This window comes from Salvia splendens, chromosome 5, assembly GCF_004379255.2.
Source record: "Salvia splendens isolate huo1 chromosome 5, SspV2, whole genome shotgun sequence".
NCBI lineage: Eukaryota > Viridiplantae > Streptophyta > Magnoliopsida > Lamiales > Lamiaceae > Salvia > Salvia splendens.
The window spans coordinates 5032617-5171035 of NC_056036.1; the positions used below are offsets into that span (position 1 = coordinate 5032617).

General features: G+C 37.8%; 19 protein-coding genes, 1 long non-coding RNA gene and 1 pseudogene across 29 annotated transcripts; 9 read left to right on the forward strand and 12 right to left on the reverse strand.

Annotated features, from left to right (window-relative positions):
- Window positions 1-4205: 4205 nt before the first annotated feature.
- LOC121803005 lies at window positions 4206-9531 on the reverse strand (annotated as a pseudogene).
- A 3082-nt stretch (window positions 9532-12613) lies between these two features.
- Window positions 12614-13362, forward strand: LOC121803318 (MYB-like transcription factor ETC3). The gene is made up of 3 exons (XM_042203000.1): window positions 12614-12809; window positions 12881-12968; window positions 13104-13362. Exons 1-3 carry the CDS (start codon window positions 12764-12766, stop codon window positions 13243-13245), a joined length of 276 nt encoding a protein of 91 aa, XP_042058934.1. The 5' UTR covers window positions 12614-12763; the 3' UTR covers window positions 13246-13362.
- A 4912-nt stretch (window positions 13363-18274) lies between these two features.
- LOC121802183 (uncharacterized protein At5g43822-like) lies at window positions 18275-21354 on the forward strand. 3 transcript variants are annotated; one of them, XM_042201776.1, is made up of 7 exons: window positions 18275-18450; window positions 18868-19030; window positions 19104-19222; window positions 19570-19749; window positions 20213-20269; window positions 20758-20825; window positions 20973-21354. In XM_042201776.1, the coding sequence occupies exons 2-7, from the start codon at window positions 18899-18901 to the stop codon at window positions 21014-21016; spliced, it is 600 nt and encodes a 199-aa protein (XP_042057710.1). In that variant the 5' UTR covers window positions 18275-18450; window positions 18868-18898; the 3' UTR covers window positions 21017-21354. The 3 variants fall into 3 exon arrangements, 2 of the variants coding, with proteins under 2 accessions (XP_042057710.1, XP_042057711.1); XM_042201777.1 differs by having other exon boundaries at window positions 18876-19030; XR_006050748.1 differs by lacking the exon at window positions 20973-21354 and having other exon boundaries at window positions 20213-20382; window positions 20758-20821.
- Window positions 21355-31297: 9943 nt separating this feature from the next.
- LOC121805658 (probable WRKY transcription factor 53) lies at window positions 31298-34801 on the forward strand. The gene is made up of 3 exons (XM_042205603.1): window positions 31298-31848; window positions 31952-32080; window positions 33942-34801. Exons 1-3 carry the CDS (start codon window positions 31559-31561, stop codon window positions 34510-34512), a joined length of 990 nt encoding a protein of 329 aa, XP_042061537.1. The 5' UTR covers window positions 31298-31558; the 3' UTR covers window positions 34513-34801.
- LOC121805656 (phenylacetaldehyde reductase-like) lies at window positions 34729-36851 on the reverse strand. 2 transcript variants are annotated; one of them, XM_042205602.1, is made up of 5 exons: window positions 36553-36844; window positions 36317-36486; window positions 35597-35797; window positions 35056-35426; window positions 34729-34957 (listed from the first exon to the last, which is right to left on the reverse strand). In XM_042205602.1, the coding sequence occupies exons 1-5, from the start codon at window positions 36665-36667 to the stop codon at window positions 34819-34821; spliced, it is 996 nt and encodes a 331-aa protein (XP_042061536.1). In that variant the 5' UTR covers window positions 36668-36844; the 3' UTR covers window positions 34729-34818. The 2 variants fall into 2 exon arrangements, with proteins under 2 accessions (XP_042061536.1, XP_042061535.1); XM_042205601.1 differs by having other exon boundaries at window positions 36317-36851.
- Window positions 36852-44713: 7862 nt separating this feature from the next.
- Window positions 44714-45967, reverse strand: LOC121803419 (putative anthocyanidin reductase). Its single transcript, XM_042203084.1, has 4 exons — window positions 45853-45967; window positions 45596-45762; window positions 45291-45491; window positions 44714-45108 (listed from the first exon to the last, which is right to left on the reverse strand). Exons 1-4 carry the CDS (start codon window positions 45965-45967, stop codon window positions 44734-44736), a joined length of 858 nt encoding a protein of 285 aa, XP_042059018.1. The 3' UTR covers window positions 44714-44733.
- Window positions 45968-46285: 318 nt separating this feature from the next.
- On the forward strand, window positions 46286-47910 carry LOC121804485. The gene is made up of 2 exons (XR_006051162.1): window positions 46286-46499; window positions 47579-47910. It is a non-coding gene; the product is annotated as an uncharacterized LOC121804485 (long non-coding RNA).
- An 815-nt stretch (window positions 47911-48725) lies between these two features.
- On the reverse strand, window positions 48726-52779 carry LOC121804483 (protein ENHANCED DISEASE RESISTANCE 4-like). Of its 2 annotated transcripts, none has more exons than XM_042204039.1 (6): window positions 52409-52779; window positions 52012-52272; window positions 49709-51800; window positions 49568-49628; window positions 49265-49488; window positions 48726-49009 (listed from the first exon to the last, which is right to left on the reverse strand). In XM_042204039.1, exons 2-6 carry the CDS (start codon window positions 52124-52126, stop codon window positions 48955-48957), a joined length of 2547 nt encoding a protein of 848 aa, XP_042059973.1. In that variant the 5' UTR covers window positions 52127-52272; window positions 52409-52779; the 3' UTR covers window positions 48726-48954. The 2 variants fall into 2 exon arrangements, with proteins under 2 accessions (XP_042059973.1, XP_042059972.1); XM_042204038.1 differs by having other exon boundaries at window positions 52012-52275.
- A 4571-nt stretch (window positions 52780-57350) lies between these two features.
- LOC121804684 (jasmonoyl--L-amino acid synthetase JAR6-like) lies at window positions 57351-61707 on the reverse strand. Of its 2 annotated transcripts, none has more exons than XM_042204319.1 (5): window positions 61440-61707; window positions 60398-60693; window positions 60226-60327; window positions 59161-59954; window positions 57351-58042 (listed from the first exon to the last, which is right to left on the reverse strand). In XM_042204319.1, the coding sequence occupies exons 2-5, from the start codon at window positions 60691-60693 to the stop codon at window positions 57504-57506; spliced, it is 1731 nt and encodes a 576-aa protein (XP_042060253.1). In that variant the 5' UTR covers window positions 61440-61707; the 3' UTR covers window positions 57351-57503. The 2 variants fall into 2 exon arrangements, with proteins under 2 accessions (XP_042060253.1, XP_042060251.1); XM_042204317.1 differs by having other exon boundaries at window positions 60398-60716.
- A 10152-nt stretch (window positions 61708-71859) lies between these two features.
- On the reverse strand, window positions 71860-72533 carry LOC121803014 (jasmonoyl--L-amino acid synthetase JAR6-like). The gene is made up of 2 exons (XM_042202716.1): window positions 72498-72533; window positions 71860-72294 (listed from the first exon to the last, which is right to left on the reverse strand). Exons 1-2 carry the CDS (start codon window positions 72531-72533, stop codon window positions 71872-71874), a joined length of 459 nt encoding a protein of 152 aa, XP_042058650.1. The 3' UTR covers window positions 71860-71871.
- Window positions 72150-73769, forward strand: LOC121805156 (protein SRG1-like). The gene is made up of 3 exons (XM_042204943.1): window positions 72150-72291; window positions 72362-72839; window positions 73442-73769. Exons 2-3 carry the CDS (start codon window positions 72591-72593, stop codon window positions 73676-73678), a joined length of 486 nt encoding a protein of 161 aa, XP_042060877.1. The 5' UTR covers window positions 72150-72291; window positions 72362-72590; the 3' UTR covers window positions 73679-73769.
- A 2434-nt stretch (window positions 73770-76203) lies between these two features.
- On the forward strand, window positions 76204-80322 carry LOC121802487 (mitochondrial adenine nucleotide transporter ADNT1-like). Its single transcript, XM_042202167.1, has 8 exons — window positions 76204-76586; window positions 76831-76879; window positions 77128-77291; window positions 77603-77640; window positions 78094-78206; window positions 78296-78409; window positions 79146-79490; window positions 79899-80322. Exons 1-8 carry the CDS (start codon window positions 76429-76431, stop codon window positions 79980-79982), a joined length of 1065 nt encoding a protein of 354 aa, XP_042058101.1. The 5' UTR covers window positions 76204-76428; the 3' UTR covers window positions 79983-80322.
- A 213-nt stretch (window positions 80323-80535) lies between these two features.
- On the reverse strand, window positions 80536-82623 carry LOC121803017 (light-sensor Protein kinase-like). The gene is made up of 2 exons (XM_042202722.1): window positions 80802-82623; window positions 80536-80729 (listed from the first exon to the last, which is right to left on the reverse strand). The coding sequence occupies exons 1-2, from the start codon at window positions 82621-82623 to the stop codon at window positions 80536-80538; spliced, it is 2016 nt and encodes a 671-aa protein (XP_042058656.1).
- Window positions 82624-91941: 9318 nt separating this feature from the next.
- LOC121802099 (CMP-sialic acid transporter 1-like) lies at window positions 91942-94555 on the forward strand. The gene is made up of 8 exons (XM_042201671.1): window positions 91942-92071; window positions 92211-92294; window positions 92507-92721; window positions 92871-92949; window positions 93102-93271; window positions 93542-93728; window positions 93901-93978; window positions 94055-94555. Exons 1-8 carry the CDS (start codon window positions 92018-92020, stop codon window positions 94196-94198), a joined length of 1011 nt encoding a protein of 336 aa, XP_042057605.1. The 5' UTR covers window positions 91942-92017; the 3' UTR covers window positions 94199-94555.
- Window positions 94556-99553: 4998 nt separating this feature from the next.
- On the reverse strand, window positions 99554-102421 carry LOC121805398 (ubiquitin-conjugating enzyme E2 28-like). The gene is made up of 5 exons (XM_042205232.1): window positions 102274-102421; window positions 102041-102126; window positions 100774-100901; window positions 100140-100244; window positions 99554-99917 (listed from the first exon to the last, which is right to left on the reverse strand). The coding sequence occupies exons 2-5, from the start codon at window positions 102108-102110 to the stop codon at window positions 99774-99776; spliced, it is 447 nt and encodes a 148-aa protein (XP_042061166.1). The 5' UTR covers window positions 102111-102126; window positions 102274-102421; the 3' UTR covers window positions 99554-99773.
- Window positions 102422-103027: 606 nt separating this feature from the next.
- Window positions 103028-105479, forward strand: LOC121802278 (exosome complex component RRP41 homolog). The gene is made up of 11 exons (XM_042201907.1): window positions 103028-103141; window positions 103255-103301; window positions 103417-103477; window positions 103769-103807; window positions 103898-103965; window positions 104248-104326; window positions 104426-104462; window positions 104572-104688; window positions 104811-104896; window positions 105061-105150; window positions 105235-105479. Exons 1-11 carry the CDS (start codon window positions 103088-103090, stop codon window positions 105280-105282), a joined length of 726 nt encoding a protein of 241 aa, XP_042057841.1. The 5' UTR covers window positions 103028-103087; the 3' UTR covers window positions 105283-105479.
- A 1086-nt stretch (window positions 105480-106565) lies between these two features.
- On the reverse strand, window positions 106566-110472 carry LOC121801874 (putative glucose-6-phosphate 1-epimerase). Of its 4 annotated transcripts, none has more exons than XM_042201321.1 (9): window positions 109847-110472; window positions 108879-108973; window positions 108678-108752; window positions 108067-108123; window positions 107791-107954; window positions 107550-107684; window positions 107342-107444; window positions 107135-107234; window positions 106566-107050 (listed from the first exon to the last, which is right to left on the reverse strand). In XM_042201321.1, exons 1-9 carry the CDS (start codon window positions 109908-109910, stop codon window positions 106842-106844), a joined length of 1002 nt encoding a protein of 333 aa, XP_042057255.1. In that variant the 5' UTR covers window positions 109911-110472; the 3' UTR covers window positions 106566-106841. The 4 variants fall into 4 exon arrangements, with proteins under 4 accessions (XP_042057255.1, XP_042057258.1, XP_042057257.1 ...); XM_042201324.1 differs by having other exon boundaries at window positions 108879-108990; window positions 109847-110460; XM_042201323.1 differs by having other exon boundaries at window positions 108879-109268; window positions 109847-110377.
- A 4478-nt stretch (window positions 110473-114950) lies between these two features.
- Window positions 114951-119603, reverse strand: LOC121802645 (common plant regulatory factor 1-like). Of its 2 annotated transcripts, none has more exons than XM_042202323.1 (12): window positions 119402-119603; window positions 118167-118295; window positions 117935-117979; window positions 117740-117835; window positions 117562-117642; window positions 117287-117450; window positions 117073-117124; window positions 116915-116963; window positions 116144-116346; window positions 115993-116070; window positions 115764-115889; window positions 114951-115682 (listed from the first exon to the last, which is right to left on the reverse strand). In XM_042202323.1, exons 2-12 carry the CDS (start codon window positions 118224-118226, stop codon window positions 115443-115445), a joined length of 1194 nt encoding a protein of 397 aa, XP_042058257.1. In that variant the 5' UTR covers window positions 118227-118295; window positions 119402-119603; the 3' UTR covers window positions 114951-115442. The 2 variants fall into 2 exon arrangements, with proteins under 2 accessions (XP_042058257.1, XP_042058256.1); XM_042202322.1 differs by having other exon boundaries at window positions 116144-116349; window positions 119402-119601.
- A 4163-nt stretch (window positions 119604-123766) lies between these two features.
- LOC121802531 (protein CURVATURE THYLAKOID 1A, chloroplastic-like) lies at window positions 123767-125531 on the forward strand. The gene is made up of 5 exons (XM_042202217.1): window positions 123767-124004; window positions 124713-124807; window positions 124888-124995; window positions 125116-125187; window positions 125285-125531. The coding sequence occupies exons 1-5, from the start codon at window positions 123857-123859 to the stop codon at window positions 125348-125350; spliced, it is 489 nt and encodes a 162-aa protein (XP_042058151.1). The 5' UTR covers window positions 123767-123856; the 3' UTR covers window positions 125351-125531.
- A 36-nt stretch (window positions 125532-125567) lies between these two features.
- Window positions 125568-127315, reverse strand: LOC121802532 (eukaryotic translation initiation factor 1A-like). Its single transcript, XM_042202218.1, has 2 exons — window positions 126895-127315; window positions 125568-125932 (listed from the first exon to the last, which is right to left on the reverse strand). The coding sequence occupies exons 1-2, from the start codon at window positions 127147-127149 to the stop codon at window positions 125750-125752; spliced, it is 438 nt and encodes a 145-aa protein (XP_042058152.1). The 5' UTR covers window positions 127150-127315; the 3' UTR covers window positions 125568-125749.
- A 1119-nt stretch (window positions 127316-128434) lies between these two features.
- On the reverse strand, window positions 128435-131666 carry LOC121804725 (uncharacterized protein At5g41620-like). The gene is made up of 3 exons (XM_042204367.1): window positions 130602-131666; window positions 130033-130158; window positions 128435-129919 (listed from the first exon to the last, which is right to left on the reverse strand). Exons 1-3 carry the CDS (start codon window positions 130938-130940, stop codon window positions 128531-128533), a joined length of 1854 nt encoding a protein of 617 aa, XP_042060301.1. The 5' UTR covers window positions 130941-131666; the 3' UTR covers window positions 128435-128530.
- Between the last annotated feature and the right edge of the window lie 6753 nt (window positions 131667-138419).

Sequence of the window (138419 nt, forward strand, 5' to 3'; positions counted from 1 at the left end):
CAGAATCCGTGCTCAGTCAGGTTACCCAGCACTTGCAGAGGCTTACCACAGCAGGGAAGCTCGGGAAAAAACAGTGGGGAGGATGTGCTATCCCCGAGACGATTAATACGTCCGCATGGAGGGAGAAGGCCCGCAAACAGATAAAACTCGTCAGTTGGGTCCCGCCGGATGCAAACTGGATTAAACTCAACATTGACGGACAGTGGAGCGAGGCGGGATCAGGGGCTGGAGGCATCCTCCGGGATGAAGACGCTAATCTATTCCGATGCTTTAAAACAAATATTAGTGCAACCTCCCCCCTTGACGCAGAACTTCAAGCCATATCTCTCGGACTTGACATGGCGGGGGAGAGGGGACAGAGGATCTGGCTCGAGGTGGGGAGGTCTGAAATAGTGGACCTGCTGAGAGCTAAGAAGTAGGGAGCTGCAAATTTGCGCCACCGGATTTCGGAGGTCTGCAACAAGCTTAAACCATTCTGCGGTAAAATCTCCTACATCCAAAAAGAAGGTAACAAGATAGCGATCTGTTTAGCACAGCAAGGGAGCAGGGAAACCAGTTGCATCTACTTTGATCAACACACGACGCCAGCCTTGATTAAAGCCATGACGCGTATGGACCAACTGGGACTGCCAAACGTCCTCCTCTACAGACCGGAAAGAGTATGAATGTTTGTTTTGATTGTGTACTTGAAGAATAGGTTTTGGAAGAGAGTAGACTGGTGTCTTATCCACTTAGGGGATTTGACCCCAAGTTACTCTCATTAGTAAAGTTGAACATGTCACTTTTGGGCATGGTTTGTTTGTGTAATCGAATTGTTGGTTGATATATAGGGATGAGGCCCACGAACCCTTCACCTCGAAAAAAAAAAGCTGCTCTTCTCTAGTGGTCGGTTGAAGACGTCAAACAGAAGGATTCAGTTTTTGAGTACGAGTCTTCCCAGAGTAATTCAAGTGTTTAGAAACAGAGACTGACTTCTCAAGGGATGCCCGGGCGATAAGCAAGGTGAAGCCTGCATTGAAGGGCCAGAACAAGAGTGCTGGAGATGACAAGCTGTTTACATGGGTATACAGATTCTTGGAGAAGAGCCTTCACAATTTATTGCCCTGTTAAATAGTATTATCTTCAGTCTCTCTCTCTGCATAACTGAGCACGCTGAAGCTCTTGCTGTTGCTTTTTTCTTAAAATGCCCCAAACAATTCAGGTTTCGTTTCTCTTTCTAACTTGCTTGCATAAAAGTAGAGGAAAAGGGGAAGGTTACACTCTCATCATCTCAAATCATAGTTCTCCATCTCTGTATGTAGAGACATTCTGCACGAAGGGTACACTCTCATCAGGCTCTATTGGCATCCATGCTTCATCAAGATATCCCGCCCTTGCAACAACATGCATAGTATTGAATGACGCCACTGTCGAGGAATCTCCACCCTTCATCAACCACGCCAGAACCAGAGCCATCTGGATGGAGTTTCTTCGCTTCCTGCATTCTTCGGACCCATGGGGATATGACGAAAATCCCATTACCATGGAGTTCCAGAAGCTAATGTTAACTCTTTCCAAAATGAAAATAAAAAACAGGACTGTATTTCATAGATGAAGGCAGTACTTAATGAACAAATAACTACTCTCTCTCCTTGCCCCAGAATAAAAATATCATTTTTTTTATGTGAAGTTATATTCTCAGCATCCATATTCTACCAATTGTATCTATTTACATTCCAATAACTTATTTCACTTGAATTTCACTAAATTATTCTATACATAACACACTCAGCCAGATTTTTTAAACCCGTGGCAAAACCAGTTGGAACTTCTACTCGGAGATGGAGGGAGTATAAAACAAATGGGACGTGCCCGTTTTAGGGATGCTACACAAAATCTTCAAAAGCTACGAAATTCCAAATTCCAGCTTCTAATTAACCTTTCTGTATAACAGGAAAATCAAGGAAAAAAAAAGAATCAACAGAGACTAGGCAGGCTACTTCTTTCTCACTTCACTTCAGACATTCTCCATTCTTGATCATCCACGAATCCTGCATTCGGTCCAACATTTTGTGCTTGTTTGTCTTCTTCCACAAGAACGGCGACGTTTCCTGCAAACAACAGTCAGTTCTTAAAAGACAGTTGTTCAAACATCCATCAGAAAAGCAGGCATGCACACAACACACACACACAGAGATGAGAGCTAAAACTTCATCTCCTAGGCTGCAGAGAACCACAGCAAGATTCTGTTGTCTCCAACCCTGAGGGTCCTGGGCATAATTTGATTATGACTGCGCCAGAAACCCTCGAGGGAGAGAGACAACAAAAGCTCCAGTGGTGCGAACAATTGAAAAACCCCACGAGCAAAGCTGCAAAGCCACGGATTGTTACTTCTCCCCCAATTGCCCCCTGGCCATCTTCCATCACTAACATTCTCTTAGAATTTAAGAAACTAAGCATGCAAAGGGCCAGAAGCCCTTGAGGGAGAATAGCAATCATAGCTTTGGAATGTTATATCTTATGCAATGGAAGTGAAGTAAGCTATGGATGAGGGTATAAGCATTATACAACGATGGAGAAGCCTATTTATAGCCGCAAGGTCGAGATAAATTGCTAGGGCTCGAAAAAGAAACTGTGGTGGGGCCTCAATATCTTAGGCACTAGACATGAATGGTCGAAACAGATTCGTCTGATTCATGATATTGTTCCTAATCTGAGCAGGAGAAAAGATATGGCCCTCAGACACAGAAGTCAACCCTCAAAAGCCAAGAATGAAGCATCTCAGGCATCTATCTCAATTATTTATCACGTTCGATTCCTTTCGACCCTTTGATCTTGCATGAGTGGATGGATACATTCAAAATAATTTGCTTTTACCTACATATTATATGTGTCTAGAGCTCAAAGATGTGTGAGAAACTTCAGATGTGCCGCGTCTCATACTTTTGCCTGCTGTTGAAAGCAACAGATATGTTAAACTATGCAGCACTAAAATCTGAAATCTTATCAAATCGAGATCAAATAATAGTGTGATAAATATAAAGATAAGCTGTTTTGGTTGCTAAATCTGTGTTCTGTCGAATAATACGTGGAATACCTCGTCTGCATGGCACTCCCTTTCACTTAGAAAAAAACTCTTCCTGAAACAAACATGACCAACACTGTTAGCAGTGGAAAAAGAAAAACAAAAGATAAAGTAGGTTATTTCCTTTCCATAGTATTCTCCCTTTTCCAAAATCTTGAGGTCCCCGCACTTTCACAAACAAAAAGGTTACAGTGCTCCTTACAGATATAAGTAACACGGGAAACACATGGTATTGAGGAAACAGTTCATATATAATCCATAGAAGTATGTTTGATATCAATTCAACAAGAAGAACGAATATACAGTGCCAAAATAAGCTTGCTCATCAGTTTATAATTTATGATTTCCGTACAACGAAGCAGCCAATAGAAAAGCAAGATAATTTGGGAAATTAAAAGACTGATAATCCGTGTTAGGCACTAACAAAAAACCATGTTATCAAATTCTGAGGTCCCCCAATTTAAAATTAACTAATAGTCTAAACAAATAGATAGCACTTTTTTCCAAAGGTATGTGCATTATTGGTGCCAGATGTAGCTAATAATCATATAAACATTTTACTCCATATCTTATTCTGAATGGATGTTATTGTCTACTTTTGAAAATAAAGTATATAAAGTTGAGCAACAGAACAAGCCATTAAGCTAGCCAACGCAGGATAATCTGTCTTTTTTTACAAGATCGTATCCATTTTGTGCGGAGCAAATAGAAAAACCAACAGCAATGTACATGACAGCAATAATCAGCCAGATAAGATGACTCATTGAGATCAAAGCTAAGGTAGAGCATCAGACACTGTAGGTTTAACTCTAGAGGAATCTATGTTTGTTAGCATGGTCATCTTGAGTTAGCATGAAATCTTGCAGAAACTTCCATATCAAGTATCAATCATCTACCAGGAAAATAGCTTGCCCTTTCAAATGTCAACTAAAGCATTTGTCGAACCATATCCTCAATCAATGAAATTCCACTAACAAGATACACTTTCTGATTCTTTTAACAAAAGTGCAAACCATATATCTGCGTTGTACGACTTTGGCCCATTATAGCATATGGAGAATAATGAGGTGGACATTTACTTTAGAATAAGAATAGTTATATGAACAATGCACTGGTTTGAGCAAGTAGGTAAACTGATAAATTTCAAGATCATATGATTATGTGCACTAAAAAATAAGATGCATTTTCACATGGATAAGAAGTTATACATAATACATTGCATAAAAAAACTAATTGGAAGGGATATATAACGAGATCAAAACAAGCAGTAACCGTGTTTTAATTTCTCATATTCTTGAGCAGTACTGGAATGCCTGATGAATATTGATCCTTCTAAAAGATAATGAGTCCTCAACAGCAAATTTTAACAAGGCGATTGTTTGATATAGCACCTTGAGTTAGGCCTCTTGATATGTGGAAATAATAACATCATATTTACTGGCGTTCTCTTGGTGTTCCATCTGGTAAAACAGGAGCAAGAACTTTATCATCACTCTTCTCCTTGGTGCCATTAAGTGTACCAGTTGGTATACTCCTTTCTATTCTAGGCAATGGCTCGTCTTCTCCATCATTGAAGTCTGGAGGCACGTCATCATCATCATCACTCTTCATCTGATATGTCTTCTTGCCATGTTCCTTCATCTCCACCTGAGGCGGTCCTTGGGAGCATTTCTCTTGGGGAATCTTGGAACATTAACAAGTGCGCGAAGCTTCTCCTTGATAAGCAGCATCTTGGCCTTTTCTATCTATACAGAATCCCCCTTGAGAGATATGTAGAACATATCAACATGCCTCTTAGCTGTTGGGAGAATCTAAATTCCTCCCGGAAATGGGTTAAATGATCCACAAGTGTTCTCTTGTCAAGATCTCATGAACAACACCACAAACATGTTTTTCCTTTCCTGGGCTACCAGACCTCAAATCAGAATAAGGCAAAATGCAAGCCATAACTGTATTGAACCTAGGCACCCGATCAATAAACAAATCTCTCTCTTCCACCTCTCTCAATCTATTCTCCTCTTGTGCAAGCTCTACTTCAGACACTGCAAGATCAGTATCCTAATGAGCAGGCCCTCGTCCCGTTGCTGAAACAAATAGTATCCCTAAACTCCAATGGAAGCCCCAAATCACTCTTCAATTGAGCAATCTTCTCCAGCAGAATCCGCTTATCAATCGACATCACCAACAATTTCCATCTTCATCTCCTCGAGGTAAAGTATCTCAGCCTCGGGAGTCAACCTGAAACCAAGTGAATAAACACCTTCTTCAGCAACGCCATAAAACGCCTATTTTCTGCAGCCCTAACCTAATTTGTGCGATATTCATTAAATTGTGGCCCAAAAATGGAGTCTTGCTCAAATTTCCGCAGCCAGTTGATAAACAGAAATTCGCATAGGATTTACATTTCTGATGCGGGGGTGAAGAACAGGACAGAAAAAATGGAATAGAACAGGCTGATGGCGGCAACTTGTGCAAGGTAATCAAGAATTTAGGCTCCATAATCAATTTAAAACAATCAAATAAGGCACTGTAATTTACTGTATATCAATAGAGCGCAAGTTTTCACGTCAATTAATGAAACATTTCCACAATATTAAAATACATTAAAATTATCCAAATTACTATTACAAATTATAAAAAAAATTACATAATTAAACTCCTAAAAATAAAAAAGTACATAATTAAACTCCTAAAAAATAAAAATTACATAATTAAAATCCTAAAAATAAAAATTACATAATTATTGGCTAAAAATACCCCGTGGAAGACTATTCATCCGGCTCTACCCCCAATATTCTTTAGATCGTGCCAATCTCCGCATCTTCGGAGATAGACAAAAACGCTTTAAATAATTGATCCATCTCCCCCGGAGTGTACGGGGTGCGGACACCACGAGTAGGATCAGGAGGAGTTTAAGAGTCGCCGCTCCCTCCCGCTCTAGGTACGGGTGGTTCGGGTGCCCACCCGTATTGCCCCTTGAGGGCATCTTGGTTGTCCACCGGGTAAGGCCGATAGCCACCCGGAGCTTGCGAACTTTGGGTTTGAGGAGAGGCCGAAAATTCCGTTTCCGGACTAGGAAATGGTTGCGAGCAGAACTATTCGTGGTTCCAACCGCGGGAGTCGGAGGGGCGATCGCCGGAGTCGGACATTTTTGTTGTTGTAAGAGTGAAAGAAAGATTGAGAATTGTAAGAATGGAAATGAGAAAATTTAGATGAGAATTGTGTAGTGTGATGTGAATTTTTTTGTGTGGAAGTGGGGGTATTTATAGATAAAATGTGAATTTTTGAGGAAAAAAATTGAAAAATAAATTAAAAGTGGGGAGAAAACGGATATAATTTTTTGGAAAGTGGGAAAATATTTTTTTCATTTTTAATCAGATTTTTTAATTAAAATCCGATTTTTTTTAAAAAAAAATTGCCAACGGTATTGCCGTTGGCCAATCAGAGGAGGACACGTCAGCTGCTCGCTGGCACGGATGTGCTCGATGCATCGAGCAGCGCCGTGCCAGCGGCGAGAGCGCAGCGACGGACAGCGGGTGTCGTGCCGCTGGCACGGACGGACGGATGCCGTCCTTCAACAGCTGCGGATGCTCTTAGAGTTATCCATTTTATCTTCTGCTTGTCGATTATTGGACAAAGATGATCTAAGTTTGGTTTGGTTTTGTTTGGTGATGTTTGCTTCATTGGTGCAAATAAATGACTAGTACTACAGAATATTCCACCTTTGTTTAATATTTATACAAAAAGTTTGAAGTTTAGGTCACTCGCAACGCGTTACGTGGGTGGCCCGTATTTCGTTCCTCCTTGACGGAATGGTGGCAGGACGCGTTGCAGCGTCTCGTCCCGTCACCGTCCCGCCGGATGGCCCGTCCCTCCGAGACCCGTTGTGAGACGTCTCGCCACGCGCTCCCGCGACGTGGCGAGCTTCCAGGCCATGCGTGACACCCATTCACCGGCCCGCGAGTGGGATTAGTCACGCTGACGCAGTAAATCATTTTTTTTAAATTCGAATTAAAAAAAATTAAAAATTGGCAAACGGTAATATTACCGTTTTATAGCATTTTTCCTTTTTATTTTTATTTCTTATTTTTTTTACTCTATAAATACTCCTAATTCATCCTCATCCGCGAGTGGGATTCGTCACACTGACGCAGTAAATCATTTTTTTTAAAATTCGAATTAAAAAAATTAAAAATTGGCAAACGGTAATATTACCGTTTTATAGCCGTTTTCCTTTTTATTTTTTATTTTTTTGCTCTATAAATACTCCTAATTCATCATCATTTCACACACAACTACACATCTATTCTTCCCAAATCATCTTCATTTCCCTTAGTTAAGAGATGAAGTAAAAAAGTACAGTGGGGCCCGCGAATAGTAATTTAAAGGACGGTTAGTGACAGCGTTGTGGATGGACTTATACTCCCTCGTCCCATTAAATATGCAACATTTAGGAATCGGCACGTGTTTTTATATAGTGTTGTTTTGTGAGTTAATGAAGAGAGAGTAAAGTAAGAGAGATGAAAAAGTAGAGATAGAGTTGTTTCCATTTTAGAAAACGTTTCATTTTTAATGGGACAAACTAAAAAGGAAAACTTTTCATTTCACAGAGGGAGTATAAATCTTAAAAAAAATCATTTGTGTTTCAATTTAGTACATTCCGTTATATGTGTTTGGATGTTATTAACTTTTTACTTATGTGACGCACAAACCATTAAATAATGATGAAACTTTTTGTACCAATATGAAACAATCATAAAACTCTTTGTACCAACGTGAAACAACAATGAAATATTTTGTACTTCACATAGATAAAAAAGTTAACACCGTTTAATTTTATATAAAAGAATGTACTAAATTGTAACACAAGTAAAACTTTTTGTAGTATGATTTATGTAAGCTTGAAACTTTTTGTATAAATATGAAACATAGGTGGAACATTTTACATAAGTTATGTATTTACCTGTATAAATATCAAACTTTAATCAATGCTTATATACATGGTCTAGTGAAATTCGATTTTATTGGAAAGAATCAATTTTTATCAAATAGGATTGATTGATTAATTGTATCATGGTTCAATTTGCAAGATTATATTATTATCGGAATTAAATTTTATTTTGTTTATGAAATTGAATTTCATAGCTCAATCCTAAGTAGATCATTATTTCCTCTGTCTGTGAATATGAGTTCCGTTTTTTATTTTAGTCCGTACGTGAATAGGAGTCTCGGTTCATAATTACTAAATGGTAAAGAGACCCACATTTCACGAACTCATTCCACTCACATATTATTTTAAACTAATACTATATACAAATGAGACTCTTATTCCACTAACTTTCTTCCACCCACTTTTCTTAACATTTCTTAAAGCTCGTGCAACAAAGAAATAAGACTCCTATTCATCGACGGAGGGAGTATGTGATCATTAGTCTCAGTCATTCTCTCTAACTAAAATAATCTTACAACTCTGACTACATCTCATTATTATTTTCTCTAATAAACCAAACCGTCAAATGTAAAGACTTAATTAATTCTATATAAATCTCCACAAAATTCGAATTAGTAGATCCATTAACCCCCTCAAACATTTAGTAGTACTACTATATAACTAGTTCACTACCTTTCTAATTACTTAGGTCATGCGTTTGAACGTAGTTTATCTTACTACTAAGTTCACTTTCGCTAAATCACTGTATTTTTGGTAGTATATCAATTATCATTCATTCATATACTATGATATATCTCGTGTGTATAATTCTATTCAACCCTATGTCAGATTCATTCCAATCTTGAGGTAACAACTATGTCTTCGAGATAGTTAGATAGGTGGTTTGAACCCAAAATCTCTTCTAACAAGTAACATCTAAGTTTTACAATTTGAATAAATTTTACTACTCTCCCGTCCCACAAGAATATGCACTCTTTTCTTTTTAATCTGTCCCACAAGAATATATACGTTATAAATTTGGACATTCTTTTCTCTCCAATAAGGTGAGACTCATTCTCTACTAATAATATTTTAATTATTTTACTAATTTTGTATTAAAATCTATGCCCAATTAAAAATACATATTCTTATGAGATGGAAAGAGTATTATTTAGAGTTAAGTTTATAAGAGCATCCACAATGGATGCCCGATCGCCCGAGATCAGGCTTGGGCATCGTCGGGCATCCATTGCAAATGCCCGAGCCCGAGCCGCGCGACCGAAAGTTCGGTCGTCCCGATCTCGCGCCCGATCCATCGGGCATCCATTGCAGCCTCGCGTCCGAGTCCGATCTGTGCATTTTTGGGCTATTTTTCTTTTTTTAAAAAAATTCTTTAAACCCTAATTACACCACTATAAATACCCAATCCTAAATTCACTTTTCACGTTCCAACACTCTCTACTCTACTCACTTTATCTTCTCTTTTCTCATTTTCACACTTTCAAGATTGGATCCGAGTCAATTCCCAAACCTCCATGGTGTCGACGACGATATGCCGATGTTTGGCGGCGGAGGCGGCGGTGGCGCCCGGTGGCCCGGCCACGAAGACTACCGGGTCGAGACACCGGGATCTGTAGAGTCCACTTACGTTTCGAACTCGGAGTTCGATCTGTTCTTCAACACCGATGCGTATCGGGTTGAGGACATGGAGCTTAGTTGTGAGCAACCTCCTGCACCTGAGCCACCGAGGAAGAAGAAGAAGATGGCACGGAAGGAAAATGCGCCATCCGTCCCAGTCCCACTCCCATCCAACGCGCCCAACGAAGAGTACGCAACAGGGCGTACTGACTACGAGTTGGAGGAGTACGTGAAGGTGGCTCAGTGTTAGGTCGATATATCGGAGGATTCGATATGTGCCAACAACCAGACTTCGTCCAGGATGTGGGATCGCATTGAGGCCAGATACAACGAGGTGAAACCGATTTGGGCTTACAAGCGGTCCAAGGTTCAGCTGCGCAAGTGTTGGGATCGGATCAAGCTCCACGTCAACAACTTCTGCTATATCTACAACAGGACATGGACGCAAGGGGCAGCGGTGAGACCTTGGAGGATGTCCTCAAGAAGTCGATGTCCGAGTACCATAAGCAGTTCGGGTAGTTCAAGATGGACAATGTTTGGCTGATCTTGAAGGACAAGGCGAAGTTCAACGGAGGGATACCGGTTGGATCCTCGGCTGCGAAGCGGACGAAGAACACCGCCACTGGCGGTTACACGAGCAACGACCCATCTCCTGTAGATCTGAACGCTGAGCCGGAAGGGAGTTCCGGCACGCCTACGTCTACTTTTAGACGGCCCATTGGCACCAAGGCTGCCAAAGCCCAGGCCAAAGGGAAGGCGAAGGCGACCGCATCTGGATCCTCCCCCCCCCAGTTTGCGCCTCCTCCGTCTGCTCAGCTCATGGCCTCAACGATCGAGGAGTTCAGAGGTTTTCGCGAGGTGGTTGAGTATAGGTTTATACTTGACGCCTAAAATAGCCTTCATCAGGAAACCGATCCGGAAAAACGGCATATGACTGAAAAGATGATCAAGAATTTGAGCCAAAAGTTAAATTTAGATGACTAGTTAGGTTTTTTTTTAATTTAGTAATTTAGTTTAATGTAGTTTTTTTAAGCTAAGTATGATGTAGTTTTTTTAATTAAGTAATGTAGTTTTTTTTGCATTTGTGGTGTTTAATATAATATATTTTAATATTTTAATAATTAAAAATAATAATATTTAAATTGAAATGAAAAATGGATAAACACTAGGGTACCACTACAGCTCCACCGTTACAAAAAAGAAGAAACATGCTGATGCTGATGCTGATGTGGTAATGATTGTGGCTCTTAATAGAGCATCACATCGTGATGCTCTAATAGCAAGAAGTAGTGACGAGCAGATATCCAAAACAACAATAACTGCACACAATCCAACAATATTCTAGACTCACCCTAGTAGCCGCATCACAACAACAAATTCAGACCAAAAAAAAACAGTACATATGTATATCTCCAGATCAGTGGTACATTTAATTGTTTTATTACAAGCTCGTACAATTTGGTTTTTAATTTTATAAAGTCCTGACTATAAATCAAATCAATGATCATATTCATATCTAAATATTTAAATAAAATAGATGATAAGTAGTAATTGCGTGGATCTGAAATAACATGACGAGTATAAAATTTATAATAAGTCTTATCTCTGTTTTTAATTGCAAGCACAAATCCAAAAATGACTGGTTGAAAGAAGATATGTTCAACGTCTATTTCCTCATCTATATCAATATTAATATGACAGAAAATGGGCCCTATTAATCTCTATTATAAATAGATAAACCTTCCAAAATTATACTGCATATTATTATCGGGAACGACCCCACATTCAGACCTTTGGGCCTATGATCACTTTGATAACATTTAAGTACAGTACATTATTGTAATTTTATATTTCATGATTAATGTTTAACAATATAATATTTGAGAATTTGAAATTTTAACTTATGTGTAGTAAAAACTAAACATTACTATTTTTTAGAATTTGACATTGCCCAAATTTCAATAGCTAATAATTCGGTTCGAACTCTAGCATAGTCCAAATTTCGTTACCTAACAACTAAATTCACTTAAGTCTGATGTAAAATTTAAAAATATATCTGGAAAGAATGATAATTGTTGTTATAAAACTTTACTTTTTCCTTTTGTCAGTGGAAGTTGAATTTTTATCTCACATATTATTAGAATTGTATTGTCGAGATATTTTTATTTTTACATTGAATTTCACATCTGAAAAAGTAAGTCATTGATAAATAAAATTTGGACTAAAAATTTAAATTATAAAATATTAATAGAAACTTTACCAAATACTCCCTCCGTCTCAGTTTAAGAGCCACATTTTATCATTTAAGTCCGTCCCAGTTTAAAAGTCACATTTAGAATCTACCATATTTGGACATAAAATTTAACCTCATTATTCATCAAATTTACACTCAAATACCATTACTTTCATAAAAATAAAACAAAACAAAATCATAAGCATACAAAAAGTCAAAAGGGTCACACTATCCACTACCTTACTTCAATTATTATTCACTCCAACAACCACTCTATCACTTCAATTATTACGCATTCCAACAATTTCTTAAAACACGTGTCATAACTAAATCTTACTTTTAAACTGAGACAGAGGGAGTAAGTAGTCTAGTATTTACTTCACGAATCACAACCTTGTTATCCATCCGTCCCCTAAAAATAGAATTTCTTTATTTTTTGGTCCATCCCCAATAAATAAAAACTTTGTATTTAAGAAAATTTATTTCAGACGGGACCATTTTTCATTAAAACACTTTTCTCATTATCTTTATCATACTTTCTTAATTTTACATCAAAATTCGAGTTGTTTCAGAAAAAACGACACGTAAGTAGTAGGACACATCAAGAATCCTATGTTATAACAATTGTCCAAAAAAACTTGAATATGAATGAGGTAATATTTATTAAAATGCTCCAAATAAATAAATAAAATTTCATGTCACCACATATTTTGGTTGGTCGCAACAGCAACTCCCTTTCTACCCCCAATCTCACCAAATTAACTACTTTTTCTCTTTCTTATAAAAATATAGAATAATAATATTGTTATTTTACAATGATATTTTTTGGTTTTCTATATATATCAGTTGACTTCCAAAGCATGTAGCATAAATTACTTGTACTATTCAATTTATTCATATGGATAAGTGTGGCACTCATCAGAAGCATCCCACAACTCAAAATGGTTCTCTCTCTTTTTTCTTTCTTTTTATTCTTTAATTCTTTCTGTCTCTAAATCTTGGTTTGTTGATGCAGAGGCAAGCAGTGTTGAGTGGGAATTGATAAAGATGACAGAACAAGAAGAAGATATGATATGCAGAATGCACAAGCTAGTGGGAGACAAGTAAGAAGTACTCCTAGCTACTAATTATTTATATCATATAGTATTAATTACTCCATATTTTTAAAAGATGTTGTTTTTCTATATATGATTATGAATGTGATCAACTTATAATTATGATGGTATTTTGTTAATTAGGTGGGATTTAATAGCAGGAAGAGTTCCAGGAAGAAGTGCAAGAGAGATTGAAAGATTTTGGTTGATGAGAATTAATGGTGTTGGAAAAAACAAAGAAGACAAAATTATTGATCGGGCCCCACCGCTACACATATTCGACTAAGAATTACTAAATGTTTTAGATGTAGCTATATTCTATTTATAGTACTATTTGCTATTGTATTACTCGGTAAACGTAGTGTATTGTGTTACATTTAATCGATTTCACATTGTATCGCTAGTTGGTTGTCTAAAAGTCTAAAATAGTGTTTGTATGCTATTGTTGTTTATAATTGTGTACGATACAATCACTTGATTAATAGAGCTGACCCTAATAATTCTGAGGCCCTAGATGGGGAAAAAAAAGAGACAATAATATCTATATTATTTTGATAGAAATATTAAGATAGTAGTTGTTTTATAAATTTGGGAGACCACAAATTTAAGAGTTATGTGCAAAGCCTATATTTGCATTTTGCAATATGTAAGGCCCGGCCCTGTTAGATGTATTCTAGTGATTTAATTGTTGAGTTCGTGAGTATAGTTTTTCAAATCCAATTTTATTGATATTTTGATGATATGCGAGTACATTAGATATTTGGGGTAACTGCTCCTAAAGTAATTAACTTTCACCTTTTTTCTGGTTTTTCCCATTAACTTTGAAAGTATCGTGTAATGTCATGAACTTAACCTCGTGTTGCCGTTTTCCCATATCGGGTTCTCGGGCAATTAGGTTGCTTACGTGGCATATTTTTATCTGATGTGGTTGCTTAGTGGACGTTAAATTGCTTAGTGGGCGATGAGTTGGTGAGGCGATTAAAATTCCACACTTAATCGTTTTTCACTCCAAAATCAACACTCCCAAATTATCCCCCCAAATTGGAACCCTAAATCGACATTCCAAAACTCTTCCCAAATCGACACTCCCATCAACACTCTATAGCACGACGCTCTAGCCCACCAGTTCAACTATGAGGACGGCGACAAAGGTTGCGACGGTGACCACGGCGATGAAGACGAGCTGCTAGGGTTTCCTTTCCAGAAGCGACGAGCTGCTAGGGTTTCCTCTCCTGAAGCGACGAGCTGCGCGATGTCAGTGAACCCGTAAGTGTGACAACCAATCTTCTTTGTTGATTAATTTGATTATATCGTTCCCCATGTTCCCCACATTTGTTGTTGTTTAATCTTTTTGGAGAAATGGTAAATGGTCATGATGTAGTATAGTTATGTTGGCTTTAGTTAGTCATATTTTGTCCCCAATTGCATCGTCGTTTGCTTTAAATTTGATTAAGATTTATTTTTGAATCTATAAGGAAGCCATTTGACAATTTTTTTCATCATGGGGAGCAGTTTATTCCCGATGGGAAGTTTGAGAGAAATGAAGGTGGATCACTTGCAGCAGTAGGTGGTGATTTTGATCTTGATAGGTTTGGTTATTTTGATTTGGTGGATGAATTGAACAAGTTAGGGTTTCAAAGGTGGAAGAGGCTTACCTTTCAGAAGCCATGGTCAATAGAACAAATAGACATAAAAGGTGATGTTGAGGTGATGGAAATGATATCTCGTTTAAAGGAAGTCAGAACTCACATGTGCAAAGTGTATGTTGTTGATGGGCAAAAGGGTAAGCAGGACAAATCTGTGGGAACTAGTGTGGTAGAGAGTTTGCGTGGTGAAGGTAGTAAGAAGCAGAATATTATTCACTCTGTGAAGAAGTCTAAGGTTGAGTCTGTGGTGAAGAGTAACATACATTCTATCACAAAGAGAAAGAAGGAAACAACTGTGAAAAATGGGAAGAATAAAGTTGTTGAAGATACTATTGAAAAGATACTTAAGAAGAATGTTGAAAAGAGTGTATAGAAGAGTTTGTTCCAATCTAGAGAAGAGTTAGTTGTTGATTGTACAAGTGCATGTGGGAGGCAGGATGAGAGAGCCTCTAGAAGTGCATCTAGGAGCATGACTGAAAGAGTCTCTAGAAGTACATCTAGGAGCATGACTGAAAGAGGCTCTGGAAGTTCATCTGTGAGCATGACTGAGAGAGGCTCTAGAAGTTCATCTAAGAGCATGAATGAGAAAAGTGCATCTGTGAGTAAGATTGGGACATAATGTGTGTTAGAAGGGGCAGGTCAGGGACTAGGTGCTGGAGCTTGTGAGGTAGTAGGTGATGAAGCTTGGGAGGGATTTGATGACAGTGATGAAGATGGAAGTTATATACCATCTTGTGAAGAGGAGGAAACAGATGATGAGATGGATGCTGAGGAGTTAGTTTCTGAAGATGAAGAATACACACAAGGCAGGAGGAAACTGAAACAGAAAGAGGTGTTTGTTATGACTGATGACATGTTTCTGGGGTTGGTTGATGGAGGTAAGAACAGCGACTATGTATCAGACTATGAAAATTCTGAAGAAGATGCCATATACTCAGACTCAACTGATTTTGAAGATGAAGCTAGAAGAATTAGGGACAGATATGCTAAGGTAATGTATGATCCCAGGTGTGATCACAAGCTGATGAAATTATCTGTGGGCATGGGCTTTGTTGATGGTTATCAAGCTAGAGATGCAATCACAGATAATGCAGTTGAAAATGGATGGCAGATTCATTTCAAGAGAGCAAACAAGAAACAATTTGAAGCAGCTTGTCAAAAGCCTTGCGAATGGTGGTGTTCAGGTAGTTTGGTTTCTAAAAATGGTGTTGTGGTAATAAAAAAATTGATTGATGTTCACACTTGTCCTATAGCTATGAAGAATAAGATTGTGACATCTAGTTGGATTGCTAGGAAATATTTACATGCCTTTAGGCTTAATCCATCTATGAGTTGCAAAGATTTGGGTAGAGACTTAATGCAACAATATGCTTTTGATGCAACAAAGTGGATGTTGTATCATGCTAAGAGGAAGACCATTGATTTGTTGGTTGGCACTGTGGAAGAGCATTATGCAAAGTTAAGGAGCTACACATTGGAGTTGTGTAGATCTGACAAAGAGGGCAGGTTTGAAGTGCATGTGGATGTGGGTGCTGTGTTTAAAACAATGTATATTGGATTCAGTGGATTAAAAAGGGGTTTCATGGAGGGATGTAAGAGAGTCATTGGGTTAGATGGTGCTTTCCTGAAGACCTACTTAGGAGGGATCCTACTGTCAGCAGTAGGGACAGATGGTAATAATCAGATGTACCCTATAGCATGGGCTGTGGTTGAAGTTGAAAATGAGGTCTGTTGGAGTTGGTTCATTAAAATTCTGGCTGAGGAGTTGAACTTGGAAGAAGGATTGGGGATTACAATCATAAGTGACCAGCAAAAGGTATATTGTGAATTCTGGACATGCATGTAGTGTATTGTACTGTACTAATCGACATATAACAATGTACATTTTTTTTTTAATTTTTTAATGCAGGGGCTTGAGAATGCAGTGAAAGAGCTTATTCCAATGGTTGAGCATAGAAATTGTGCCAGACATATTTATGCAAATTGGAAGAAAACTCACAAAGGCCCAGCATTGAAGCAGCTTTTCTGGAAGCTAGTTAGAAGTACATACATGGAGGAGTATGATGGTGCATGTGAAGAGTTAGAGAAAGAAGATGGGCAGACTTATGCTGATCTGATGGACAAGAACCCCAACAGATTCTGTAAGGCCTTTCTCACTCCACTTCAACGCTCTGATGCAATTCTAAACAATGTATGTGAATGTTTCAACGCATAAATTCTTGAGGCAAGGAGTAAACACATTATACACATGCTTGGGGATATTAGAACTGCACTGATGGAGAGGTTGTATAGGAAGAATGTAGACATTGAGAGTGCTGAGAAGAGTTCAAGCATATGTCCAAAAGTGAGGAAGAAAATTGATAGTATGATTTATGAGAGTAGAAACTGCACAACTATTCCTTCAGTAGGTGGGATATTTGAAGTTAGACACTTCCAGGACATGTTTGTTGTTACTCCTTCCTTGAGGTAATGCGGTTGTAGGAAATGGGAGTTAACTGGAATCCCTTGTGTGCATGGATGTGTTGTTATTAACTTCCTAAAGCATGATATGTGGATGACTATGTTCATGAGTACTTTTCAGTGAGTAAGTACAAGTTAGCTTATGGTTATGGGCTGCCAGCTTTGAATGGAGAGAAACTATGGCCGTCTGCAGAAGGCTATCCTGTTGTTCTACCACCTGTTAGAAAGATGTCGGGTATGCCTAAGAAGGTGAGAGGGAGGGATCCATTACACCCCAACAGTCTTATGAAAATATGTGCGATGACTTGTCAGAATTGCTTGCAAGAAGGCCACAACTCTAGGAGTTGCAAAAATGATACTGTTGAATTGCCACCTAAACCACAGGTAAGCAACTATCAATACTATACATATTTGGTATTTAGTTTGATATCTAAGTCTTGTGAAATAACTACTCAACTTTCAGGCCAAAATTGGGAGACCTCGTAAGGTGCCACTACAATCCACGACACCAACTGGCACCACTGTTGTTCCAGGGAGAGGCAGAGGTCGAGGTGGAAGAAGAGGGAGAGGTCGTCGTGGAGGTCGTGGTCGAGGTAACACTGAGGGAACTGGAGTTGTTCTTACACAAGAAAGTCACACCGGCTTTTGAGAATATGACTACTATTGTCGTTTGGAATTGAAACTTGTAACAATTGTGTCATTTGACTGATTTAATTTGTGTATTGTGTATGGATTTCAAACAATCGTACTATTGTCAATCATTTGTATCTATCTATCCAATATATGCATGAATTTTCATTTTTAATCAATCTCGTAAAATGCTATAAACTATAGACTTTATAATAATATTTATCATTATAATTATTGTTAATATTAATTTACGGTTGATTTAGTTTGTTTTTGCAAATTAGAGCTAACACTGCCGCTGCCACTCTTCGCCTGTAATATTTGCGCCGACCGCCTAAAAATTTAGCAATTATTCCTTACTAGTGATAAACGACCTATTTTATTTTCTTTACACTAATTTGGTGTTATGATTTAAAAAAAATAAGACACGATATCAATATATTGGGTCTAAACTAACTAATATATTTAATACTTAATAAAAGTATATAATGACACATTTGATAAGAATAGAAATTCGAGTATTAAAATTTAGTTGGGCATACGAGTGTTATAATTTGGGCCTGAAATAATTTGAGGAAATAAGCAGAGAGAGAAAGCCCAAATTGAAAAAGGTTTGGATAACTCTGCATCGTTCACGCCGGAGTTCTCCAACGCCAGCCGGCCACGCCTCTGTCTCTCCCCCTATTCAGCCCCCCTTCTGCATCCTCCATGAAGAAATATTGAAAAGCTTGAAGCTCCACACCTATTACGAAAAATTGGTAAGAATTTTTTATATATATTATTCCTCTTGTATCCTAACATTGAATTGAAAGATTAAAATAGTAAAAAAGTTGTTCTTGAACTGGGGCCGATAATTTTATGACTTGAATTGGGGTTAATTCACAGTAATTGGCTTTATGTAATGCTCAAACCATTTGTTTTGAATTTATTACTTGAATTGGGGGTATTTCATAGTAGTAATTTGGATTGGGTATTATGAGCTCGGATTGGGATTCATTACTAAGAGTTCGAATTGTGTCTTCTCCAAAAATTTATGAGTCGTGACTATAAATATCATGATTGTAAATTCATGCAATGCCGAAGAAGTCAGTCTTTTGCCCAACACATCAACTTTTTTCCCGCCTAAGTGGCAACTGTGTAATCCCAAAACTTTTCTTTTACTAATATATTGTTAGATTGGAAGGAAACGAGTTTGAGCTGGGAAGGATGGAGTCAATAGTGAAAAAATATCAGAGACAATTCCGGAAAATTAAGGATGAAACTAGCCGATGGGAAGAGCTTCAGTCTCGACTTATTTCCCAATTTTCTAATGCATCTTCCATCATCCAGAGGCTTCAGGTACCATTCTCTTCAGTTCATGTATTTAATTGTTCGATTTCTGGAGATGTTTATTGATTAATTGATATTTTAGGCGATCCAAAATTTGCAAAACTATGAAATTTTGAGATGTTTTGAGGGCATAGAAGGTGTTGTGCTGGCAAAGCAGATGGATTCCTTTCAAACTATCCTCCTCTCCATCAACAACACTATGTAGTGCCATCTATTTATTTTGTTACTGATTTCTGTTTTATTTTCTTAGTAAGCTGTTTTTGCATGTGTGTGTTTTAATTATTATTATTATTATTATTATTATTATTATTATTATTATTATTATTATTATTATTATCTATTATGTGTATTGTTATGTATATTGAAAGAAATATATGAAGGAATTTGTTTGCAGATGCTTCTTGATTATAATAACTTACACATAGGTTCAGCTGTTGTGTTGCATTTTGTAATTTTTGATTAGCATTGCATTTTCCTTGATAAGTGGAGTGAGGAAGTTGGTTAATATTGCAAGGAATGTTGGGCCTAAAGGGTAAATTTTTGTTTAGGAAAGAATTTGGTGGGATTGTTTCTTCCCTTGAGAAGGTGGTTCGTGATAGCAAGCAGCTTGCGAAAGTGGGGTCTGCCCAGATGACTGCAAAACAACTGAAGCAACAGATTGGAGTAAAACCAACTCTTGCAGATTGCATAGAAGGACTTAGACTTCTTGAAGAAATGCATCGATCAGAGTAAGGATATCACAACTCTATATACCGCTTATGTTGTTTTATTCGTTTACCTTTTTTCCCAAAAAGTTGAACACTAATCAAGCCTTGATCATACATGGACCTATTTCTTATGCTTTGAAATTTGAATTTAAGTTAGTTGTAAATTCCTATTGTAGTTGAAGTTGTAGATTGTTCTTATAATTATTTCCAGTATGAGACATCTTGTGGGCTATTAATAGTTAGCTTCAGTATTGTAGACGTACGGCTGGTGCTCTAAAATTGACATAATTGCCGTTTAGACTAGTAGTAGTTTTACATGCTATCTCGTACAATCTTTAAGGAATTATACTTAAAGGTAGGCTCTGTTTTTTCTCATGATCCATAGTCTTATGTTTAGGCAATGCATTAACCAATTACTCTCCGTGAAAAGAAAATTTTCTCTGAACCAATTACTCTTCATGATGGGTTTTTTTTTTGTTATCAGGTACCTTCTTAAATTATCTCTGGTATCTGCGCTCCCCGCCCTTGCACTGAAACCCAGGTTAATGCTTGCCTAAATACCATCTAGCGAGAACCTATGCCTCCTTCCATGGCCTTCTGGAAAGATGGTATAGTAGTGTCTTTAGTTTGGAGTATGTCATGGTAAACAATCAAGTATGCTTTTTTTTTAATACCCGGTCCTATCAATTATGACTATGTTGGTTCAGACAAGCTAGAAACTTGATTTATACAAATGAAGAATGAACTTAAATCAAACCTCTAATCTTTGATATCATGCTTTGTTGTTGACTCTCTCTGTGACTTTTACTCCTTGTACGATTTAGTAAGTGTAATTCCTTGTTCAAACAAGTTGACTTGAAGTTTGCATCCGGTCTTTAGTCTTTAACTTTGCTGCTTTTTATTGATCGTTTTAGTCTAAGAATGATACGTGTTCTTTGTTCATGTCTTGTGTTTGCTTTCATTATTTTCTCTTTAAAAATTTGCGCTCTTTCTGTTCTGATGAGTCCATTGGTGGGTTTATCTTTTCAGTGCAAGTGCTGACTTAGGGGCACTTCAACAGCTTTTGGTAGATCAACCTAATATCCCCCGAGACGAAGGTAACTGAACTTTCTAGAAGACGCATTTGTAAATTCTTAAAATCAGAATTTTCATTGCAGGATTAGTATGGGTTCAAATGTTCATAAGCTTAACTAATATTGTAGAGTTTGATATTCAATCACCAGTATTTGCTTTCGCTCGTGCAGTGCAATATGTTTATGACATTATATTTGCTGAAGAAATTTCATGAAGTACTCTATCTGGTAATGTCGAACTCAAGAAGGAAAGTTTGAGGGCCTTGAGCATTCACAATTGACGGAAATGGTGAAAGAAGCGTTATTGAATGCTCCACAAGGAAGGCAAATATCGCCAAACCCCGGATCTTGTGACTTGTGATTTCATATCATCGCCCACGGTTCTTAATATCATAAAATGAGTTCCAATGTTTGATTTTTCTTAATTGGATTTGGATTTTCTTATACAAAGTTGGAAACTTTTCTTCCCATCTAGTTTGGAGATTTTCAAGTTGTAAATGTAGTGGAAGAACGTAAAATATTTGAAATTTGATTTCTTACAAAATTTGCATATGTAATTGGTGATCCAAAGTTGTCAGCTTGAGTTTTGTTTTGGAACTGGAACTGGAACCGTCCCTTGTAAAAACATGGTTTCGGTTTGAAACAGTCGACTACGGATATGGAATGAAAAGGCGAAAATCGTTGGTCACAGTTGCGGATTCGTGTTCTGGTTCTCTTGGAACACATAAATAGGGTCAATAAATGGAAAGAAATTTGAACACACGAGCAATTGCAAATTTAGAGAGTAATGGTGTAATTGCAATTGTAGCAAATAAAATGTGCTGAATCCAACATTTGATTTTTGGTCCAACTTGATTTAGTTTGAAAATTAATATAGCATACTCATCCTTATCTCTACTAATAAGTATGGTTATTTTTATTTAATTTGTAGACTATTTATTGCATACGAGTGGAATATTCTTGATGTCACAATCGAATAGTCAATAATGATATCAAATTTGTCACATAGAAAAAAAGAGGCAATTGTACGATCAGTAAGTAGTAGTACCATGTCTTACAATTATTATTGGACCTAGTCATATATCGTAGCCAAAAATTGTACGCGTTTTATTTATAATGATTACTGCTTTTGATAATACCGTCATTTTCTGAAAATCACATTACATACATTTTGATTTTCAAACTAATGACTTACTTTATTTATTTATTTATTTTTATACTGAAAACCCTTTTTCCGTAGAATTGTCATTCTTGGGTTTGTTTGATTTCGTCGCCACCATAAGGTTTTGAGATATTGGTTTGTTAATTGATATACTACTATAATAATCATAAATTGGTATGCCATCCAATTCAGTAAAATCACAGGTATACACGTTAAGTTAAATTCACGTTATATTCAATCAAGACATTAAGCTATCTTCTTTTCCATTGAAAAATTCGCATGGACTAGTAGAAATGTGCAATGCACGTAAAAATATTCGATTCAATTAATAAATATAAATATAAAAATCTTTTAATAGACTATATTCCCTTCGTCGACTAAAAGAATATCGCTTTGAGTTCATCGAAGATTTTAATAAACTATAGTATTTTTTTGTGTAGAAATGATCTTATCTTCGGTGGAGTGGATGAATTACTGTGAGCTAGGAAGCAGTACTAATTTTTTGATAAAAAGCACCCTCATCCCAGAATAGGAGTCCAAAGTTTATTTCACATCAATTTTAAGAAATGTATAGAATAATGGAGGAAAAATTTTGTGGAGGGGATTTTAGTGATAGGTTCTATAGGAAATAGATGATCCTATTTTGAACAAATATAGAATGTTCTTCTATATTTTATTTTCTAAAATAAATATTTATGTTATGCTACAAGTATAAGTTTCAAAAAAACCGAATGAGATTGTGACCCCTTAGATTTCCGCGCCGAAGTTCTAGCACAAGAGAGTCCACAAGAGAGTCGAAGTACATACTTTATTCGACACAAACTCTATTTTTTGGAAGATCCGCTATGATAATGAGAGATATTTATGCATATATGCGCAAATCGGTTAATAATATTAGAATCTGATAAAGAATTATAACATTATGTCAGGACCTACATGCTAAGGGATAGTCTCAGGTAGACAGTTTCTATGGGGCGTAGGCCTCCTAAAAAGGTAACGGAGACGTGCAAAGGTTTTCTCAGGCTGGACGGAGATTGGCCCTTAAGTGCAAAGGCACAAGGGAGCTTGACAGTAAGACCCACTTTTCGAACAGGGACTGCCTTGGTGATCCGACGATGCATAGTGGAAGGGCCTCCTTTCTACAAACGGAAACAGAGATAAAATCAAACCGATTCCCGAAATGTCTTTCTAGATATTCCTCAATGTCCTGGCTATTCACGGAACGTGGGAAGAAGATGAATATGAGTATATATATATCACTTTTATATACTCCTATAAATTTTGAGTGACATGAGTGAGTAGAATATAAGACTTATTTTCATTTATAATAAAAGTGAAAGATGGTTTTTTTTGGGAACCGACCAAAATAGCAAAAATAGACTTTTATTGTTTGGCGAAGGAAGTACATGCTTGTGACATTCAAGTGCAATAATTGAGTGTTTCAAAAAAGAAAGTGATACACCTTATATGGATGAACGAAAAATGAAACATAGAGTTAAATTATTATTGTGAAAATTAGTACTCCTACTTTTTACAAATTTAAAACGTTAAGCAACTCTTGCGTCATTAAGACATTAATTACGTGTCTTGATCCTATCTAATCTTCTAACAATTTTCAGTTATAATTAATCTACTTCCTTCGTTTCGCGGTAGTTGAGTCATTTCAGCACTCGTTTTGGAAAAATGATAAATACCTCATTCGTCCCTGAAAATTTGTCACACTTTTTTTCTGCACTCGTTTTATAAAAATAATACTCCCTCCATCCCAGATAATTCGTCTTACTTTGACCGGACACGAGTTTTAAGAAATGTAATAAAAAGTGAGTTGAAAAAGTTAGTGGAATGTGGATCCTACTTTTATATTAGTTTTATAATAAAATGTGAGTAGAATTGAGTTAGTGGAATATGAGGTCCACTACCAAAAATAGTAAAAACTTTCAGGGACGAGGGAGTAGTTAAAATGAAAATATAATCTTATTTACATTATTATGTCTCTTACTTTATTTTTTTTTTCACTTTATCTATTTATTATCATTTTTTTTAAATTATTTTTTTTCACTTTTATCTATTTATTATATTTTTTAAAATGATTGCACAAATAAAATAACTTACTACCGTATAACGGAATGAATACTAATTACCAAAGTTTCCGCATTTTTTTTGCAATATTGTTATAGCAACTAACAACGAGCATGGAAAATTTGCTTTTAAACACGTCAAAAATTATGCAATATTGTTATAGCAACTAACAACGAGCATGGAAAATTTGCTTTTAAACACGTCAAAAATTATACTTAATTATTGGTCCTCTAAGTCTAACAATTTTTGACTTGGTATGCTAGAGAGATAGGAGAAATAAGAGAGAGAAAGTGCTCGTTTGACAATTTTACCTTTTTTATTAGTTCAAAAACCGATATTTCATATGTATTGCTCCTGCCCTTTTAGCTCTTTTATATTAATTGAGTCATTTTTTTTTTATTTTAAAGAGTTTTAACAATTGAGTCATTTTTATTTTAATTAAAAAGTAACACCTCTTTTAGAGCATCTCCAATAAGAATAGCCCAGTCATAGCCAAACCACAAACTCCTCCGGCCACATCATCAGCACTAAAACTCCACATGCCACATCATCAGGACAAGCAGTAGCCCAGCCACAATAAACAAAATTATTAAAAATAAATAATTAACAATCACACAAAATACGTAATTAAATTTACGACACATATACGGGAAAATTCAATAATTTCATTTAAATTAAAAAAAGTTCATTAAAAAAATTACATAATTTAAAAAAACCCCTCTTCCACACATGAATTACGTAATTACAAAATTAAAAATTACAATCACGCAAACACGGAATTAAATTTATGACATAGATACGGGAAAATGCAATAATTTTATTTAAATTAAAAAAAATGTAAATTATAAAAAAATTACATAATTAAAAAAACCCCTCTTCCACACACGAATTACGGAATTACAAAATTAAAAATTACAATCACGCAAATACTGAATTAAATTTACGACACAAATACGGGAAAATGCAATAATTTTATTTAAATTAAAAAAATAAATTATAAAAAAATTACATAATTAAAAATAAATCGGCTAGCCGATTCCGGACCTACAATGGCGACTAGTGGATCGGCTAGAGCTCGCCGATCGGCTAGCCGTTTTGTCGCTCGCCGCCTACAATGGTTCGGCCAGCGATCGGCCAGCGCCGGGAATCGGCTAGCCGGTCCGCTAGCCGATCATTGGAGATGCTCTTACTTTATTCTCTCTTCATCTCTTACTTTATTCTCTTTTACTTTATTTAACATCCACTTAACACACTATTTTTAATCTTCATGCCAAAAAAACACATCAATCAACAAGAAACAGAGAGAGTGCTTTAATATAGGAGCTTTTCATATCATTTGCATTATAATTCATCATCTACCCTTCCGTCTTATAAATTTTGTCACACTTTAACTGGACACAGATTTTAAAAAATATAATGGAAAGAAAAAATAGGTGGAATATGAGTTCTATCTTTATATATTAGTTTTATAATAAAATGTGAGCGAAAATGAGTTATTGATGTATATATGTGGTCCATTAACAAAAAAATGGTAAAAAGTAAAAAGTAATAAATTTTATGAAACATACGGAAATGGTTAAATGTGACAAACTTTTTGGGATAGAGGGAGAGTGCATGTTTTATTTTGGTCATATACTTGATACATCACGATAAATGCTTTGGGTGTGTGTAATATAATTCCAATCCAAGTATATAATGGTAATTTCATATTATTGATTAATATATAAATATTCTTAATATATTAAATTATGGTAGTATTCTCTTTGTCTTATAAAAATAAGGATTTTGAGGACAACACTAGTTTTAATACAGAATTGGTAAAATATGATATATAGAAAGAAAAAGGATAATAAGAAATATACCATCAGTTTCCTAAAAAATAGAAACACTTTTCATTTTGATCCGTTTTCTAAAAATAGAAACTTTCCATTTCATTAGGTGGGACCAATTTTTCAATGACATAATTTTTCTTTCTATCTCTCTTATTTTATTAGGTGTTATTTTAAACTCTCCTATTTTTAAGAAATAAAGATAATATTAAATTAGAATCATTCAAAGGTTATTACACAGCAAAAGTGGAGATAAGGTGTTGAATAGTAATATTGAGAAAGAGACCCACCTCCCTTGTGCATTTGTTTTTATACTTTTCACTTGGAATATAGCAAAATATACTACAACTAATAAACAGTGTGAATACAATAGGGAATTGAGTAAATATGTCCAAGGTGGTTCTGTGGGACCCACTATGGCAGTTCACACTTCACACATCTTACAGAATTTATACTATTAAATTCATATTATTATTTTATGAAAGGTAGATGTATACATTTCAACGATAATAAATAGGAGTATGTTAATTGGGAAATTTGTTCTGTTCTATTAAATTTGTTCTGTTATCAACCCGACCCTTTTTTTATATGCATCTATGTCACACTCACACTTATACTGTTAAAGTATAAAATATGTTTTCCACTTTTACTTTCCAATATAAATGATACTACTACACGTTTACAGAAAAGGTCAATAACTAATCACCATGGACATTTATTCGATTGAAATTATTACTAGATGTAGTTTTATTTACAAGTAAGAGATTTTTAATAGTATAATACTAGTACGTTAATATTTGGTTTTGAAAAAAACTACCTAGTATATTCAAAGAAGTATTAATCGAGATTTAGCACAAACACTCCCTCTGTAGTAGAGGCATTTCTTTTCGACACGGAATTTAAGAAAAATTGTTTTAAATGAGTTAAATAAAAGGGGAATAAAGTTGAAAGGAAAAAGATAAAGAGATGAAAAGAGAGTAAAGTAAGAGAGAGTAAAATACTTTTGCCAAAAAAAGAAAATGACTCAACTACAATGAGACAATCCAAAGAAGAATACGACTCAGCTAGAGGGATAGAGGGAGTAGTAAAAGTTGATGCACCTAATTAAGATTAGAATGTCAATCTAGCCGGTTCAATGAATTTCAAGTTAACTATTTATATTTTTTTTTATTTGGTCACAGGTGTATCGAATCCGTCTTTGACGGAATTCGACTAATCATGCTCAACCGAATTTGCGGATTAAGATCGAAAGTCTCCTAACTGGTGGCGTATACTTTCGTTGTAGGTTAATTGTCTTAGAAATTTTCAACAAATATCATAAATATTCAGATTTCGAATTAGGTCAACGAACTAATCAAATTGTAATTTTATCCGACTATAAATTTTTAACTTTTCTAAATTTAACAAGTTATTCAGGTATACTTGTATGTTTCGAATACTAGTAATTTTCACGAGAATAAAATCATATAGATGTGTATTTAAATAAAAGGCAATTTGTCCCATTCAAAATATAGTTTTCACAAGAATCTAACCTATTAATGTGTATTTAAATATAGGCAATATATCCAACTTGGAACGTAACACCCACTATACAAACATAATTAGCTCAAGTGTCATGACATTTCTCATGGAAACCACGTATTTATACACTTTAATTCTCAACTAATAATAATTAGTGGTAAGTAATAATTAATATATGCATATCTTCAAGTGTGTATTTTTTAATTAATTATGAAAGTAGATCTATATATACATATAATTCTGTATTAAACCTACTTTGGAAAACTACGTTAATGATTAGTTGTGCGGGGTGGATCGGATCCCCTACTGTGATTTAAATCACAACACATAATGCTGTGCTTAATACGCAAAACTTTACGCACAAAACGCAGCATCCTTTTTCATTCTCTTATTTTAATATTTTCATCCTTCTTTTTTTCTCTTTTTTCTCAATATGTTCATTCTTGTTTTTATACTTTAAAATACAGAAAAATATTATAAAATCAGTCCATTTAAAATATAATTATCATTCATAAAATAAAATATTACCTCAAAAGTATGTTATTTCAAAACTGATAACTACATTTAACAGTTTCAGATTTTACAAAAAAAAAACAGTAATTAACCGAAAGAAAATGATTAAGAATAACATATTTTTAAGCTAAATATTTTATTCAAGAATGATAAATGTAATTAGAAAATACAAAATAAGAATAAAAATATTAGAAAAAGAGAATGAAAGAGAATGCTGAGAAAGCTGTTAAATCTGAAATATTAATTGTAGTTTTCAGTTATCAGTTTTGAAATAACATACTTTTGAGGTAAATATTTTATTTTATGAATGATACTTATATTTTATTTGGACTCAATTTATAATATTTTCCAGTATTTTAAAGTATAAAAACAAGAATGGATATATTAAAAAAAGAGAGAGAAAGAGAAGGATGAAAATATTAAAATAAGAGAATGAAAAAGGATGCTGTGTTTTGTTCCTAAAGTTTGCGTATTAAGCACAACATTCTGTGCCGTGATTTAAATCACAGTAGGGGATCCACCCCATTAATCGTGCGGGATATAACTCCATTCGTCCTATAAAAATATAGATATTTAAAATAACATGAATTTTAATATATAATTTGTAAAATAAGAAATAAATAAAAAGAACGAGTAATTGAAATATTGTTAGTGGATGATGAGGTTGATCTTATTAAAGAAAATGAAGTTACCAAAAACAGAATGGATTATTTTTATGGGATGGACTAAAATAGAAAATATTTATATTTTTATAGAAGCTAAGGAAGGAGTATATGTTAATTTCTCTGTATGTTAATAATATACTCCCTCCGTCCCGTGCTACTCGCACGTTTGCTTTTCGGCTCGCCACAAAGTCCTTACACTATTTATAATTTAAGTTAGAATTAATGCATTTAATTAATATGTTAGTTTAAGTTAAGAGCTCTTTTATTAAGTGATGTCTCATTACACCTAAAATTCTTTTTTAATTACACAAAAAAATCAATCCCAAATTTACGGCCTAAAATGAAAAGTGCGAGTAGCATGAGACGGAGGGAGTATCAGATAGCGAAATAGTAATATTTAATGATAGAATTGCGTGTAACTAATTAAGATAGTAATTTTTTCACTAGTAATAATCCTAATTAATCGAAGTGTGTATACTTTCTAGAATCCAAGTCTATTATTATAGGGTACTCTAAGCGAATGATTACAAAATTGGAAAGCCGCCCCTTTTATAATATACTACTACTATAGTGGAGTACAATAAACTAGAAAATCTTATTCTAGAATTAAAATTAAATAATTTAACTCTAAGAAACCACTCGGCATTTACAGTGCAAATCGAGACACTTTCATTAATTAACCGTAGATAAAATTATGATTCAAAATACTAAGCTCTTCAAAAGTTATGATACAATGCTTTTGAGATTTGTCAAATTTCTAAATGTTAGCTTAATTTATGGATGGTATGAAGAGAAAATATTTAACTTAGATTATCGAATATAATTTATTTTTAAAATTGAAAAAAAAATATTACTACATAAAATCTGACGTCAAAATATTGAGTCATCATCACATCACTATGGGGGCATATAATATTTTATTTACAAGAATGTGTTCACACAGAATAAATATCATGCTAGCGAAAATCGAAACGGGATGGGATCGGGGATCCCCTGCTGTGGTGGGAGCACAGCAGGGGCTGCTGTGCCTCTCCCATACAAATATTTTAATATTAAATTCAAATTATTAAAAAAAAAATTTAAAATATTTTTGTGAGGAGCAGCAGCCCCTGCTGGGCTCCCACCACAGCAGGGATCCCATCCCAATCGAAACCACGCGGAAAGAAAAGATGTTAGAAGATTGGTGGATTGCTACATTTTGCTTGACTTTCTGGAATTTCATTTATTTAATTTCATGGAAAGTTCTATTGTTTCATGTTTTGTAGATAAGAGTAGAGTAGCATCACTCTTACTATCGTATCGTTTGTCCACCCAATTTCTATTGAATTTCCATGGCTATGTATTCTTTCTCTATCTCTCTAAGAAATTGCCACGAAAAGTCGACGAGAAAAATAAGTTTTTTTCAAAGAAGAGTTGTAGAAGGAAACTAGCTAATTCAAACATTGATTACAAACGCATTGATGTCAATCAATTCGGCGAGCAACACATAATAATGCTCACCAATTAGATTTATATTATTTGGGTTTGATTTTGTATTTTTTAAGTATTTACACACACGAATTATCTCGGACAAAGTAGTACTATCTAATACTACATATGTGAGGAGTGATATAATTTTTGATAAATTTGATAATTACTTTATGAAAGTTTTCAATTTCAAGTGTTGATTAGGATTTATGAGGGTATTTCCAAATTTTTAAAAGCTATAACTAACTCCAAACATTATTCACTATGTAAAATAATCCGTACTATAGAGCCAGTTTATACACTCTGCTCATCTCAATTATTTAAACCCACTTTCAGTCTTAAAAAAACCCCACTTTCTTAATCTAGAAAGACAAGTTAGTTAAGATTAAATAACAATATTTCCCAATTTCAATAATAAAACATCAAACAAAAATCACTAAGAGCATCCGCATTGCTCTTCCGCAAGGACGGCGTCCGTGCCGCTGCCACGGCACACCCATGCCCGCCGCTGAGCAGGGCGACGTGGCTCGTTTCTATTGGCGGTTGGCATTTTCATTTCTTTTTTTAAATCGAAAATAATATCAAAAAATAAAAAAAAAAAATTCAGATTCCAAAAAATATAGCCATTTTACTACTGTTTTTTAAATTTTTTTTTAAATTTTTTTTTAAAAAAATTAATCCCAAAATCATTTATAAATACACACATTCATCATCCATTTAGGCGAAATTCGGCCACGAGTAGTGGTTTTTTTTTTATTTTATGAATTTAATTATGTAATTTTTAATTTTTAGGATTTTAATTATATAATTTTTATTTTTTTGTAATTTGTAATAGTATTCCAGGTATTTTTAATGCATTTTAATATTGTGGAAATATTTTTAGTAATGGAAGTATTTAAATTAAATAATGGAATGGTGAGACCCTTGAGCATGTTCTTGCGGAAGAGTATGAACGTGGGTGTTGTGCTCTTGGAAAGAGCAGAGAGTAAAAAAGTAATAAAAATGGGTCCGAACCCACATTCATGCTATTTGGTATGAGCAGGGATGGGAATGCTCTAATAAACATATCAAACAAAATTTTAAATAATGGGCTGCAATGGTGTGTGGCCACCCTTTGAAATGGTCAGCTACATCTTGATATCTAATTCTACTCCTTCCACATTATATCAATATAATAATCAACATTTAAAACAAAAATCCATGTACCTTTTGCCACTCAATAATATTTTCTTTTTCACATACTTTTTCATAACAATTTTACCCCTTTATAATCACATCCATTCAGCCTCTCTTTCCTCACTCCATCATCACTAAAACCCAACAAAAACTTCACCATCTCCATCTCTCCACGTCCCAAATAATCAGATTCTTGATCAAGATCAAACCTTTACAAAGATTTCACAACCCCTTTTCGAAACCCAGTTTGGATTATGATCTTCAACACTCAGCAATCTTAAAACCCACCTTTTCTTGAATCCAGCCCCAAAACGAAAGACTTGATTTTTTTTCTTCTGTTTAGAAATGGAGAAGGCTGGAGTTCCGGAGAAGAAGAGTGTAATAACTGTGTTAAATGAGGGGAAGAAGCTGGCGAATGAGCTGAAGAGGCAGCTTGACCCCTCCACAGCTTCAACAGAGGCTTGCGATGTTTTGTTGGAGAGCATTCTCTCCTCGTACGAGAATGCAATGGCGCTTCTTGCTCTGATTGGAAACGGCGTTTCTCCAAAGATTGCTGTTGGGAAGCTATCTGATCCGTCGATTTCGATTGAGGGCTCTCCAAGAAGTGAAGGGTCTGATCACAGCTCCAAGAAAAGGTAACTAACTTATTATTTTTTTTGGCTTTTGATTATTGCAAGTTTCAGTCTTTTGATTAAGGTTGTTGAAGGATTGTGTGATTGAATTTCGTTGCTAATGTAGGAAGACTATGCCTAGATGGAATAAGCACGTGCGTGTTTGTTCTGGGGCAGGGGGTGAAGCCCAGCTTGATGATGGCTATAATTGGAGGAAATATGGGCAGAAAGATATTTTGGGGGCTACTCATCCAAGGTTAGATATGAAGTTTTGATAATTTTATTGAATTTTTTTCCTTGGATTTGAGTTTGAGGGCATCCACATAGGGCGCCCTAAAGCCCGCCCTATGCACCGCCACGTCAACATTTTATCCTCCTGCCTGCAGTGGGGCGCCCTATAGGTTTTATATTTGTTTTGTTAATTAATTTAAATGTTTTCAAATATATAAATGCAAACTAATTAAAAAACACAACGATTAAATAGAAACGACAAATAATACATTGATTAAAAAAAAGTTACAATGGTTATAAATAAAAAAAAATTGACTATTCTACAAAAGCCCCAACTTTCGGCGCAACTCATTGATCAACACCTCGCCAAGACGAGGATTTCATCCGGCTGGTAGTTCGTACGGCCAGAGACGTACTCTTCATTCGTTGCCGGAGGTGGCAACTTCTACGCGCAGTGCTTGGTCCGCTTCTTTCTGGTGGAGGCTGCAGCGGCAGAGGGGGCGGCGGCCGAGGGCTCGTCGGCGGAGGGGACTGCGGCGGCGCGACGGGAAGGGGAGGCAGGGCGAGTTGGAGACGACTCAATGTCAGAGAGACCGTACGAATCCGTATTGAAGTCGGGGTCGTACTGCGTGTTGTCGTCGAACGACCGATATTCGCCAGGTTGTGTACCCGGCCACCGTGCGCCATCTCTAAATATCGGGCTACCAGGACTTGAGTATCAACTGGAATCCATTTTATAGCGTAATTTGAGAGTTGAAAAGTGAATCGAAAAGTTACAAATGAAATCTGAGGATGTGGTATTTATATAAACAAAATTTTCGAATTAAAAAAAAAAAACTAAAACGCGTTGCATCGTCCGCGTCGCCCACAGTGGGCGGACGATGGCGCGGACGATGCCCTATCATCCGCGCTTCGTCCACGGACGACGCATCATCCGTCGTCCGCACACCCACAGTGGCGCGCTATCGTCCGCCCCATTGTGAATGCTCTGAGGAGGTGTGGTTTTTTATGGTGAAGTCACTTTTGGTGTGATTATGTTGTGAGTGATCCAAAGTTAGAGGTGAAGTTTTTTTTTGTGGGGAAGGGGGGGAAGTTTTGACTTTGAGGATGTGTGATTTTTAGATGAGATGAAGTCATTTTGGACATGTTTAATTGGTGTGATTTGATCTGACTTTTTCATCAATGAGGAAAGGTGTTACCTAATTGCATCTATAGCTAAATTATTTTGTAGTGAAAATCAGCAAGTTGATGCTTTGTTGTTTTAAATTTGCCACCTACACACACAACCTAAATCATTTAATTCTTTTGCACTGAAAACTAGGCAAGTTGGTGGTGGTTCTGTTGTTTTTTAATATGCCACTTGCCGGACGTCGGATCGGCGTGACGGACGTCCGCCATTAGGCAGCATGCATATGGATACGGACGTCCGCTGCGGACACCGGAGTTCCGCGGCTTTCCGGGACGTCCGTCGGGACGTCCGCTATTGCGTTGACACGACGGACGTCCCGATTTTTTTTATTGTTTTTTGTGGATCTCCGTCGGGATATCCTTGGGGATATCCGCCATTGTGTAGTGGGATGTCCTTATGACGTGGCAGCGCAGTGGGATGTTCTTATGACGTGACAGAAGGTGTTTTTGGGAAGTCCGTCGGGATGTCCGCCGGGACATACGTCCCATTGTGGATGCTCTTAGCAGAATTTGGACCTACACACAGCATTAAAATAAAGAACATTAAATTCATCAAAGCTACTTGCTTTGTCAAGATGCATGAATATACTTGATGTGATTGTTTTACTTGTTACCTTCATTTATTGCAGATCAAGTAGAGTTAGTTTTTTTTTTTGTGTGAATGTATGTTGATTTTCTTGCTTGAATGGATTTTGCAGGGCTTATTACAGATGCACGCATCGCAACACGCAAGGGTGCTTAGCAACGAAGCAAGTGCAACGAGCAGACGAGGATCCGACGGTCGTTGAGGTGATATACCGAGCGAACCACAGCTGCAGGCAGGGCAAGGAAAGGAAGGAACAGGATAGCCTAACGTGTTCCAAACAGGTGATGCTCGTTAGCAATGGGCCTAGCCTTGTTAAAACTGAGAACCGGGATCTAATTGATTCCAAAGAGGAGGAGGATCTTCAAAGCTTCTCCTTCCCTTCCACTCCAATTGAGTGTGAAAATGTGGAACCTCAGTTCTTCTCAGAGCCTAATAGGTTCATCACAACGAGCTACTCCCCCTCGTTCCTGTCCCCAGCCACCTCCGAATCCTACTTCTCGCCATCGCCATGCCTTGTGGATGATTTTGGCATTGGCCACAGCTTTCAGAGCTCGGAATCAGATTTCGGTGAGATCATCTCAAATCCAACACCAGTCACAGACTTCTCATTGGGTGATTTTGATATCTCCATTGATGTAGTGGATTTCGACTCTCACTTCCTAGACGCCCTCGAATTCTTTTGAAATTGTATCCTAGTGATCCTAGCCAGCATTTTCAAGAGATGATGCTGGCCAGGAGAATTTTTTCAATAACTTAGGTAGATTTTTCAAGAATAACTTGTATCACTCTTTTTATTTACAAAATGTAGTACTACTAGGTTTTAGTCCTGTTTGAGCCTAGAGTTGCTGATAGCCTTGGATCTAGATTGATGCTTTGTATTTTGATTTTAGAGGAGGTTCTAATTCGATTAAACATTGTGAATTCAAATAAATTATTCCCATTTGAATTTGATCAAATGGAATTACAGACAAAGTAGTATATTATTTAATTCAAACAATGTTGCCTAGTCTCTTGGCACAAACAATGCTGTCATATATGATCTTGTCTGCATCACATATGTATTGGAATCCCAAATCTTGCAGCTTTCTTGAACCCCATTTGGTCTCCCTTTTTGTATCCTCAACAAACCTAAATCAAAAGCAACAGAACTTATTTTCTTGAAAAAATAAAGGATCCCATAATTTTCAATACTGAAAATACAAAATTTTGAGATGAATCAATCTTACTTTGGTGGGATGGTTATGTCTGGATGAAGTTTCTGAATGAGAACTGCAATCTCAGCTGATTTCAGGAAAGCATTAGCAACAAGAAATCTGCCATTGATGTCTGGATTCTCCATTGCAAAAATGTGTGCTTCAATCACATCCACTATGTGTGCAATTGGCACTTTGGACAGCAAATCCTCCACACATCTCAAGCCTTTGTACAATGTCCCATCATCCATGGCCTGTGCAATCAGCACAGCCATGCTAGCAGAGGTGAAACACTGCAGTGTTTCGCCTCCAACGAGCCCACAGGCGAGGCTCACCACTTCTATCCCTCTCCCATTGTACCGCGCCACCTCTTTCTCTGACTGCGTCTTCGAGCTTATATAGTCCTGTCATAACATGAAAGCGGAATCCCTTATGTGGCAGGGGTGGACGTTGAAAAATATAAGGCTATACACAAAAAAAAAGGAAAAGGGATGTGCTGATTGGGGGGCTCGAGCACCCCCAATCTGACCATCCATAAGTAGTGGTTGCGAATAATTTAAGAAAGACTACATACAGAGTACATTTGGTAGGAGAGATTGAGAGGAGTCCAACAAGTCTCGTCCACGACGTCCTCATAGCCGGAGGCGTCAACTTTTAGAGGTGACGCCGCCATAATGGAAGCAGTGTAGATTAGCCGCTTCACCGTGTTCGATCTAATGCAGCTCTCAGCTATGATCTTCACCGCACCCACTCCCGCCTCACTAGTATTCTTGTACTAAAACAAAAGAAAACATAATCCGACGATGAAATGATGAAACGCCTCTCTATAACTGAAACAAATAGTATTATACTAAGGGGGTGTTCGGTTTGCAAGATTGTATCCGGGATTAAATATATAGTGTGTTTAGTTCATGAGATTCAATACCACAACTTAATCCTAGATGGATAAACATGGAATAATTAGTCATAGCTAACTCCCTATGACTAAAATAATCTCACAACTCAATCCTAAATTATATTTTAGTACTCCCTCCGTCCAATAATAGATGTCACACTTTCCTTTTTAGTTTGTCCCACAAAAGATGTCATATTTTCATTTTTGAAAAAAACTCTCTCACATAAATATAAAAATTATATTTTCTCTCTCCATTTAACACACAAAACAAAACCTCTTAAAATCTCGTGCCGTCCCACAAGTGTGATATCTTTTATGGGACGGAGGGAGTATTATTTTATCTAGGAAACCGAATACCACATAAGTTAGATTTACATAAAAGAAATTCAAATTTGTAACCTTAGAACTATGGGAATAGTGCAACATAGGCATGGCTAAGTGAAACACAAAACTGCAGCCTTGGATTGCATCTTCGAAATCAGTTGGATTATATATATCAGCTTCAAACAGTTTCAATCTTGTCTCAGCATGAGCAAGTCCTTTTAGCAGCTCCACTTTCGTAGCATCGCCTTTAAACCAATCGAAAAAATTAATAAATAAATCATGAAGATAATACTTTTGAAGTATATGTATACCTAGACTTTTGAGAGTGGCATGAACTGTGTAGCCTCTCTCAAGAAGAGTCTTGATGAGAAAAGAGGCTAAGTAGCCTGCACCTCCGGTCACACACACCTTCACACTCTTTGCCATCGATCTCCTTATTTCTTTTGCTAATTCTTCGGGTACCAAATCGAAGCAAACTCTGAATACTAAATATGGCAGTAAAATAACTGGGATCAACGTTGGCCGTTGAGAATATAGGGAGGAACAATTCACTATATATCTTCCCAATCATACATACAAAGAGTGCTGGAATATTTATGTGAGTATATATGGGATACCATTGACTTTGCTACATTGAAAACTTGAAAAATGTATTTTTTATTGCAATAATTTTATATGTCATGACGAACCCTATGTCAGATCTATGATTTAACTTGTTTGTTATTGTTTACAGTATTTTTTTTTATTTTCCTCACCAACCAATTAACTTAGTTAAGTAGTGTATAATAATGTACTAGTCTAGAAGAAGCAATGACTAAAAGATAAAAATGGATACAATCAGTAAACAGAAGACTAATTAATATTGCAAAACACAACAAACACAAACGTTTAAAGACACAAATACAATAAAAAGAGACATGTACTCGGTCTTTTAATTTATAGCTAAGATACATTTATTTGATTGGTGAATTTATATTATGACCAACAACATTAATAATCAAACCACACTGCCAAATTTCTTAGCACTAACAATACTGTCATAGATTATCTTGTCAGCATCACATTTGTACTCAAATCCCAATTCCTGTAGCTTTCTTGAGCCCCATTTAGTCTCTCTCTTTGTGTTGGTTTCTGGGATTACAAAGATAACTACCGGGCGTAATACAACCCAAAAGAAAGAAAAAGGAAGAACTGAACTTAAAATTACAACGTATAATCGAAACTACTAAACCAGTGTGATTAGCCGAGTCGAGGAGGCCTCTTCCCGCAAGACGAGATACGCCCCGGTAGTGCTCTTCGGTTTGGCGTGTCGTCCCCAAAGGTAAAACGGCTACGTCTCTATTGATGCAGCACCGCAATCAGCAGAGCTCCGGCGAACTGGATGGAGGAGAGGGCAGAGCTTCGACAGAAAAACTATGCAGGGAGAGGGAGAGAGCTTATGATGCAGAATGCTTTTTGAATTGTGTAGTGATGCATGGAATGGCTGGCCTATTTATAGGCTCAGTCCACTGCAGGGGGTCAACAGCCATGATGGCTGTCATCATGGCAATTCGTAACCGACGTCGGTTACAGGCGTGTGGCAGGAGTGTGCCATCCGTGTGTGGAGCGTGTGGATTTCTCACGTGGCACCCGTGACTGTGCCTCGCTTGACGACGTGTCAAGCCACTTGGATTGCTGGCTCGGCGGTGGTCCAAAAAGAATAGTTTGGGCCAAGCACTAAGCCCAAAGACCAATTGCCAAGATCCAAGTCCAAGTCCAAGATCAAGATCAAGATCGGGATCGGGCTCGGGCCCGAGGCCCGCGGCCCGCGGCCGCGACCACGAGCACGAGCACGGGCTCGGGCTCGGGCGGGCGGGCGGCGGCGGCGGCGCGCGCGTGTGCGCGCGTGTGGGCTCTTTCACCCATCTTGGTCCACTATAATTATTAAGTAACATAAAGTCACTTAATTTATACACATTAAAGATGTGTTAATCCTCCAATGTGGGATAATTAACACTATTTAATTATTCCCTAAGCTCCATCTCCAAGCTTTAATTAAAAGCTAATTATGCCCAACTTTAATCCACTATTTCTCACTCACCGGAAATCGGATTTGAGAAAGTGAATATACTACATTTACCTACGTAAAATGTAGATCGACGCTATGTCATTTAATTTCACAAAATTAAATGTCTCGTCACATTTATTATTTGGTCAAAATCCATTGACCGGGCATATTTAATCCATGATTTTTACAATCCCCCACATGAGTGGAAATAGCCGAATGCATATGCATGCAGACACAAGCTCAACCCTCGCGAGGTATATAAGCATAAGGATAGGTAGTTGTTGACTTTGAACCCTCCATAGTCGACACCATCGGATACACATGCGGCTTAGTAGCGCGATGCTTTGAACTAATCCCCCACGGCGTGCACCGAGACAATGGTGTTAACACTTAAACACCTCAACCTCATCCGTTCTCACGTTTTGTGTCCATTGCGGTCTTGGACACCACTTTGGATTCATAAGTGCGTTTTTTATGAAGCGACCACACTTCGCACTTACGTAGGTGATTCTTAGTCAAGTACCTTGCCATACTTGGTCTCTTTGAGAATTCCATCTCTTTGAGATCCTTAAGAACCATTAAAAGTCATAGACTTAGCCTTTACCACGAGGCAAGTTCTCCAACACTCTATTGCTCTCTAGGGAATAGATATAGTTTGAGTGTTTTTCCATGAACTCTCATAGCTTAGTTGTCCCTTTGAACCAAGTTCTTGGGATCTCCAGTCATCATGGTTGGGTTACCACTATGACAATTCTTTAGTTTGTGGATTTCAAACCCATTCCCTCTAGCAACTTATTCATTTGATCACGGTTTAACCCTTTGGTTAGCGGATCCGCTAGATTATCTATTGACTTCACATAGTCAATTGTAATCACCCCTGTTGTGATCAAATGTCTCACGGTGTTATGTCGTCGACGTATATGTCGAGACTTACCGTTATAGAAACCATTGTTTGCCCTTCCAATAGCCGCTTGGCTATCGCAGTGAATCAGCACTGGTGGCACTGGCTTAGACCAACATGGAATGTCTTCAAGGAAGTTCTTAAGCCACTCGGCTTCCTCACCAGCCTTATCCAAGGCAATGAACTCCGATTCCATTGTTGATCGGGCTATACAGGTCTGTTTTATGGATTTCCACGATACAGCACCACCCCCAATAGTAAAGACATATCCACTTGTTGAAAGTGAGTCTCTATTATCGGATATCCAATTGGCATCACAGTACCCTTCAAGCACCGGGGGGTATCTCGAGAAGTGTAGCCCAAGATTTTGAGTGTGTTTTAAATATCTCAAAACCCTCACAAGAGCTCTCCAATGCTCTTTGCTTGGATTGCTCGTGTAACGACTTAACTTGTTCACGGCACAAGCAATGTCAGGTCGAGTGCAATTAGTCAAGTACATAATGCACCCGATGACCCGTGCATACTCTTCTTGTGCAACGGGCTCGCCTTTGTTTTTGCTCAAGTGAACGTCGAGTTCAATTGGAGTCTTAACCGGCGCGCCATCATAGGCTTTGAATTTATTCAATATCTTCTCAACATAATGTGATTGTGTTAAGATGATTCCATCATTCGTTCTTAGAATCTTCATTCCAAGAATTACATCGGCTAGACCCATGTCTTTCATGTCAAAGTTTCTCTTTAACATGGCCTTTGTATCGTTAATTACTTGAGTGTTGCTACCCAAGATTAACATATCATCAACGTAGAGACACACTATAACATGACCGTTATTAGTGCTCTTGATGTAGACACATTTGTCGCACTCGTTGATTTTAAACCCATTTGATAACATCACATTATCAAACTTCAAGTGCCATTGCAATGGCGCTTGTTTCAATCCATATAGGGATTTCACGAGCTTGCATACCTTTTTCTCTTGTCCAGGTACTACAAACCCTTCGGGTTGTTCCATGTAGATTTCGTCTTCTAGTTCACCATTCAGAAACGCGGTCTTTACATCCATTTGATGAATCTCGAGATTGTGCAATGCAGCAATAGCGAGAAGCACCCGGATAGATGTAATCCTTGTTACAGGTGAATAGGTATCGAAGAAGTCATGTCCTTCTTTTTGTTTAAAACCCTTTACTACTAATCGGGCTTTATACTTATCAACTGTTCCATCGGCCTTAAACTTTCTTTTAAGAACCCATTTGCATCCTAAAGGTTTAGCACCTTCGGGCAAATCAACCAACACCCATGTGTGGTTCAGCAAAATTGAATCAATTTCGCCTTGAACAGCTTCTCTCCAATGCAGCCCGTCTGGGCCAGCAAAGGCTACTTTTATCGATGTTGGTTCTTCATCCAACATGAAAGCAATGTAGTCAGGACCAAAAGTTTTTGGTGTTCTGACTCTATTACCACGTCTTAGTACTGTATCTTTTGGATCGGGCCTTGCACGCTTGCGCGATTCAGGTTCCGCATCTGTTGATTTAGAACTAGTGGCTTCTTCTTCCACTTGTTTAGAACTAGTGGCTTCTTCAATTCTTGTCTCAGAATTGGTTGATACTTTTTCCTTATCTTTGCAAGGAAAGGTATTTTCGAGAAATACAGCATTCCTCGACTCAATTGTTGTTCCTACTGTGATAGTCGATATTTCAGACTTGTGAACAACAAATCGATATGCACTACTGTTAAGTGCATATCCAATGAAGATGCAATCAACCGTCTTAGGTCCGATTGTAACTTCTTTGGGCGGAGGAACCATCACCTTTGCCAAACACCCCCACACTTTGAGGTATTTGTAGGATGGCTTCCTTCCCTTCCACAACTCATAAGGAGTAACATCTTTTCCTTTGAGAGGGATTTTATTCAAGATATAGTTTGCTGTCAAAACAGCTTCCCCCCACATGTTATGTGGTAATCCTGAACTGAGTAGCAGTGCATTCATCATCTCTTTTAGAGTTCGATTCTTGCGTTCTGCAACACCATTAGATTGTGGTGAATATGGAGCAGTTGTTTGATGAATTATACCACTTGCGTTGCATAACTCCTCAAACGGGGCTACATATTCGCCTCCTCTATCGCTTCGAATCATTTTGATTTTACAACCAAGTTGATTCTCAACTTCGTTCTTATAATTTTTGAACGCCTCTATTGCTTCATCTTTGCTTCTTAAAAGATAAATGTAGCAATATCTTGTGCAATCATCTATGAAAGTGATAAAGTACTTTTTACCACCTCTAGTTTGCAACATCTTTAAATCACATACATCCGTGTGAATTAATTCAAGGGGTTTTGTGCTTCGTTCAACCGAGTGAAACGGCAACTTAGTCATTTTTGCTTCAAGACAAATTTCACATTTATCTTGGATATCCAATTCATTAGCCTTTAGTAAATCTAAATTTACTAATCTTTTAATGGCTTTTGAATTTACATGTCCCAATCTACAATGCCACAAATTTGAAGACTCAATCAAATAAGAGGAAGTAGATGCTTTATTCTTATTGGCCAATGGCTTCGCAACACTTCGAGTTGCTACACTAAGCTTGAAAAGCCCATCGGTTACATAACCTTTTCCGATGGATTTTCCAAACTTATACAAGACAAACCTATCGGACTCAAATACAAGTTTAAACCCTTTATTAACTAGTATTGATCCTGACACTAGGTTCTTGCGGATGTCCGGGACATGCAGCACATCCTTCAAAGTGATAGTTAGGCCAGACGTCATCATGAGAATCACGTTGCCAACGACGAGGACTTCTGACGATGCTTGATTCCCCATGTTGATCTTCCTCCCTTCAACAGCAGTGTAGGAGGCAAACTTGCTCCTGTCGGAGCAAACATGAGCAGTAGCGCCGGTGTCGATGTACCAGCCTCCCTTGTTATCAACAAGGTTAACCTCTTCAGTGACCACTGCAATGAGGTCGTTCTCATCCCAGTCCTTGAACTCCTTCTCAACGACGTGGGCTGCCGGCTTCTTCTTCTTGCTGCGGCAGTCTTTGGCAAAGTGGCCCGGTTTGCCACATTTGTAGCAGTCGCCTTCAAACTTCTTTGAAGGCTGCTTTCCCTTCCCTTTGTCGTTTGGACGGTTTGGGCGAGGGCGTTTGTTGGAGGGACCGCCCCGCTCCAACAGGTTGGCTTTGGCTTCATTTGGGGTGAAGCCTTTAGCCTTTTGATCACTTTTGCGCACGTCGGCCTCAATGCGCAGCTTCACGATCAAGTCTTCAAGGGTCATCTGCTTTCGCTTGTGCTTGAGATAACTCTTGAAGTCCTTCCAACTTGGAGGGAGCTTGTCAATGATCGTGCACCTTAGGAACTTATCGGGCAAGGTCATCCCTTCAGCCACTAATGAGTGGATGATCATTTGGAGCTCTTGGACTTGCTCCATGACGGGTCGAGAGTCGACCATTTTGTAGTCCATAAACTTGGATGCTACAACTTGTTCCGTCCCTGCAGCATTATCTATGCTATACTTCTTTTCTAGGTTTTCCCACATTTGTTTAGATGTGGTTACATTGGAGTATACATTGTACAAACTATCATCTAAAGCACTTAGAATGAAATTTTTACAAAGGTAATCTCCTTTCCTCCAAGCTTCATAATCTGCCATGACTTCGAGCCTAGTCTCTTGGTCGCTTGGTGCGGGCGGCTCGTTCTCCGTGAGGAAGTTGGCGACGCCCAATGTTGTCAAGTAGAACAACATCTTCTGGTACCACCGCTTGAAGTCAGATCCTCCAAACTTTGGTGGCTTCTCGGCAGGTGGCATCATTCTTGGTGCCAAAGGTGCCGCAGTTGGTCCTTGGAAGGAACCAATTCCGTTGCCCCCGAAGGAGCCAACAACATGGTTGGGCATAGAGCCCCCACCATTCATGTTGGGCATAGAGCCCGCCATGGTCGTACCAGCCCGGAAGGGACTAGCACCCGCATGAGACCCGAAGGTCCCAGCATTCGTGTGAGACCCGAAGGCCCCAGCACTCGATCCGTTAAAGGACCCGAAGGAACCACTAAAAGTGGAACCAACCGAACCACCAAAGGTGGAACCAGTGGACGCCCCGAAGGGGTTGTCCCAAACCCAAGGGACGGTGGATGAGGCAGCTGGGAAGCCGGGAGTTGGCATCATCGAGGGAGCCGATGAAGTGTTGACCGGTCCAGTGGTCGCCATGGTGGAGGGAATGGCGGCGGCGGTGGTGGCAGCGGCGGTGTTGGAGTCGGTAGACATCTCCAGCAAAGGTGTTTAATATTTCGAAAGTTTTAGTTCAGTTTAGAAGTCCAAATTCCTTCAAAGGCAAGTTATCTCGTCTTGCGATTGTTGGTTTCTGGGATTACAAAGATAACTACCGGGCGTAATACAACCCAAAAGAAAGAAAAAGGAAGAACTGAACTTAAAATTACAACGTATAATCGAAACTACTAAACCAGTGTGATTAGCCGAGTCGAGGAGGCCTCTTCCCGCAAGACGAGATACGCCCCGGTAGTGCTCTTCGGTTTGGCGTGTCGTCCCCAAAGGTAAAACGGCTACGTCTCTATTGATGCAGCACCGCAATCAGCAGAGCTCCGGCGAACTGGATGGAGGAGAGGGCAGAGCTTCGACAGAAAAACTATGCAGGGAGAGGGAGAGAGCTTATGATGCAGAATGCTTTTTGAATTGTGTAGTGATGCATGGAATGGATGGCCTATTTATAGGCTCAGTCCACTGCAGGGGGTCAACAGCCATGATGGCTGTCATCATGGCAATTCGTAACCGACGTCGGTTACAGGCGTGTGGCAGGAGTGTGCCATCCGTGTGTGGAGCGTGTGGATTTCTCACGTGGCACCCGTGACTGTGCCTCGCTTGACGACGTGTCAAGCCACTTGGATTGCTGGCTCGGCGGTGGTCCAAAAAGAATAGTTTGGGCCAAGCACCAAGCCCAAAGACCAATTGCCAAGATCCAAGTCCAAGTCCAAGTCCAAGTCCAAGATCAAGATCAAGATCGGGCTCGGGCTCGGGCCCGAGGCCCGAGGCCCACGGCCGCGACCACGAGCACGAGCACGGGCTCGGGCGGGCGGGCGGCGGCGGCGGCGCGCGCGTGTGCGCGCGTGTGGGCTCTTTCACCCATCTTGGTCCACTATAATTATTAAGTAACATAAAGTCACTTAATTTATACACATTAAAGATGTGTTAATCCTCCAATGTGGGATAATTAACACTATTTAATTATTCCCTAAGCTCCATCTCCAAGCTTTAATTAAAAGCTAATTATGCCCAACTTTAATCCACTATTTCTCACTCACCGGAAATCGGATTTGAGAAAGTGAATATACTACATTTACCTACGTAAAATGTAGATCGACGCTATGTCATTTAATTTCACAAAATTAAATGTCTCGTCACATTTATTATTTGGTCAAAATCCATTGACCGGGCATATTTAATCCATGATTTTTACACTTTGTATCTTCAATCAATCTGAAATAAAATATTAAAAAATAAAATTTTTTCAGAAAAACAATTATGTATATAGCTTACTCAGGTGGGATATTGATGTTTGGAAAATGTTTGTGAATGAGAGATGCAATTTCTGCTGATTTCAAGAGAGCACTAGCAACAAGGAATCTGCCATTCATGTCTGAATTTTCCATTGCAAAAATGTGTGCTTCAATCACATCTTGTGAGTGTGCAATTGGAACCTTGGAATCCAAATCTTCCAATTCTCTCAAACCTTTGTACAATGTTGCATCATTCATGACTTGTTCTATAAGCACGGTAATGCTCGAGGAGAGGAAAGGCTGGATCGTTTCGCCTCCAACGAGCCCACACGCGAGACTCACCACATCGATTCCTAGACCATTGTAGCTCAACACAACTTTCTCGGTCAATGTCTTCGAGTTTATATAATCCTTTCCAAAAATGAAAACAATTTCATTAGTCTTCATGTGCATCAAATTTTGAACTTAGATACTAGACATAAATAAATTGAACACATTTGAGGGTAAAAGGGTATATTCGTAAATTTCTAAATTAATGTGTTTTTAAGGTGTGACATAACAGGGACTCGGTAGCATCTAGATTTTGTACTTACGAAGTACATTTCATAGGGGAGATCGAGAGGAGACCAACAAGTCTCGTCCATGGCATCTTTGTAGCCTGAGGCGGCGCCCTTCAAGGGGGACGCGGCCATAACAGAAGCGGTGTAGATGAGTTTCTTCACCGACTTCGATTTGATGCAGCTCTCAGCTATGATCTTCACTCCAGCCACTGCAGCCTCACCAGTATCCTTGTACTAGTTTACATAACAAAAAAAAAATCAAGAATAGTAAAATTAATGTATTTTTGCAATATAATAGTAATAAAATGTGACAAAATCGAATTGGATTAAAATTAAACCTGGCTGCCTTTGTGATGTTGCATCGGCGTAGCTATGTGAAACACAAACTCACAGCCATCAATTGCAGCTGCAAAATCAGTTGGATTATATATATCACCTTCAAATGATTTCAATCTTGTTTCTGCATGATCAAGGCCTTTTAGTAGCCCCACTTTCGAATCATCATCTGCAAATTAAAATTATAGAAATTTAGTATAGTAGATGCAAAGATTATGTATAATTTGAAGAAAAAAATAATTAAAATTCGAAAACATACTTAAACTTCGAAGAGTGGCATGGACAGTGTAGCCTCTCTCTAAAAGATGCTTGATGAGAAAAGAGGCAATGTAGCCAGCACCTCCAGTCACACACACCTTCACACTCTTATTCATCTTTTTTTTTAATTCTTTCTTTGTTTGCAAAATTTCCATTTTGGTAATTGGTATAAATGCATATTTCCATTTTTAAGTAATAAATGCAATTGCAGCGTTGGCCTCATTTAATTACGACCTAACAACTAACAAGGATTATAAATATTTGGATTCGCAACACCGTTGACATTGACTGATTATTTGATATAGTGAGTAATTATTATTTGACTAAATTATCTCCGTCGTCATTTTCAGACTCATATATATTTGGGCGTTGCAATTTGGCCCAATTCAAGGCCCGTATCCAATCGTGTGTTAAGGCTCGGCCCATATTTATTTTCAGCCAATTTACAAGCTGTTTCTCCCGAAATCTCTCCTCTCCATCTGCAACAGAACATAAGCTTTTCATTATACACAGCTCGAGGACTAGACGGAAAACTAGAGAGAGAAAAAAATGATCTACAGAAAGTGGAGTCTGCTTACTGGCCCGACCTCGATCATCGCCGGAGTAATCGGTACTGTAGTGGTCGCAGATCTCATCTTCGTTGATAACGTAAGATTTTCATTTTTAGGGTTTCGATATTTGAATTGTAATGCATTTTGGCCTGCGTTTGTTGAAAATTGACCCATTTTGTGTCGTATTGTGGGTTTCCTTGAAGAAAATTATTTAATTTTCTGTTCTGTATGAAATCGAAGAGAAAATCGAATAATTTGTTTCTGTTTTAGGATTTAGTTGCTGGATTGGTGTGATAATAGCTGTTCGAAGTTTTCCTTGGACTGGAAGTGGTAATTGGAGAATCCTATGTTTTGTGATTTTATAGCCAACATATACAGAACGATTTGGTTGATCAATATATGGGAATTTTGGAATCGGCCTTGTAGTGCTTTGCAGGATTCTTAGGGTTGATTTTTAATGGAGCTAATTTTCTGAAAAGTAGAGATTATGTTTTATGCTATTAGGTTGTCAAGTATATGTGATGTTCAATAAATTCATGTAGTTTTTGAAGTTTATATTCTGCACCACCATATTTCCATTGTCAGTTGTTTGATTCTAGAGTAGGAGGTTGGATTGAATTTATGGGATTATTTTTAAGTGGTTCGCCACCTTTTCTGCTGATGTCTTTAAATTACTTGATTGTCTTTTGATTACAATTATATACGAAGAGTAATTGGTTATTTGAATGTTTCTAGCTTTTAGTGTAAAATAACAAGGGATTAGAATTGAGAAGGGGAAAAATTAAAGAAAGGGTTGTACTGTGCAGTTATTTCAAGTTGATGCACGAATCATATCCTTGGCTGTTAATTTATTCAATCATAAAACACCTGCGCAAACTCATGGTCATTTGCTGCTGAAGTTGAGAAATGAGAAATGGATTTCTTAAACAATGACGCGATAATATCTTTCACTTCGTAATCTGGCTAATTTTAGTTAATGTCATCTTTGCTAAACATTTCTTTTGTGGACTGAGATCCCTTCATCTTCCCTTGCTAGAAATCTTGCTAAGTTGTAATGCTTAGATGTTAGATTCTTTATGGCTTACAGTTCTTTCATTGTCATGCACTGTTCTCATCCCCTGACTTCATCAAGCTTTGTATTCACTGAACATCTGTTTTCTACTCCTCCTTACACAGGGTTGGTTGCACAAGGGAGATGAAAAAAAACAAGAACTAGCAACCAAAACCAAGTAGAAGCAGGAAGGACGCATTCCAGTTGCTGTATTCCTTCAAAAATGCGTTGTTGAATAAACTGATCTTGTTCGCTATACAATTCAGTTTTTGTGTTTAAATCCTTTTGAGTTTTGCAGCCTGGATAGCCAGAAAATGAAGGAGAGGCAGCAAATAAATCAGAATATGTAAGTAGTACAAAACTGGCTTAACATTATCTTTGATTTCTAAGGAGCATTTTGTATCATCAAATCATTCCAAGAATCTATAAGGGGTAAAACACCAATTCAAACAGTCAATTCTGAATTTGTGCATGCTTATCTTCCTCTCGTATGGTTAGAACATCCTGTACATGCCCAGGTGACCGTTTGGTTTGAGGTGCAAAAGCATGGTTGTGTCGAGCAACTCAAAACTACTTCAGCTGCCCACTGAAACTCTTCCAAGTTAAACACTTCTCATTATCTCACAAGTCTGTTGTTTGACCCTCCCCTGGTCGAAATCCTCGTTCTGATCCGTCTAGATTGTGTCTGGTTAGTCTACATGTAGCTGGATTTTGACACACAAACGGTGAAGTTGTAAGACGGGAAAAGTAATCTCCGGTTCCTTATATCGCTCGTTGTGGTAGTTGTAGTTGGCATTGGCAACATGTAGTTTGATCCTCAATAAAGGAGTTTAAGTACTTCCTCCAACCACAAACAATAATTTTATTTGGGAGTGATACAAGTTATAATAAAATACATTGAGAGTATTATAAAACAATAATTTTATTTGGAAGTGAAATGAGTTTTAATAAAAAAAATGGTGGGGGTATTATAAATATTTGGAAGTGATACGAGTTTTAACAAGAAATGGTGAGAGTATTATAAATGAAGAATGATCCCATCATAAAGGTAGTAGTATTAGTAATGATAAAAAAAATACTGGGAGAATAAAATGAACCTCACTCTTAAATTACAGTAGTTACTAATAATCTAAAGTGAACAATTTAACAAATGGGTGAAAATGCAAAAGAGACTAACACGTCCACTATATTTAGTAAAAAAAACCTGCAATGCAAATAAACATAAGAATCGCTTGTTTTTTTTGCAGGATTCTAAATAAAAAATGACAATGATTAAAAGGAAACAACGTCAAATTAATCGTCTGCATGTACAAAAAGAGAAGGGAAAAAGGAAAAGTATTTTTTCACATAAAAAACTTTTGCAAAAACTGTCAAAATACGCATTTCTTGAAATTGAACCAATTACTCAAACATAAACAGAGCATGAACCATGCTTCTCAATCTTAACCTTTTTCTTCAGAGGCGATCATGCAATTGATTGAGTGTTGTACTCGAAAAATGGTCATGCAACGGCTTGTGGACTTTTCATGCCAAATCCGCGCTTCGCCCTCTCAATGCTGTCCAACATATTGAGTTAGTAAAAGATAAAGTGCAGCTCAAAATGGGGTTGATGCAATATAATTCAATGACGTGCAAAACTCTGAGAATTGAATGATATTTAGAGGGTTCATTGGTTGAAAAATGTGTAGAGTGGGAAGTCTTGAATTTGAGAGAATGTGAGTTCTAGAAAGCGTTGTTGCGAACACGAAGATGATTATCGTGCACAAGTGATCTAACATAATAAACGCAAGAGGGTGAATATATATACTCACGTTGGAGCAAGCTTTCCGAGGCTTTCCAACTCCTCGCCAGTGTCCTCATCTAGGACTCCACCAGAGATCTCCACAATGTACGATCGGTCTCTTTCCCTTGGGAGACCTCTGCCGACCAGCAGATTCAGATCTTTGTGGTTCAGCTCTCTGCCATTAACAAATACGTGCGTGTTTCCACCCGCACAATGCTCTGGCATAGGGTAGTTGAACTCTTGTATAAACGGCTGCAACAACACGTTAAAACGAGCATGATCACACCTTCAACTCCATATTTCCACTACAAGAATGGAGAAAAAATCTTACAGGAATTATGCCAAGACAAGGCCCTCCAATAGCTCCCCAGAATCCAGCTCTAAAATCATACCTGGTCAAGGGCAATAATTATACAAACTTAATGAGTTAGGCGCGATATGTGGAGAGAGACTAGCATAAGAGAATGCATACCAATAATGTCCGGGATGGATTGGTCCGGCTACTTTTTCAGCTTTCTTGATCAACCGGTTTGATATTAGATGGCCGTTGACAGTCACGTTAGCAGCTTCTTCCGATCTATGTGGATCCTTGAAACTCTCCATTATTCCAGCGAAGAACGAGCCAGCTCCTCTACCACCTTTGCTTGCTTCACTTGACTCAAAGGTGGACCCCGTGTTGGAGAACTCATTCGACGATATATCTATCTCAGTAGCTGTGGACTCTTTCCTCGAAATCTGCTTAGCGCCTGTCTTGCTTGGCAACGGAACAACGTGTTCAGAGCGCCCACTTCTGTTTCTTTCGCCTGAATCCTTCACCAAATGGTACTTATTCGAATGCTCAAAGTAATTTTGCAAAGAGGAGCCTGAAGGAGGTTGAGGCCCTTTATCCTCTCTTGCTGAATCTTGTGTTTCTTCCTCGGCTTCAGAAGCATACGTGGATGTAGAACGACGGGCCCTAGTTTCAATAGGCTTGCTATCTCTTCCGGGACGTGCAACTTCTTTATCCATGGAGTGGAAATCATAACCGGAGCTATCATAGTCCACGGATGAAAAGGCTGTCCTAGTTTGGCTCGGTTTTGATGGCACGTCACGGCCGTTTTCAGCTTCTAGAGGGCTGTTCTTGGCCTCCATGTCGAGTGAGACGACCAAGTTCTTGCCTGAAACTACGAAAGAAATTAGTGAAGAGCAAGCCCCACATCTGAGCTTCTGCCTGATGCCATTCCTGCGCAGAGCTTTCTTAGGCAGCATCAGCACCTCGAAACAACTGTTGCAGGTCAAGAACGGGGCCCCACCGGCTAACGGGCTGCAGTGTACTCCGCCACCGGCCAAATGGGCTCTAGCAGGACGACGACGTGTGAAGCCATCCACCTCAGAATTCACATCATTAGGCCATCTCGCATGAATTTGAGAGGTACGAAGCCTTGAGGGAGGCGGGCCATGAACTCTCCGGTTGTAATGACCAAAAGAACCATGATCATCCGGGACATTGGAGTATTTACCACTAGACGCAGATTGCATCATCGGGTTAGAAACTTGCCTCATGGCACGACAATCGTAGCACGAGCAAGATGGATGGTGCCGGCTGAAATTAGGAGGATATGCTTCCATGTTATCCTTATACGCCATACCATCATCCACGTAAGGTCCGGACACATATCCACGAGGAGGTGGCATCTGAAAAGCACCTTGAGCTTCAGATGGGCACAAATGAGGCCTCGGTGGATTCCCATATCCTTGAACAGGACTTGGAGCATACCTCGGAGGATAGAAACTATTCTCTCCCATTCCTTGCCTACGCATCAAATGAGGTGGCTCAGTGTACTGATTCTGGAAAGGCGGCCTTTTAGCCGAGCTTTGCATCACCATCGCCTCATGATGCATCCTCCTATCAAGGGGAGCCTTGTCTTTACCCTTGTCGTTCAGATCGCCTGAACGACTCAGCTTATACGTGATCTCGTCTAGCTGCCTCAAAAGCTCGGCCCGATCATCCCCAATAAACTCAGCATTGCTCAATCCATCCACCACACCACTCCTACTCCTAGATGGATCATCAAAATCATAACTAGAAGCGGATAGATGGTCAAACGAACCATCTTTTCGATACCTTCCCACCTCCAGATCCACTCGTTGAGCCCTCCAAGCACCCTCCATCGCACTCCTAACCCCAACCCGACCATCCCCAGCTCTGCCCTGCCTCCTCAATCCGACCTCATTGTCACGAGACAACGCCAAATCCTCAAAATCTTGAGCCATTTTCGCCCGTTGGATTTCATTCAGCCTCCTATCTCTCATCACATCACTCCCAACATCCCAATTCTCCTCCTTACCTAAACCATTCCCACCAGTTTCAGCCCTCTCATGCAGACCTCCTCCCCTCCTCTCGGCCCGACTCGAAGTACTAACGTTGGACCTCACATCAGGCTCAGAGCCACCACTCATCTCCATCATTCTCCTCTCAGAAACATTCATCATTTTCTCATATCTATCAGAAAGCCTGTCTAGGTTGCTGCCAATCCTTTCCTCATCGGACTTCTCCGAGAATGTGTCAACACCTTTGTTATTGGCTGATGAAGTCAAAATACACAGCAACAAGCAACAAAAAAAAAGAAGAGAAATCAATCAATTTGAATCACCCTAAATTTCTTCACCATTAACAACTATCTACTTATAAAAAATGTATCAAACAAATTAATCCCAATGAACAAACACTTCACAAAATACAAATCTTGCCCCATAAAACATGTATAAACAAGAGAGAGAGAGAGAGAGAGTTACATCTTAAGACAGCACCACAGCCGCCACATTGATAAACAGAGAAATCGGTGACCTCTGGCAGTAAATTCTCACACTTGGGGCAACGAACTAAACGAACTTTAGCAGTTTCAGGCATTTATCTCTCTCTTTCTCTCTACAAATTTCTTGCAACCTTCAACAACAACCCCCAAGCATATCAAGCATGCAAAATGCGAGAAATGGAGAGTTTGTTCTCAAAGATTAAATCTTGGAGAGAAATGGCAACAGTGCTTGGAAAAATTTCTGCTGGGAATTTTCAAAACGCGAAAACAGACATGGGTTAGAAAAAGAAACGGAAAGAAAAGAAAGAATAATGATGAAAGATGCAAACTTTAAAGAAGAATTGCAGAAAATAATTGAGGGGGAGAGTCAATTATACTGTTGAATACGGAAAGCAGAAATTCCTTTCACTTTTCTGAGATTCTGAGGAAAAATCTAAGGTTTCTGCAACATCATGAGTGGAAAGCGAGCATGAACTGATTGTGCTTTGGTTTCATTTTGGCTGGATGTGTTTGTGCGTGAGAGAGTAAGAGAGAAATTACTAACAACATTTGAAGTCTTATTATTACTCTTTTCTAAACAAAACGAAAGAGGTCAAACAAAGACTGAATACCAGAATTAGAATATTTTGAGCCACCCAATGAAATCAAGTATTTATTCGTCAAATTAATTAAATTGGACTGAAATCAAGAAAAAGGATAATTCATATATTAAAATTAGCCAAGAAGCATTAAACACGAAAATCAGAAGTTGAAAAATGGCAAAAAAGAGTTTGAATTAAGAGAAACTCTCTCAATATAAGAATATGTAGGGGATGAGTGGATGACGATGAAATGAGCTACACATGAGTTGGTGAAATTGTCAAATAATAGGACAAACTTTTCCTTCACACCACCATCTATCTCTCCATTAATACGTATGTGTATGTGTATGTGTATGTGTATGTGTATGTGTATGTGTATGTGTATGTGTATGTGTATGTGTATGTGTATGTGTATGTGTATAGAGAGCGAGTATAAATAATGTATAACAATACTATATAAAATTAATTATTATTGCACCAACAGTTTTTTTTTATTAGAAGAACGAAATGCATTAACTTAACCAGAATATATCAAAACACATATGAGATGATGAAACGGTTTGCATTGGTTAAACATATAGATTGGATATAACTTGATTTTGCAATTGTGTACTTTTTTGTGAAACTTAGGTGCGATTCACCAAAATAATGACAACTAAGAAGCACCTAATCATATTGCTCAAAACAAAGGGTCATCTCTTCCCTTTGAAATAGTACTATTGTAGGAATAATTATTTTTGCCATATAATAAAGTGGTTAATAAAGTAGCCAGTGTATAAAGTTAGTAAAGATATAAGAATAAGTATAATTGCTCGTGTGATAAAGTGGTTAATAAAGTAGCTAGTATATAACGTATGCAATAAATGCATAGGAATAAGTGTGTTGCCCGTGTGATAAAAAAAACGCTAATAAAGTAGCTAGTGTATAACTATAAGGCATACAGTAAAGTGGTTGATCTCCAACACTAAATGTCTAAGGTTGGAATTTACCTTGTCGTGTTTTATATCTAAAGTCTTACGGTTTTAAGATTGAGCTCGTCATGCCTACCGTAATGTTTTTTAATTTAGAATACACACGCCTGATATGCCTCGAATCTTTGACTTACTAGTTTAAGAGTGAGTGACTTATCAATTGAGTTGCACTTTATTGTCGTATGTCATAAATGTTGTGAAAGAGTTCAAAATTTTCATAAATAAAATATTTTATGTTTTTAGATTTTATTGTATATTACTCGTATATTGAGAATTTTGACGTATAGAAAAGTTTCTCAACCGCGTGCGCAACTCTTCGATTTGAATCTTTTGTTTTATCGACAAAAAATTTCATAGATAATTTTTTTTAATAAAGCGCTAGGATTAAAATGTAATTCAGAAACCGAAATGAGCTGTAAATTTCAATGAAAAATAAATATTATTCCTTTACATTTGAATTGTTCCACAAAATGACTAGACGTATTTATTGGATTATATTAAATGAGGGTAAAATAATAATGATGATATCCTTCTATGGAATTGTACACTTTAATTTCTTAATAGCGATTCATTTTGAAATAAATGGGAATTAATTTAATCTATACGAAAATTATCCCATAGGCCCACTCATTAATTTGTTAAATATACCGCGTGATTTTAGTAAAATTGTCATTTTTATTTTAAATAGTAAAATAGGTTTTTGTTTGAGATTAATTAGTACTACTATTCAAGAATAATTTAATTTATTCATCATAGTAGCCATAGAACTACTCATGGACGACCAGCAATATTTTGTTTTTATTATTTTCTTACATCACTGTCTCACACCTCACCTTATTGCATTTGATGACATCTCTTACTAACCCAATATAAAAAAATTCAAACTCTGTTTAGAAACCTACGAATTTATAATAAATAGTACTATGAATTTCAATATTAATATTCATTATAAAGTCAACTCGTAATTTTAATACTAATAGTATTTACTATATTCATGCCAAAACTAGCCTAACTCAAAGTAATGATGACATGGATGCCAAACACTAAGTACAGTTTGGCAATGACTTATGAAAGATTAAACAAATAGAGCTCCAGATTGTTGGTAGGATATTGCTAATTTAAATTCCATTATCAAAATTGTTGACAAAAAAAATAATTGTGTCCCAATCACGCCTTTGCTAGTGGAGAAATACGTACTATGTTTTAGATGTTGCGACGACCTAGTTCATAGAATGATAGATCTCATAATTTTAAAATCTAATTATAATAATGGTCTAAATTCTGTGATTATTAGGAAACATGGCTAAAATTTTGAAAAGAAAACTCTTGTAGTCATCTATCTGTGAGCAACAACTATCCATATTTTATACTCACACATTAGACATTTTTGGAAGAATTTATAATTTCCGGATATATTCATAAGGTTTCTTTTGTAGGGAGTAGTACTATTTTTTAAAGTTCACACTATATAACAACTTTCATAAAAGTTTGAGCTATTTTTATAATATTTCTTAAACTTCTTTGCCATTTTTTGTAATTTTAAAAGTTTTTCATTTTAGAATTGGCTCCAAAATTATGGCTCTGTACGTTAACCCCTAAATTTAAAAGAGTTTTAATTTTTTTATTCTTAACTTTTGTATAGAATTCGTCAATATTTTAAACTTTAAGAGTATCTAGTGGAAGTTCGGTTTTATTTTTAGTACTAACCACTATTAAAAGGTAACTTAGTGTGAGACGATTCTGCATTAAACCAAAATTATTTTTAAAATTTATAATGACCGTTTGTTAACGTTTGTAACTTAGTGTGAGACGACTTTTGTAATGACCGTTTGTTAACGTTGATAGTTTTATTAGGATTTTAAACCATTTGAAAATTTCAGTTAGGATGTTAATTGTTATGGTATCCTATATACTTGGGCCCCCAAATCTTTAATAATGAGATTATATTGGGCTAGTATTTTTTAGTCCATAAACTTCAACCCTTAAATATGCCTTTTGACTTATTCTAAACTGAGTTATTCATAATAAAACCCAAAATCAAGATGAATTAATGTTATGTATAACAAATCTACATATACTAATTACTAATACTATACTAGTATATATTATACGAAGATATTTTTTTCCCACTACGAAATATTTTGCCTTATCTCAAAAAAGGGCCCCTCCATTTTGAAACCCACTAATAGATGGTGCACTTACAACAATGTGTTCCAAATTTCACATTCAAAATTTTCTTTAATTTGAAATTAAGTGGAGCCTCTTTCTTTTGTGTATATTTAATCTTTGTCGACAGAATCATTCAACTATATTTTTCATTTTATATATGTTAAATGCATTGACGAAGTAATTAAAAATACACAATTAAATATTACTAACATAAAAAAAAGTAGCCGACGTGGACTAAGATGATAGGATCAATCCCACTTAACTAGATCCCCACCACTACACAGAGATAACAATTAATCAAAAATCTTGATGGATCAAAACATCAACTTTCAAAAACCAAAACCAACAAATGATCAATCCATGTTGTTGCAAACATAATTCCTCAATTAAAATAAAAAAAATAGATAGTAGTACTATTTTCTCCATGCAAAAAACTTAGAAATCCCACTTATTTTGTGCCTCTTTGCCTTGTGCTCTCTCTCTCCATCTCTCTTTCTCTTCCACACCTTCCTACTGAAGAAGCCCAGCACTGAAGACCTCTCCGACGTCGTTTCGACCGATGACGCCGTCGAGGAGACCGCTGTCTCCTGTCTGGACCCACTGAGATAAGGCAGAATCATGATGTTCCTCTCAACAACATGGCTCAATGCAACCAATTCATATGCATCATATAAAGGGCTCCCACAATCCCAAATCTTCATCGATTTTCCATCATCTTCTTCTTCTTCTTGATTTACATTCATCTTTTTAGCGAATCTCATTTGCTTTTAGACATCAAATATATATGTGTATGTATGTATATATATATAATCTTTTTTTCTCACTCTAATTTGAATATTTTTTGAGCTGGCTACCAAATTATTGGACAATTAGTGAGTCTATAATCGTTGCATTTAATAACAAAAGGGATAAAATTTGTGGGACAAGAGCAAGTGACAGATCGGATGTGTTTAATACTATTGTTTTTGGTGTTTTGTCATAAAACATGTGAGTGTGAGTGGTGATGAAAATGTGATGCCTTTAACAAACTTGTATGATTTTTGTGGTAATATATTGTTTATTTTTAAATAAAAAAAATTAAGGATCACATAATTAGTTCGACAATTAAATCAGACAGCTTAAAATAATGTTGTGGCAACATAAAGAAAGATTGTTAATGAGATTAAATCAATTTGGTCGACAATCAATAGATTCCTTTGTTGGATAGCGACTTATTTGAAGTCAATCTCGTGTTTCATTCCACAAATACAAGCCACGTGTTTATGATGGTCGCATTAATAGATTGGATCAAGTTGCCCACTTGCTATGTAAATATAACTACAAGCAACCTGGTCGGAACGACCTGATATTTTGGGCCGGGCCTATAGCTTTTGAATGGGCTTTTTTGGTTTATATACACTTGGTTCGACATCTACCTCCACATTTTCTGGGCCAGGCCAGATAAGCCCAACTTCGAGCCCGAACCTTAATTAGATGGAAAATTAAAGTGATTTTTTGATATTCAAAGTTACAACTCATACACACTTGTAGACGAATCTCTGACTAATCATATCATATTAGTCGTAGGAGAAATGTGTTATCAATTTTGATGCATTTTATCCTCGATATTAAAGTGAATTCTAAAGCAGAAGATTTTGTACTACAACAGTTGATTTATACAGTTGAACTGATAAATATTCTTAATAAGATTTATGCTACACAAAAACAAAAAACAGCATATTTTTCCCCCAACAAATCATCAATCCAACAGACTAAAACGCAGTGCTGAAGTAGCTCCTGACGGCGTTCACGGACAGGATCTGCAGAACGGTGTCGTTCGTGGGGCCCACGCAGCGCGGCGTCTTGAACTGGCTGACGGCGGCCCCGAGCCCCACGTAGTGGTCGAGTATCTTGTGGAAGGTCCCCTTCCTCACGATCCGGAGCTCCAGTGCCCCGATGGCTCGGACCTTGCGCGAGCTCATGTACCCCGCGTCCACGAAGGATCTGTCGAGGCAGTTGCAGCATTCCTGGAGGAGCTCGTCCTGGGGATCCCCGCTGATCTCCCAGAAGACGACGTAATGCCCGGGATCCGTAGAGAGATCCACGCGGCTGGTGAAGTCCACAACCTCAAGCTTCTCCCCCGCCAGCAGCTCGGCCGCTGCTTCCACTGCGAGCTGCAGATCCTTCTCGGTGTTCTTGTCGATGTTGATGGTGAGGAGGAGATTCCTCCTGCAGATGAACTGGAGCTCCGGAGTCGAGTTGTGGAAACCTTTAACCTTCACCACGTCGCCTAACCTGTAACGGTACAACCCTGCAACGACACACGAGCATGAGAATGAGGATCGAGCATCGTCCAACAGATCACACTTTTCTTGATTTCATCTCATCACACCATTCTGCAATTCAATCCCTTCTCAAATGTAATGAACATATAAAGATCGAACGAAGATAGGGTTCTCGTGCAATCATCCGTAGCAAAAAGGCCAGCGTATAATATCTATCCTATGTCAGGCTAGCAAGAAAACAGAAGGCGTATAAGTTCAAACAACGTATAAAGACTTCAATCATCGAGGTAGAAACGTGTTCAGACCTCGACTAGAGACAGTCAACGACTGCACATCACAACTTTTTCACTCCATTAGTTCAAAAAAAAGGGCTCCTACCAATACCATAAACATAGTTTATTCACAGCATGCTCCATGGATAAAGCATGGCAATATTACATTTCAATCTAAAACACAATAAAAGCGGTCTTGATTTGAAAACACAAGCAGACGACGAAGAAACTGAAGCAAGATGCACGGTTTGAGGAAACAGCTTAATATGTTTACATTGTCAGATAACAAAATAATCAACAGATGCAGCAGAAAGCAAATTCAACACATAATGCTTGATTATAAAATGAAGTGTTTTTGTTTTCCCCCAATAATTATGGCTAAAGTAATAAATGGATTAAAAAATTCTGACACCCTTTCGATGTTTTGTCTCGTATTAAACAAGAAGCATGTGCAGTGTGAGACAGTTCTATGAAACAATGTATTGTTTCTGAGGCCTCTCTAATCCAGCTGGTTTTATCATGTGAAACCACTTAATATATAATCAGATAAATTCAATCATAACAAATTAATAATTAAGAAACACACAAGACGATAGAGTTGAGGAAACAACAAAACCTGCATAAACGTTTAAGACGATGCCTCGTTATCCAACAACCACATGGCAAAGACTGAAGACAGTTTTTTTGGAGTTTGAAAATTAACAATTTTTATTGAATCTTGAAATGTAACATCAAGAAGGGTGAAAGAGCTTGATTAGTGCCTTAGTATTAGCAAACATACACATAATACGATGATATGATACGAGAAGCAAGTACGGTTTCAAGAATTGAATAGCATAAGAATATGAATGAATGTGTGTGCGAGTGTGTACCTGCAAAATTGGTGACTAAGATCTCGTACTCCTCGCTTATCTTGACATCGGTGAGCCCTATTGGTTTCGCCTCTTGCCCTTGGTGGTTTAGATCCTCTCTCAAAGGGATGAATTCGAAGTAGCCAATATTAGGAAGCACAGCGAAAGTGGCCATCTCTGGGGTGAGCTTGGGGTTGACGTTCGCTCCGATCCATCCCTCTGAAGCTCCGTAATCTGCACTTAACAAAGGTAGCTCGCCAGCATAATGCCTCATTTTTTTCAGATACGGCTCCATTGACCCGGTCATGATCCCGTATATGTACTTGGTGTTCGGAAATAGCTCTTGGATTAGGCCGTACCAGTTGCTTAGCCCTGAGATGTTTCTATAAATGGTATCCGCCAGTTGAGGATTCGGTACAAGTAGCTTTGACATAGCTGTTCGGATCAATGGGACTGTAATCCGGCTGCTCAACGTCCCTTCACGGATATCAGTGACAAGTTCTTCCCAGACTTGTTCGAAGGTCCGGAAGGCGTGGACTATGCTATGCGCGAACGTGGATGAGACGACCTGAACATCGTCTCTGAAAATCAGTCCGCATAGGAGATGACAGTACAACGACTGATGGAAATCAGGTCCAAAGATCACTTCATCAGGGCTGCAGCACGGGGTCTGCATTGCTCTCATTGTTTTCTTGAACTGTGCATTGCGGTAGACGTTGGTTGTGGCTGTTCCAGCAGCTAGCCCGCCTTTCGTCTTGAACTGCTTGCTGCTATAGATGAACTGCAACGCCTTCCCATTCCCAATTGGATACTCCCTATAAAAGTAAATCGTTACCACACAATCACCATAGTCAAAAGCAAGCTGTCTTCAACAACAATAACCATGAATTCATCAAAGCATAAAATTCAAAGAAAGGGGACCAATGAAAGGGAAATAACTGGCTAAGGACAGCAAAAGTGACATTTAGTTATATAATTAGAGGATAATCAATTTTCCATATTGTGACAAGGCAAGCTTAACCTTTATATCACAAAAAAAACAAGAAACACCATTGTGCACATAGCCACACCATTAGTTTTCTTTACCTATTCCTATATGCGAACGACGTCTTGTATATCTGCATCGTGCTCTCCATCAATTCATCATTGAAAGGCACAAACTTAGGCTTCCCTTGAGTGGTACCCGAACTGCAACAAAACTAAAAGTAAGAAATTTCACTAATCTCAAACAGACTGTCAAAGTGAGTGAAAGCTCCACCTCAAGGAGATGGTGGTTATCGGCTTCCCGGTGAGGCAGCAGGGGCTGTTGCCGTCTGCAATCCGCTGAATGTAAGGCTCCAAGTCACAGTGGGAGACAATGGGAACACAGTTCTTGAAGCTATCAGGATCAGTTCTGCCATTGAGACCCCATCTCTGCAAATACTCTGTTCCACCATTTTCATCCAAGATTTTCCGCAGAGTCTCTCTCTGAACTGTCCCTGCATCCCTCGACAACGACTCGAACTCATTTATCACTGCTTCTGCATCAAATCTCTCCTCCATTTTCTCCAGCATCTTCACAAATTCAATCAAGAAAGCTGCAAATTTTCAGCAGAAATCACAATCCTGGACAATCACAATCTAAGAAGCAGTATACTTGAAAGAGAATAGGCTATACACTTATAGGTCTAAATCTACAATGAAACTACCTACATAATAAATGAAGCTATACTAAATTCAGTGAAAAGATACACATGGTCAATCATTGAAGTAGTACAAGATATTTATAACTTTATTAGGCGGAAAGCTGTTAATGTTTCGATGCCGGTTAGCTCAAAGAGGGAAAAGAAACACATAAGAAATTAAAGTGTAACAAAAAAGCTAATTGATAAATTCTAGCTAAGAAGCTCCCTAATTACATATGGTAAAAAGAAGAATAAAACTAACAGTTTACTTTTGGAGATAAATAAAAATCAGATTCGAAGAATTAAAACCAAGTCCCAAGCTAGTGAGCAAAAATCAGGGGAAGTTTCGCAGTCACATTTAATGCATGAAAAAGACACGCAATTTGAACTAAAACTCGAAAGGGAGAAAGAAATCAAAGAAAAAATCGAAACTTGATTCATTCATCACGCAATATCACAGACACGAGAAATCCCATTTGCCCTCAATCACAAGTCGAATAAAGTAAACTTCCACAAAAGAGATATAGAGCTCCACAAACTCTAGAAAATGACTGCCACCAGGAAAAAAAAAATTCATGATTTCCACCAAAGAAATAGCAAAAAAATCCAGTATCTCGCCGGAGAAGCAAAACCCACCTAGAAAAAAAAGGAAATCCGACCGACCAAATATTCAGTGAGAATCATAATTCACAGAGAGAGAAGCAGGGAGAAAAGGGAAGCGGGTGTTTCGATGGAATAACGGTTTAGACAAAGGCCAAAGGGGGGGTTATGTTTTGAGTTGATTGTTTTTGGGGGAGGTGAGGCAGAGTGTCAAGAGAGAGAAAGGGGTATTTTATAAGATGAAAAAGATTGGATTTTTATGGGAGGGGAAGTGAGAGAGGGAGGGAGAATTCGGCAGTTGGAAAAATGAGCCAACAACAATGGGTGTCTATCTAATGGAAGAATCTTTTTCATAGCACCAAGAAACAAAGAAAATGGTCACATCACATTTGATATTGTCCTACTCACAGTCTCACACTATGGTGAATGAAGTATGTGCGAAATTTTAATAAAAATACATTCTTATAAAATTACAACTATCAAGTAGTGAAAAGAAAAAAAAAATAAGTGCATTACTAGAGCTCATGTGACATACTACGTGTGGCACACGTTTGTGCAATAAATTGCACATATGGCTGTGTCATAATGTTGATTTCTCGGCCACTAATGGAAGGAATCTATAGTCAAGATCATTCTATTTTGAGGTCTTTTAATCTTACAAAGCATCCATTTTCTAATTTCTATTATTCTCCATTGGATTCCTGTAAATTCTAGCAGAACATAAGGAATTTTATTGACAAAGTTTATTCTGTATGGCACATTGTAATATTACTCTCGTCCTTTAGTTTTTACAGTTTCGGTATATCTTCCAATAGTGTAGTACTGATACACAAAAAATAAATATTAAAATGGTGTTGTAATTGTATATTTTAGATATTTGTTTAAATTGATTTTTCTTGTAAGTAGATACAATTCCAAGGTTGTATTGTATCAGTATAAATATAGGCCAATAGACATCCAAATCCATATACATAAGGTTGTCGAAAATTTACTAATTTTTCTTAAAGTTAGATGATAAGTTATTTCGAACCATCTTCTTTCTATATATAATCGCATTTAAGTGTGTATTTATGAAAATATAGCTAATTTAAATGTGAAAAATAGAGGTATAAAGTATAATTGCCTAATTGGCACATGAGGGGTTGTTTAGAAATATAATAAAAGTATAGGGGTCAAGCAGAAAAATAGATCGTCCGTAGTTTAGTTTTTTGAGTGATGACACAGTATATTGTTAGTGGGTCAATTTGCAATTTGCATTAATTATGGGTTGTTGCTAGCTTGTTACAACTCGACAACATAAAATTCATTGTAATAATTCAAGGTAATTGCACTCAATTCAATAATTTTACACGCCAAATTCAGTAATTACACAAAAAAAGGAGTAATAGGCTAAAGGGGGCTAATTTTAACACTCCTAAATAAATACTCCTATATGTAATCGCATTTAAATGTGGCTATTTTAAATGTGAAAAATAGAGGCTTAATCGGCGGCCTGAGGGCCTGGGTTGGAAATATAGTTAAGCAATGGGGTCAAGCAACAAAATAGGTCGTCAGATTATTATCATTTCATCTTTTAAGAAAATAAATAGATTGTTTTAAACTTTTATTTATTAATTTTTAAATTTTTAATGTGAATCAAAATGTACTTCAGTACTAGATACTAGTACTATTTATTAGACCACAAAATAGTAGTAACAAGATTAAGGAGGTTATTAATTATTGATGGGATTATGGTCCCCAAACTTTTAACAGCGAAAATAGAAACATTTTTTGATGATACATTTAATTGAATTCTCCATGAAATAAAGATGGACAAATGAGGTGGTCCAATATATTGTCAATTTATCAATGATATGTCTATTAGTTAGAGCTGCATCCAGTTATATTTATTTGTCATATTTCCATTTTAAAATTTATTTCGAGTTTACATGCCGATTGCCGACACGTATTGGTCGTCATAAATTTAAACAAAATATGTTATATTTAAATGAATAATAATTAGTGGCAGTTTATGAACAACATAAATAAAACTTTGAAATGAAAAACAACAATTTCCATTTTCCATTTTCCATTTTCCATTTTCCATTTTCCATATTCAGTTGTTCTGAAATAAGTGTACGTGTGACATGTGTCCATTTCAGTTATAATTGTAACTGTATATTTGGTGAGAAAAGAATGCAAGTTTTCGAATATTATTATATACCCTTTACAAATTCACTTTTTGCTTAATAAAATATAGGTCTAGTAGGGTTGAATAGTAGGAACTAGGAAGACAAATAATTTCTCGGTAAAGTTGGAAAACCCAATTTCTTACGAAGTACTACTACTACTTCGGAAGAGCTATAAAAAAAATAATAATTATAAGGAAATAGTAATAAATAATGTAATTTTTCGGATGACCAATAATGCAGATCATCAATTGTGACCACATTAATTACATAAGTGTTTCTAATTTCTAACATTTAGTAAATTGGCATATTTTTAACACTGCCTTTTATCGTACATCTCATAAATTTTTACTAGGATCATTAAACTTAACATTACATAAAAAGTCAAAGTTATTATATAATTAATTTCTCATACATATTAAAGAATTTGATGACCCACTCATAATTTATACTCTTATTGAATTACAATACAATATTAAATAATTAATTTTATACTAATAGCCAACAATGCTCACGAATCATGGAAGAAACTTAAATTTCTATATTTGCTATGTTTGTTTTGTCCCCTCGAACTTATTGAACCTATTATAACTATTATATTTGTGAGACCTCATTTTTTTTTCTTTTTTTGTGAGTATTGATAGAAAACGCCATTTATCGCGAAAATCAAGTTTATGGTCCAAACTCCCCAAACAATAAATAGAAACTTGTGTAATTTTACATTATGATATCTTCTAGACTTCTACACAACATCAAATGAGCTATCAAACATGCATAAATTATGAGAAAATTATTTCAATGATCCATTAACAAAACACCACGCTTCACACACATACACTAAAGCGCCGGCGCACACATTATATATACTCCATATATAAAGTCCAAAAATATATTAATAAATTATATAGTAGATTTGATCTATATTACCCTAATTCTTAACTCAATAGACAACAGGAGTGATAGTCCATCTCAGCAAGAATAAAATATAGTATACTCCCTCCGTCCAACTATAAGCGAAACATTTCTTTTAGGCACGAGATTTAAGAAATTGATATTTAAAGAGTTAAAATAGAGAAAGGAAAGTAAGAGAGAGAGAAAAGTAGAGAAGTAAAGAGAGAATAAAGTAGGTTGAGAATAAAGTACTAAGAGAGATGATTTTTTGCTAAAAAGGAATATGACTCAATTATAACGAGACATCCCAAAAAGAAATATGACTCGCTTATCTTAAAATTGGGGGAGTACAAATTTTAGACTGACCAACACTACTACATGGAATATTTAGTTGGAACCACTCATTTATAGAGTACAAACATAAATTAGACTAATTATGATGTAGTTTTAATTATAATCATAATTATTTGTCTAAGGAAATATTATTTATAAGAGTGAACTACAAATTAAGGATCTATGTGTGATATTTCAAACGTCATGGGTACATGAGTTTAAAAATATCATCATAGGGGGATCTACATAAAGATAGTACTTATAATCACGTGTTTTTTCACTATTCTAGGTCTTTTGTCCATTTCTTTTTACCATTATGCAACTCGAGGGCATTTCAGTCTTATTTCATTGAGGTGTGATTAAAGAGATGGAAAAACCGAAATAGTAAAATAAATATCTTAAATGTTATTATGTCTATATATAGATCTCTATAATGATATTTTTAAAACTCGTGTTCGGTGGCGTTCAAAATGAAATACATAGATCCTTAATTTGTAAATTTGTAGTTAACTTTATTTACAATAACCAAAAACTGCTAAGGCAATAGTAATTACTAGTATTTTAATATTGGAATAATTTCGCTAGCACTAAAAAAAGTAACCTTACAAGCGACAATAATGTAAATATATACTCATATAGTATTAAGTTTTCGAATCGCCAACTCGTAGCCCAACTATAACTAATATAGAATTCTAGTTGTTCAACATTTATGTGAGAGATAAAACAAAAGCATCACTTTTATATGTACATCTAGCATGGTCTTTCACAATCAGATATGTTGCTTTATGATCTAGTAACTGAAAATTTAATCATAGAAAGTGTAATTAATAAACTACCTAGTAAGCTATATTAAGTTGGAATTTTTGCTCGTAAATAAGTGCACATGTAATTGCGATTATAAACGAGATAAATTCATAAATTGTTTATCCAAATTTGACAAAATGTATATGTATACATGAGGCGAGGTCAAATAAGAGGTTTCACTATTAATTTCGTACACAACTCAAGATGAGAGAAGAGTTATTTGTAATCCATATAACTAGGTAAAACCAGAGTAAGAGTGTGAAAGGTTGATTAACTTTCTCGCAAGGTCAATAGTTGGATTATCGTGATCATCGACAAATTGATTAACTTTCTTGCAAGGTCCGTACATTCCACGCATATCCGGTAATGTGGATGGACTAAAAAGATATGGGCAAGGATCCCATGTTGTGCACAGCCGGGGCTATACCAAAATACATATTTTATAATAAAGTAAATTAATATTATATGTGATTTAGAAATATTCTATTCGTCCCAACTTAATTGTCACTGTTTTCCATTTTGGTCCGTCCCAACTTAATTGTCACATTTTATTTTTATCATAAATAGTAAGTAGATCTCACATCCCACTAACTCACTTCACTCACATTTTATTATAAAACCAATATAAAAAAGTGGGTCTCATATTCCATTAACTTTTTCAACCAACTTTTCTTTACATTTCTTAAAACTCGTGCTCACTCCAAGAGTGACAATTAAGTTGGGACGGAGGGAGTATAAAGAGTAATAGAGTGGGTGTAACAACATTTCCTATTTTGCTATCAGCCATAGCTGGGAATCTAAATCCAAAAAATATAATGTTCAATTATTAAAGAATAAATTATAACTGATTTTTAAAAAATGAAAAAAAAGAATTGGCGAAAAAGAGTATACATAGTAAATTTGTTTCATTGTTATACTTGTCCTTTCATCGTACCTATAACTCAATAAAAAAGTGTCTTACCACCATCTATTCAAGAACTAGTAAAATTAAATGCTACTACAACCTAGTAAAATTAAATACTACTAGTACTTACTTAATTCACAAAAATAAGCTACAAAATACACTATACAAATCATGAAACGTGTACGTCTGAAAAATATTGTGTACATGTTTAATTGTAATTTATCTGCGTAAAGTGAAAATCTAATATCGATATCATTCGATTGAGATGATATATTAAATTATTAATGCAAATTAAAATAGATCCAATATTTACATTTTACACATTGAACATAAAATTTATAGCAAGATGGCGTTGGACGTGATTGAAAATATCACAAACAACCATTCGAGATATTTAATATGACTAATAATATATGACTAAGGGAGTACTTTCATACATAAATATACTTAGTTTTATTAGTGTAAGCAACTTGTATTTTTTTTTAAATATGACTAATAATATATGGCCTAACCTAAGTCTAACCACGGGATCTTTTATTAACCACCCCTTTTCTATTATTCAAGTGTGTGACAAGTGTGAAACAATTAAAATTATCTTGTACTTTTTTCGTAATTGTATATACAAAAACACACACATACATACACTATTTATACATTGGATTAACTGGTTAGTACGTTCACTTATGCATTTCAAAATGCACGTTAGAAGTTAAATAAATTATACACACTGGCATTGCATGCAAAATAGACTTGTGTGGGATTAAAATACAGAATAATTTAAAACCTAACCTCTTAGGAGTATTGATAGGGCTAAGGTCCCTATCAATAATTTAAAATACAAAATAGACTTGTGTGGGATTAAAATTTAGCAATTTGCAAACCTAACCTCTTGGGCCATTGGGTAATAATTAATTCCAAAAAAACTAAACACGAGACAAGCATAAAGTTATATTATATTCCTAATATTTAAGCATGATAATCCATTGCATTAATTTTCTGATTTTCACACTGTTTTCTAATGGAAGTGTCGTCATAAAATCCAATGCAAATTTCGATAATTTCTTGAATATTTTAATCTTATATATTTCACTTTCTTGATGTACGTGTACTTAGTATAAATAATCAATGTTATTGAAATATGATCTAGTAAATCTAACAGGAGTATTAATCAATGAGAATGTAGTTAATTAGTATACGTATATTTGTAAATAATACTATTTATAGAGATTCCTTTTATTTTGAACACAAAAATCATCACACAATAAAAAAAATGATACATATGGCTGTGTTAAAACAAAATTTATTTTTCTTGAAAAATTAAACACTGCGTCTAAAGGATAAATTGTTGTACTCATAGTTAAATTAACAACACTCATATATAATTAAATTAAAATAAATTTTGGCCTCTCGGGGATTAAGACTTTGGTGCTGCAATAATCTAATAATAGGAGATGCATCATTATACATTTACTCCCTCTTCTCGCAGATAGAGTCCCGTTTTTTCATTTTAGTCCGTCCACGAATAATAGTCCCGATTCATTTATACTATAAATGGTAATAAGCCCCACATTCTACTAACTGTTCCACTTACATTTCATTTAAAGCTAATAAATACAAGTGAAGTCATATACCACTAACTTTTTTCCCACACTTTTCTTAACACTTCTTTAAACCATGCCGGGAAGAAATATGATTCTTATTCACGGACGAAGGGAGTATATCCTAGTGATCATACCAGGATTAAAACTAGTACTACTAGTAATTTTTATTCTTATTTTAAATTTCAGTGTTGTTTTAAAATAGTGTTGAAAATAAACTAAGGTGATAGTTCGGTTTTCTAGATAAAATAATACCAAGATATAATTTAGGATTAAGTTGTGAGATTATTTTAGTTATAGGAAGTTAGCTATGATTAATTATCCTATGATTATCCATCTAAGATTGAGTTGTGTGATTAAATCTTATGAACCAAATACATTACATATTTAATCTGAGACACAATTTTGCATATTGAACACATCTAAGTGTTAGAAAATAAATCTGGACGGAGATTTCAATATAAATTGAAATTAGCACCGGCCATTTATTGGCTACCATATATAAACGAAACCACTTAAAAAAATACTACTACAAAAGAATACGAAATAAATTAGTGGCGAATGATGTGACGCTTATTCACATTTTCTCCTATCTTATTCTTCGTCTACCCTTTTGGAATTAATTATATTGCGACGCAGTTTTGGTCTTCAAAATTAACCAAAGTCAGTTGGAATATTACACCAAAGAAATTAAGTATGTCACCATAAGGGAAGAACAATAAAAATAAAAATGTTCACGTTTTAAACTTAATTCCTGTATCAAATAGGAAGATTATGTAACCCCTAATACATCTTTATCAAATGATTGAAATCAAGTATGCCACCAAAAGGTAAGAAAAAGTAAAATAAATAAAAATATTCTTATTTTAAAACTTAATTCCTGTATCAAATAATTGGATTCACGCAATAACTTTTGTACACATAAATCAAATTATAATCTTATTTTATTTTATAGAGCATTCGAAAAATGACAAGGCAACAGTCGCAACAACAAATAGAAAACTTTCAGAGAATAGCCGATTTCGATACTCCATATTACTAAAAGAAAAGCACTTTATAGTCGGTGGCTACATATTTAATTATTTTCAAATCGAACCTGTCACATTTTTATGTGTATTTGATATAATTTTATTTCCTTATGTAATTTACTAGTTTATAATTATGCACAATTTAAATTTTACATGGAGCAATAAACTTCAACTCATATTTAACTAAATGTCTAATTTGTCGGTAGTTTATATGCACAAATAAGAATGAAAAAAAGCCAAATAAATTTTGAAATTTTATTTGTCCTCTGCAAATTTGTATCCATATTCGTTGTACCTAGGATAATAGTTCAACAATGATTTGAATTTTGAACAAATAGAGGAATATTTTGTCAAGCAAAACAAAAAAACGCAGTGTCACTATTCGTATTCCATGGAGACATGTTTATTTTATGCCAATTACGATTTATTATTCAAAATAAATTGCTTAAATAATTAAAAGTCAAAATCAATTCGGTTATAATGATTTTGTTTTTACTGTGTGTGTGTTTGTTTAGAAAAAAACTGTTTCTAAATTAGTGAGTACTCCACTAGCTAGATAGAATTGAAGGATAATGAACTTGCATTTTTGGTTTGCTTTAATACAGAAATTGAATAGTTTAAGGGGTGGAATACAAAATAGATCAACAATTGTGTTTTAGATGTTGCGACGACGTAGTTTATAGAATTGTAGATCTCATACTTTTAAAAGTTAGTTGTAATTTATGGTCTAAATTCTGTGATTATTTGAAAAAATGGCCCAAAATGTAAAAATGACATGGACTTTACAAATAAGAAAATGTCACATTTCATTAAAGTTGTAAAATGGCTCCAACTTTGAAAGAAAACTCATTTACTTTTGGCATTAACTAGTGAGAGTTTTGATATAATACAATCATATTATCTACCCATATATGTTTGCAAATTGCAAGAGTTCATGATTTTCGGATATGTTTTAGAAGTTTCTTTTGAAAATTTTAAAGTTTACACTATTTTAACAACTCTCATAAAAGTTTAGGCTTTCTAGAGTTCATAAAATTTGAGTTATATTTATAATATTTCTTAAAGTTCATGCAATTTTTTAAAGTTCCTAATGGCTCTAAAATTCTGGCATCAGTACAGCAACCCCTAATAAATTTAAAAGAGTAGAGTTTTCTACTCTTAAGATCCGTTTGGTTTCGTTAGTAATAGCAGAAAAACGATAACTATCTTGAGCCAACAGTGTATATCATGGTGTTTGGTTTGCCAGCTACGGCTAGAGGTGCCCACGGTTACGGGTCGGAACCGCCGATTCCAGTTTTTGAAATTGCCGAACCGGAACCAAACCACGAGGGCGGTTCCAAACCACCGGTTTTGGTTTCAGTTCCGAACCTCAACGGTTTTCCGGCAGTTTTTTTTTTTACGGTTTTTCACGGTTCCGAACCGTCGGTTTTTGGCGGTTTTTTGCGGTTCTGGCTCAGTTTCACGATGTTCTGGCGTTTTTTCACAGTTCTGGTTTGGAACCGGCAGTTTCGGCACGGTTTCGATTCAAAAATTTTTGAACCTAAACCGAACCACGGTTTTAAAACGACGGTTTCAGTTTTGGTAAATTTTCACGGTTCCGGTGCCAGAACCGTAAACGTTGGACACCTCTAGCTACATCACATTAACTTATGTGCAAAATTTGGACCAATCTCTTCCCCACTAACTTTAAAATATCATTTAAGTTAAATAAAATATATGCATCCTAGGTGTTATTATTATTCTTCTTCATCATTCCTTAGGAAAAAACTAAATGTTCGTATATTAATTAAATCAATAGATTTAATAATTATGTTAATCATTTCGGAAGCAGTTAAATATTTGGAAAATTAAACCGTCAAGATGTTAACTTAATGGGCCTAGCAATACTTCACATAGTCCAGCAATTAGTTCTGATATCTTATTAATTCAGTCATCCTTTGGAAATTTTCAGCCCAGACATTTATTGTGCTTTTTGGCCCAACATTAATTAAATCATTCGCCCAAACTTCGTAGACAGTATGGGCAAAGAGTCTGTCCCTTCTTCACTCTTCTTCCCCAAATTACCGTTCCCTAACTCTCTCGGCAAAAATCGGTCATATCTCTCCCCACTGTTGCTAGGAATCGGCGGAATGAGACCTATTGCCTCCTATCGCGCCGCCGCCACCGCTGATTTCCGGCGCCAGCAGTGCCGGCGTTATGCTCTCCTCGAACGCCGTTAGTCGTCGTCTTCTCCAGCCCTAGCTAAGTCCCCATCTTTACTTGTTATAATTAGCTGCTGAGGGAATTTAGGGTGTTGATACATCTTGTTATGAGGTTTTGGTTCAAGCAAGCTGGGGAAATTGCAGTTATACTAATAATCCTATGTTGTGTATGGTATTAGTGATATGCAAACTCAAAGCTGAAAGGGGAGATGGATTTACCTGATGAGTTGTGCTTCCTTTGCTGCTCTCTCTTAATCTCCACACTTTGTTTGAAAGAGATGAGACTGGATGAGGGGCTGAAAGTCTGCTTAGTTGTTGAGATTTTACTCAATAGGTAGAAAATGAAATTTCTTGTTGCTCCTTTGTTCCTTTCTATACTTCCTTTGTAATTTCATAACAGAGGTCGAGCAATTAAGAAATAAAAAAGAGCTTTTCTTCATTTGGAAATTTTGAATAGAATCATCCCTTAATTTCAGAATGAGCACGACAGTGTTCCATAAAAAGAAGGGAAGGTAAAATTCCAACAAAAAAACAGACTAGTTCAAACGCAGTGCTGAAGTAGCTCCCGACGGCATTCACGGACAAGATCTGCTGCACGGTGTCGTTCGTGGGGCCCACACAGCGTGGCGTCTTGAACTGGCTGACGGCTGCCCCGAGCCCTATGTAGTGGTCCAGTATCCCCCTTCCTCACGATCCGGAGCTCCAGCGCCCCGATGGCTCGTGCCTTGCGCGAGCTCATGTACCCTGCGTCAACGAAGGATCTGTCGAGGCAGTTGCAGCACTCCTGGAGGAGCTCGTCCTGGGCTTCCCCGCTTATCTCCCAGAAGACGACGTAGTGTCCGGGATCCGTCGAGAGATCCATGCGGCTGGTGAAGTCCACAACCTCGAGCTTCTCCGTTGCCAGCAGCTCGGCTGCTGCTTCCACCGCGAGCTGCAGATCAAAGAATGGGGCATTTTCCAGGTTCTAGTATTTTTTAAAAGAATTATTATGTACTTGAAAGTAGTAGTGTGTCTAATATTGTTGGTTGCAGCTGGTGAATCTGGGGTGGATGGTTCGTGGCTGGGGCGAGAAATTCATGAATTCTACGCACTGCCATTGGAGAATTCGAGGGTTATGGCCAGAATTTGATTGGCGATCACAAGGTTGAATGGGGCGATCGCTTTTACATGATCACCAATCCCATCCACCGGAGGAAGCCTCATCTCTTCCCCGACCTCCCCCACTCTATTAGGTAAGTATTACTCCTAGTATAATTGAAGATGGATGTGAAAGAGATGGAAGAGATGTTCGAGAATGGGATGCAATCAGTGAGGATGAACTACTATCCGCCGTGCCCGGAGCCGGACAAGGTTATCGGGCAGATGCCGCACTCGGATGGAAGCGCCGTCACCATCCTCCTCCAAGTCAACGGCGTCCAAGGTCTCCAAATCAAGAAAGATCATGGAACTTGGATGCCGGTGAAGTTCTTGCCGGAGGCTTTGGTCGTCAATTTCGGTGACACTGTTGAGGTCAATGCTTCTTTCATAACATAAAATAACAGTTTTCATTATTTCATCAATAATAAATATCCCATTTTCGGATTTAACAGGAGGGATAAACTGGTAGAGTAGAAGACTAATCTAGATCCATGTTTTGTTTTGTTTTTTTGTTAAAATTAAGAGGAAATGACTTAATTTAATTGTGACATTTTAAAAAAAATACAACCCAACTTAGTTGGGATGGAGGGAGGTAAATTGCAATTACGTGTCATTGATACATCTATAGCGTTCTTTTTTTGCTAAAAATGGATATATTATGTCTACATTTTACAAAATGTGCCTAGTTTGATAATTGAGATTGACCCCACCAAAAATTAAACACAATCTTCATTTGATTTAGTAGTAATGTATTTTGATTTATCACATACTCCTATTACATTTTATTTGAGAAGTAGAACAATGCTATTAAATTATTGACGTCGACTCATTCATACACGTTGATTTACAATTCCGGTCAATTTTTTTTTATGGACTAATTCGCTAAGATACCTGAATTAATCATTGGAACATATTTTTTTTTATTTCAATCTTATTTACTTGGTTCATTGATAAACCTCATTTATGATTTGCAGGTGTTGAGCAATGGATTGTACAAGAGCATTGAACATAGGGCAACAGTTACTTCAGAGAAAGAGAGAATTTCAGTAGGAATGTTTTTCAACCCTAATTTTGAAGCAAATGTGGGCCCATCTCCATCTCTCTTGGGTAATCAGAAGCCAATATTTAAGACTATATCAATGAAGGAGTATGTTAATGGCTTCTTCTCTAGGAGACTCCAGGGCAAATTTCTAGACACCATGAGAATATAAGGCCTCGTTGAGTTAGATTATTTAGTTTTGAGTGAATTAAATAACATAAGTTTGTATTTGGTATGAAATATAATAAAAACTGTTATTTTTACTCTTTTTTGGTACAAATATTTACATTTATGAGAAAGTTGCAAATGGACAAAAGTAACCTCACTAAAATATACTTCCTCCGTCCTAAGATAGTAGAGACATTTCTTTTGGGCAGAATATTTAAAAATTGATATATTAAAGATTAAAGTGGAGAGAGTAAAGTAAGAGATGATGAAATAAAGTAAGAGAGATGAAGAAAGAGTAAAGTATAAGAGATGATAAAGTTTTTGTCAGTAGCCAAAATCAACAAAAAATGAAATTGTATATTTAGTTTGTTTTAATACAGAAATTGAATAGTTAAAAAATGGGTGGAACTCAAATTAGTTCAAAACACACACAATTTGAATAACTGCATTCCAAAAGTTTTATCGATTAAATATGTCGTAATTAGACTTTTGTATTAACTGATGTGTATGCTAGTTTGGGCCTATAAGCCCAACAAGATTTGAAACGGTATTATAAATAACTATTTTTATTTGAATGCATTAATTCATTAATCACCAATTTTTTTTCCTATATTAGTATAAAATATTCCCTTAAAAATCTTCTTACAATGTTTTTCTCAATGAAAATTAATTATTTTATATTTAATCTTGTAATATCCATCCAGAACTATGTAATTTATCAATCATGTCAGTATCTCATACTGAATCACAGTTGACATTCAGTCGCAAAATTTCAGCCACAGTTCCATATTTTTATTAATCATTTTTATTAAATTTTCATAGAAAAATTTAAATTATATAATCATATTAAAATAAAACAAACAATTAAATGGTAAATAACAAGTCCAATAAAATTTAAAATAAAACCGACTTAATTAATAAATAGAATTACATAACTAAAACCAACTAACCCAATAAAAAAATCAATCCAAATTCAAAGGCCATTAAAATATAGGCCAAAGTAAAATATGAAAAAATACTACTCCATCTAACAACACAATGCACATATTATCTTCCATAAAAGAAACACTTGCTGGCTACTGCACTGTACATGTGGAGAATTTATTTTGATTTGATTGCTCTTCTCCATCTTCTTCCAATTCAACCATTGAAGAACTTTCTTCTCAAATAAATTCATTTGGAGAATCCATACCATTACATCTTCAGAGAGCGCAACAACTTGAGGAAACGTAGAAGCATCGGCGAAGGGTGCTCAAGCTTTGGAGGAAGCTGAGGTTCAAAGAGAAAACCTAGATTTTTTTTTATGATGAACTGGTCTAATCGGCCATCGGTTTCCGGCTGAACTGCCCGGCTCATCCAGTTCAAAACGGTCTAACGTCACAACGGTTTTTATACATGAATCGGACCGGACACGCCACCGGTTGGCAGCCAAATCAGTCAGATCGGCCGGTCCGGTTTTTAAAACACTAATTAAACCTATGGAGTCCCCAAAGAGTCATACCGATTAATCAATGTTTTAATCCTTTTGTTTTTAATTTCTCTAAATAGTCAACACTCAACAATCCCTTTTAGAATTAAAATGCACGAAGACTCTGTACTTAAGAGACAATTATTGATAAAATAAACAGTATTAATAGTCACTAATCACTACCATGTTACAATACGAAGTAATGTGGTTAGTAGTAAAGTATGATAGAAAATTTATTTTGTGGACGAGGAATGTGAGAAAAATTGACACTCTGAATTTCATTGAAATCAAGTATACTATAATCACCAAACTTTCTATCATATTATTATTATTAGTTGCATTTTCGAATCTTTTACAATACTTCTTCCAAATTGGTAGTACATCCTTTGTTGATTGAAAACCAAATGTGTTAAAGAGACCCTATCATTATCCCATTCCACCCACCTCATACCAATAAAAAATGTCAAAAACAGTTATTATTAGTAATACATTAATTATGCTACTGAGTTATATGTGCACATAAAAAATGATGAAGTATTGAGTTTAATAAAATAACCATAGTTTTATTTTGGTGGATATAACAAACGAAATGATATTTTAGTGTTCTCACACAATTGATATCTACTCATTTTGATGAAATTTTGGTATCATGCCACGCACACTAATTAATTTGTGAAGGACTTCTTATACGCAATATACGTAAATTATCAAAATAAGTATTTTAATAGATTTGCTCGTAATAGGAGTATAAAAAAAGAAGAAGAAAAAAAAGACGAGATCAAACCTTACTTGAGAATATTATGCAACAAGGAATCGCATTTGAATCGGAGATTATTGATTTAAGCAAGCTTGTAAATCATTGCTGTAATTTATTTTATTTTATTTTATACGTAGATAAAATAAATACGACGAAGTTCGTTGTGTATACCGAAAAACGGAAAAAAATATTATAAAAAAGAAAAATACGAAGGTATTATGGTTTAAGCACAATGTACAACGAGTTAAAGCGAGGCACGAGATTCTCTGATCTCAAGATTCGTTAAATTCCGGTGCTGTCCAAATAGCCGTCATTCACTCGCTCACTCTCTTTGTTCCGCCTCTCTCTCCCATTCATTCTCCACTCTGTCGCTTCCCGCCACCACCACCGTCCTCCGCGGGCAACAGACGGTAGCGAGTAGAATGTTTGCCTCGATTTGATCTTCGTAAACCTAGGGTTTTTGTTGGTGGTAATTTCACTTTCTTATTTATAATTTTGGATCGATTCATTTCGCGGAGTAGTTGATTTAATGGCGTCTGAAGATGTGAAAACGAACGACTCGGCGGTGTCGAAGATCGTAAATCTGGCTGAGGAGGCGAAGCTTGCTAAGGCAGAAATCAAGCCTTCTAAGTACCAAGTCTACAGCATTTGCAAATCTCTCGTTGCCGGAGGCGTCGCAGGAGGAGTGTAAGTTTCTTATCTTTTTTACGTTTTGTTTATTCATCGATAGGTTATCCGAATTTTCATTTTCTATGTTCCCTTTTTTATTCATCATTGTGAGACACAGAGCAGCCGAATATGTATGTGTATTCATGAGCAATTTACTCTGTTAGTTTGCAAACAATATCTGATTTGAAGTGCTAGCTGCTAATTTGTGGTGAAAGTTGACTTTGGTTTGATTGATTTGTGCTCTGCTGCTTGATTGTCACAGGTCTCGGACTGCTGTAGCTCCATTGGAGCGATTGAAAATTTTGCTCCAGGTTAGCCATGTTGAACTAAGCAGCATTCTTTTATCTCATCCCATTGATTTTTTGATAATTTAACAATAACCTTTCTCAAAAGACATGTTCTTTTGATCATATGTAGTGAATTATGTTTGGTTTCTTTGAGGCTATTTTTACTTTTTCCTTTTTTTTGCCTCTGTGACTATTGACTGTCTCGAATTCATATATATGGAATTATCAATCATTGAGCTAATGTATCGTGGAAAACTAATGTTCTTTGACAGGTTCAAAATCCGCATAACATAAAATATTCTGGTACTGTTCAAGGGTTGAAGTATATATGGAGAACTGAGGGTCTTCGAGGACTGTTTAAAGGAAATGGCGCAAATTGTGCTCGTATTGTCCCGAACTCGGCCGTGAAGTTCTTCAGCTATGAGCAAGCATCCAAGTATAGTCCTACTATTGGTGTTTTGCATCTCCAGTTGTGTTTATGTGATGACAGGATGCTGCAGTCTTTATTTTCCTTGGATATCTTGCACTATTAGACTAGTCTTTTTGAAAGACATCGAGTGACGTAACCATGAAACTCAGACTATGCAACTGCTTTATATAAAAGAATAGCTTGGCTTAATTTCTAGCCCATTGATATGCTCATGGACAATGCTTCATTGGTGCCAGCATTTCATAGCTATTACTCATTAATTGATACACTGGCCACCATTCTTGCATGGACTGACTTCGTATTTTATGTTGGAATAGGGGTATATTGCATTTGTACAGGCAGCAACCTGGGAACGGTATGTTTTTGTTATCAAATTATCATGCACGTGGAATATTTTGAAGTTTTAGTATCAGTATATCACTGTATTTTTCGCTATTTCTTCGATATGGATATACCGGATCTCATTTTTGGGTTTAGGGTTTAATTATTAGTGCAATGAAATTGTAAGCAAGAAACTAATAATCAGAATGATCTAAAAATATCACCAGCCATGTGTTATAGCATAGTGTATTAAGAACTCAGCGATTTATGCATAAAATAAAATGATTGTCTGCCAACATATAGGTTACAGTTTTACTTGGGTCATATACTTCCAGTTTAATTTCATTCTAAGGAATTGGAGTTGTGAAAGCAAGGCCTGTTACTATGTAAACCACCGTTTTCCATGCTACTTGAAACTTCAGGAATATATGAGTTGCTACTTGGCTACTTGCTAAATATGGCTGTGTTCTTTATCTTGGTTTTACAGAGGACGCTGAACTGACTCCTTTATTACGTCTGGGAGCGGGAGCATGTGCTGGGATAATTGCTATGTCTGCTACATACCCGATGGACATGGTTCGAGGCAGACTTACTGTACAGGTAATGCAGGTCGTTTTTTCCAATGAGCTTTCTTTTGGGAAGCTATTTCTTGTACTAGTATTCAGGTATCTGTTTGTTTTCTTCTGCAGACAGACAAGTCCCCTTATCAGTATAGAGGAATGGTTCATGCTTTATCAACCGTGCTTCGAGAGGAAGGCTTCCGTGCTCTGTATAAGGGCTGGCTTCCATCTGTCATTGGAGTTGTAAGTTCTCGCATGCTAGATACTTTAAGGCTTACAGTAATAGACTGGCGGTTATTTTGTTTAATTTTTTCTTTCCGTTTATGATATAATGATGAATTAAAAGTTTTATGAGATCTTTAATTCCTTTGCATTCTATATTATAAGGGGAAAAAATGTATTTTACCCTTGACCGCTGCAATTGGCTATTGACGTAAAAAACCATTGCGTATCAATTGAAAATGACTCAGTTGAACCAAGTCAACCAACTCTACCTTAAGAAGTAAAATCCCCAGTTTCTAAAGTGCATTGATATTTGATATACCTGAAAGAATTACTAATTTCCTAGAATCCTTGTTTCTAGCTGAACTAGTTTCGTATTAGTAAGGTGATAGAATTACAAATTTACGTGAATCTTTGTTTCTAGCTCAACTAATTTCATGTTAATCAAGTGATAGAATTACGAATTTACTTGAATCCTTGTTTCTAGCTCAACTACTTTCGTATATATTAAGTTATCTTTACAAGCTTTAGCTTGAATTGCAAGATCTATTAATTTCTCAAGCGGATTGGTTATTCCGTGCAAACCAAATCTTCTTAACTGCTGTTATTTTTAAATTTTTTTTCATACATATGTATATGATTAATAATTCTTTGAAATGATTTAGCTAATGGGCTCTAGGCAATATTATCATGATGAGAATACATGATTGGTCCGGGTCCCCTTTCTGACATTGTTGGTTTGGCAACTTCTTTGCAGGTACCATACGTTGGCCTCAACTTTGCTGTTTATGAATCTCTCAAAGATTACTTGATTAAATCTAAGCCATTTGGTCTCGTTGAAGACAATGAATTGGGTGTAGTTACAAGGCTTGCATGTGGGGCAGCAGCAGGCACAGTTGGACAAACTGTTGCTTACCCTCTTGATGTCATTCGCCGCAGAATGCAGATGGTGGGGTGGAATAATGCTGCTTCAATTGTCACTGGTGATGGGAGAAGTAAGGCTCCCCTTGAATATAGTGGCATGATTGATGCTTTCAGGAAAACTGTTAGACATGAGGGCTTTCGAGCATTATACAAAGGATTGGTCCCCAATTCAGTGAAGGTCAGTCTACTTTTACTTTTTTTTTTTTTTTAATGTTTTTCTGATATTTCTTTTAATCACCTGAATAAGATAGAGCTTTTGGTTTAATTTTCTACTTTAATTTGGTATGGTTTTTAGTATTTTTCTAGTCACGATTATTATTAAAAGACTTGAGGGACAGAGAGAAAGAATCTCTTAGTGCTGCATCCTGCATGGTATTGGTGCTCGGTGCTCCCATTGTGGGAAGCAAGCGTCACAGCCAGTTACCTTCACGATGCGACCACCACCATGGTCCATGTATACGATTTGTGTATTTTTTCTTCTGTATAATAGTGACTAACAATAGCAATATTCAATTCTTAGACAAATGTAACTTAGTAATAGTGAGTTGCTTGCTTTGCCTGATGCACACTTTCCGTCTCTATTCAGGTTGTCCCATCAATAGCCATTGCATTTGTGACATACGAACAAGTGAAAGAGTTGCTGGGAGTAGAGATTAGAATATCTGACTGATGCCAGCAGATAGAGCTCTAATTTTCATTCAATTTACAGCATGATTTTTGTTCGCTGAACGAGGATAATAATTTGATCTAAGATGCTTCTCTTTCGCGAGGAGAAGCGGCCGCTACATCACCTGCTTATAGGTTTTACCATGGATTTTACCTTCATGGTAGTAATATTAGCTAATAATAAGAACAATGCCATAAACTAGCTGTTTAGGTCTATGCTTGATGAGTGAGTAAGTGAGTTAGTAGTATTTTTGTACATGGCATTTGCTTTGTTCAATAAACTTGCCTACCTTTTGGAATTGCTATATTTTGATTAAAAAATTGGATGACCTCTTGTTTGAATTTTTCTTTTGAGTGGCCTTGTGATTATGCATTTCTTTTGCTATTTGAAATTTGATGGAATATACGAAATCTGGTGATGGAGAAGAGTTGGCAAACATCAGGTGTACAAGTGCATTAGTCAGAGTAGCAGAACATCCTCAAACTTTGAGATACAGAAACATCATAAGTATGTTGGTATCGGACTTTGCTAATAGTAGAAAGCCTGATTTGCCTATCTAAACCTGTGTAAAATGGCGTCGAAACTGGCTTCCGATGATCCTGTTGTCCTGATTCAACTCAGAATCTGAAGAAGCACCTGGCCGCCGTCTAGATCTTGGGCTCGCCACAACCAGCTTGCTTTCAGAATTTATCCTCGCCGGCCGCCCAACGGGGGTGTGCGGCGGCCTCAACACCCTCCCTCTCGGCGTCCCTGTTACAAAACTCGGTCAATATATATTCTTCTAGATTTTGATATACTACTCAGACTAAAGGCGTTTCAAACCTGGCTTTGACTTGAGATCCAAAGACTTGCTTGTTGGTGGGAGCTTGTTAGCCACGGTCTCAATGGACGGCAGTGATCTCATCCTCCTCTCCTTCAACATCGCCCATGAATCGTCCACTGTCAAGGCGGGCGCCTCCTCACCCCCATCACTACCCGACTCAGAGGTCTCCCTCTGACTTGCACTGGCCCTCTCCCTCTCCACAACCCTATAAGCAAACATCTGGTATGGTATCTGTGACACCACATGCATCTTATCGGAAGCTGCACATCTCTCCATGAAGGCGGCATCCACATCACTGAAGTCCAACGGAGGCAGCGGTGCCCCTTCCTGCTGACCGTAGTCAGGGTTCATAGCCAAGAAACGCTTGGTATAACGTATGATCCTACATATGGAAGAGAAGCTAGGCCTCTGAGCCGGATCAGTGTGCCAGCATTTCTTGATCAGGTTAGCCAAGAACTTAGGCGTATGAAACGGGAACAACGGCCTCTCCCCGGCCCTAATGTTCCTGCTCATCTTGTCCCCTTGAAGATGAGCATCTTCGAAAGGCACCTTCCCCGTCAAGATCTCAAAACACACCATTCCAAAACTGTACACGTCACATTTCTCAACATTCCCTTGCGTCTCCTGACCTAAAACCTCGGGTGCATACCATATATACGGCAGCTCCCCTGAATCTGCAGGCGTGCTCTGAGTAAGCCTCCGAATGGTGGCATCCAGGCCAAAACCCGTGATCTTGGCGTGGACGAATCCCTCCCCCGCCCCATTAGGCCTTGGCCTGATCAAGATGCTGGAGGGGCTGAGCTCTCCATGAGGGATCCTCCTCGAGTAGAGATACTCCATCCCTCTGGCTATCTGCAGCATCAGGTCAACGGCCACAGGGATGGAAAACGGGACTTTCTTCTTGGGCCCACAAAGCTCCTTGACATAAGTGGAGAGGTCCTTATGCATCAATTCCATAACCAAGAAAAACTCCTTGTCCTCATCACAGAAGCCACACAGAGTGTGCATTATGTTGGGATGGGAGAGGCTTATATCCACGGCGAACTCTTTCTGAAGCTCCTCAACATCCTCCGCGTGGAAGTGGCGCAGAGCGAAGCTCTCGCCTAGCCACTGGATCTCCTTGAACTGCTTCCCGGTCCCTAGTCTCCTCCTAATCTTGTAGTCCTTGGAGTTCACCAAGATGGTGCTAGGCAACATTGTGTTGCTGAGAAGGACGTCAGAAACCTTCGAAGCCAAGCCACGTTCTCGGACATTCTTGAGAATGAAAAGCCTGTCCTCATCCCAGGCTGACTCCATTCTGCTGCAGTAATCCTGAGACACCAAATATTGTTGTCCGTACATCAACTGAAAGATCCTCGGATCCTTCAAGCCCTTGTGGTATTTAAAAGCGTAGACGGTCTTCTTCCTCTGCATATCGTCGTGATCTTTTCCTGCGATATGTCCGGCCATCTCGATGGCCTCCACTGCAGCAGGGAGGCAGCTGAGGAGGTTGTGTATGTGGAACTCAACGCAGTCAGAGTTGTGATACAACGTGATGGACTTGGCCATGAAATCCTTGGTGTCGAGGCACATCTTGACGTAGGATTCGCATTCCTTGTACACTTTGAGAAGCTCCTTCAAAGGCTGCTCCAAGATCTTCCATTTGGCGTTCTTCTCCTTGTATTTGAGGTTGGTTTTCATCATCTCTGCGATCGTCATGTAGCCGGAGGCGAGCATGTCTACAAGAAGAGAGCATTGCCTTTGATTGTAGAGGTTGTTTTGGAACACCATTAATGCGTTCAAGCTTCCCACAACTTCCCCTATTTGTCTGAATTGCTCCATTCTTGAATCTGAGATAAGGGAAAGAGAGAGGGCAGATTAGATTAGATGAAGAAGGGATTGGTGTTGTTTCATTGGAAGAGTGATGAATTTGCATGCAGAAATTTGATCAAAATTTGATGACTGTGAAAAGATTTGTTTTCTCTTGGATGGATTTGAGTTGGAAAAAGAAATGCTTTGGAATTAATTTTTTCCAATGATTTTTTACTCCCAACAATTCGGAAACATGTTTGGTCTATTATGGTTTGTTTTGTTTTGTTTGAGGTAGATTAAAAGGCCACTTTCTCGCTTTCTCAATCCTATTTCATTCTTTTTCTAAAAAAATTGGATAAATTCATAAATCCATGTCTAGGATATTGAAATCCATAACTATTTCATTCTGTTTTATTTAGAAGCAATAGTTAGTTTCTTAAATCATGAGTAGTTAATATAGGTTTAATAAGTTCTTTCTCGTAGTTTAGGTAGTATACTTAGTAGCGTGTGGAAATTGAAAAATAAAAAATCCAAGGGGAATTGAGAAAATAGTGATAATTTGGAATATGGATAATTATAATTCAATCATGAATTTCGGTTTAGTTTCCTAAGATTAAAAAATAAAATATTAATACGAAGTTATAACTTTTTGCAAGTCACATTCGTGCTATTCCGGTGAAGTTAATGGTGATGCGGTAGTCAAGAATTTCTACGCTGATAAAACATCTGAACACATCCGAGTCATTTAGCCACTCATATCATCTAAACTACACATCCAGTTGAAAATTTTGCCAAACCAGTTTGGAATTTATCGAACTATTTTCCATATTGCAAAAGTCTTAATTAATGCCATAAACCCAAAAATTGTAGGAACACATCTTGATGATATATTCACAGTAAAAAAATTGAGTGAGTAAATTGTGTACATCAAACAAGATTATGCCTACATAGGGGGCAAGTGCAGTTGAGCTTGATCCACTTGTCAATACAAACAGCGTGGAACCGGTGCTCGCAGTCGGGTATGGTTGCGCGTCGCTCCCCGGCCAAGTACTCGCCTAGGCAGATGGCGCAGCCGCCGTCCCCTCCCTCCTTCCCGGTGCACGTGTCAAACTTCAATCCGGCACAAGCCGTCACGCGCTGCTTCTTTCCCGGCCCCACAGAACTCGTCTCCGAACAACAACAACAACAACAACAACAACAAATTCGAATAACTCCCGCAATAAAAACAAGACCCGCTGCTATTAAACACCCAATTGCACACCAATCGATGAAGTCCATTGCAATTTTATTCACATGGAGAAACCATGCATAACATGACTTCTATAGGTTATATATATATAGCATTGTTGTTTCCTTGTCGGGTTTCCTACTTCTACGAGGTTATGATAAATAATTCAATTTATGCTTTTAAATTTGGTAAGTTACTCATCATCGTCAATTTAGGACCTATATCTCCACTATAAAATAACAAGATAAGGTAAATTAAACATATAAGACAAAAAAAGACCCATTATATTTTATTCTTATATGGTAATTTTGGGTGAAGAGTGGTTTAAGATGTGAAAAACAATACATTTATCCTAATCTATATTTTTGGCAATAATATTAAAACTAATGTAAATATAAAACACTTTTTAATTGCGTCTCGCATATAGTATTATTCTCGAATCCCACAAAATTATCATGACATAGATATCACGAAACTTTCAGTCCTCTTAAAGGGTGTTATTGTGTAAATGGATACTCGATTAGTATTTATTTAACTATCCAAAATAGGATCTAGTATATTTTTTTAATAATAAGAATCAATAATTATTTTATAATACTGATTGTGCTTCATCATCAAATCAAATTAGACTTATGGGCCTATGGCTATATTTTCACTATTAAACAATTAACAACGATAATTTTATATTGTTGGATACATATTAATCCCAAATGATCAATTGCTAACTCATATAATAAATTTTATAACTCTTGTGGTCTACAATTTGCCATGTATAATTTGGTTTTTCATTTTTTAATATTAAAAAGATAATAGCAACTATCAAATTTATGGTTTAAAAACACAATGTCAATACAGTTTATGAAATACATCAACACAAAGACATGACAATGTCAATATAATTTCATATTGACATTGTACAAGCATTGTATTAACATATTATGTGTCGTGTATTGATATAAAGCTGTTAACGAAATTTATGAATTTTTTTTCAAATTTTTTCAAATTTTGACATCGGAACATATGCAAGTGAGATCTCGTTAGAACCATTGTGAAATTTGTCTTTAATTTGATATATGTTGTGCGAAAAAATAATTTAAATCGAAAAAGTTATATGCGTTTTAAAGTTATGAGATATTTTTCAAAAGTTATTTACAACTAATTTGTTGTAAATTGACCTTAATACCCTTAATGACGTTTTTTGTTGATACTATTGACGTTACGGGACTGATGATCTAAACCCTTGATTTGAATATCTAATGACTATTATTTAGTTGTAATTAACAATTAAATATTTATTTAGCAATATAACACTCTCCTTAATCCCAATTAGTAAAATCGTGGCTAAGTCACAATGATGCAAAATATAGGGGTTTCTTTTCCCTAACTCCCAAATCAAGTGGTACCATCACATTTGTTCACGCGAGATAAAAAATCATGAAAATCAATCGAACTCGTTCATATCAGACAAAAGCATATGCTCCATTTTCTTTTGAGCACGAGATTTTAAGAAATTTGTGTTAATTGAGTTAAATGAGGAGAAAAAAATATATTCACAACCATGGCGTATGACGTGTGTCTAGGTAACTTCATGCCGAACCATGGCGTTGGACCTCCCCAAATCTCAACTGAATGCCACAAGATGGGAACCATTGAACAGACTAGACTGTTAGAGAACAGAAACCCTAGATCTCACCGACTATCACTCACCACGACCATCTCAACACACAAATCATCACGATCCACTCAGATCTCAGCCTCGCAACATGGTATCTCTCAAGAGTAACTCCAATCACACATCGATCTAACACCAGAGTCAGATATAACACTAGATCTTAAAGGAAACCAAAGCAGTGACATGAACTCAAGATCTTCACCGATAGATTTCTCTAAATCTGAGAATCATCGGTGGAAACAAACGGATTGGAGAAGATGACCGGCGATAACCGCTGTGAGAAGAGAGAGAGAGAGTAGAGAGAAGGTAGAGAGTATCACTCTAGAGAGAGATGAATAGACTAAGAGCATCCACTATAGGCGGCCTTCCCCAATAGCCCCGCCCCCTTTTTTTTGTCCACAACCCCAATTTTTTGTCCACAGCCCCAATTTTTGTTTCCACCACTATAGGCGGACACTTCCAATAGCCCCGAAATTTTATAACCAATTTTCATTTTAATTTTTTCATTTCGTTTTTAAATCAGTGGAATTGAAATAATTATGAAATGAGGTAATTGAAACCGAATATTCGTTGTATTTGCAAATGTAAAATTATACAACGAACGTCCAAAAAAAATATAAATAAAAACGCCGCCACCGTCTACTCGGTGGCGGAGTCCGACTCCTCATATTTTCCGTCTCCTTCTCCGTTGCCCTCGCTGCCGCCGGCCGCCGCTGCCCCAGGACCATCATCAGCCACGTGCAGACGGCGCTGCAGCCGACGTATGAGGTCGGAGTATATATTCTTGATGAACGGGTCGGTTGCGGCATCGTATTTGCTGCAGACTTTATGCAATTCTTGCGTCAGCTGCACATATACATTATCCCTCAAGACCTCGGTTGCTCTTGACGGCGGCATAGGCGCAGGCTGCGGGGTGCGCGATCCAGACGCTGCCAACGATCGGCGGGAAGAACCGCCAACTTCTCTAGCGCGTCGGATAGAAGCACATTGTCCCGGAGGGCGGGCGCGCCTAGAGTGTGTGGCGGAGGGCTGTTCGACTTGCTCTTCGTTCAGGTCGAACGATTGCGAGCCGCTGCCACTGCTGTAGTCCCCGACAATGTTGTGTCTTGTCCGCTTCGGCGCCGGAGCCTGCTCTTGCGCACAGATGGCCTTGAATTTCGGGCAGTCCTCGAGAACTAGATACTCCTCCCTCATTGTGAACTTGAGATAGCCCAGCGCGTTGTATTGGCTAATCGAAAGTGTTTTCACGTCAGCCTCGCTTCGGCCACTCTCCGCATGGAGCAGATTGTTCTGGTATATGCCCGCAAACCGACGGGTGGGCGGCAGAATCCTAGACCACTTCTTGCGGAGCTGTTCTGCGTCACGCGATCTGGCACCGCGAGGTTTGAACTCGTTGTACGCCGCAACGACGAGCTTCCAAAAGCTCAACTCGTTCTGATCGGTGCCCACTATGGGGTCGGATGTGGCGGCATCCCACGCCCTCGCCACAGCAACAGACTCCTCCTTGGTGTAGTGCGTGGCCTTTTGCCGTCCGGCTAGAAGTGAGCCGCTGGAAGCTCCGCCAGTCGCGGACCCGACGCCGCTGCCCGATCCGCCGCCCCGGCTGCACGAGCCGCCGGCGGCGCTTACATTGCCCGATCCGCCACCGCCCCCACCACCGGACCCCCGCCTCTCGTCGCAACGGGCGTATCCGGTACGCCGGAACTAAGTAGATTGAACATCGTATCCAGTGCGTCTTGATCTGCCTGCGTGAAAGGAGAGCTGCTGGATTGGAAAGGGGTCTCCGAACGCGGATGGTGAAGGGCGTCGAGGTTGGGTCTGTAATCTCCAAACGCCGAGCGGCTCAGATTCCTCTGAAAAGGTTGGGGCGTTGGACTCGAAGACCTCCACGGCTGAGATGGTGGAGGAGTTGGACTCGATGCCCACGGCGGGGGAGATTGATTCCAACTTCATGGCTGGGACGGAGAGCCGCCATATCCTGACGGCTGAGAAGGATAGCCGCCATATCCCGACGGTGGAGAATGATAGCCGCCATATCCCGACGGCTGGGAAGGATTGCCGCCATATCCCGATTCGTGCGAGCCTAGTGATTCGTCGTCTCCACCGTGCATTTTAGAGAGTGAAAGTGTGGATATTGAATGAAGGGAGAGTGTGTGAAAATGGTGAAAATGGAGGGTGGAGGAGTGGTATTTATAGGAGAAATTTTTGAAAAAAAATAAATTAAATTCGAGGGGGCTAAGGCGCGCCGGCCGTCGCCCCACTATAGACCGGCGCGCCTATCCCCCACCGCCCCGTCCTCGCCCCTATCTGCCGCTACCTCGTCCGCCCCACTCTGAATCGTCCACCCCAGGGCGGACGTTCCAGCCACTATAGATCGCCCCCTCGTCGCCCCCTCCGAACCGTCCGCCCCCTTTTGCCTATCGTGGATGCTCTAAATGAGGGTGAGAAAGGAGGCGGAGTAACTTAACTCAGCAAACTAACACAACCCTCAATCCAACGGTCAGGATTCGTGATCCGCGTGGAGTTGCCAGGTGTCGGCAATCCATGCTCTCAGGTAAGTGAATGGATAAAATGGGTTTCACAAAGAGTTGGGCCAACATAATATCTCATCGGGCTTCAACTAATACAGCCTAAAGTCTGATTTGGTCCACAAATATTCAATAATTACAATAAAGAGGAAATATATTACTATTATTATTTAATTTCAAAAACAAGTATAACATTGTTCTATATAAATATGTATCGCTTAGTTATAACTATTAACATGAGAACTGTTCAGTTGAGCGACTGGTGACGTGTAATAAATTTTAGAGAATTACTATTCTCCATCCTCTTCCTCGTCATCAATTCTCTCCTTTTTTTTAAAATTTTTCTATTATTTTTGTTGTTCTGCAATTCGGTCACCTCTTTCTTTTATTGCCATCACGGTCAACTGTAGTCTCTTTTAATATTCTCCCTAACCAAATCTTCTCCTCGTCGTTTGTTACGGACGTTCTCCGTAACGAGGCCGGATGGCTAACTTCTCGGAGAGATAAGGTGATCGAACCTTCGACGTGCTCGAAGGAAAGCTCACGAATTGCTGATTTTCGGACGTTCTCCGATGAACAACAATTTGGAAACGAAATATGATATTCTTGTTACTCAAGACAAGTTTGTGGAAAATAATATATTCATTGAATTATTGATTAGAATGATAACAAGCTCTCCTATTTATAATACTAGAATACTACTACTCTAACTTAATGAACAAGAAACAAATATCTAAACAAATATGGGAAAGATATGGTGAATAAGGGAAAACTAAATAATTAGAAGATCCTAAGAGATATGATAGATATGATCGTATCAACTCCCCCACGGTTGAAATCCACCTTGTCCTCAAGGTGGGAACCATAAAGCAACGACGAGAGTTGAAAGCAAACGCTTTGGCGAGGCGTCTCCTCCTGGATCAAACCCATATCGAACAGCTGAACGTCCCCCTTCTTCACCTTTGTCAAAAATCAACAAAGGAGACCCAATGTTGTCGGCAAAATTCCATGCCAAAACGAAAAGCTTGTCCATGCTTCCAAGAATGTCCAAACATGACGTGTCATTGCGCGGAGGGATCAACCTCGCATCGGTGTCGAGCGTTGATCGAGGATTCAGACGTGTAGCATCCATAACATGCAAATCCCCATAGATAAAGGCAATCTCCTTCAAATGTATTGGAAAGGACGGTGCAACTTTATTTCCAACTAATGCACATAGATAAGCACCAACATTTTCACTAAAACAATTCTCAACAACATCGGGAGATGTCATTCGAGCAGCGTCGAGAGATGCGACGACCTTCTTCACTTCCTCAATGGAATCAACCTCCTCGTCGCCATCTAACAATGTTTCTTCCTCTCCACTGATATAGGGGCTGCACGGCGGAGAGATCATAGCTGGTGGAGGCAGTTCATCTAACAATCCGCCTTCCCCTCCTCTGTCATCGTCGGGGCTGCAAGACGGAACTGTTGGGGGCAGATTCGAAGATGGGACAGCAGCTACAGCGGGCAGTGACGCTGCTGCACGACAGTGGCTTGTCATGCTCAAGCAAGATGACGAGCGTTGTGGTGGTGGTGGCGGGACAACAATGACAGTTAGTTGTGAGTTGCTAGATGGGTCGTGGTGGACATCAGCGTCCTCACCATATCCAACAGAGTCACAATCATAATCAGGGTAATATATAGATGCGATCTCTTCATAATCCAGGTTACCCATCGACACCCCAGCGCCCGGCGGGTCCCAACAGGATGGTTGGCGAGAAGGCTCATTCTGCAGCTGCAGAAATTGACGAAGCGGGAACCCCCTGTACGTTGGTGGCGGTCCATAGTCGAAGGGATGATAGTGCTCGGGCAGTTGATAACGAGTTTGGTGGAGGTGGTACGGGCGGCGTCTATCCGGCTGATATGGAGGCGACGGTGTGTACCTGTCCGACTGGTGGTGTTGTGGCCGCTGGTACGTAGGCTGGGTGTAACGCCGATGCCGCTTGTCCCAATCAGCGCGTCGTTCCAAGTTTGCGACCCGGCGATCCATCTTATCGAAGCGCGCGTTCAATTGCTCAAACCCTAGCGTGATCGGGTCCGTCGATTGAGGCCTACCTCCAATCTCGCCGATATTCCGCTGACGCGTCGGCCCCAATTGCAGTGTTTCAGTCACCGGCACTTCGGACTCCATTAGATTTCGTTTTCACAGATAATGATGAGTTTCGGGATGAAAGAATATGGAGGATTAGGTGTGGCCGTGGTGGTGGAGCTGCGGCTGATTGTTTTTCTTTCTTTTTTTTTTCTTTTTTTTTCGACGGGGGCTGGGAAATAATTTGGGGGATACGGATGAACGAAGACGGAGGATGAGCTCTCAATGAAAGCACCAGTTGTTACGGACGTTCTCCGTAACGAGGCCGGATGGCTAACTTCTCGGAGAGATAAGGTGATCGAACCTTCGACGTGCTCGAAGGAAAGCTCACGAATTGCTGATTTTCGGACGTTCTCCGATGAACAACAATTTGGAAACGAAATATGATATTCTTGTTACTCAAGACAAGTTTGTGGAAAATAATATATTCATTGAATTATTGATTAGAATGATAACAAGCTCTCTTATTTATAATACTAGAATACTACTACTCTAACTTAATGAACAAGAAACAAATATCTAAACAAATATGGGAAAGATATGGTGAATAAGGGAAAACTAAATAATTAGAAGATCCTAAGAGATATGATAGATATGATCGTATCATCGTTGCACATCATCCCCAAGGAGGACCTCCCATTCCACACAAAAGACCTTTTACCAGCCTCCAAATCAACGATCTCGAATCAAATAAAAGGCTCTTGATTCGTTGATTTATTTCCTATCCCACGACGACAAGTCCCGCCGCCACCTTCATCGAGAGACGAACATCAACTAATCAACTTTTTCCTCAATTTAAATGCTCACTTCTCAATTTGTTTGTCACGTCTTCCGGATCATCATCGAAAACCCTAAAATCTTGTGTGCGATTTCCACCCATTGCAGCATCGCAATTCTCATCGAATTTTGTAAATTCGTCTCGATTATAGCTTAATTTCACGCCACCAACCTTATTACATACATTTCCAGCATTGTAGATATCTTAATACACATAAGCGTTGGAAATTTTCGGCGGATGACAATTGTGAAATACAAAGTTCATATGATATAATATTATATTTTCAGATTTATATATAATTAATTATTTCCGCTTGCTTCTTTTTCTATATATTGTCATGTTCCATATCCTAATTTAACGAATGCACATCTTTATATATATTCACACTAAAAAAGTTGATTGAATATTGACATTAAACAAGATTATGCCTGCACAAGGGGCAAGTGCGCTTACGCTTGATCCACTTGTGTATACATTCAGCATGGAACCGGTGCTTGCACTCGGATATGGTTACACGTCGCTCCCCGGCCGCGTACTCGCCTAGGCAGATGGCGCAGCCGCCATCCCCTTCCTCCTTCCCGGTGCACGTGTCAAACTTCAATCCAGCACAAGCCGTCACGGAACAACAACAAATTTGAATAGCTCCCACAATAATAGCAACACCCACTGTTATGGAATACCCAATAGGATACCAATCAGACCAGTGCATTGTAATTCTATTTGTCGTGTTTTTTCCATGACTTTAATCCTCCTAGGTTATAATATTGTTGTTGCCTTATTGGGTTTCCCTACTTCTACAAGGCTTAGGATAAATAATTCAACATGTGTTAAATTTTTGAAATTACGACCTATATATCCAATATAAATAATTAACAAGATTTTTTTTTAATTACCATAAAGGTTAAAGAGAATTACTGCAAATAAAATATTTTTAAATTATTGCAAATAAAATATTCGTGGCTCAATTACAATAATACAAAGTATAGGGGTTTCTTTTCGAAACTCTCAAACCAAAGGGGTGCAATCGCAATTGCTCACGCGAGATCAAATCCGCTCCGAATCCAATTTCACAGTGTGAAGGGAGAAGATGATGCAGTGGTACGTCGTCGCTTCATTCCTCACCGTTCTCACAAGCTCTCAGGTTCACTTTCCTCACTGGTTACAGCTCAAGCTTTTAAATACTTGTTCCATACGGACTTGATTTTGTGGATTGGTTGAAAATTGCCACCAAAAATGTGATTTTGGAATGAGGGTTTGTTCGTTTTGGTTGAAATTGGCAGGGGATATTGACGACATTGTCTCAGAGTAATGGGGGGTACAAGTATGACTATGCTACTGTGCCTTTTCTTGCTGAAGTTTTTAAGGTAAGTGCATTCATTCTTGGAAATGTATGGCTAATTCTGTTAGCAATCTTTCGATTTTTGCTTATTGATAAAGTATAAGTATGAAATTAGAAGATCAGAATATTTTCTTGGAAATATACTATGTGTGAAGTTTTAGTGCTTAATAGGTTATGTTCATTACTTTAAGTTTATGCAATGTCATTGACTAGTATCATGTTTCTGTTTGGGTGCAGCTAATTGTGTCTAGTTTGATGCTGTGGAGAGAATGCCAGGCATCGCCTCCTCCTAAAATCACGACTGATTGGAGAAGTGTGCGGTTGTATCCGATTCCGTCAGTCATATACCTCATTCACAACAATGTGCAGTTTGCCACATTGACTTATGTTGATACCTCCACTTATCAGATAATGGGAAACTTAAAGATTGTTACGACTGGAATACTGTTCAGGTGCTTATTATTGACTCTCTTGTTGGTTCGTATACATATCACTTATCAAGAACTGAACCTGCTTCATTTAATAGAGAGCTATATGCAGATTTCTCCTATGTAATTGTTCATGCTCTACAATTGGCATATAATTTCATTTCCCGTGTTAGGCTATTTTTGAGGAGGAAGCTTTCTAATTTGCAGTGGATGGCTATCGTTCTATTGGCTATTGGAACAACCACAAGCCAGGTACTTCGGTTTTACTTACTCTTCTAGTTTAATGTAAACCACAATGGCGAATGGGAGTTGGATTATGATCACTAGCCTTACTCGTTGCATAGCTTTTCATGTAAGCATAACTTGCCTTGTAGTCTGAATCTTTTTGTCTAATGATGGCACAGGTCAAAGGTTGTGGAGAAACTTCTTGTGAGTCGCTCTTCTCGTCTCCAATTCAAGGATACATGCTGGGTGTATTATCAGCTTGTCTCTCTGCTCTGGCTGGTGTGTACACGGAATTCTTGATGAAAAAGAACAATGACAGCTTATATTGGCAGAATATTCAATTATACACGTGAGTTTCTTTCGCTGGTAGTACCAGACCAATGTTTCTACGTACACGAGATTAATATAATTATTCCATATAAACTGCCGTAGCAGACTGGCAACATATTCATATATGAAGCAACTATGATTCAATCCTGTGGTAAAGGGGGAAAGAGAAGATGACAAAGGGTTTCTACTTTCTATTTACATTTTATTTCTTCATTTGTGGGTATGGACTTGGATTAAGAGCCTTTTAAGGGTATTTGTTTATTGATGCGATGTAGCGAATTCCTCACAGATTTGGTGCAATATTCAACATGGCCAAACTGGCTACTGATGATTTCAGAAGTGGATTCGAGAATGGTCCATGGTGGCGACGTCTTTTCGATGGATACAGTGTAACAACTTGGCTGGTAGTGCTAAATCTTGGTTCGACTGGACTGCTAGTATCGTGGTTGATGAAGTATGCAGATAACATCGTTAAGGTGCCTATTACTTCAATCATCGTTTGGCTAAATTATCTGAAAAATGTCATTTGATGTCTTAGTACTTAGTTTTAAGAATATGGGAGCAATTGCTTACAATATAATATTTCGATTCTTCATTTCTAGTATGACGTGAAGTAAAATAAGCGGACTATGTCTTCCTCATTAACAGGTGTATTCAACGTCGATGGCCATGTTATTGACAATGCTGGTATCTGTGTACATTTTCCATTTCAAACCGACTCTTCAGGTGAGTTGTACATTCTCTCTGATTTTCTTCATGTCTTGTGCTTCCCACTTTCGTCTTACATAATCAACTCATGCAGCTCTTTTTGGGAATTGTGATCTGCATGATGTCACTGCACATGTATTTTGCCCCTCCAACCGTGCTTGTGGACTTGCCTCTGACGGCAAAAGCATCACCTGAAAATCTGGATGAAGTTTCTGCTAATCGAAGAACAGCTTCCTAGAGTTCAACTTCAAGTGAGCCTCAGTCCTCTCAAATCATCCCTTTTTTCATTCAGGAAATTGCAGAGAGGAATAGTTTCCAATCCTCAGAGGATGGAAAATGTAGAGTCGCAACCTGTAGAAACATGGAACTAAGACAGAATCACCACATGATTTTTTACAGGAGCAAGTTAGTTAGTTAGTTGGCTGTATGAAAATCTTGTTGAGTACATGATCGTGAAAATTCTTGCTATCCGAGTTCAGCTTGTTAGACTCAAGTGTACGAACCATTCCAAGTCTATATCGGTGTATAGCCACATCTAATCTTGTTATACACTCTTTTGGAACATTTTGTAGTTGTTACACAATTGTTTATACAACTCCTTTTTGTGTGCTTGTGTCTATGTGAGACAGAAAGAGTGATATGTCTTGGTGGGCAATTACGGGGTGATTTCTCCGTCAAGCACCACCACCAGTGGGGGCGGCCATAACCACCGACAACGAAAACTGTGCCACCATGTGAGAAGTGCCTCCTTTTTTTCTCCCAGGTACAGCCAACTCCATTGCAAATTGCTGCTGCATTATAAATGGCCACCAAAAAATGTGTGGTGCTTAATTTTGTTGAATTCATATAAAGAAGCAAGTACATATACCATATGCCCTACATACAAGGGCAATCTCATCAAATTATTTGCATCAATTCTATTGGCTGCCCATAATAATTATTGCTCTCTCTACTAAGATTTGTGGACAATATCAAGAAAGGGTCACCTATTATTGGAGGGAGAGTTTGCCCCTAAAATCCTTTAGTCCACAATTCATGAATCAATATAAGGACCTATGAATCTATAATTAGGAATACTAATGAAATTATAAATGTGATGTTGTATATAGGCTTGAGTTTAGATGTTTGATCTGATCATTTTATACAAATTGGGTATCATAGATGCTATATTAGATTAAATTTATCGGTTATAATACCAATGAATTGATAGATACATCGAAAAAATCCCTCACATGTAACGAAAATTCCACACACGAAACGACAGATGCAGTGATCGTTTCATCTTAGCTAACAAGTTTAAGCATTTCTTTGTGCTAATTAGACGGCTAATTTGACTATTAATTGGGATGGTTACAGTTTTTTCCAGCTTTCTTTTTTCACTAATACCAAAGTCATTTTGTATACTTATTTTTAAATTTTGAATGTTCTTCGCAACTTCATGTAAACACGGATCAAAATAATTCTCCCAGATAGTACAAAATAAGATAGAATATTTTTCGGGTAAAAATAAAATGTAAGATGAAAGATAATAATTTGACAAAGCAAGAAACCTTAATATCTATATAAAGTATATTTTTATTTTTGGGAAAGTTCTTCAATTTGTTTCCATTTATGACTCATGTGAACTGCATTTGCCCCCCAACCTATGTTTCATGCACGTAAAAAGACGTTTAGGGTCAATCAAAGGCCAGTACAAAAATTGACAACACTATAATTCATATCGAAAATTTAAGCATTTTTTTTCAAAAATAAATCTACATTTATTTGGTTTACCTAACTGTTCACATTGTTTGTTGACTATAAATAAGTCCAAAATGATCTCTTTTTGTTTCTAAGAAGGGTAGGAAGAAAATAAAATGATGGGAGGAGGGATTGAATCTCTACCACCTGGTGGTCTCGGTTGTGGTGGCGGTCGTCCAAATGGGCAGGTGGTGAGCAACCGGGGCGGGTTCCAAATGCCGTTGCACTACCCGAGATATAATCGAGCGGAGTACGAAGCTATGCCGGAGTGGAAAGTGGACTCTTTACTAAATGAGTATGGGCTACATGTGAACGGAGATGTTGAGCATAAGAGAAAATTTGCAATGGGAGCTTTTTTATGGGGTTTTTGAGGTTGGTTTGTGTTTTGTGTGGTTTATGCTATTGTGTAAAATTTAGTAAATGTGTTAACAATAATGTTACTATGAGTGCTAGTGTGGGTTGTGCATCTAAGAATTAGTTCGTTAATTCTATAATGTATTTGAACTCTTTAAATAGTTAATGGCCTTATAATTTCTCTTCGTTTACTTTATTTTTTTTATTTTGGAAAGAAAGAACACTGAGGTTTGACTCTACATTTACTCTACTTCAAATTCGAAATTCATAATTTGAGGGTCCAATTTCAAGATCCAGACGAAGCATGATTGTTATTAGCTAGGTTACTTTAAAAAACCCACACAATAAAAATCAACCAATTTCATTTTTTTCTAGTACTTATTTCTTTTTGTTTGAAGGGAAGGAATGACTTGATCATAAAACTCATATACTAAAACCACATTGTACTTGAACCAGTAATTTATACTCCATCTGTCTCATATTAGTCGCACTTTTTATTTTACATTGTAAACTTTGGATTGATTTTTTAGTATAATTAAATCAGTATGGTAAATATAATGAGTGATTACTAAATAAAGGAACACTTAACTAACATAAATATATTAATTAAATACTCTAATTCTTACTTAAAACAGAAATAGTGTAAGTAGTTTGGGACAAGTTGAAATAGAAAAGTGCAAGTAACACGGGACAAATGGAGTAATACATGACACCATTAATATACTTTATGGTATTACAACTCGATCAAATGGTATCCACTTATGAATGATTATTTATGACTTTTTGTTATAATCATCATACTGAAATGTCATTAATTATTGAATAGGGATTTGTTTCCTTCCCTTCACCATAAATATGTTTAGTAGTAGTACTACTACTTATTACTTTCTTCATGTCTTAATAGGAGTGTTATTTGATTATGTCACGAATTTTTAAAAATATAAAAAATGTGAGTGGAATAAATTGGTCGAATGTAGGACCGACTTACTTACCATTTATTATAAAAATAAAATATAACTCTTATTATGGGGCAGATCGAAATGACAAAACAGAACTCTTATTATGGGACGGATGGAGTATGAAACTTATGTTTCATGAACTGATGTCAAAATATCACTTGGATCCCACTTGTGTTTAGTTTTTTGTGTTACTAAAATAATACTACTAGTAGTTCTTCAGTATTGTATTATAATTAATTGATTTTAACTTCTACTATTAAACATAAAATATCACTTGGATCCCACTTGTGTTTAGTTTTTTGTGTTACTAAACTAATACTAGTAGTTCTTCAGTATTGTATTATAATTAATTGATTTTAACTTCTACTATTAAACATAAAATAAAGTACTTTTGAGTTTTGGACACTTTCAAAATAATTAGCAGATAAACTTTTTATTTTATTGACTAATTAATTAACTTCCCATTTAGCTAAAGTTACTTTTTAACATCAAATTTTTCTCCTTTTTCAAGGCGTTAAGAGAAAATATACTACTGCACTATTATAGACCATTTATTTCCCTCCTTAATTACACCATATATAACAAAATAAATTGCAAATTACTCTTTACTTTTCATTTCGTCCCACCACTTTATTTGTAATAAAGTGGAATCCATTCTATACTATTAATACTTTAATTACTTTTTCTTTATACATCTTTCTTACTTTATTAATTATACAATAAACTTGTGCTTAACTAAAAGTAACATATTCTTAATTCGGGCTTAGATCTCCTACTATGGAAAATAAATTTCATAAAGTTCATTGGACGGTGGAGATTGCTACAACATCACCTGCTGTACATTTTAGCACACAGAGAATCCAAGCTCATACAAATTCTAGAGAGAAAAAGATGAATATTAAAACATTTTTCTTTTCACACCATTACTTATATAAACGAGTAATTCGGTGTACTTAGTTAAATGCCAAAAAAATCATTAACAAAATACCAAGTTGTACCCCTCCGTTCTCCATTAATCATTCATTTTTTACTTTTTATCATAAATTAAGTACGTCCCACCCTCCACAAACTTATTTCATTACACATTTTATTACTAACTCCATTCCATTAATCTCTCTTTTATTTTACTCTTTCTCCACTTTAACTATTTATTCTTTTTCAAAATGAGTGCAAAAAATAAAACATTTTTATTAAGGCTGAACGGAGGGAGTATAAAACTAATACTCCTCCGTCCTAAAAAAATAGACAACATTTAAAACGTCACGAGTTTTAATGTACAATTGGTAAAGTAAAGAAGAGATAGAAATAAAAAGTGATTGGAGTATTGTTAGTGGAGAATGAGACTCACCTCATTAGAGAGAAAAACGTTTCCTTAAATAGATTTGGTCTATTTTTAAGGGACATTCCAAAATGGCAAATGTGATCTATTTTAAGGGACAAAGTATATAAAATTGAGACTCATATTCCAATAACTTTTCCAACTCACTTTTATTTACATTTGTTAAATATACACTAGAATCAATGTGGACAATTATTGGGACTTAGGTAAAATCTAATTTGGATGTACTAATTTCTGGCAAAGAATCAAATCGAAGTAGTCAAAGAGGAGACGATCTGCTGGAATATTAGGATTAGGATTATGATTAGGATTACTAATAGATAATTATTGATTTGTTCCGGTTTTGCTCCCCTCTATTAGAGTATAAAAATTACAATTTGAATGGTAAAAACCCCATAATAAAAGGAGATAATCACAATTTTCTTCTCATCGAGGCCGGATCTAAATACGTGCCCGATGGATAATTGTCCATACACTGATAATGGGAGTGAATCAAAAGTTGGATCTATAATGGACCTTAACTAAATCGCCCTATCTATCTCTTTTTTCTTTTTACCATTTTGATATGCTTACAAAAATTAATTACTTTTCATTTATAATACTCTATTATTTAATACTATATCAATCTATTACTTACATTTTATATAACATAATCCATCACTTTTTTTTTAATCACGGCTAATAAAAATTTTAAAGTGACACTCTTCTACTAAATCGATAGTACTTAAGTCATGATCCAGTGTTTCTTATATAAGTCTATAAAGGCCACCCTTGAACATGACATTATAAATGGTTATGGATGGTCTCATTCTATGTTTTGTCCATAGTCGAAATTCTAGGTTTAAAAGACAAATGAACCTGAATCAACTTGTATTTTTCCTCAGATTAAAATTTTAAAAAAAATTCCAATTCCCAAATACTATTAATTTAGTTATCCCAGTACCAATATCAGTATGCAACTATTTAGCATCATCACAATACTACTAATTTAGTTACTCTATTTCAAATTCTAATAAAAAACATTTTGAGATGATAAAAGAAAGTGGGTACAAGCTCGACCAAGAAAGGCGCAAGTAAAATCGGAAACGAATGACATTTGAATAAACAAGTAAAGATCACAAAAAAAACAAAGAAGAAATAGGTTCATAGAGATATGTTATAGTAGTAATAACTAGTGAGTAAATTGATCAAACAAGATCAATGAGCCAAATCCAGTTTCAGATTAAAAAGAAAGAAAGAAAAGAAACGATCAATTGACGAAATCCAGTCATTCTTGAATACACATTCCATATGAACAATTCAAACCACCATTGCTTGACAGTTTCAAGCTCTTCTTACCAGGGTCCGAACCAAGAACATGGCCAAGAACGATATAATTTGTACATAAATGCAAATCTAAACCATCGGGAGGGCATCTCAGACTAACCCATCGCGTACTTCTGGGTCCAGCTCCTAGCAGTCTGCTCGTACTTGGTCCTATCTGTCTTGTACATGTGTGCGATTTCAGGCACCAGAGGGTCGTCGGGGTTAGGGTCCGTCAACAGTGAACAGATTGAGAGCAACACCTGAACACACACATACTATTATTTAGACTCGCTTAAAACTAAAGGGAAGTCTTGTGTAACACAGACTGATTGAAACACTAATGGTGTATGAGATGATTGAAGAATTCGTTTTCGGAATACAGAATAGAGCACGATAGCATATTAGTGTGTTAAATGTTGTTTCGATTTCACATGGTATTGATCATCTGGCTACATGACAGTACACTCGTAAAAATAAGATACCTTGGAAATTGTCAAGGCAGGACTCCACTGTTCTTTCAAGATATCGAGGCAAATGCTCCCATTGCTGTTAATATTGGGGTGAAAAACTTTCGTCCTGAATGCTACCTGGAATACACAAACCAATGATATAACTCCTGATATTTTGAAGCAGATAGCATGACGTCAAAGGGTAAAATAACAACCTTCCAGTATACCTCAATTCAGGTTCAAATAAAGACAAACAAGAAACCATGAATAAGAGATGATACTTCGATGGTTCCCTAAATTATTTCAACCGATTACTAGACATGGCATACAATTATTGCACTGTGATGAAAATTTAAGATAGACTACTGAGTTCTGATAAAACTACTTTCTCTTAAACTATACATCTTTCGCAAAAAAATTGTTCAACTACAGTCAGATGAAGTTGATATGATAATATTTGTGTCACCAAATACCAAGATGTGAATTCATCTTTGTATTCAAATGCAGCAGAGGATCAGAGATTCAGAGTACGATCAATTGGAATTAAAATGCTAGGGCAAAAAGAAAATCACTTTACAAGAAAGAGAAACAGTTTAAGACAGCACCAATAAACAAGTCAAAACAAGTAAGAGTTGATAGATCCAAAAATAACTAAAAAATGCTGTACCTTTGGAGGTTTGAATGGGTAATCAGGGGGGAAATGAATGGTGACTAAAAACACCCCTCCTGCGTAAGGACTATCTTGTGGACCCATTATGGTGGCTTGCCAGTGAAACATGTCTTCACCAACAGGTCCTGTCGACAGAAGGAAGGAAGCTTAAGATAACAACTCCATTAATTGGAAGAGTAACATAAATACTCGCAATTGCAAGTGACAAGCATAATCAGGGTAATTCCTCAACAATGATTGTTCAAACAATACGGCTGGTATAAAGTCTAAACCGGCAAACAATAACTCATAATGCTTAAATGGAAACAAGGACTTCCTCAGAAAATCAGGAAGAAAACCATACACAGTTTGTTAGATAACTATTTAGAAATATCCACTTCATAATCCAATGTTTCCTGAATCAGAATCATAACCAAACGAGCAAACTTGAAAAGGTAGTAAACTGGTCGAAACACCAAAGAAGATACTGTAATTGCTAAAAGCTAGAAAATGAATCAAAGAAATGCCCAATTCCTTGACATTGAACTTGAGAATATTAACAAAACCCTCCCTGGCTAGTTCTCTGGTCTAGTTACTGGACAGGTAAAATACAGTATGCATCATAATTTTGGTACGGCTCACTACCAGCCTCTCCATTTGGACACAGATATCCCCAGCTTCTCGTGAATCAACATGTGTAGAAGTGCTAAAGATGCAAATTCTTAAATTCATAAAAGTTATGCAACATAAGCCTCTAAAAATGTGTATGCAAAATATGACTGAACTCACAGGTTTCTAGCATATACATCAACCGGGCACAAATTTATCAAAATCCCAATGTCACTAGATAATTTACAGAAAGCCCCAAACTACTTTCTTTTAGCTTTTCCCCTTTTCAATAAACATCATTGGCAATATCACCACAAAATTAGGGCCAAAACTAACACCACCCATTACTGTGCACAAAAGAAGAAAGTAATCCCCAAAAGCTTTTTATTTCTCTTTTTTTTTATAGGTAGCAGGAAAATTCGAGACCAAAACTACAAAATCACTCAAGCCCACGTGAAAAAACTTGCCAAACCACCACTAATCGAGATGCCGGCCCACAGATTAGCACCACCAAGAATGAATTTTGCCGGCAAAAATGGATTGAAACAACGAAATCCGACAAACCCAGAAGAAAAAATATACCCACATGCAAACATCGATATTTCGCAGATCAACCAACACACCGTGCAAAAACATAAACAAATCATAAAAGGAACAAATTTGGGCGAATAAACACCTGCGCTGCAGGAAGTGGGCGGATCTTTCTGCAAATCCTTTAGCTCCTTCAAGATCCGTTTCGAAGCCATTGTTCAAGAATCAGATCTGCCAAATTAAATTCAAGGGCAAAAAATGAAGCCCACAAACAATGAAGAGAAATTTAAGACAACCCAGGTTGCGTATAAATAAGAACGATCGAATTCCTTGAAAGAAATACAGAGAGAGAGAGAAGGAAAGAAGACTTTTTTTTACTTTTTTTTTCTCCCCCTAATTTCCTCTGGTTCAGCTGCTGCTTCTTCTTCTTGACGCTAACGTGAATATAGTGCGACTTTTTATTTGTTTTCCTATTTCCTACGTATTTCCTATTTCCTATTTTCCTACTCCATAATTTAATATATGCAATATTACCTTTTTGTAATTAAGTAGTTATAATTAGATATTATAATCGTGGCGATTTGGAATTTTAATTACGATGATTTAGTGAGTGGAGTCTTCCAAATATAGTATATGAGGATTATCAATTTTTGACTGTCGTCATTGTGTGCGTAGACTAATCAAACTGAATTTGCGAAGAAACTGTGATGCTATATTTTTTAATATCATATACTCTTTCTGTTTCATAGAAATAATTCATATCCATTTTTTTTTCTTTTTTTCAAAACCTATGATATTTTTAATTAGCCTATTTCTATGAGGTCTATGGAGTATTAATTTAGCAAATTGAATTATTTAATGAAGAGCCACATGTTATAATGCTATTGACAACCTTCATACATCAAAATCTAGTTCCTAGCACTTAGAACTATGCCTCGTCAATTATAGTACTAGTATCTTACATAAATTTTTTAGAGCTATATTACTACTCATTATTGCTCTGCAAAAATTAAAAAGAGAACCAAACGCCAACCAAAAACAACACAACTAATAAGTCGGCCCAGGAGAATATGGGTTTTTATGTATGGGCCTAAAATGCTTAGCCCAACATTATTTAAAAAGTACCGGCCCATCGTTCATTCTCACCAAAAAAAACAAACCTCTCCGGCGGCGCACGGCGTCTCTCTCTAAGATGGAGTTTGTTAATCCTGAAGGTCTTCGATTGGACGGTCGCCGTCCTATGGAGGTTTCTTTTCTTTCTTTTTTTTTTTTCTCTTTTGAAGTTCGCATTCTACTGTTGGCAACTCGCGACTGTTTAACGGCAATGTTGTAAGACTATCGAATTGTTCGTGATTTCAGATGAGACAGCTTCGTGCAGAAATAGGAGTGGTTTCGAAAGCCGACGGGTAAGAATTAGAAACTGTAGTTACTTTTTGTGATGTTTTCGTGCAGTATCAAAAGCTTAAGTAGTATGAATGATGTAATTGATTGACCTAAATTGAATTTGTATGTTGATTGCAGCTCAGCTGTTTTTGAGATGGGGAACACGAAAGTCATTGCTGCTGTTTATGGGCCGAGAGAGGTGCTTTGTTTTCTTGAACAATAGATATTTTTTTATTGTTTTTTCACAGATATGTGCTGTAAAGAACACGAAAGTCATTGCTGCTGTTTATGGGATTTTGAAAATATTGCTATTTTGATACTGAATGCTTGTGTATGAATGTATAAACTTGGTTATAAATCTGTGCTCGTAATAGAATACGAAATCCTAATGCTATTTATGCTATGGATTTTTACTTGTTTGAGACACTTAGAGAGATTTCTTTGGATATTTTTATTGTGGTTGAAATTTGTGATGTTTAATATGTTTCAGGTCCAAAATAGGAGTCAGCAAAGTAATGATGAGGCACTGGTAATTTTCTTTACGTATTGCATGTTTGTAAAATTTGTGTTTTATCCATGGCGATCATACACAGGTGAATTTCGCTTATATGGTTGACAGGTCCGCTGTGAGTATAGCATGGCTAATTTCAGTACTGGAGATCGGATGAGGAAACCTAAGGGTGACAGGTATTTAACAGTTGAGCAAGTCTAGTGCTAACAAATTTGAGGTTATGTTTTGGCATATTGTCGTGTGCAAACTCCTGCTCGTAAACAGCCTAGCTGCTTAGTGTTAACATAACAGGCATAGTACTCCATGATAGGCGTGAAATTATAGGAGTACTGGTTTTTCATAACTGGTGTAGCCTTTCGTGCTAATGCTGTTCTCTAAACTCGAGGAGTTGATATCTGTTTCCAGTGTGGCCATTTTGCATTCACTAACTTCTTCGGTAATTTTCAATGTGGTGTCAGGCGATCAACAGAGATATCTATGGTCATTCGTCAGACGATGGAAGCATGCATATTGACTCACTTGATGCCTCGATCTCAGGTTTGTTGCCCACAAAATGGAAGCTATGTCTAGATGGCCTCAATTAATGTCTTATTCTTTTAATCTTAGAATCATGTTTTTCTAATGTATGTTTTGCAGATTGATATATTTGTTCAAGTTCTTCAAGCAGATGGAGGTAAGATAGCGTTCTCCATTCCATTGGTCCCAGTGTCAATTGTTGAAATGGCATGGGCATTTTATTGCCATCCACTAACCATAGCTCGTCTACAATCTAATTTGTTCAGGAACAAGATCAGCATGCATAAATGCTGCAACTTTGGCCCTTGCTGATGCTGGTATCCCTATGACTGATATTGTTACCTCCTGCAGTGCTGGATTTCTGAACGGGACCCCTCTGCTCGGTAGTTAAAAGCCTCATCAATTTGTTATGTATTTCAATTTCATACATATGTTTAGTGTATATATGATCCTATCATCTAGTAAAAATTCAAAAGTAACCTCGAGTTTTGCAAATTAAACACAGATCTGAACTACGTTGAAGATAGTGCTGGTGGACCTGATGTTACTGTTGGCATTCTGCCTAAGTTAGACAAAGTCACCCTTCTTCAGGTCCTTTTTAAAACACTACTACTATTTTTTTCATTTCTTGGACTTCGATTGTGCTCACATTCTTCGATTAAATTGGCTTCATTGCTGTTCTGGTTGGCAAAAGCCCTTGAATCTGCATAACTCTCTTTTGCTTGAACCGACTTCTATGTTGTCTTTCCTGATAGATGGACTCCAAACTGCAAATGGAGACATTTGAAACTGTCATGCAGCTAGCAACAGAAGGTTGCAAAGCAGTGGCAAGTTATATTCGTGAGGTAAGCGTGATACACAATCACATTGAAGCTATCTCTTCAATTTGATTTCTTGTTTCGCTCGACCAGTTCGTTTCAATCTGACAGGTATTACTGGAGAACACCAAGCAATTGGAGTCTCGCAGAGGTGTATAGAAATTGTAACGCGTTCGAGTCAAGTTTTGGAATGAGCTTCATAACTATGATCTGCTAGAGGCAGGGGAGTGGTGGAAGTATAAAAAGATAGGATTATTATGTATTTTCTGAGTTTCCATCTTTTCCCATCTTATTTTTTCTTTTAACAATTTTGTAGACTTCCAATTTAAAAGGTAAGATTTGAGCGTTAGTAACTACTCATTAGTCCCCTAAAAATATAAACTTTTAAACGGTACGGTTTTAAATTGATATGTAAGAGAGATGAGAGAAAAGTGTGTCAGTGAAAAATGGATCTCAATCTCATTAAAAGGAATAAAATTTCCTTATATAGAAAGTTTATATTTTTATGAAATAAATCAAAAAAGAAAAATAGTTTCTATTTGTTAAGGGACCGGGAGTCTCGGGAGTATAACTTTGGGACTTTGATGCTATAATTTGTTTGCACTCGTTGACAGATCTAATCACTTGAGCATTAGAAATTGGGAGTAATATCATGTATCATTCAAAATGTTTTATCTTTGGTTAAATTTAGTACAAAAATATTAAGTTTACATATTTCGTACAAAAAATTTACTCAGTGTTACAAAATAATACATTCCGTTAAGTTCCAACTAACACCGTTACTTCTAATTGCATCACACATACAAAAAGTTTCATCAATGTTTCAAATTTGTACAAAAAGTTTAAAATTAAAACTTTTCATTAATTATTTAAAACACAGTTATTTTTATTACTCACAAAAATGAAAAAACATAGAAAAAAAATCACCACTCTTCACCATCAAATTAGCGAATTGCATTTTATTGTCGAATCTTTCTCATGTAACAATGGAGAGTACAACTAAAAAAATATTGAATCTTTTTTAAAAAAAATTAAATATTGACTTATTAACTATTTGAAGCTCAAATTAGTCATTTTGTAAAGATGAAATATGAACTTATTTTATATTGTGTTCTATAAAGAATACAATAAAAATAGAGTATATTGATAGAGATTTTTTTAAAACCACGATCAATTGCTGGAAGAATTGATATTGACTATTATTTTTTTAAAGTGATTATTTGTATTAAATCTCTAATTATTTTTTTTATTATGATGATAAGTTGAACAAATTATTAACTAACTAATTGTGTTTAAAATATTTAACGGAATGTATTAATTTCAAACACTAATGTAACTTTTTGTACAAAATATGTAAATTTAATACTTTTTGTACTAAATTGAAACAAAGGTAAAACATTTTATATGAAACATGTAATTACCCCTATAATTGTAAGTAAGAATTATTAATACTATGAAAATTCAACTTTTCACTAATGTTAATGCTCCAAATGTAAAATTGATGTTACAATTTGTCTGAAGCATCACAAAATAGATTTATTCAGAACCAGAGTGCCTTAAAAGCATGACAATATTTAGCTCATTGATCAAAGCTAAAAGAGAGCAAATGTAAATGCCTCAAATCCTACACAAACCAAATTTTTATCAGCCATTTTCCAAAAACCACAGGCTTTTGATAAAGTGAGCCAGCGAACGAACGAACGATCACAAGTCGAGTATCAAAAGTAGTCGAGATGAGGTTCGAGTTCGTCACAGCAGAAGCTTGAGGGTACGGCAGCAAGCTCGACTCTACCTGTCCATTCCTCTCCTGGTTTCAGGGTGATGTTCTTCTCTATTGCTGCTGCATTCACACATAGCATCTGCTTATATTCTTCGTCGCCAAAATCTGCCATTGCTTTCGACTTCTTCTCCCACGGATTCCACACGACTACATGAAAATACCATATTTGTGTTTAGGGCCAGCAAACGGGAGGTTGCTGGCATTAAGGAAAAAGATAGTGATGATACATACCCATATCAGGTAGCCCTTCCTTTCTGATAACGTACGTTCGTTTCTTCTCATGATCAAGAACAGCGACGCACTTGGATGAGCTTAGGTAAACACGGTCTATCTGAAGACAGGGAAACATATAGACCAAAAAAAAGTACAATGATTTAGAATATGATTACTTAACAATCAAATTGCAACTGCAACATTTGGATGTGGAAGAAGACTTACCTCTGATTCGAAAGTTAGGGCATCGCCTTGCTCTGTAAATCGTTCCCTTTGGGAGAGGTTGTCAAGGTAGTCCAGCGTCTCTAAACCTTCTATCCTGACTTCACTGTTGGGAAGTGCAAAAAAGGGCAAACAGATATTAGAAAATTACAGTAAGTTTCAATGATGATTTATGGAAAGAATGAATAAATCAAAATATCTGACTATGTACCTAATGTCAGAAACAGAGAAATGTGTGTGATAGGCCAAAGAGAAACTGAAAGGTTTCCAACCTATATTCCTGATGCGCGATACCAGTATCAAGTTTCCATTGGATGTGAGAGAAACTCGAAGGCGAAACTCAAAGCTGAGAGAAGACCAGATAGAGAGTGAGAGAGAGTTCAAACACTGCTAAGAAGAGTTAGGAACATAATATTTTGAAATAAAAATGCCCAAACATGTAAAACTTTTACCTGTGAGGCCAGAACTTCAGATCTTCTTCAACGGGTTTAAGTAGTAAATCAACAAAGGATTTACCAAAAGAATCCTTCGGATGCAGCGGAGGAGGATTATCCTCAATTTTCCAATTCTTGTTCCTGGCAAATCCATGCTGCTCAAGCGCATGACAGTTCCCAAACTAAAGCATGGACAATATATGAAGTAAGAATACAGTATATAATTATATATGTTTATAGATTCACAAAGTCTTGAAATAACAACGAAATGCACAAACAATTGATGGTGTGTACCTGCGGAAAGCAAATGGAAATGCCTCCCCGCATTGCTTTTGGAGACTTAAAGATGGCCTGCAAAGATTGAAGGTCAATATACAGCTTTCATTAGCGAAAAATGAATAAAAGAAATAAATATTTCTATGATTCAATTACAAGGAAATCTTATGAAATTCAACTATATTTAACTTATAAACTTTCAGTGTGGGGCTGATGTTTTCTCTAATCGTTCAATAAAGTGTCAAAACCTTTTTCTAGGAACGAATGGAACTTGAAAACAAAATCTACCACGCAGCATTCATTGGGCTATTAAGCATTGCAAAATAAATATTTCTCAGAAGAATTACATCACCAGGTCTAGCTATAATGACAGCTGCTGGTCCAAATTCTAGAGTGGGTGATCTCAGATATTTAACCTAAGCTTAGTGTAAACTTTATAAATAAGCAACCTCAAGATATGCAAAATTACAGCTTCAGTTTTAAGATCTTTGAATCATGTTTCAATACCAAAAGCACCGAATCTAGGATGATCTGACACAAAAGTACTTGTTTATACTAGAAACTGAAGAAAATGAATATGCACAACATATATCACACATATATCTTATTAATTATGATAGGAACCACACCTTACTAGTGGTGAAAAGAAGTTCTTCGCCTCTATCATTCCTCCACGAGAGAACTTGTGCTCCATGCAGGCTCACCTGAAATTTTCAAATATTCATAATCGGTAGAATTTCAAGAATCACACAGATCTATTCGGCATAAGAATGGAAACTACTCACAAACCCCATTTCCGCATCAAGAATCATGAAATAATAGAAACTTACTCGCGCAGACGCCCCTTGAGGGTTCCGAAGCACAACTTGGTCGATTCCATTCCAGTCCTTTGTCAATTCAAGAGAAGCTCTATGGTCCCAAACGGCTGCAGGATGCCCCATTCTTTACACCCAAAATCAGAAAAAGATATATTTGTTTTGTCCCGAGTTGCAAAACTATACCTAGATTCCTAATATATAGTCCTCGGATGTGAATAACCCCCTTTACAGAAACGAAAGATACAAATGTCACTATGACAGCTAATTATCGACTTATCCCCTCAAGTCCCAATGCCTCCATTGCGATAATCTTGCCAACTACTGAACCACATTTATACCCAACTTTTCGAAACTTTCAAATGCCGCCCCATCCGCACACTCAGATTTGAGAAGACTTAAAGCCTGCCGAAAGACGTTACAAAATAAACTCTTATCTCTTTACCACCCCAGCAATCTCACCAAGATGTTCAACACTTGGCATAATTCCCCCAACTTAAAATCCAAGGCAATCCCATACGACACTCCTCCCAAATCAAAATATGAGGTATTCCAATAAAAGGTGCCAAACTTCAAAATTACAGCAATCCAAACAAGCCACAAAAATTGACCAGGTGAAATCTCCTTCCCACAAATGCTATAAAGTGTTCCCAATTCAAATCTAATCCCAACAGCCCACAACAATTTGAAGAAACAGAATAAGCCTCAATGGAAATTTTCTCAAATTTCAAGCCAAAAAAAAAAACAATTTGAGCACAATAGTAACTGGATTAACTGAGCAATATAGGTGGAGTCTTTCGCATGAAGCATTCAGATTGCAGAAAGCCCAAAAACAAACGGACAATCTAAAACACTGAGAAACAATGATGGAAACTTTGAATACATACTAGCCCACAGTCTATAAAATGAAGTGTGATGCAATCTTGGACCTAATCAAGCATAGTTTAGATTGAAAAACAAACAATTACAGGAAGTAACGTAACCTGAGGCAGCGAGCAGGAATGTGGAAACATGGGATGTTTGGAAATAAAATAATGGAACATTCATGTGAAGCAATTAAAGAATGAAAATTTGAAAAAGTTATTATGACATTTTTTTATGGTTGCTTATTTTGCTGTTTTGGGAAGACGAAATATGAGGAGTAGGAAACGTGTAGGTACATGGAGTTGTACAATCGGTACTAAAATGCGCCGGCTTGTAATGTACAACTACTTTCGATAATTAGGGCAGGAGGTACAACACCCAAAAAATTCATAGAGCAATTTAGAACCACGGCTCACCAATGTAGGGAGCGCGTGAGTATTTACAATTGCGGCTCGTGGCTCGCCCCCCACTTTTGTGCGTGCCCCCCCGGTGTTGCCGAGGATGAAATTGGCAGCCCAAACCACGTGCAAGGCCATTTGACGGTACACCCTTACACGTGCGTGCAAGCTCTCACGGTTTGCATCCAATCAGAGCAGAGTGTGTGACACAAATTGTCTCACATATCACAATGGTTGACCATGGAGGCATAAGGTCATATAGGTCACCATAGCTCTTAATTAATACTCCACATAAGAACATCGGGGAACGTGCAAAGCTATAGACCAAACCGCCATATGATAGTAGTCAGTAGCCCTTGAACTTAACAAGAAAGATTGTTATTTGGGGATAATGGTAAGTATGAGGTACGCCATGTAGGCGTCCCTAAACACACAACTCTATGTTTTGAGGGCATTACGATAGACTCAACATCGATTCTCCGAATTTGCGTTATATACAATGCAATAGAAAGTGAAATGAGTGATGCAAGTGAATCGAACATTTTGACAAATGCGATGTCTACCTACTATAAAGAGAACAAGAGGTTTTCATGCAAGTAGTGGCGGATCTAGAACCTCAATATGCAAGTAGTGACGGATCTAGAACCTCAATACGATAAGGGCGGAATTAAATAATATATTAATTAAAATGTAAAAATGAAAGTAAAACTATAGGTTAAACAGTAACGTCTAGACTCCATAAATATTTCAAATGTTTTTTTGATATACTAAGATCACATAAAATAAGTATTTATAGTAGTAATAAATAGTACTCCAAGCGAAACAGTAAAAGGAGGAATCGAGAAACCAAAGTGTAATGCCATGAGCGGTGGCGAACCTCTATATTTAGTTTAGATATTATAAGTATTTAACATATCTTTTTCTATATCTTTGTTTTCTTGTTCATTAAGTCAGTAGCATTATAAATGGGATAGACTGTTATCTTTTTTATTCATTCAATCAATATATGAAATTATCATTCTTTTGGCTCAATTGAGTAGCAAACAAGAAACATCTCATAAGGTTGCCGACGAGGCTGATCTCGCGCTCAACCGCCCCTTTTTGCCGTCCAAGTCACGACCCAACGTTGGGCGCTCGACAACGACGACATCTCGTTTCTTGATTTTGTGTGGAAATCGACGTTAAGGATTTAGGTCCTTAACAACTGGTGCCTTCATTGAGAGCTGACCCTCCCACCGTCTCGAACCGAAGCTACACCGCTACAGGACGGAAAATATTCCGCGCACAGCAACTGCTTTGGTTGTCGAGTCCCGCCTGTCCGCCGAGCTCTAGCCGCAGGACAACACTACTTCTGCAACGCCCGACGGGAAAGATTCCCGCGTGCCGCGTCGAAGTCAGACGATCATCATCCACCACAGTCACGCCTCAGTCCGTCAACATGTCATACGACTACGCCGGCTATCGCCGTCGTCAATACGACTTCCCTCAGGCCACACAGCCATGCCGTCCCTACCATCCGGCCCAACCTCGCCGTGTAACCAGTTGGGACCCTCCAAGCATCCGGGTGGAAGTACTCCGCCCGCCGTCATGGCTTGATCCAGAATCACCCTACGTCTCACACCACTTGGATCCACCTGATCGTCGCCCACGGCCGAGATACCAGCCCATCGAGTACCGCGATGGCGCGCAAGACGCTTGGCCCCGACACCGCGGCGGCTACGTCGAGAGGGGTGGCCACCTATCTGATCGCGGAGAGCATCAGACCCAATTACGGTTTGATCGCTACCCGACAACCGCAACGCAGCGGCACCGCCCAACGTGCTGGGACCCACCGGCGCAACAGCAGGACCGCGGCTACCCGACCGTTGACCGGCCCCGACGCTCGGAGACGTGCTGGGACCGACCTCGCCCTCGGGAGGAGGTGAGAGCGCGAGTCCAGCCCGCCTCCCACCAGCCCTGCTACTCCACCGAAAATCCAACGCGGGACCTGTACAGTCAGCCCGCACGTGTGACCAGTCAAACTCCAGAGCAGCCACGCCTGCCGCTAATACGGGTCTCCCAAGCGGAGAAGTCAGAACGGTCCAGGTTGGGTCTCTGTTGGCACTGTCCCGAGAAATGGGTGAGGGGACATGTGTGTAAACAACGCATTCTATGTTATGCGGATGATGGGGAGGAGTTTGAGGAGAACATTCAAGATGAGAATTTAGCCGAAGAGAAAACTGATTATACTCCCACGATAGTATTCGGTGATGATGTTCCAAATGACATTACCGATGTTCACAATGATGGCGCTCCTCTTGATGTTCCAAACAACGAGTCCCCTGGAGAGTTCGTCAAGAACATAGGGATTGTCAAGAACGACAATGAGTCACCGCAAGTGCTCGTTAGGGTATATGATGAGAAGATTGGTGAAAAGGAGGAGACATTGCTAGAAGATAAAGAGGAATATGGTTCTATTGGTGAAGTGGAGAAGATAATCGTCTCACTCAATGTTGTTCAAGTGTCATCCAAAAATGTTGTTGCAAATTGTTGGGGCAAGAAAGGAGATGGTGCTTACACCGATTTGCCTGTAATTGCTTGTGTCTATGTGGATTTGAATGTCGGTGATGTTCCAAGTATGAATCTTCGATCAACATCGCTCGACAAAGATGCAAGGTTGATCCCTCCGAGTAATGACATGCCATGCTTGGGCATTCTGGGAGGCGTGGACAAGTTTTTCGATTTGGCAAGGAACTTTTCCGACAAAGTTGGGTCTCCTTTGTTGATTTTTTATGGAAGTGAAGAAGGGAGACATCCATCTGTTCGGTGTGTGTTTGATCCAGGAGGAGTTGCCTCGCCGAAGCTTCTGCTTTCAACTCTCCTTTTTGCTTCGTGGTTCCCACCTTGAGGACAAGGTGGATTTTAACCGTGGGGGAGATGATACGAACCTCTATTATTATTATTTAGTTTAGATATTATAGGGATTTAACATATCTTTTTCTATATATTTGTTTTCTTGTTCATTAAGTCAGTAGCATTATAAATAGGATAGACTGTTATCTTTTTTATTCATTCAATCAATATATGAAATTATCATTCTTTTGGCTCAATTGAATAGCAAACAAGAAACATCTCCTAAGGTTGCCGATGAGGCTGATCTCGCGCTCAACCGCCCCTTTTTGCCGTTCAAGTCACGACCCAACGTTGGGCGGTCGACAACGACGACATCTCGTTTCTTGATTTTGTGTGGAAATCGACGTTAAGGATTTAGGTCCTTAATAGAGGCGGAGGCCTCGGCTCCACTTCTGACCCTAACGGTAATAGGAATTTGGTGGTGATGGCTCGCAAGCTCATTAATCAAGGCAAGCCTTCCCAGGCAGTCGAAGCGGTGATAATGGCTATGAAAAAACAAGGCGGAGACATAGCTGTATCTCAAGGTCAGAATCGTGCTCAAGAATGAAATTCAAGCCACTTCTGCTGCTGATGAGTTGGATTCACTGTTTGCTGAATGTGCAATTGCGGAGGCCATCCCTCTGCAGCCTGAAATATCCCACCAAACGATGAGTGAGGAGGAGCCAATCGAAGCCGAGATCAATCCTCGCTGAGACAGGGAGGAGGCAGCTTCGTCTGCTTGCAGTGTGGGGGTCTCGTTAGCAACCAACCTAAAGAGGAGGAGCACTATGCTTTCTGGTGTTATAAAGCCTGAGTCACCTTTCTCGTGTTAAGGTTAGTCGTGTTCATTTCTGGAGTTGCACGTACCGATCTTGAAATGAAATTTCTTGAAAATGGTTTGATTTGGTAATAAGAGTAATATGAATAGATAAAATAAAAAAAGAATTGTAAAAAAAGGTCTCAATAAGGCCTGATCCATGGACTTTTTATTTTAGTTAAAAGATGAACAACACAACCACTAGGCTACTAACTTCAATATGACATTTATTGAATACATATATTTTTCTGCGCACAGAGGGGGCGAATTTGTTATTTCCAGCTCGACCTTAAGGGATATTTAGGCTATTCGAACGTCCGGGAAGGGTGGTCGCCCCCTCCTACCCCCTGGATCCGCCGGGGCATGCAAGTAAAAGTGTGGTGGAAGATTCACCACAATGAAAAAAGAGGGCAGGCAACGGTTCGATCGAATCGAGAAGAACCTAACACGCCTTTGTCGGTCAATTTAGCACACGAGAGGAGGCTGGCCTCATTTCGAACGATTAGCAATCCAGGAGTCGTCCAATCGGATAAAATTTATAATTTTAAATTATTCGCATATCAATTTAATTGCAATATATAAATATAGTATGAAATTTGAAATGTGGTTAGCATCTTGATTTGGTAATTTTTTTTGCAAACAAAAGCAGTGCTGAACTAATTTACTCAAAAATAAGTAGGAGTACTATAATTTCAAAATCTTGGACATCTTTTGTTAGCCCCACAAGGCACAAACATTAGTTACAAATCTGGCAAAATCTTAATGATATTGTAACAACGAAATAATATCAAAGAATGGGCACTTGTGTAATCAAGTGGGGGTTGCAATTTCGAATCCAAAATGGAGGGAAATATTGCCTTATAGTATTATAAGATGGGGATTAAAATTATAACACCAGACATATAAACATTAGTACATTACAAAATATTTTTTTGTTTCTACATGCTATGATAATGCAGATTGTAAAATTACAAAGAGCATATTTTTTGTTTACATTCAACAAAAGACATTATTTTGAACGACTAATTCACACAGTGTGATCTATATGTACTATGTAACGGGTGATGTGCCAAAGCAATAAATATGGAGGGTCTGAAAAAGGAGACCATACCTTAATTAGTGCTATAGAGTTGTGAATGATAAAAAATATTCGAGTTAGTTAAATTAAAATATATGTATTTCTTGGCAACAACATTTACAAATTATCTCCGTCACTCAGTCGAAGGGCCTCAAATTATTGCAATCATCTCTAAATATCAAACGCATTATTCCCTATCAACTATCAGAATAACTCTCACACCCTATAGAAATGCACTTCTTTTCCTTCTAGAAGTAAGACGACGCTCAGCATCGACTAATATTACGTAGCTTCTCAGCAATCTGAACATTTAAAACATATTCCAGGCTTAGCTGAGATAATCAGTTGCAATGAAACTACACTTGTGGGGCTCTTTTACCATTACTTGCCACACTCTATTACTGTTGTTAGAGGTAGTTTTCGACGTATTATGCGAAAGGTTACCGGATGGAAGCTGAGTTGGAGCTTCAACCGGCAACAATAGCATCAGTCCTGGGACTACTGTCAAGAAGCTGACGGAGTTTAGCTCCATGACAAGCTGAGTTGGAGCGTCAACCGGCAACAACAGCATCAGTCCTGGGACTACTGTCAAGAAGCTGATGGAGTTTAGTTCCATGACGGCTACTGTTGTCGTATGAATCGCTACTGTCTTCATTTCTATTGTCAGATGAATCCGACTTGTTAACTCTGGCAAGTAGGTTCACAGTACTCACTGGTTTCAGCCTCAGATCATCAATATTGTGGAGATTTGCCTCTTCTCTCTGACCTAATTGAGTTTCTTTTAGTTTCTCCTACAAATTCCGGTCATTTATGAGATTGAAAAAATATCGACAACTGACAAGCAAGTTAAGAAATCACGTGTGTCAACGTACTATTAGTGCAGCATTTTCAAGCTTTAGTTTCCCAGAGCTTTCCATTAGTTTATGTATCCTGGATTTGAGGCTCATGTTCTCAGAAGTTAGTGCTTGAACTTTGACAGCTAGTTCTTCAGTCTCAGCCTGTGTCGAAGGAAGACGGCCACTTAACAAGAGAGGCGATAAGGAACTCAATATCTTACGAGGACTTCTCCACTAGATTGTAATCTTTTGTGGTGAGGCGTACCTGTTTCCTCAGTCTTGATCGTCTTGCTGATTCCCGGTTGGACTGTTTCCTCCTCTCTCTTTTCAACTCTCTTTCATTCTGCTACCAAGTATTATGTTGAGAAATAGCATAAGAGAAGTTGCATGCAACTGAAGAAAGTTGATGAGCACACCTGCATCCAGTTTTCATTTGGAATCGAGTGGAGTGGAACGCTAGCTGGGCTAGAAATTGCACTTAGGGAAGGTTCCTTAACTTCCAATGCGACGTTCATAGCTTTCACTGGCTTATTAGCAGGAGGAATCACATTCATCATCTTCCCAGAAGCTTGGCTAACATCGACACGAGGAGCTAAACTGCTTTCAGGAGCCTTCCCATCTTCTGATTAAAAGCATCAAATACAACAGATCAAATCAAAATAAACTGAGAACACATTATAGCAGGTTTAGCAAATAGATTTGGTATGCTCGTCAATGTTATGGCGGTGCCATGGCGCTATGGCGCGGTGTTCGGTGATGGAAACGCCATAGTACCATGGTGCTGCCATAGCACCGCCATATCCGCCATTTGACAACATTGCGTGTGTACTGCATTTAGGAATGGGGCACTATGCAAGAAATATGGAGATTAGAGTTGTATTTTATGCTTTTTAATTGTTTTAATAGTTTTAGATGTTATATTTTTATTATTTTCTAATATTTGAATTATATATAAATATATAAGTATTATTTTATTTGTTTAATTATTGACCGTCATATCCGCCATACTAATACGCCATATCCCTGTGGCGGTTTTTAGGCGAATCGCCATAAGCCGCCATACGAGATTGATAACATTGATGCTCGTGCATTTTGTGGTTGAAAGCTGCGAGGCTCACAGGCTTGACATACTCAAAATATGTACAATTAGCTCTGTACATTAACAATGATGATGAAAAAAGCTTTACCTTGCTTCAGAGATCCTTGTCCATTTCTCTTCTTTCCATTCTGATTAGCCTGTAAACGAAACAGAATATAATTATAAGCAATGCATTTAAGACAACACGCAACTAGTATATAACAAAAGAACAGGAAAACTCTCATCTATGTAAGATAGATCCCTTACCCGGCCGGGTGCAACTCCAATACTTCCATCACTGGAACCACCAGTCTCATCGCTGTCCATATAAATAAATTTGAGCATTTTAGGTAATACATTAATCCAAATAATCAGAAAACCATAAAATTCATTCCTTAATTTCAACTACAGAATTATGGACTATGTTAAGTAGTACTACTAAGTAATTTAAGGTACATTGCGGCCCTTGAACTCCACAAACCTGTCTGTTGACTGTCTTTGCTCAGTTCCATTTTCAGTACCATCACCATTTTCATTGCATATTGATATAGCAAGCCCATCAAATTCTTTCAATTTCTTCACGACGACTCCATCTGTATTCCCTGATGACTTGGCTGGCGTTTCCAAGCTCATAGCAGTACCAGCCTGCACGTAAAAGCACATACTGAGTATGTGTTAATTATATAGTAATGCTAACAAACAATTTTTCAGTAGAAGCTTCAAAGGGAGTAGACCTCTTGTTTGCTTAAGGCTTACCATAGGAACTCCGGGATGTGGGTAAACTCCTCCATGAGTATAGAAAGCAGCATATGGTGCTCCATAAGGAGGGATCATCGACTGAGAAAACCAATTTGGTGTTATGAGCTTTATACATATTCCAAACACACTAGTGTATGATATAAGACCAATTCAATTCTTAGAACAACTGCAATACCTGTGGTGGGCCCCACATATAGGGGGGTGGTGCATGTGGAGAAGCTACAGCCGAGTTCATATATGGTGGGACAGCAAATCGGGGACCATAGTAAGCCTGATAGATAAACATACACAATAAACATTAAAAAAGAGTTTGATTATTTTTTCTATTGCACCTGTTTTTTTGTGTACATGAAAATTTGTGAAGACTAACCTGCATTGCTGCCCAGTCAGGATACATATGCATGTTATTCTGATCCTGCCAATTGGAAACCAATTTAAACCACCTCAGGAAAAAGGAAACAGCAAATAAAGCTAGCTGGCTCGAGCATATCTGTCTAGAATGCTTTGATCCTTCTTTATACAAGCATTACACGATGGGCTGCAGCTATAAATGAACACAAGAAAACTACAACAATAACAGTTACTCTACTATATATACTCACCACTGCAGGTGGAGTTGATTTTTCCAGCTTGGTACCCTTCCCTTCTTCACTGTTTCCCATGATATGTTCGGGAACGACTCTTGATACTCCGCCCAATGATGGTCGAGCAATATAACAAGATTCAATAGGCTGTCATAATAGAAAAAATTTAGGTAATATCACAAATCAAAATGATTGACCTATACATCCACTACATAGTTGACCATCGCAAATAATGCCGGAGGATCAAATAAAGCAGATTTGTTCAAAAAGAACAATACTGTACAAAATATCTAAGACATTGAGCTAATGTTATCGAACTAAGAACACACCGAGATCAGTTACCCAACAGTGATACAATCATGCAGAAGGCTGAATTATGAAAGTTAAAGGAAGATAATAAAAGTAAAGACTTGACAATAATTTTCCAGTACTTTCTGCAAGATAACAAAGTCAGCGTGGAAAAACACAAGTGCCTATTAATGCCACGAAATTGTAAAAAGCATAAGGTAATGACTTTATAATGGAGTATATTATTTCTTGATATATTACATTTTCAATCAACACTGTACACTCGTACACAATTTTAGAAACATAGTGAATTATGAGGAACCAAAATTGGTGGTATACTGTTTTTAAGTTCAATTCCAAAATTCCTAAAGTAGTTAACTAGTTATGAAACAGAGTCAGTGTAAAGTGGTGTAACTAATCGGTTTGGTATGACTAAACCACCAAAGTTCCAAAGGGGAAGAAAATCCAGGGGCTTAACCGTCCTTTTACTCATCCCATCCAGCCTCGAACTGTAGCAAAATAAACTACCGACTGCAGTTCAAGCACAAAAGGGCGTGAAATGACAAATCTACCCTCTAACACCAAAATTTCATAACCGAAAGTCTGAAACCATGAAAAACTCATTTACACTGCAATTTAGCCACCTGAGGTTTTCAAAAATAATATACTAATGAAAGCTCGAGTTCTAGTAAACCTATTCCATAATCCTTACTTATATTCACCAGAAATACCAAACTCAACAGGTTCTATCATTCAAGTATTTGTCTTTGAAAATTCAGCAGATTTAATTATTCCAAGTAAACATGTAAACACGAAAAATAAATTCCAAGATCAATATATTATTCACACATAAACGCGCTCCAACCAGAACAACAAGATAATTCAGTGCGATCAGCTAGCATAGAATAGAACCGCAAATTAGATAGAATTTCAGCTGAGTAGAAAAAACTCAGAATTGAACGTACCTGGAAAAATGTAAATTCCGAGTTTTGGAGGCGAAATTGAGATTTGGACAGCTAGTTTATGCTTGCAAAATGATAGCATTCAGTTTTCTCTCTCAACAGATGTGTTTTGGCACATTGAAGTTTTAGAGAGAGAAAGGGAAAGCAGGAAGAGAAAAAGAGAGGAGAGAAGGCCAAGCCAACAAGCCACGTCACGCAAAACGTGTCTCTGTACAAAAATATTGTGATTTCATTGAAATCATATCTAAACGAGTAATTGTGAAAGGAGATGAGATTTTCATTTAATTTATGCAGAAGCATACATCGAAAACATCTGTCGATAAATTTTTATTGTATACCAATTAGCACAAAATTTAATTTTTATTATTTTAATTTATGCAGAAGCATACATTCGAAATTGACATTTTTTTCGTTTTAGATTAGTAAACGATATTATTGCATTTTCCCACATTTATTTTAGTATTCCAAATAAGTTGAATATTTTTCCCTAACTCATATGAATTGAGAAGTTAATATTATTAAATTTGCTTATAGTCCAGAATAGCAACACTCTTCAAAATTTCCAATTTTTTGTTATGTAGTTTGTAGATTATTAAAAGTACGTGATATAACATGCTTTGCTGGCGAATTGACACGTGTTACAAGTAATTAAGTATGATATTTATAATTATTTTAAATACGTAGGGGGTGTTCGTTGTGCTGGCACTCAAAATAATGCGCTGGCAGGAAAATATATATTCGAAGTTCATATCAAGCCGTACACGTGTGCGCTGGAGATAGATCAACGCAGGGTGTTGCTACAACCACGCACATGTTAGTGACGTGTTCACTCAATCTTGCTCCTTGGCCAATTTAACTGGATTTCATGGAGCCTTTGGAATCCGGGGGATTGGAGGGGCCCACCGCCTCTCACCTTTCATATTTGTATGACTGTTTCACCCTCGCTTTTTTACTAGTGATGGTTGTGCTACTCTTTTCGTGTGCTTGTTTATCCTTGAAGTGATTAATGCATTTCGCAATCATTTTCATCAATTTAATCTTAAAATAATAAATATAAAAATAAGAAAATATATTCTTAAACACAGTGGAGACATGTTACTCAACGCAACCATATTGACTAGTCGGGTTCATATTTCTCCTTCTATACTAGCTTGGGCGGATAATATTCAAGCTTTAAACAATGTATCCTTTTATTTAGTTTAATAATATCTCAAAATTTTAATTATCAACTTTCTAATAAATACTGCATCAATCCTCTATTATGGGTCCAGTTTTCCATTTTGGACCGCGTTTATTAGTTATTTCATTTTATTTTTTACTATATTTAATGGTGTACTACATATTTTCCTAATTTATTTTTATTTATATTATCGGATCAAAGTGGGATACATATGAAAGAGAGAGGAATAAATTGAAAATTATTATAAATAGAGGTGAATTAAAACGAACATAATGGTGGTTGTTTTTGACTTTTGTATTACTCCATCTGTTTCTTGCTAAGTGATGCATCTTTTTTGGGATGTCCTAAGTGAAATGAGTAATTTTTTTTGGACATTCTCTTTCTACTTTATTTTATCTCTATTTTATTTCTTTTCTTACTTTATTCCCGTCCCCATTACTAATAAAACTCTATTTTTCTTAAATTTCGTGTCGGAAAAAAATATTTGAGTTAATGAGAGAGGTAGAAAGTAACTAGTTGGATGGGGTATGAAAATTAGAGATACTCCATGATTTTGTGGATACACTAAAATTGCAGTGGAGCGATGCAGGAGTCAAGATCTAGCACATCTTGTCTGACACACCGTTTCAGAGAACACACGCTACATTTTGAAATGCCAAACGCACCTCGTGTCCAAACAGGATCTCTTCCACTAAAATTAATAGTACTATCCGTGCTCTTGCCAATGAGCACGGATCGGATGTGGGCCCGGATCCACTTTTATTATTTTTTTACTTTTTTACTCTCTGCTCTTAGGCAAGAGCACAACACCCATATTCGTGCTCTTACGCAAGAACAATGACAAGCTCAAGGGTCCCATCATTCTATTATTCAATTTAAATAAAAACATTTCCACAAAATTAAAATTCATTAAAAATACCCAGAATAATATCACAAATTACAAAAAAATTAAAAATTACATAATTAAAATTCTAAAAATTATAAATTACATAATTAAAATCCTAAAAATTAAAAATTACATAATTAAACACCTAAAAATAAAAATTACATAATTAAAGGCTAAAATACCCCATTGGAAGATTATTCATCCGGCTCTACCCCCAATGTTCTTTGGAGACCCCGTATTATTGCCACATGCGATCGAAGTTGCTCGGGGGTCATATTTGACCTATCGGCCAAATTGAGTTGGGCCAAAACCCCACACAACGAGTTGGTGGGGGTTGAGGTGGCACAAAGGGAGCGGAAGCGGGGGCGGATGGAGTCGTGGCGCGACGGCGGTTGGACGTCGACTTCTTCCTTCCTTGCGGCCGTCGTTGGGAACTACTCGGGCCGGCGTCGAGGCTACCCAAGTTAGCTCCGGCGAACTGGGTGGACTCCTCATCGGAGCCGGCGTCGGATAGGGATACCGACCTCAACCGTTTGCCGGAGGAGCTAGAGGAGGATGCTACGCCTCCCCTATACTTCGAATGCTCACGCACCTCCTGCCAAACATTGAGGTACTTGAACGGTTTGTAGTGTTGGGATTGGTAAGTCGCCAACGCGGCACTGATGACGTCAACCTCGCTTCAGCCGCTCCCAACCGACTGCTCTTTCTGGAGGTAATACTCCTGGAACTTTTGGATTTCTTCGTTTGCTCTGTGTATGGCATTGCGCACCATATTCTCGTTGCGCTTGATTGTTCCAGCCGGTCGGTTTTCATTGTACCGGCGACTGATGCGCCACCAAAATGTCCGGCTCCGGTGGTGTAGTGTAGTTTGAAATTTTTTGTGTGGAAGTTGAGGTATTTATAGATGAAAATGCGTATTTTTGGGGGAAAATTGAAAAATAAATTAAAAGTGGGGAGAAAACGGATATAATTTTTTGGGAAGTGGGAAAATATTTTTTTATTTTTAATCAGATTTTTTAATTAAAATCTGAATTTTTAAAAAAAATTAAATTTCAACGGATTTGCTGTTGGCCAATCAGGAGCCGTCATGTCAGTTGCTCGTTGGCACGGATATGCTCTTAGCTAAGAGCAACGCCGCTGGTACGGACGGACGCCGTCCTTCTACCGCTGATGCTGTAATACTTGTCTGCCCAGCTTTGAACCTAAGATGTATTATGTTTTAAGCAAATCGATGAATACATGTATGTTAATGATATATACTTTTACATGAGCTTATTAACCTTATTTACATTGTTATAACACTATAGTCTATAAATGATGATGCGGGAGCATATGCTTAGCATTGAGATGAGAGAACTGCCGGTGGAGGACGTGGCGGAGAAGGAATCGTCGGAATAGGATGACGTGTCCCATATCTTGAAATAGTGAGACCACTGCATATGATTTTGTCTCCATACATGGTTGACGTGGATTTCAACGGAAATATGCCCATGATCTAATGCTTACTCATTATTTAGATCATAAATTCCGATTTACCTTAAATTTCTGCCTATTAATAATTCGTGTAATCAATAATTATTCTTCGTTTATGTTGCGGCTTTTGTTACTTCACTTCCCACCTATAATTAGTTGAGAGGGGAAACATTGTGTCGTCGTGTTTCATCGTTAAAATAAAAAAAATTCAAATTTATGGAAGTATTGGTGGAATTTAACGACAAAAATTATGTATATACTCTTCCTTCTAAAGTTTTAATTTCGAATGATGTTGTACTCATTTGTTTGGGTCTTTGGGATATAATTCAATATCATAGACTCTATTAATCTTTTGCTTTTATACAGAGAAATTTCCATTTACCCTCAAGCCCAATAATTTTAGCTCAAAAGTTAATGGGCTTTAGCTGGTTCGGCCCAATTGTTACACTTTGATCAATCGCAATAATGTGAGTTGGATTAGTGGCTTTGGTTAATTCACTTCCACTTATATCCTATAATTTGTGTGCGTACACATATGTATATAGGAAGTGTATTCAATTTAAAGAAAATTATTAGCTAGATGTTACAATTAGCGGGGTTACGATTCTGTTAATTATTATTATTAAAAAAAAAAAGAAATCACACGTTTCAAATTTTGTAATGAAAGATGTTAATTATCAAATTCATTTACCATATTATCAAGATAGGAAACCAACCAATGAAAAAGCTTGAATTATCCACGTGTCAGCCAATGGAGCCATGTCAACATTGACCCGTGAAAATTGTTGTGGATATCCCTAAAATTTCATTTTCCATAAATTCTTTTGGAGATAAAGAAAGAGAGGCTTAGCAATAATAGCAAAAGCCACCATTTTCTCAGCATTTGCAGAAATCACACTTCCTTGAGCTTTAGCCCAAAATGGCAGCGGCAGCAGCAGCAGCTTCCACTTCCACGGCGGCCACCCCTATCTTGCTCCACCGCCTCCCCGCCGCCAGACCCGCCGCTGTCTTCTGCCCCTTGCCTCAACGTCCTACCCTTTCCGCCACTCCCTTCAAGCTACTCAAAGGTCCAATATTTATCATTATTGTTCTTGACCTGTTGTGGAATTGGGGATTTTAGTTTTACTCTGTATTTATTATTGACTGTCTTTTGTTTGTTTTATGGAGTACTTGTATTATGTACTTGGATTCTTGAATATTGTTAGTTTTGTTAGTTTCTTGAAAATGCATATATGGTTATTGGATGCAGTCACAACTAGTAATAAAATACTTTTTTTAAATTATGTGGGAAATTTTGTATAATGTGCAATTGTGCGAGGTTTCTTGAAAATGTTCATGGAAATCACTGATTAAAACAGTGTAGTTTTTTGGCTCAGTCATGAAATAACTCTTTTTGAATCAATCAACTTTGTTGTACATTGTATATGAATGTATGTGTGGGTATTCCAACCTTACCAATTTGTAGGTCTTGATACATTAGATAGTTTGAGGTATTATCAAATTCCAGGGGGGAGTAAAAAATTTTCAGGCCGTGATGCATCAGAAACTCCACTTACTACTTTTGCATTGTTTTTGATGCACCACGACCTGCAAACTTTTTGACTTCTCCCTGGAGTTACAAGATATAGGGAGAGGAACCACTAATTGCAAAACTTCACTTGTTACTTTTGCAATGTACTTTTCAATGTGATGACTAACTTGCTCTGATTATATTCAATGGAGTTTTTTGCTTGATATAATTGTTGCTGAAGTTGGGGTGTTGCCGTTGTAAACAGAGTCTAGGAGGTCTTCCCAGCTCCTTGTCAAGGCATCTTCATCAGAGGAGAGCTCTCTTGATACCAATGAATTGTTCAATGACCTCAAAGAAAAGGTAGATAACACACTATCCCAACAATTCTCCAATACTTGATGCTTCTGACCTCTCACTGTTTGATGATGGTTCTTGATCAGTGGGATGCTGTTGAAAACAAAACTACTGTGATTCTGTATGTTGGTGGATCAATTGTTGCAATTTGGTTAACTTCCACAGTTGTTGGGGCAATTAACAGGGTTCCATTGGTAGGTTCTGCGTGGAAAACATGTAGCTGCACCATTTTTCTGTGTTGGTTCTTTTCTCATGGTTAATTTATCTCCCTTTTGACTAAGACGTCGCTTGTTTCTATGAATACTCGTCATCAGCTTCCCAAGATCATGGAGTTGGTCGGGCTTGGATACACCGTGTGGTTTGTGTACCGTTACCTGCTCTTCAAGGTACACTACCCAATCAATCCTCTCAAAATACATTTATATTAAGTTGTATTATCTGGTAATTGATGCATAGCTTATATGGAATGTTTCACTCTTGCAGAGAAGTAGAAAGGAACTGTCAGAAGAGGTAGAATCAATAAAAAAGAAGCTTGCTGGAACTGAATAGAAGCTTGCAGTGTTTATTACATTCATCTCAGCCTCAGACCAGTGACATCTTAATATATATATATGCATATCAAAATATTTATATATGCTGTATCAGAGAGATATGGTGTTGTGATATAGAATAGGACATATGTATGCATTTTTCCCTTCATCATATTCTAATGAATGGCTTCCTTTTTTTACTTGTGTTGAATTTGATTCTGAAATGAGAGACAATGTGGATTATATATCTCACTATTATTGCATCAATCAAGATAACAGTACAGAGAAACCCACACAAATTCTCATCAAACCACATAGTAGACAACAATCCTCTAACTTAGTACTACTATTGAATAATGCAAAATGCTACCTTAGAAAGAAAAATAAAATAGATAGGATTACAATTCTCAGAAGCTCTTTAGAGTTTGTCTATGTCTTCGTCCTCGAATTCAATGTAATCATCACCAGGGCCATCGTCCTCCTCATCAAGTCCTCCAGCAATACCCTCATTGAGCCTCGTGTTCTCGGGCAGTTCGCCATAGGCCTTCAGCAACCTGGCTTCATCTGGCATGTACTTGAGGATCACATCGGCCTTGTCATCCTAGTAGCAACGAAAAAGAGGTCAGATGAGCAAATCAAATAAGACAGACTATAAACACACAAGCAGACAGTAAAAGCAAGAATATGATAAACAAGCATCAGCATGCAGTCTTAATTTCTTATCGCCTCTTTACCACTCAATCCATCTAGAATTTATAGTATTGGGAATTTGGGTATAAATAGACATAGACATCTTTCAAAAGCAGAGGCTTTAGCAAGCAAGCAACACTAGATGATGGAGCTAATACGAAAAAACAAGCATAATTGCATTCTTATTCTTTGACTCTTCCACTTCTCCATCCAACTCCACAAAACTAGAACCAAACACTTGCCTGAAACAAATACAGTGGTAATCAACACCGAGGCCTACACATGAAAATAAAGCTAACAAATTCCCCATGACTATAGAATAATATCAATGAAAAAGAAGCATCTTTTGACTCTCTACCAAGTCTCCATCTAAATCCACAAACATAGAGAATCAAACACTATCACAAAAGGAATAAACGCGAAAGACAGAAAAAATCTCCTTCATGTGCCATAAACATACTGAGAATTCATGGATACAAAAATAAATAATCAGTTTTAGTAAGAAAAAGAACATAAACACTAACTTTCCACACTACTTTCATAAAATAGTCTTCCTCTATGATCATCAGAACCACACTTGTTCAACAGAAAACTTACAATTAAAAGATGAACATCCAAAATTCAAGAGTAAAACAAATCTCCCCTCCATTTAATACAAGAGCTAAAACATGACAGATAAACTGAACCAATAAATTTTGAGAGCACAATGATCAATAACAGTAAAAAACTTCAAGCCGAAACCTAACACATAAAGCTGAGACAACCAATTTAATCAACAGATGATAAAATCATCCAAATTACAAGACGCCCCACAGCTCAAGATCAAGAAATAAAATAAATCACATAAAAAAAGATTGAAATTTGCAGTAGTACCTGATAATCGCGGAGACCGACGAGGATAATATCGCCGGCGGCGATCCAAACCTTCTTGTGCATCTTCCCCCGGATGTGACAGAGGCGCTTGACGCCGTCGATGCAGGTGGCCTCGCAGCGGCCGTTTCCGAGCATGCGCATGACCTGCGCGTATTCCTGCCCGTCTTCCTTGAAAACCAATTCTCTCTTCTCGTCGTCGGCTTCGTTCTTCCCTCTCTTCCGGTTCTTGCCTCCCTTCCCCTTGTTCTTCGGCATCTCGGCGAAGTAAAAACCCTAGATCCGACGGCTGATTGTTTCTCCTGTTTTGGTAATTTCTCTCCCTTGTTATCCAACAATAGGCGTGTGCTCAATTCTTCCAAAGCGAGAAGGCTTATACTTTATACAGAGAGAAACGGTGTAGAAGGAAAGAGAGAGCGAAGCTTTCAAGTTTCAAGTCACGAGATATGCTTATATTATGGGCCTTGGGCTTTCAAATTGTATGCCGGTGGGTTAGCCCAATCTAATTTTTACTGCAGATAGTATTTTTTCTTTTAAAAAAATAAAAACAACTAAAGTTACAGAACTGTTTATACATTATTAGAGCATCTCCAATAGGTTAGGACGTCAAATAGCCCTCAAATAGCCTTCACACTGCCACATCATCAGCACTACAATTCTCCTGCCACATCAGCTTGCCACATCAACTGGACATCAAATAGCCCTCACATAGCCTTCACACTACCTATCCACATCACTAATAACAATTATATAATTTAATTTACACTCGTATCAACATACGGAATTTAATTTACGAGACAAATACGGAAAATTCGAATAATAATATTAAAATTTAAAAAGTACATTAATTTAAAAAAAAGTACAATAATTAAAAAAATTACATTTAAAAAATTACATAAATTTGCATAAAAACTAACGCCTTGCAATCCTCCGCGCCCACAACTCTTCAACTAAATCCTTTTGCAGTCGAATATGAGCCTCCGTCTGACGCATGTCGGCATGTGCTTGGAGGAGGGCTTCTTCATCGTGCGGTACCCCACCTCGTACGTTGGCGGTGGTGACGCCGTTGCTTGGACCTGCTTCATTATCGTCGGTGGCCCAATCAGTCAGTTGTACAGCTTCATCTTCGACGATCATGTTGTGCATGATAATACAGACGTACATTATATCAGCAATGCAGTCGACATGCCACAAACGCGTTGGTCCCTTAACTGCAGCCCATCGAGCTTGAAGCACACCAAATGCTCGTTAAAACAAGTGGTGCGAATGAAAATGAGGTTCAACGCGCGTATATATAGTGTTTTCGAAAAACAAAAAAAAAAATTAAATCCAACGCCGGTTTGGCGCCGATCCGGGACGCACAATGGCGCCCGTGAGGATCGGCGTCGGAACCGGCGTCGGCGCGGGAATCGGCATGGCGACGCCGATTTTGACGCCGATTTCGCAGACGCCGGTTCCAATGGTTCGGCGTCAAACTGGCGTCGGCGAAAAATCGGCGTCGCGGTGGTGACGCCGGTTATTGGAGATGCTCTTACAGAGAACATAGTTAACTGATACTTCATCAAAATTGTCAAAATGATTAAAAGGGAAGGGCCCTCCTTAATCTACATAGTTGCGGAATCTACAAATGTGGCATTTTTTAGTCAACTTTCGACAAGCCTTTGGAAGAACGAGACTGCTGCCCTTCTAGCCTTGCTTCCATCAGCTTCGCCTTCAATGTATTCGGTCTTGCGCCATTTTCCCATCTCCCACACGACTCGGAGATCTCAGGATCTCCCGCTGATACCTCAGACTTCAACTTTCTGGATGGGTCCACGCGATGCCCAACACTCATATCAGCATCAGTTGTTCTTGTCCTTCCTTCCCGAGTAGATCGTTGCAAGATCTCGCCTTTCTTGGGCATCGGGTGATGACTCATGTCATATGAGTTCGTGTTTCTGGTTTTCGTTGATCCCTCGTTCACTTGTTGGTGATGCTTCTCATCGTCTAGCTGAATATGGGAGCAGGACGGATCTGATGATCCCCTCCGTGAACGTTGCTTCTCGTTGCCTGGTCTTGGTCTCATTGTTTCCTTGTTACGACCATCAGAGGCTAATTCCTCATTCGCTTGCTTCAAACTATACCCTCTAGAAAGATGAGGACGATGGCTGGTCATTCCAATAGAGTCGTCTTCATTGTTCACTCGCCAAGGAGCGCTTGCAGGCTCGTTCAAATGAAAAGACTCCAGAGAATGTGGAAGTGCACGGCTCTGAGAGGGCGTCTTTGTGGACACATCAACATTAGTCCCAGAATGATCGGATTGTTTCTCTCGGAGAAAGGATTCAATCTCGATGCATAACTTGTCCAAAGCAGATTGTTGTAATGAAACGTTGCTAGCATCTGCTAGCTTCATCTGCGCTCTTTCATCCAACCAGGCTTCAGAAATGTGAAGAATTAATCGGTCATTTTGTTCCCTTCCAATCTGATCCTTGCCACATTTTTGTTTAACGAGGCGTACTTCTTGCTCATAATCTCTTATCCCTTTGGCAAACTCATCACAGAGGTCTTCTAGCAGCATCCGTGCTTTCCTCTCCTGATCAAGTTCTCTCAAGACATTAGAGAATGATGATTTCATCTGCGAGAGCTCCTTAGCCAGCTTGTGATGACGGCTCTCTGAATGTCTTCTTAATTTCAGTTCATCCTCTAGCTTGTCTTCGACTAACTTCACTGTATCCTTGATGCGTTGTTGTTCCCTCTTTCGAGCAACTTTGTACTCTGTCATTTGCTCCATTAAATGATCGATTTCACCCTGATCTCTTTTCTTCTCTTGCATCAGTTCTTTATTTCGTGCCTGGGTTTGCTCCAGTTCCCTCTTCAGAGCTCTCACCAACGACATATCCAACGCATGCTTTTCTTCGAGGCTCCAAATTTTATTCAGTACTTTAAGCAACTCCGTGGAAGTTTTGAGGCTATAACTCGACTCTCCAAATTTTCCATTTGACACTACAGAGCTTAATGGACTAACTGCAGATCTACGCGGAAGATCCATCTGCAAGTAAAGATAAATTAACCAATCATCATGAAAACCGAACATGGACACGAAAGAGCAACAACATGCAATTTCCTTTTCAATCTATGTAATTAGTATACAATCAAAACCACCTCCATTGAGCTAGAGCAGCTGGCAGGGGACAGAGGCCGATGATCTTGCCCAACCTTGTCGACTCTGGCATTATCCTGCACCAGCGAAGATGCGAGCTGCTTCCTAAAACTAACACCACTCGTCTCCTGTGGAAATAGAAAGCAAGAATCATTATAGAGGCTACAACCACAAGTTCTAAGATTGGATGTAAAGATGTGTAAAGGCTTCTAAGTAGAACGAGATGAGATCGAAGCAAGAAAGGTTCCCGGATTTTCAAACACATACACAAGTTTGCAGAAGCAACCATAAACCCAAGGGGATTACAGAGGGATACAGAGAGCAGGTTCAACAATTAAGCAGTAGAAAATCACCAAATCATAAACAAAATGGAGTCCCAATTGTTACAAAAGTAGAATAGGGATAAAACAACATAAAGAGTGCAAAATTGTAGTTATGATGTTTGTATCTATATTAATGTATATTATGCACATCTTTAATCAAAAAATAAGATGAGACAAACAAGCCCCAAAAAAAGTAACATTTCCAGTAGAAATCAATCAAGAAAACAACAAGGTTTCAAGAATTTTACCTGTTTTGACAGTGATGCTGCCTCATCCAAATCTTGCAAAGTGTGATTGGTCAAAATAGGCCCATTTTTGTTGATGTTGGCGACTCTGAGATTGAGCTGGGGATCCATCTCCCACAGATTTGCACCCAATTTCCTAGCAGAGAGTGTTGTCAAATTTGGGGGAAAATTAGAATCTGGAATTAGGGTTCCATCAGATTGAAGGAAGCTGAATTTCCACGTGGGAGATGGAGTGGATTTTCCCTCTCTTTTCCCTATCGAAATCCCGCGCTTCAGCTTTTCCACCATTAATTCACCCCTTTCCCTCTCCTCTTCCTCCTTTACCTTTTCCTCCCTCTTCATTTCCTCTCTCTCTACGAATTATTGGTACTAGACTGCGGCGACATTTCTTCGTCACACGCACACGCAGTCACTGACACAAAAGCACACGCGCTGATCACTGTTTCTCTCTTTGTCTTGATGAACGTAAATTATAAATTATGCAGCTGCTTTCGAGCTCAATCCTTTAAAGACCTCTCTGTTTCTCTCTCATGTGAACGCTTTATTGCAGCAGCACTCTTGGGGAAAATTTGCTGCCTTTATTGAAACGCTTTGAATGCATGCGATGGCTACGGATGAGCAAAGCAATTTAGGGTGGGGTTGATCCTAAAACCATCTTCAGCTGCACGTAATCTGATGGGACATTTATCGGCAATTTTGGCTCTTTTTGGGAAGAACGATTTCTGAGGTTTTGTGTAAGAAAATGTTGGCCACTCGACACGTGTGTTTTGTTTTGCCTTGGTTCAGAGTTCAGAAATTTTCGGCTTTATCTCATGCTTCTATGATTTAATCTAGGTTTTCGATGATAGAGTACTCAAATTAATTATTTGTAACTTTTATTTTTATTGGTGTTGTAATAGTAACAAAATTTTTAGCCTCATAAAATTATAATCTGATTATTTTGTCTCTGATTAGTTTGCAATATGAGTAAGGCCTATTTAGAATCCGATAGATAGGCTAGTCCGATAGATTGTACCTAAATATTATTGTATCCAATGATAATTTTTATAAAACATGCTTTGAAATATTAAGACATGTGATTGTTTTTAATTTTAGTTTTACAAATCTTAAATTAGGTGTTCAATGACATGATCCATGTCATAATTTATTTTTAAATCATTCAATAACTCAAGATCTATTAAATGTCATTCTTATTCTGTCTTTATATTTTTATGGCATTAGTATTTATTCATGTTCGAGTTAGGCATATAGTATCTTAGATACTCATATTTAAATGGGAGTAATTTTCAACATTGTTCATTTAATTTTATCATTAGCAACTCGATCAGTCTATTGGACTAGTCTAAAATTCAAACATTTAGGATTATGGTTGAAAATTTCTAACCTGATAAAATTCTACTCCTATTAATCCGCATCCCGAGTAGGATTGATCAGTAATCCACTGGACTATCCTAATTGACATCCCTATTCAACTTTAGCACATGATTTATGCATGTTGTGAAAATATTGTTTTCCATATACAACTTTAATTTTAAAAATAAATTTAAAATTCAGACACTATGATTCCTTCGAACTTTAGTTAGGTCATTCTCAAAGAACTACTTCAAGAGAAACATTCAAAATTCAATAGCATTGTGAGGTAGAACACGTGTAGAATGATTAAGGTAGCTAAAACAATGATAAAATTAAGTGAGATGGTATATTATAAACTTTAGTAGTAAGGTAAAAACATCTCCAAGAGGAGAAGGTATATATAGAAAATGTATATTATATATTTACCTTCTTAAAAAGTGAAATATACCATTCTAAAAAGTACTAACACATTCCAAAGGGAAAATGTATATAGAAAGGTAAATTATTTTTTTAAAATAAAATAATAGTATAAAATTCATTAAAAATATAAAATGTAATACCTTCTCAAATACATTTCCTCTTGAAGAAGGGTTTTTCTTGAAAAGAAGGCAAATATGGTAGTTATAAAATTTTACCTCTCCATCAATGGAGAGGTAAAAATACATCTTCAAAATGAGAAAATATATAATACCTTCTCAAATACCTCTCCCCTTGGAGAATAATTTTTCACCAAAAAAAGGTAAATATGGTAGTTATATTAGTTTACCTCTTCATTTACCTCTTCCCTTGGAGATGATCTAAGGCGTGTTGAACTTTTTGTCGAAACCAAAAGATTTTCATGTAAATATAGCAGTGTGGTCCATATTCTAGATCACATATAGATAGGTAGATATTGGGCGATTAATGTCATTAATGTGTCACTCCTCCACGCCTCCAATATTTAATACGACTCTTAAAATTCATGTTTTGGTCTTTTCCTCATTTTGTATTTTGTTCACAAAACCATCAACATATTTTGAACTTCAATTCGGGTTCTCACTTATTTGTAGATACTTCCGTGTAATGCGTCATAAAAATTTCGAAATTAAATTATTCAAGTGGGTGAAGATATCATTTATTTCATGAACTTTGAATTCATTATAAAAAGGGCTAATAGCTGAAAATACACCAACTATATGTCAATTTAGATGTTTGCCATTAATTTTGAATGTGATTTTTTTAGTGTGTAGTCAATTTTCCCACGTTCAAGTATTCTCCTAAAATAACATCATGTGAGGTGATGGGGTACGAACTAAACAACTAAACCCTAGTTGCGAGCCCAATAACAGTGACGGCCCATCAGCCCAAAACCCAAGAAAGAGTATCAGTTCGGCATGACCAAAGAGTTCGGTTCGGCACAACCAAAGAGTTCGGTCGCAGCCTACAGCTCGGTAAAAGCCAACCAATCAAGCTCTACTCTCAAAACCCAAGAAAGAGTATCAGTTCGGCATGACCAAAGAGTTCGGTTCGGCACAACCAAAGAGTTCGGTCGCAGCCTACAGCTCGGTAAAAGCCAACCAATCAAGCTCTACTCTCAGATCGGCAAAAGAACCAATCAAGCTCTACTCTCAGATCGGCAAAAGCTAATCGGCAAAGTTCAGCAGTTCGGTCTCAGTGTTCGACCGAACAAGGAGATAGTGGACCCATGCAGGATCTCCACGACCTCCATTACACCCACGATCTATTTAGTGGTGTTAAGCAGTTATCAACCATCCACGATCTAGTGAGTGGTGCTGCAAACCACGATCTTAGTTCAATGTATAAATAGAACCTAGATCAGATAGACAGGGGTTAAGCTCTCTAGATCCTGAATCTTATAGCAAATCAGTATTGTAATCTGTAAGCGAGACCAAGCAATACAAATTTGCCCTCTTTTCTTCCCGTGGACGTAGATTTACCTCAGTAAATCGAACCACGTAATTTTCAGTGTTGTGATCATTTATTACTTGCATTTACTCCCATCAAAAATTCGCCACATCATCACTGGCGCCGTCTGTGGGAAACAGAGAACCAAAACTGTGATAAAAGCGAGTTTTTGATCCTTTTCTACCAAAAAAAAAATGCGTACCAGATCACATAATACCCATACTTCCGTCCGTGATGAAGGTGAGGAAGCTAGTCCAGTCCATAGGTCTGGAAAACAGCCTCGGGAGAAATCTGCCTCCAGTTCTCACGGTGAAGGAACAAACCACTCAAAAAGTCATCGCACCGAGCTTCCCCAGCAGCTCGCTTTGAATGAGGCTGTCAAGTTGTTCTTGGCTGAGAAGCAGGATGAGTTCCTAACATTCCTGCAAAAGAGCCAGAAGCCGGAGAAGAAAACAGCGGATTCTCCCTCCCCCTCCAGACATGAAAGTCACTACCGCAGTAGTGTCACACCTTCCAGGAGAAAGAATCCTCACCACCGACATGTTCCTTCTCCTCCTTGTTACCGAAATCACAGGAGAACTCCATCTCCACCATACCGGAGAGATGTCGGATTCGCTATGTATGGAGCGCTGAAGACTCCATTCTCGGATGATATCACCAGAACTCCATTGCCACAGAATTACCGAACTCCGTCAATGACTTATGACGGGTTAGTGGATCCTCATGATTTCCTGGGACGCTATCAGTATAATATGGCGAACCAAGGTCTCAATGAGGTTCACATGTGTAAGCTGTTTCCCGAGCTGCTTATCGGGAACGCAAGAAGGTGGTTTGACAGCCTCCCTCAAGGGAGCATTAGATCTTACAGAGATCTAATGGATGCTTTTCACAGGAGATTCTTCCAGAAAGCGGAAGCCCGAATCACTTCGGCTCAGCTGCTTTCTATACGTCAAGGTCGCGATGAAAAAATTAGCGACTTCATGACGAGATTCCACAAGGAATGCCTACAAGTAGATGATCTCAATGATCTACTTGTCATTTCGGCATTCCAAAATGGAATTCTGCCCGGAGCTCTCTACAGAAAGCTCGTTGAGTGCAGTCCGCAAACAGCTCAAGAGATGTGGGACATTGCGGACCAGTTTTCTCGTGCCGATGAGGCAGACCGTCGAAAACGGTCTTTAGACAGCTCATCCAGAGGAGACAAAAAGAAGCCCGATCATAGCGATCAGGGGCTTCCTCGCCGAACTCCTTTTGAAAGAATTCAAAGGGCACCGGTACAAGGCAGATTGGGACCACGTCTCGATCTTGAGAAACCGCCCGCTCAGTTCGTACCACTGAACAAGTCGAGAGCGGAAATTTTCGAACTGCATTCTGATATGTTCGAAAAACCAAAGCGGATGACGAAATCAGCCACGCGCCGAAGTCAGGATACGTACTGCTCCTACCATCAAGACCACGGTCACGATACCGAGGAGTGCCGAAATTTGGCAGCAGGTATTGATGTTCTTGTGAAAGCAGGGACGTTAAAAAAATACCAAAGCAAGCTGCCGAAGAAGAATAAGAAACAGAGAGGTGCGAACTGCGCTCCTCAGGATCCTAAAAGGCAACAGGATCCCGAAGACGATGACGAGCCGCAATATGACGGAGTAATCCAGACTATTGACGCTCTCCCAGCCGGGAAGACTAAGTCGTCTCTAAAAGCAGAACGCAGAGGCGTCAATCGAGAGGAGCCTATGCATAAAAGGCTGAAGAAGGAGGAAGTAATCACGTTTTCAGATGCAGATCCCGTCCCGGCCATTTCTCCTCATCAAGACGCGATTGTCATTCAGGCCGGAGTGGCAAACAAACTGATCCACAGAGTGTTTGTGGATACAGGAGCGTCGGTTAGCATTCTTTTTAAAGAATGTTTTGATAAACTGGAAGTGGATCCAGCTCGGCTCAGTCCGGCCCCACTTCCTCTGAAAAGTTTCGCCCAGGAAGACACCCGCCCTGAAGGTACTATCAGCCTTCCGATTACGGTGGGAAGAGCGCCTACTAGCTCCAGTACGATGATCGAGTTTTTTGTGGTAAAAGCTCGGTCCCCGTATAACATCATCCTGGGAAGAGACTGGCTCAACACAGTTCGGGCCATTTGCTCTACTTATCACCTCACAATCAAGATCCCCACTAAAGGAGGGATTGCAGTCATCCGAGGTGATCAAAAGAGAGCAAAAGAATGTTTGCAGATTGCGCTTAAAAGTGCCGAGCAATCAGATCGGCACCATCAAGCATAGCAATCACAGCAGCCGGAGTCAGAGGCAGGAGAAATGACCGAAGTCACACCGGAGCCGAACTCGATGACAGTTCAGTTATACGAAGATGATCCATCCAGAACGGTCAAGATCGGTTTCGCGGGAACACCTCTCCTCCGGGAAAAGACCATCCAGCTCCTCAAAGAGTACAAAGATGTCTTTGCGTGGTCTCCGTTGGACATGACCGGAGTGTCTTCCGAGGTAATTACACATCGGTTAAATATTGATCCCTCAGTCCGGCCTATAAAACAGAAGCAAAGACTCTTTGCGGCAGAAAGAAATCAAGTCATCCATGACGAAGTCCGCCAATTACTGAAAGCGGATGTATTATTTGAAGTAAAATATCATTCTTGGGTGGCCAATCCTGTGATGATCAAGAAAAAAGAAGGATGGCGGATGTGCATAGATTTTACCGATCTAAATAAGCACTGTCCTAAAGATTGCTACCCCCTTCCGAACATAGATAAAAAAGTAGAAGCTTTGATAGGCTTCGAAATTTTCTGTTTTCTTGATTTGTATAAAGGATACCACCAAGTTTTAATGGATGAGAATGATGCTTCAAAAACGGCTTTCATTACTGACTTCGGCATTTTTGCTTATAAAAAGATGCCATTCGGTTTAAAGAATGCCGGAGCCACATATCAAAGGATGGTAGACAAGCTATTTCGGCACCTGATCGGAAAAGAGGTTGAAGTCTATGTTGACGACATAGTTGTTAAAAGTAGAAGCACTTCGGATTACGAAGACAATCTCAAATCAACTCTCGACGTGCTCAAAAAAGCCAACCTCAAACTCAATCCCCAAAAATGTACCTTTTTGGTAGATTCGGGAAAGTTTCTGGGTTGTTGGGTTTCAAAGGACGGACTCAAGGCAAATCCCCTAAAGGTTCAAGTTGTTTAGAACATGGCAATGCCGAAGTCCATACATGATGTGCAAAGGCTAACTGGATGTCTAGCCGCACTGAATAGATTCCTTTCCCAAGCAGCCGAAAAACAACTGCCGTTCTTCAATGTTTTGAAGAAGGCACCAAAGTTTGAGTGGGGAGCCGAACAGAAAAAGGCTTTTGACGAACTCAAAAGTTATTTAGCCGAACTCCCTATTCTCTCTGCTCCAACAGATGCCGAAGTGATATTCTTATATTTAGCGGCATCAGATCAAACCATTAGCGCGGTACTTGTACGAGAAGAAGGCCTAAAGCAGCGTCCTATCTACTTTACAAGCCGAGCATTAAGAGGTCCCGAAACAAGGTATCAACCTCTGGAAAAAATTGCTCTGGCATTAGTAAATGCAGCAAGGAGACTGCGGCCATATTTCTATGCTCACAAGGTATGCGTCTTAACCGATCTTCCACTTCGGCAAGTTTTGACTAAGCCTGAAGCATCAGGCAGAATTGCCAAGTGGGCCATAGAGTTGGGAGAACATTCAATAGAATATCTACCTCGGAAAGCCATCAAGGGACAAGCCTTGGCAGATTTTCTGGTAGAGGCAAAGTTCGATCAAGCAATCCCTATTATTGCCGAACAGAAAAGCCCTACCAATGATGAACCAACACAGCCCCAGGAACCCGAAGTAGAGCCGCCGGACTGTTGGATTGGATTCGTAGATGGAGCTTCGAATAAGACGGGAAGTGGAGCTGGTATTCTACTTATCGCTCCCGACGGACACGAGGTAACTTATTCACTTCGGTTCTTATTCCCAACCACTAATAACGAAGCCGAATACGAAGCCCTTCTTGCCGGACTTCGGTTAGCGCAAAGTCTATTTATCAAATCTCTCAAAATCCATTGTGATTCACAAGTCATAGTGAATCACATGTTGGGTACAAGTGAAGCCCGAGATGAAAGGATGAAAAAATACTTGGACAAAGCGCAAAGCATTAGCCGAAGTTTCTCTTATTTTCGGATAATCCGCATTCCCAGAGCGGAAAATGGCCGAGCAGATACTTTAAGCAAGTTAGCCTCATATCCGAGCTCAAAAGTGGAGGAATTACCGCACAGAAGCATTGATGATGCTGAGGTACTTTCAGTAACCAGCTCGCCGAACTGGATGACGCCAATATCAAAGTATCTAGATCAAGGACAACTGCCCGAGGATAAGAGAGAAGCTCGGAAAATCACATGCCGAGCACTTCGGTATGAACTTCATGAAGGAGTCCTATATAGAAAGTCCTACCTTCAACCGTTATTGCGATGTGTAGGACCAGAAGAGACGGACTACATCCTTAGAGAAGTTCATGAAGGATCGTGCGGCAGCCACATCGGAGCTAGAGCTT

Bases quoted from the DNA above. Each gene is read 5' to 3' on its own strand.
- LOC121802278 (XM_042201907.1), top strand. From the start codon at position 103,088: ATGGAGTTTGTTAATCCTGAAGGTCTTCGATTGGACGGTCGCCGTCCT. The intron at 104,463-104,571 runs GTAAGATAGCGT...TAATTTGTTCAG, and splicing joins AGTTCTTCAAGCAGATGGAG to GAACAAGATCAGCATGCATA. The intron at 105,151-105,234 runs GTAAGCGTGATA...TCAATCTGACAG, and splicing joins TGGCAAGTTATATTCGTGAG to GTATTACTGGAGAACACCAA.
- LOC121802099 (XM_042201671.1), top strand. From the start codon at position 92,018: ATGATGCAGTGGTACGTCGTCGCTTCATTCCTCACCGTTCTCACAAGC. The intron at 92,295-92,506 runs GTAAGTGCATTC...GTTTGGGTGCAG, and splicing joins TTCTTGCTGAAGTTTTTAAG to CTAATTGTGTCTAGTTTGAT. The intron at 92,722-92,870 runs GTGCTTATTATT...TTCCCGTGTTAG, and splicing joins ACGACTGGAATACTGTTCAG to GCTATTTTTGAGGAGGAAGC.
- LOC121804483 (XM_042204039.1), bottom strand. From the start codon at position 52,126: ATGCCTGAAACTGCTAAAGTTCGTTTAGTTCGTTGCCCCAAGTGTGAG. The intron at 51,801-52,011 runs GTAACTCTCTCT...TGACTTCATCAG, and splicing joins CTGTGGTGCTGTCTTAAGAT to CCAATAACAAAGGTGTTGAC. The intron at 49,010-49,264 runs GTGAGTATATAT...TATGTTGGACAG, and splicing joins CTCGGAAAGCTTGCTCCAAC to CATTGAGAGGGCGAAGCGCG.
- LOC121802487 (XM_042202167.1), top strand. From the start codon at position 76,429: ATGGCGTCTGAAGATGTGAAAACGAACGACTCGGCGGTGTCGAAGATC. The intron at 76,587-76,830 runs GTAAGTTTCTTA...TGATTGTCACAG, and splicing joins GGAGGCGTCGCAGGAGGAGT to GTCTCGGACTGCTGTAGCTC. The intron at 76,880-77,127 runs GTTAGCCATGTT...GTTCTTTGACAG, and splicing joins GATTGAAAATTTTGCTCCAG to GTTCAAAATCCGCATAACAT.
- LOC121802183 (XM_042201776.1), top strand. From the start codon at position 18,899: ATGGAGTCAATAGTGAAAAAATATCAGAGACAATTCCGGAAAATTAAG. The intron at 19,031-19,103 runs GTACCATTCTCT...TTGATATTTTAG, and splicing joins CCATCATCCAGAGGCTTCAG to GCGATCCAAAATTTGCAAAA. The intron at 19,223-19,569 runs GTAGTGCCATCT...ATTTTTGTTTAG, and splicing joins CTCTCCATCAACAACACTAT to GAAAGAATTTGGTGGGATTG.
- LOC121805156 (XM_042204943.1), top strand. From the start codon at position 72,591: ATGGATGTGAAAGAGATGGAAGAGATGTTCGAGAATGGGATGCAATCA. The intron at 72,840-73,441 runs GTCAATGCTTCT...TATGATTTGCAG, and splicing joins ATTTCGGTGACACTGTTGAG to GTGTTGAGCAATGGATTGTA.
- LOC121802532 (XM_042202218.1), bottom strand. From the start codon at position 127,149: ATGCCGAAGAACAAGGGGAAGGGAGGCAAGAACCGGAAGAGAGGGAAG. The intron at 125,933-126,894 runs GTACTACTGCAA...CGTTGCTACTAG, and splicing joins TCGGTCTCCGCGATTATCAG to GATGACAAGGCCGATGTGAT.
- LOC121803419 (XM_042203084.1), bottom strand. From the start codon at position 45,967: ATGAATAAGAGTGTGAAGGTGTGTGTGACTGGAGGTGCTGGCTACATT. The intron at 45,492-45,595 runs GTTTAATTTTAA...TATGTAAACTAG, and splicing joins AACATCACAAAGGCAGCCAG to TACAAGGATACTGGTGAGGC. The intron at 45,109-45,290 runs GTAAGTACAAAA...ATTTTTGGAAAG, and splicing joins TCCCCTATGAAATGTACTTC to GATTATATAAACTCGAAGAC.
- LOC121805658 (XM_042205603.1), top strand. From the start codon at position 31,559: ATGGAGAAGGCTGGAGTTCCGGAGAAGAAGAGTGTAATAACTGTGTTA. The intron at 31,849-31,951 runs GTAACTAACTTA...TTGCTAATGTAG, and splicing joins GATCACAGCTCCAAGAAAAG to GAAGACTATGCCTAGATGGA. The intron at 32,081-33,941 runs GTTAGATATGAA...TGGATTTTGCAG, and splicing joins TTGGGGGCTACTCATCCAAG to GGCTTATTACAGATGCACGC.
- LOC121803017 (XM_042202722.1), bottom strand. From the start codon at position 82,623: ATGGAGCAATTCAGACAAATAGGGGAAGTTGTGGGAAGCTTGAACGCA. The intron at 80,730-80,801 runs GTTTGAAACGCC...GTTTTGTAACAG, and splicing joins GGATCTCAAGTCAAAGCCAG to GGACGCCGAGAGGGAGGGTG.
- LOC121804725 (XM_042204367.1), bottom strand. From the start codon at position 130,940: ATGAAGAGGGAGGAAAAGGTAAAGGAGGAAGAGGAGAGGGAAAGGGGT. The intron at 130,159-130,601 runs GTAAAATTCTTG...CTATTTCCACAG, and splicing joins CAGCATCACTGTCAAAACAG to GAGACGAGTGGTGTTAGTTT. The intron at 129,920-130,032 runs GTGGTTTTGATT...CTTTACTTGCAG, and splicing joins GCTGCTCTAGCTCAATGGAG to ATGGATCTTCCGCGTAGATC.
- LOC121805398 (XM_042205232.1), bottom strand. From the start codon at position 102,110: ATGGCTTCGAAACGGATCTTGAAGGAGCTAAAGGATTTGCAGAAAGAT. The intron at 100,245-100,773 runs GTACAGCATTTT...TGTGTATTCCAG, and splicing joins ACCCATTCAAACCTCCAAAG to GTAGCATTCAGGACGAAAGT. The intron at 99,918-100,139 runs GTATCTTATTTT...GTGTGTGTTCAG, and splicing joins CTGCCTTGACAATTTCCAAG to GTGTTGCTCTCAATCTGTTC.
- LOC121801874 (XM_042201321.1), bottom strand. From the start codon at position 109,910: ATGAATGTTCCATTATTTTATTTCCAAACATCCCATGTTTCCACATTC. The intron at 108,753-108,878 runs GTAAGTTTCTAT...TGAAAATTTCAG, and splicing joins CTCAAGGGGCGTCTGCGCGA to GTGAGCCTGCATGGAGCACA. The intron at 107,955-108,066 runs GTACACACCATC...TCCATGCTTTAG, and splicing joins TTTCCATTTGCTTTCCGCAG to TTTGGGAACTGTCATGCGCT.
- LOC121804684 (XM_042204319.1), bottom strand. From the start codon at position 60,693: ATGCTGGAGAAAATGGAGGAGAGATTTGATGCAGAAGCAGTGATAAAT. The intron at 59,955-60,225 runs GTAAAGAAAACT...TTACTTTTATAG, and splicing joins TCGTTCGCATATAGGAATAG to GGAGTATCCAATTGGGAATG. The intron at 58,043-59,160 runs GTACACACTCGC...GTGTCGTTGCAG, and splicing joins CTTAGTCACCAATTTTGCAG to GGTTGTACCGTTACAGGTTA.
- LOC121803014 (XM_042202716.1), bottom strand. From the start codon at position 72,533: ATGAGGCTTCCTCCGGTGGATGGGATTGGTGATCAT. The intron at 72,295-72,497 runs GTAAAAGCGATC...AAAAAATACTAG, and splicing joins TGGATGGGATTGGTGATCAT to AACCTGGAAAATGCCCCATT.
- LOC121803318 (XM_042203000.1), top strand. From the start codon at position 12,764: ATGGATAAGTGTGGCACTCATCAGAAGCATCCCACAACTCAAAATG. The intron at 12,810-12,880 runs GTTCTCTCTCTT...TTGTTGATGCAG, and splicing joins GCATCCCACAACTCAAAATG to AGGCAAGCAGTGTTGAGTGG. The intron at 12,969-13,103 runs GTAAGAAGTACT...TTTGTTAATTAG, and splicing joins CACAAGCTAGTGGGAGACAA to GTGGGATTTAATAGCAGGAA.
- LOC121802645 (XM_042202322.1), bottom strand. From the start codon at position 118,226: ATGGGAAACAGTGAAGAAGGGAAGGGTACCAAGCTGGAAAAATCAACT. The intron at 116,350-116,914 runs GTAAAGCTTTTT...GCTTTTAATCAG, and splicing joins ACAAGGATCTCTGAAGCAAG to AAGATGGGAAGGCTCCTGAA. The intron at 115,890-115,992 runs GTACGCCTCACC...CCTTCGACACAG, and splicing joins GATCAAGACTGAGGAAACAG to GCTGAGACTGAAGAACTAGC.
- LOC121805656 (XM_042205601.1), bottom strand. From the start codon at position 36,667: ATGGCAAAGAGTGTGAAGGTGTGTGTGACCGGAGGTGCAGGCTACTTA. The intron at 35,798-36,316 runs GTTACAAATTTG...CTTTTGTTTTAG, and splicing joins ACTATTCCCATAGTTCTAAG to TACAAGAATACTAGTGAGGC. The intron at 34,958-35,055 runs GTAAGATTGATT...CTTTTGATTTAG, and splicing joins GACATAACCATCCCACCAAA to GTTTGTTGAGGATACAAAAA.
- LOC121802531 (XM_042202217.1), top strand. From the start codon at position 123,857: ATGGCAGCGGCAGCAGCAGCAGCTTCCACTTCCACGGCGGCCACCCCT. The intron at 124,005-124,712 runs GTCCAATATTTA...CGTTGTAAACAG, and splicing joins TCCCTTCAAGCTACTCAAAG to AGTCTAGGAGGTCTTCCCAG. The intron at 125,188-125,284 runs GTACACTACCCA...TCACTCTTGCAG, and splicing joins ACCGTTACCTGCTCTTCAAG to AGAAGTAGAAAGGAACTGTC.